Source organism: Amphiprion ocellaris, chromosome 11, assembly GCF_022539595.1.
Source record: "Amphiprion ocellaris isolate individual 3 ecotype Okinawa chromosome 11, ASM2253959v1, whole genome shotgun sequence".
In the NCBI taxonomy this organism is placed as follows: Eukaryota; Metazoa; Chordata; class Actinopteri; family Pomacentridae; genus Amphiprion; species Amphiprion ocellaris.
In genome coordinates this window covers 14,668,817-14,797,704 of record NC_072776.1, presented here as the reverse complement: position 1 = coordinate 14,797,704, position 128,888 = coordinate 14,668,817, and the positions used below count along the sequence as shown (strand labels likewise).

The 128,888-nt window shown below is 39.1% G+C and overlaps 4 protein-coding genes and 1 long non-coding RNA gene across 10 annotated transcripts; 1 reads left to right on the top strand and 4 right to left on the bottom strand.

Moving 5' to 3' along the window:
- Positions 1–7,942: 7,942 nt before the first annotated feature.
- ranbp2 (RAN binding protein 2) lies at positions 7,943–33,017 on the bottom strand. 2 transcript variants are annotated; one of them, XM_023280466.3, is made up of 30 exons: positions 32,801–33,017; positions 31,604–31,671; positions 31,392–31,503; positions 28,704–28,856; positions 28,228–28,458; positions 27,927–28,069; positions 27,130–27,325; positions 26,755–26,895; positions 26,285–26,444; positions 25,995–26,176; positions 25,378–25,577; positions 23,943–24,066; positions 23,168–23,329; positions 22,569–22,706; positions 21,915–22,046; positions 21,497–21,724; positions 21,261–21,344; positions 20,933–21,071; positions 20,725–20,819; positions 16,164–20,646; positions 15,623–15,700; positions 14,376–14,552; positions 13,445–13,531; positions 13,037–13,212; positions 12,484–12,751; positions 11,978–12,064; positions 11,723–11,877; positions 11,366–11,639; positions 9,719–10,074; positions 7,943–9,072 (listed from the first exon to the last, which is right to left on the bottom strand). In XM_023280466.3, the coding sequence occupies exons 1-30, from the start codon at positions 32,870–32,872 to the stop codon at positions 8,767–8,769; spliced, it is 9,207 nt and encodes a 3,068-aa protein (XP_023136234.2). In that variant the 5' UTR covers positions 32,873–33,017; the 3' UTR covers positions 7,943–8,766. The 2 variants fall into 2 exon arrangements, with proteins under 2 accessions (XP_023136234.2, XP_023136233.2); XM_023280465.3 differs by lacking the exon at positions 15,623–15,700.
- An 858-nt stretch (positions 33,018–33,875) lies between these two features.
- LOC111575387 (LIM and senescent cell antigen-like-containing domain protein 1) lies at positions 33,876–64,064 on the bottom strand. Of its 5 annotated transcripts, none has more exons than XM_023280462.3 (11): positions 63,905–64,064; positions 44,017–44,176; positions 42,075–42,141; positions 41,798–41,918; positions 40,655–40,804; positions 39,794–39,944; positions 38,416–38,508; positions 37,614–37,662; positions 37,289–37,364; positions 36,652–36,841; positions 33,876–35,650 (listed from the first exon to the last, which is right to left on the bottom strand). In XM_023280462.3, the coding sequence occupies exons 1-10, from the start codon at positions 63,931–63,933 to the stop codon at positions 36,697–36,699; spliced, it is 1,041 nt and encodes a 346-aa protein (XP_023136230.1). In that variant the 5' UTR covers positions 63,934–64,064; the 3' UTR covers positions 33,876–35,650; positions 36,652–36,696. The 5 variants fall into 5 exon arrangements, with proteins under 5 accessions (XP_023136230.1, XP_023136229.1, XP_023136227.2 ...); XM_023280461.3 differs by lacking the exon at positions 63,905–64,064 and adding an exon at positions 55,923–56,157; XM_023280459.3 differs by lacking the exons at positions 38,416–38,508; positions 63,905–64,064 and adding exons at positions 39,350–39,442; positions 48,762–49,218.
- Positions 64,065–66,963: 2,899 nt separating this feature from the next.
- LOC111575384 (GRIP and coiled-coil domain-containing protein 2) lies at positions 66,964–90,117 on the bottom strand. Its single transcript, XM_023280455.3, has 24 exons — positions 89,915–90,117; positions 89,182–89,244; positions 88,464–88,548; positions 88,299–88,378; positions 88,104–88,208; positions 87,425–87,929; positions 85,353–87,217; positions 85,060–85,123; positions 84,810–84,910; positions 84,529–84,627; positions 82,873–82,992; positions 81,345–81,509; positions 80,988–81,092; positions 79,611–79,773; positions 78,579–78,679; positions 77,937–78,014; positions 77,680–77,817; positions 75,972–76,093; positions 75,071–75,247; positions 74,566–74,774; positions 72,684–72,911; positions 72,158–72,297; positions 69,397–69,598; positions 66,964–68,983 (listed from the first exon to the last, which is right to left on the bottom strand). Exons 1-24 carry the CDS (start codon positions 89,918–89,920, stop codon positions 68,910–68,912), a joined length of 4,995 nt encoding a protein of 1,664 aa, XP_023136223.2. The 5' UTR covers positions 89,921–90,117; the 3' UTR covers positions 66,964–68,909.
- On the top strand, positions 70,155–71,370 carry tmem223 (transmembrane protein 223). The gene has a single exon (XM_023280457.3). It carries the CDS (start codon positions 70,321–70,323, stop codon positions 71,098–71,100), a length of 780 nt encoding a protein of 259 aa, XP_023136225.1. The 5' UTR covers positions 70,155–70,320; the 3' UTR covers positions 71,101–71,370.
- A 737-nt stretch (positions 90,118–90,854) lies between the features above and the next one.
- On the bottom strand, positions 90,855–103,929 carry LOC129349986 (uncharacterized). The gene is made up of 3 exons (XR_008603169.1): positions 103,819–103,929; positions 94,225–94,383; positions 90,855–92,844 (listed from the first exon to the last, which is right to left on the bottom strand). It is a non-coding gene; the product is annotated as an uncharacterized LOC129349986 (long non-coding RNA).
- Positions 103,930–128,888: the final 24,959 nt, after the last annotated feature.

Genomic DNA, 128,888 nt, shown 5'->3' with positions numbered 1-128,888 from the left:
AAAAAAACGCCTTACTATACTATGTCGAAAAAAAAATGCGATTTTTCAAACATGTTGTAAAAACGTGCCATATGATGAAATAATGTAAAGGAGGCCGTGAAAAACACTCCAGAAAGGTTTTCTTGGAAAAAAAAATCATCATGAATTTGGCGCAAAAAAAAAGCCTTACTATACTATGTCGAAAAAAAATGCGATTTTTCAAACATGTTGTAAAAACGTGCCATATGATGAAATCATGTAAAGGAGGCCGTGAAAAACACTCCAGAAAGGTTTTCTTTGAAAAAAAAATTATCATGAATTTTGGCCCAAAAAAAAAGCCTTACTATACTATGTCGAAAAAAAAAATGCGATTTTTCAACGTTGTAAAAACGTGCCATATGATGAAATAATGTAAAGGAGGCCGTGAAAAACACTCCAGAAAGGTTTTCCTTGAAAAAAAAATCATCATGAATTTTGGCGCAAAAAAAACGCCTTACTATACTATGTCGAAAAAAAATGCGATTTTTCAAACATGTTGTAAAAACGTGCCATATGATGAAATAATGTAAAGGAGGCCGTGAAAAACACTCCAGAAAGGTTTTCTTTGAAAAAAAGAAATCATCATGAATTTTGGCGCAAAAAAAAACGCCTTACTATACTATGTCGAAAAAAAAATGCGATTTTTCAAACATGTTGTAAAAACGTGCCATATGATGAAATAATGTAAAGGAGGCCGTGAAAAACACTCCAGAAAGGTTTTCTTTGAAAAAAAGAAATCATCATGAATTTTGGCGCAAAAAAAACGCCTTACTATACTATGTCGAAAAAAAAATGTGATTTTTCAAACATGTTGTAAAAACGTGCCATATGATGAAATAATGTAAAGGAGGCCGTGAAAAACACTCCAGAAAGGTTTTCTTTGAAAAAAAAAGTCATCATGAATTTTGGCGCAAAAAAAAGCCTTACTATACTATGTCGAAAAAAAATGCGATTTTTCAAACATGTTGTAAAAACGTGCCATATGATGAAATCATGTAAAGGAGGCCGTGAAAAACACTCCAGAAAGGTTTTCTTTGAAAAAAAAATCATCATGAATTTTGGCGCAAAAAAAACGCCTTACTATACTATGTCGAAAAAAAAATGCAATTTTTCAAACATGTTGTAAAAACGTGCCATATGATAAAATAATGTAAAGGAGGCCGTGAAAAACACTCCAGAAAGGTTTTCTTGGAAAAAAAAATCATCATGAATTTGGCGCAAAAAAAAAGCCTTACTATACTATGTCGAAAAAAAATGCGATTTTTCAAACATGTTGTAAAAACGTGCCATATGATGAAATAATGTAAAGGAGGCCGTGAAAAACACTCCAGAAAGGTTTTCCTTGAAAAAAAAATCATCATGAATTTTGGCGCAAAAAAAACGCCTTACTATACTATGTCGAAAAAAAATGCGATTTTTCAAACATGTTGTAAAATCGTGCCATATGATGAAATCATGTAAAGGAGGCCGTGAAAAACACTCCAGAAAGGTTTTCTTTGAAAAAAAGAAATCATCATGAATTTTGGCGCAAAAAAAACGCCTTACTATACTATGTCGAAAAAAAAATGCGATTTTTCAACGTTGTAAAAACGTGCCATATGATGAAATAATGTAAAGGAGGCCGTGAAAAACACTCCAGAAAGGTTTTCCTTGAAAAAAAAATCATCATGAATTTTGGCGCAAAAAAAACGCCTCACTATACTATGTCGAAAAAAAATGCGATTTTTCAAACATGTTGTAAAAACGTGCCATATGATGAAATAATGTAAAGGAGGCCGTGAAAAACACTCCAGAAAGGTTTTCTTTGAAAAAAAGAAATCATCATGAATTTTGGCGCAAAAAAAACGCCTTACTATACTATGTCGAAAAAAAATGTGATTTTTCAAACATGTTGTAAAAACGTGCCATATGATGAAATAATGTAAAGGAGGCCGTGAAAAACACTCCAGAAAGGTTTTCTTTGAAAAAAAAGTCATCATGAATTTTGGCGCAAAAAAAAGCCTTACTATACTGTCGAAAAAAAATGAGATTTTTCAAAATGTTGTAAAAACGTGCCATATGATGAACCCATGTAAAGGAGGCCGTGAAAAACACTCCAGAAAGGTTTTCTTTGAAAAAAAAATCATCATGAATTTTGGCGCAAAAAAAACGCCTTACTATACTATGTCGAAAAAAAAATGCAATTTTTCAAACATGTTGTAAAAACGTGACATATGATAAAATAATGTAAAGGAGGCCGTGAAAAACACTCCAGAAAGGTTTTCTTGGAAAAAAAATCATCATGAATTTGGCGCAAAAAAAAAGCCTTACTATACTATGTCGAAAAAAAATGCGATTTTTCAAACATGTTGTAAAAACGTGCCATATGATGAAATCATGTAAAGGAGGCCGTGAAAAACACTCCAGAAAGGTTTTCTTTGAAAAAAAAATTATCATGAATTTGGCCCAAAAAAAAAGCCTTACTATACTATGTCGAAAAAAAAAATGCGATTTTTCAACGTTGTAAAAACGTGCCATATGATGAAATAATGTAAAGGAGGCCGTGAAAAACACTCCAGAAAGGTTTTCCTTGAAAAAAAAATCATCATGAATTTTGGCGCAAAAAAAACGCCTTACTATACTATGTCGAAAAAAAATGCGATTTTTCAAACATGTTGTAAAATCGTGCCATATGATGAAATCATGTAAAGGAGGCCGTGAAAAACACTCCAGAAAGGTTTTCTTTGAAAAAAAGAAATCATCATGAATTTTGGCGCAAAAAAAACGCCTTACTATACTATGTCGAAAAAAAAATGCGATTTTTCAACGTTGTAAAAACGTGCCATATGATGAAATAATGTAAAGGAGGCCGTGAAAAACACTCCAGAAAGGTTTTCCTTGAAAAAAAAATCATCATGAATTTTGGCGCAAAAAAAACGCCTTACTATACTATGTCGAAAAAAATGCGATTTTTCAAACATGTTGTAAAAACGTGCCATTTGATGAAATAATGTAAAGGAGGCCTTGAAAAACACTCCAGAAAGGTTTTCTTTGAAAAAAAGAAATCATCATGAATTTTGGCGCAAAAAAACCGCCTTACTATACTATGTCGAAAAAAAATGTGATTTTTCAAACATGTTGTAAAAACGTGCCATATGATGAAATAATGTAAAGGAGGCCGTGAAAAAAAACTCTCCAGAAAGGTTTTCTTGGAAAAAAAATCATCATGAATTTGGCGCAAAAAAAGCCTTACTATACTATGTCGAAAAAAAAATGCGATTTTTCAAACATGTTGTTAAAACGTGCCATATGATGAAATAATGTAAAGGAGGCCGCAAAAAACACTCCAGAAAGGTTTTCTTTGAAAAAAAAATCATGAATTTTGGCGCAAAAAAAGCTATAGTATAACTGGAGTGACCTTGACTCAGAGACTGGGAACTGGAGCGACATGGACTCAGAGACTGGAAACTGGAGCGACATGGACTCAGAGACTCAGAGACATGGACTCAGAGACGTAGTGATGGAGCGACCTGAAAAAAGAGACTGGGAACAGGAGCGACCTGGACACAGAGACTGGGAACAGGAACCACCTGGACTCACACACTGGGAACTGGAGCGACCTGGACTCAGACACTGGGCACTGCAGCAACCGGGACTCATAGACCTGGACTCAGTGACTGGAAACTGGAGCGACCTGGACTCAGAGACTGGGAGATGGAGCGACCTGGAATAAGAGACTGGGAAGTGGAGCGACCTGGACTCAGAGACTTGTAACTGGAGTGAACTGGAGTGACGTTTTTAGAGCTTATACTATGACGTCTTTAGAGCGACATGCTAAACTATGACGTTTGTTGAACCAAAGGTTATACTGACATTTTTAGAGTGACATGCTATACTATGACCTTTTTTTGAGCGACATGCTATACTATGATGTTTTTTGGGTGACATGCTATAGTATGACGTTTTTAGGTTGGCATGCTATACTATGACGTTTTTAGAGCGACATGCTATACTATGACATTTTTAGAGCCACATGCTAAACTATGACGTTTTTTGGGCGACATGCTATACTAGGACGTTTTAAGAGCGACATGCTATACTATAACTTTTTAGAATGACATGCTATACAATGACCTTTTTTGAGTGACATGCTATACTCTGACATTTTTAGAGCGACATGCTATACAATGACATTTTTAGAGCGACGTGCTATACTGTGACGTTTTAAGAGCGACATGCTATACGATGACGTTTTTTGGACAACATGCTATACTATGACGTTTGTTGGGCGACACTATACTATAGGCTTTTTAAAATTGACATATTACTATGACTTTTTTGTTTTAGTCTTTTTTGTTGTTTTTTTTAGCAACATATTATAAGAATTTGAACAGTTTTAAAAATTACTATACTTTTACTTGTGCAATGAAATATTATTTTATGGCATTTTTTAGACGACATATTATACTCTGATGTTTTCTTGAATAACATACTGTTTTGACAATATACTGCACTATGACATTTTTTGAACCACATATCATACATGACAATTTTAGGCAACATCCTATCATTTTGCACTTTTTGAACCACATAATAATCTGGGGTTTTTTTTGCCAAGCTATACTATGAACTACAGGCCATACTATGTTATTCTTGAAAAATATACTATACTTTGACATTTTCTGAACTCCATCCTATACTATGGCATTATACACAGAGTGCTTTGGTTACATGTTAATTTATAATCTAGATTTTTTTTCTGTTTTGTTTTTTGACAGGATTACCACAGATCTGACCGTGAACACCGTTGACACCCACCCGAGGGAGACTCTGCCTAAGATCTCAAGGCTGCTTGGTCGTGGTCTTTCTGGTCCTGCTCCAGAACGTCTTCATCAACTACGTCTTCTTTTGAAGAGGCCCTCAGATGCTGCAATCTCTGACCTTAAGGAGGAACTGCTACTTTCACTCTGTAACGAGACGGCGGTTATTTTAAAGACCCAGCTCCTGGCAGCTTTGAGTGAAAGTTTAACACCCATCAAAACGGAACTACAGACAGTTAAATCTGAGCTGTCGGTCAGTATTTCAAACATCAAGTCTGACCCGGCTGCCCTAAAGCATGCTGTGGCTGAAACGGAAACTTCACTCTCCACATCACCGACGACATCGTCACACTCCAAAGCAGAGCACCTGTCTGCTGAACTTTTAAAAGTGGACTATAAATGTGAAGAATGTGAGCAGCAGCAGACTGTGAGCAGCAGAACAGATGTGATCAGAAAGAAGTCATTTTCTTTTTTCTTTTCTTTCTGGTTGACTTGATGCTGTCAGATGCAGATGTTGGAGCTGATTCTGATCTTTCAGGATAAAAAAGCTGCTTTTCCTTCACAGACTTTTCAGGAAATTATTATCTCAGGTTTTCTCTGCTATTTATATTTTTATTATCTGTGATTATTTCATTATTTCTTTATTGTAAAAATAAAGTTTGAGGCATAAAGACTCATTTAGTTATTTTAATCCTGAAATCTTTGATGTAGCAGAACTAAACTTCCATTTTCCTTCTTGTGCTTCTGATACTAGAACTAAACGTATCTTCAACATGGATCATCTGCTTTTAATGAATCAGCAGCAACATCACAACTACAAATGAGACAATTTTCAACAAATTAATGAAACTGATGTCATTTATAACTATCAGAGTCTGTTTTAGTGTCAAATTAAAGCTGATTCCTGACAACTAGAACATTAACGTTACTGTTTTAATCACATTTAAGTTTCCTGAACGTTACATTAATGTCAACCAGCCACAGTTTTATGAACTTAATGAACCACATTACAGGAACGCAACACACTTCAGCTGTTTACATGAAACTCAACACAAACATCGTTAGCTTAATGCCACGTTAGCTTTAATCAGGCTACGACTGAGCAGCTAGCTCGGTTAGCATCGCTAACATTAAAGCTAATATTTACTATGCTAACTTTCTTCTCTGGTCAACACACACTGAAACAAACTCCACCAACATCTGGAGTGCATGGTACACATTACATCTGACACTAAAGCTGCATATAAAGTGCATTAAAAGCGGCACCGATACGAAAATAAACATTTACTTACCGAACTATCAGAGTCCTTTCAGTGTCTGCTGGTAGAATCAGCCGAAGGTAGAAAACTGGTTAAAACAAGCCAACGGGCAGGAAAACTGTCTGTGGAAAATGTTCTGCTGCTCCACCGATAAATAAACCAACAGTTATTATATCAGAATTAATCCAAACGAGGAGAGCAGAGTCTCTGCTGCCTCCTCCATAGGACCTGTCAATCATTCCAGACCGGACTGTCAATCAAGTAGTCCCGCCCCCTGGCTTCGCAAAACTTTAACGCTCTATAAAAAATTCAATATTGATTTATTTAAAGATCGGCCACCTGATCTCTCATTTTGACCATGAAAACTAACGAAAAAAAAATTTATGTACAGTCTATGCACCGTACTCTGTTCGGCTACACACTTGCTGATGACCACTTCCGGTCTCAGAAAATGAAAAAACGGACCTTTTTTCGTTTCTGTCTCTTACTGATTTTACTTTCTTGTTATTCTAAATATAAAACGAAAATCAAAGCATTTTTTTAAAAAATCGTATACCGCTTTTTGATCATGAAAAGGAAAAACGCCTTGTATTTCAATTTTAATTTTTGTATTTTAAAAAGAAAATGAAATAACCACTCGTTTTTTGTTTTTCAATACCCGTTTCAGAACGGAAAATCCAATTACCAGATCCGTACACGGACCTAACTGCTTGGCTCCAAGGTTATGTTGCTTTATCATCTTAATATAAAACGTTCTTCACATGAAGACACTGTTCATTTCGCTGTTATTTATAAAGCAAATTTGAAACCATAGCTCTTAAGCCAAAGTGCTTTCTAACAGAAAATAAACACACCTAATAATAGTTCAAATATTACAGCCTTCAGAATTTTATGTTCTATAAATTAAATAACTAATTCCAGTATTACAGAGACTTTACAATGTTTTATTTACACAAATTTAACTGGTTTATTTAAATATTAGGGTTAAGACCTTACAATATCATGATGTAATTGATCTAATTAAAACAAATATGATCAGGACCCTACCATATATATATATATATATATATATATATTTATATACAAATATGATCAGGACCCTACCATATATATATATATATATATATATATATTCATTTTACAACTTAACCCAGCTAATTAAAATATTAAGCTTAAGACCTTACTTTTTTATCACAACACTGCACGTAATTTAAATATTCCAGTTAACAGTCTATATTATTTATTGTATAATACGTAAATTTACCAGGCAATCTGAAGTATCGGGGTTAGGACTGTAATATTACTTAATGTACAACTTTCCCTGACTTATTACTAATTTAAAAATAAAGTTACAACACTACAATATTAAAAATCTAATATGGATTTACATGGACAATTTAAATATTAAGACTCTACAATGTAATTCATTATCATAAATTCACTGGACTAATTCAAATATTAGGATTAAGACCCAAAAATATTTTATACATATTTACCTGACTATATATCAGTTAAATCTTGACTCATTTAAATATTATGGTTTAGACCCTACAATGATATTCATGTAAATGTACCTGGTTAATTGAAATAGTAAGGTTAGTAGCCTTCACTATTATGTGCTTTCCCATATCAACAAATTTATAGATTGAAGTGACCTATTATTTGGATGTGGTCCATCTATATAATCATAAAAAGTAAGGGTATAATTGCAAAACACACGTGATGATGAAATAAAGAAAGGAAAAAGGAAATTAAAATTTGTAAATTAAGTATTGAATGTATCAACAGTAGAAACAAATTAAAAAAACATTGTCTATAAGCGCCTCTACGTCTGATGAAGGATAAACATGAACTGACAAAGATCTATTACTTGGAAAGCAACTTTATTTCTCATAGATCAGCATATTATTTTGGTACCATAAGCACCATTTCAACTCTTACTGTGAATCTTAAACTATACATGTGGATCTCCTTTGTAATATCCAAACCAGATGTAATGTCATCACATAGCCACCCGCGAGGCAACACAGTCGAATGACATCAGTTTATGTGGGAAAATATGAAGTCCAATTATCTGCATTGTGAAATCCATTTTCCTAAGGAAAAAACACTGGGGGTGCCCTACCGTAAAAGTTACACAGAGGCATTTAGAGAAGGCAGGGGCATGGTTACAAACCAATAGGTGCATTCAAATAGCAACTTCACCTTTCAGTTATAATTAAGACTTTTTCAAAAAGGGACAAATTAACCAGAGTGGAGCTTGTGAGGAGGATCGGCACATTTAAACTGAGCACATGCAAAACAAAAGAACAAAAACAAACATTAAAAAAGTAGTTCATGTACAATTATACACACATAAACATATTATGAGAATTTATTGACAGGTGATAAAGATGGAAGTGCAAAAGTATACATTTGCTCCAAAAGCCTCCTCCTATATTGTACTACCCCACATTCCCCATTGGTGACAAAATTATAGGACCGCAAAATCATTTTAAAATCCAGGATATGGGGGACAAGTTTCCGTGATAAAGGATCTTGACCAGCAGTCCTATGATCAGTAGCTAATGACTAAGGATTCAGTTGTAGCAGGAGGAAATGCACTGCACAGGGAACACACAGTTGTCAATGTCTTTGTTACCTTAATAACCTAAACCAAGCTGTGAATCTTGATCTGAATATTTAAAAAGCTACAGCTGTCCACAGTCTGTGATGACAAACTTTTTGGACGGAAGGCCTCCCTTTGTGCCCAGCTCTCCCATCTGCTGCACCACTTCCATGCCGTCCCGGACCCAGCCGAAAGCCACGTGTTTGAAGTCGAGGTGTTCGGCTTTCTTCAGCGTTATGAAAAACTGCGAGTTGTTGGTATCTCGTCCGCGGTTAGCCATCGACAGAATGCCTGGGCCTGTGTGCCGAACATCAAAGTTCTCATCCTCGAACTGGCTGCCGTAGATGGATTTACCTCCTGTGCCATCGCTGTTAGTGATGTCACCACCCTGAAACACCAACAGGGAACTTGTAAGTAATGTTACGAGAATATCTGCTATTTAGTAAGTGCATTCTTTCTCCCCTGAGCTACAATTGATCTAACTGCTTTCTAAAACTAACCCTGTATTTTATGAGTGAAATAATGACATCTCAACAATAGTAAAGCAGCAGCTCGAGGTAATTTTTCAAAATAATCCAGGAAAAGCAGTAATGCTGCTTGCTGGCCATAAAAAAAATTAGGTGTTCATTAACAGTCAATGTTCAAGCAAATCAATAAAACAACTCTGTATTTTTGGACATGCTGCAGATGTTTCTCTTAAATTAACTTCAAAAAAAGCTCCATGCTTGCAGAGTTGAATAAACTGCCCATAATCCAGATTGTCGCACTTTTTGCTGTGTTTGTCAAGAGGTAATCCGCACACATTTATTTATCTATTTTTACTGTGAGATGCCAGCCCAGCTTTAAACGTATCGTCTAAAACAAGTGAATCATATTTGTTTAAGAAAACTAGAGTAGTGTAGGTTACGTCTTTACAAAGATACGTGTGCTACAAACTCAGTGAAAGGAGGATGCATTTTTACTGAAATGCAGCTCTGTGTAATTTTCATGTTGTAAATAAGCTGTAGTCATCTATTCTTGATAATTCCCCTCACCTGACACATGAAATCTGGTATGACCCGGTGGAAGATTGAGTCCTTCAACCCGAAGCCTTTCTCGCCGGTACAGAGAGCCCTGAAGTTCTCTGTGGTCTTGGGGACAATATGGGAGAAGAGCTCTATAGTGACTGTGCCCAGCGGTTGGCCGTCAGCTGCCACTGTGAGGAACACCTGTGGGTTAGTGTCTCTGGAGTGCTCTTGAACTCTGGACATCTGTGGCGAGGAGATGCATGAGGCGTCGTCACCACTTTGACCTACGCGGCTCTGACACTCGCAGAAGGTCTTCTTGAAGGTTTCAGCTATCTCAGGGGTCTTGAACTTGGCCGCGAGCTGCTCCACAACACCATCACCGTCTGGAAAAGCAGAAAAAAGACAAGATACAGTCAGAAAGAAGGCAGCTGAAAAATGTCAATACACCCATTGGCATAGTATAATCACATTATTCTACATGTTTCATTTAAAAACTCACCAAAAATATACTGGAAACAAACTAGCAATTGAGGAAAAAATACATGATTCATTGATAAAATAAATGCAGCACAGTTTAAAACCTGTCTACAGCGGAGAAGCTGTTGGTAGATACAGTATTGTTAACACCTATGGGAAAGTTTTTTGCAATTTATGTAAAATAACAAACCACAGAATGTCAACTGTTGTTTTTCTTTTTAAATATATCACACTGTAACTATTTTAAACTTCACTGGACGCATTTTTGTTTTTAAAATGCAGGTTAATGTGTAGTTGAAACCGCAGAGAGGAAAGCTGTGTCATCACTACACGATGCTTCTACAACAGCAGCTCACTGACTTCAAACTGAAGCTAAGAGCAGCAAACACAGCAGGATTCGACCGATGTGGTTTATTCAGGGCTGATATGGATATCAATTATTGGCAATGAACAAGGGCAGATGATCAATATACATTAAACATTATATATTAGCAGCACGTGCTAGCACCTGCTATTCATAACTAGACTACTTCATTATTAAGGACTACTACAGCTGACTATGTACAATGTTATCTTAATCTTAAAGCATGATTTCTTATGGTTCACTGTTTTGGGGTAATCTGTTGCTGCCTCATACCTTAGATGCTAGCTGTTAGCATAGCCTTAGCTACTGTGAAAGCAGCTAATCTCCCTTATTAGCTGTGCTTCTTGTGCAGTTTTTGCAGGTTGTGTCTCTGCTAGAGAGACATGTCTGTCAGTTACAGGGTTAAAGTTACTGTAACTGTAAAGCATCAGCAAAACAAGTTCCAGCTGCACCATTTCTAAACACCTACAAGTGAAATACTGGGGCCTTTGCTGTGTAACAGGCGGGTCGGATGGTTGTGGAAGACTGCTGTGTTCATTACAACTTCAGCAGTGTTCGTTACCTCACCTACCAAAAAGGCAATTCACTGGAGCTTCTCTGATCTACATATGACCTCGTCAGTCACAATCTGTAAACAACAGCTTTTACTGATTGGCTGGCTAACAGCCAATCAGAGAGATGTGAACGGAACATTGTGGACTGTTGAGAGAGGCGGTCAAAGCAGCACGTTTTATCATGTGATAATCGGTCACCAAAATTAACAATAATAACGGCCCTCATAGTCGGTCAGTCCCTAAAACACAGTACCAAGACTGACTTCCTATGTACGCTACCTGAGTAGTCAGTGGCGGTCCAGAGCAGTGCGTTAGCTGAGGCATTCATGGGTTTAAGCTCCATTGCCGGGGAGATTGTGTGGTTGGCACAAACCCTCAGCACCTGCTCTCTTCTCATTAGGATTCGGTAGAAATGTTTGGTCGGGTGGAAGAGGATCTTGAGGTCACCGATGCCGCGTTCCTTCCACTGGCCGAGGTCTCGGTCCCATCGGTACAGCTTAGCGCGCTCTTTAAATAAGATTTCCTCATCCTCTTCCCCAGACTTTGTCTCCACCTGAGAGAAACATAATATCCAGTGAACTTCAAGTTAAGTCTTAAAAAAAGGCCAAATTGTTAAAGCTCAGCATTTAAATGTACCTCTGGTAGGGAGACTATAGGCTCAAAGTGAATGTCCACATTATTAGAAGCCTCTTCTTCATCACTTCCCTCCTCATCAGCAGTGTTTTTCGGTGCAGAGGGCCCTACAGACCCAAATACTGTTGCTCCAGCATTTGCCCATGAGAAATTGGAGTCTACATAAGAAAAAAAATGCGGGGAAATTATTTAGTTTTAGTGAATTACAATGAGATGACAGTCATAAAGAACAACTTGAAAATGTTGAAACCAACCAACCATTTGTTCCAAATGCAAATCCTTCGGTGTTTTTGGCCAAGTCGGCAAAAGAGAAACCTCCCAATGAGTTGAAGCCAAAGGTGGAGTCTGCAGGCAGAGGAACGACGGTACAATCAAATGCCGAACTGAGTACAATTTCTTAATGGTGGCTGATACATTCTGATCTCATTAAAGATATAATATATTTAAATATTATTCATCAGTTTCATCAAACAGTAGCTACAAAAAAACAATGCAGTCCACATATTTCATCACTTCCCTTATTCCAGGCCACAAGGTATGAAAATAAATCAGAGAAAAATAATATGCATTTTTAGCCAATTAAAAAAGCAAAGTGAAAATAGGATATTTCATCCAGAGATAAAGGAAGAGTTTGACCAGTGAATGATAAAAATATTTCTGTTATTCCAGGCCACAGAATTCATTTGGTTGCTGAAATATGTGTACTGTCTGTTGGAGGTTTAACTTCTGTAGTAAAGAACAGGAATACAGGAGTTGTCCTATACCTTGGCTAGTAGTTGTAGCAGTAGAAGCTGCAGCGTCAGTCTCAGTGTTGCTCTCCGGCTCTGAGCTCTTCTTGGTCGATAAATCAATAGGAGAGCTGCTGCTATGGGCTTCACTCTGAGTCTCTGCTGGCTGGTCTGAGGTCTGTTCATCCCGTGCTGATGTGCTGCCTGCAGCCTCCACACTGCTGGATGACAGGCCAGGTGTTGGCTCCGCTGCGGCCTCAGCAGGACTGCTGGAGGCCTGTTCAGCTTGGTTTAACTGGGCTACCTGATAGATAATTGGGAATTAAACTCACATAATTCATTGACTACATGAAATACATTCTCAGCGAGAGAAAAAAAAAGGCCTGGCTGGTTGCATAATGTATGATACGGTACTCTAAGTTGCCCCAACAAAAGGAATAAATAGTTAAAATGACTGTTTAGCGCTGTCAGTTCTAATATGTTGTTATTCTGGAAAAAGATACTGCCTGTTATTAGATAGTGTCTAATTGCATGAATGAATTATCATCCGTACAAACTCTGTGTCCTTTTCAAGTGTTATTTCTTTTACCAGGACTTCCTGTGCTTTGCGGACTTCTGTCTCAAAGTCTTCAGGCTTGTCGTGATCCGGGTCACTGTCTGTGGTGCTCAGACCGCAGAAGAAAGTGGGAGGAAGCTGGAGACGTTTGGCCTTCTCCTCCTCCTCTGGCGTTGGCTTCTTCTCCCATACCACCTGGCAGTCTGGCTCTGGATAACAGCACACATTCAGGTTCAGGGTTAGAGAAGGACTGGCAGCTAAGGTAAGCCTCACGCACACAGATAAACTCCACATACATCTGGCCGTGTACCCATGATGAAAATATGATATGGAGTTGATCATTATTTATAACAGGCCTCAAAATGCTAGCAAATTGTATCCAAACAGTGGTATTTGGATAGATGACTTGGACATAATGTCCAAGAGAGATGGCATACATACCATCAGCACAAGCTGCAGCCTTTTTCTCAGGAGGATCAGGGTAGAGCTTTCCATTCAACGCTGCCACTGCTGACTCGAAGTCCTCATCTAAAAGTTTAAAACAAAATTCACAGATATTCCTGCTCCTTCTAAGAAAAAACAAATATTGATTCTGCATCTTTTTCACCTTTGACAATGCTAGTAAATATGGATGTATGGCATTTTATATTGGTGTCTGCTTCAAACATTTACATTCCTATAATGTCCAGCTTTGCAACAGTAACACATTTTGTTGTTATGGTGAGATAACAGCAACATACTCCAAATGCAAATAGCCCAAAAATCACTTGTTGGCCTTCTGAATGAGAGGGCTCCAGGTTTGAAATGTTCTCATAACGATTTTTAACAGTACCAATTGTATCTGGCAGTGCTTTTGAATGGTGTTGTATTCATGTACATACATATGTTAGTACTACCTATTTCAAATTCAATGTAATTTCAAATAAAACCCTCTTTCTTTCAATGAGAGTTCAAGCTATGCAGGGATTTTTAGTCTTTACAGATACTCTGGATAGCTTTTGACTACTAGTGGCACTATGGATTATTCTTTTTACAAGTCCTTGTTTAGTTGGTGTGCGCAACATAATGCTTGTTCCGTCACACTATTCTGCTGATGAGTTAGAAGTCACAACATTCAAAGAAGTGATATAGGAGATGTATTTAAAGCATTTGTTAGACATAAATACAATGTGTTTTAGTATCAATGAGTGAATGCAAATGCAAGTTTGGTTTACAAATCAGTCTACCAGGCTCATTTAAGATCAAAGAAATGGACTGAAATTAACTGTGGAAAATGCAAATATAAACATTTGCAAGATAAAATAAAGCTGTTATTATCTATTCCCATTACTATATGCACTTCAACAAAGAGCACTTCTGTCTCTGGTCTCACCATCAGTTTGATCGTCGCTGGTGTAGCCTGGTTCATTCTGGTAGCAGAAGAAGGTGAGAGGCAGCAGGAGTTTCCTGGCTAAAGCTGCCTGCTCAGCAGTGGGCTCCCTGACATACACAATCTCCACCTCAGAGTCCTCATCCGACCCTGCACTGTTTCCTTCTGCCTGAGGGGGCCCTATGACAGACAGATACAATAGGAGGAAACACAAAGTCAGGCTGAGAAGGCACTACTTTGAAGAGCAAACATGAAGCTGATCTATTGCCTGTTAGGTACACACACACACACACACACACACGCACACAGGAAGTCATGCACAGCAAGAATGAATAGCATGCATTTGTTTTAGAACAGTGAGAGACAAATTGTATTAGAGATTTCTGTACTTTCTCTGTGTTTTTCATTTTATTTCACACACTATACCACTTACTGTTGTAATATTAAACAGCACAAATACCCAAACTTTATCCCTAATTAGCCTTTGCTGAGGTAGATGTCTCTGGCAGAAATCAGACCAGGCAGGGAATTACATTTCATGCTGTTGCTACACATCCAGCACTAAAAATGGGATGTGTGACGTTTGCACAGTGCATTCCACTCTTCAGGAACGTCCTCTGCTCTCAGCTCACCTTTCAGAAGACATTCAGCTTTTACCGACCTCTCTTCAGCTGCTATATAAAGCTCTAGTTTGATTTTATGTGCCAAGTAATGAAAGTCTACCAAGTCATTAAATTTAGCAAATATACAGAAATCAAGGGATCACATCCCATACTGTCACATTTTTATCATCTTTATAGTTTTAAATTTGCCTTTTTTACCTTTACAAAATTGCTACAATCATGAACAGAAGGACATTATAAGCACTTCTGATTGTTGTTTAACTACATTAGGAACTGAACTGAAATAGTGTTTAATGCAGTTAAACAATTTCAGAAAAGGCTTTAACTTTTAATAATGTGACTAAGTTAAAATGTATATCCTCTTCAGAATCATAACCTTCATGAATCTGCAGCTAGTACAACAAAATATATTGAATTCAGTTTTGTATAACTTGCCTGTATGCAAGACCCTTAAACACTGTGACATAGGTGCTAAACAATCAGAACTGCACCTCCACACAATGGACATGCACCACATTAGCGTCACTGTTTCTCCACTCCGTGCATCCAGGTTATTTCTTTCTAGTAATACGCTCCAGCCAGGTGACAGCTGAGAAGTGTTAACACACACTGCAGTGATTGGAGTACCTTGGGGTTCAAATTGGGTGGTTGATGTGCTGGTCCAAAAAGCCATTGGGTTATCTTTGAAAAGCCTAAAATCCAGCCCTAAAGGATGATGGGTTGTTGGGCGAAGAGAAACTAATTGTGAGGCTGGTATAATCAGAATACATTGCCAAAATTGTTGAATATGAAATACTGTCTGTGTGTGATGAGCAAATAGTATAAAATGTTTTGTATTTAATGTTATGGGTGTGTAAAATGTGTGCAGTAAATTCACTAAAACCTACTGTGTCTAACTTTTTGTAAATATTTTCTGTATATATTTGACTAAATATACAGGTACAGCTATACATACAGTGACAATGTGGGGAGGGAAATCAAACTCATTTCAATACAATTTCTGCCCTGGCGAAAAATGAGGTGGGTCTGGGCCAACTGCGATGATGGAGCAATGAGATGCAGATGAAACAAGACAGTGGAGTAAAAATAAAATGAACAGAAACAGTTGTGATACGCATTCAAAAATACAACAGACAAATATTTAACAAAGTTGTTTTTTTTTTTTTACCTTTATCTGGGATTTTGAATGCAGGAGCTGCAGGCGAAGCTGTGGCATGACGTCCAGAATCTTTGGCTTTCAAAACAGATGCGGATCCATCACTTTCAGAGGGAGATTTAGGAGTGCCAAAAATCTTCTGAAGGCTATCAGTCCCAAAGACAAACTTAGGGGGAGATACCACGGCCTTTGTAGGATTGACTGGACTCTGAGACCCAGCTGCACATGGCCTAGAGTCAGGAGAAAGCTCTGTACGTTCTTTTGTGGTCTCTTCCAGAACAGCTATGGCTGCCTTCCCACATACAGTCGCAGCAATTGTTGCAGAGCCTGCAGTTCCACCGTCTTGTGGTGCAGGAACTCTGGATGTCACTGGATTCATGAGTTCCTTCTTGTCCTGTGCAATCTTGGCCTCTTCAAAGACCTCCTTGAATGTATTTGCAGTGTCTTGCAGTTTGAATCTCACAGCCAGTTGCTCAATATTGCCCTTCCCTTCTTCAGCAAAGTCCATAGCACTCCAGACCCAGGCCTTTTCTGCCCCCTTCATAGGTTCCAGCTTCATGGCTGCTGTGATCCAGTGGTTTGCACAGATCTTAAGAACCTGGTCTCTCCTCATTATCAACCTCACTCGTTTGGTTTCATAATTCTGCAAGATCTTGAGGTCTCCAATACCTCTCTCCTTCCACTGTGTCAGTTCTTTATCATAACGATACAGTTTTGCTCTGTGACTGAAGACCACCTGTTCATTTTCCTCTCCTGTAGAAATATCCACCAAGTCAGGCAAGGGGACTACAGGTTCAAAGTATTGGCCATCCCGCTCTTCATCCTGGCTTACATCCTGCTCGTCATCAGTGCCCACTGAAGCTCTGCTCTGGTTAAGTTTTGAGGGAGACTTGGCGGGGCTGATTCCAGGCTGGAAGCTGAAGCTGAACCCACCAGTGGATTCCCCAAAGCGGAAAAGGTTCTTCCTAAGGGGGCTACTGGCAAGGGGCGAGGCATAGACTGATGAGTTAGCAGTGTCGTCTAAAGCTTCTTCTCTTAAGTCGTAGTTATCCCACTCCAAAGTGGGGCCAGTAGTTTCACCATGAGGCTTGATTACAAGACTTGAAACATCACTGGACGTTGTAATGTCTCCCTGGGTGTCATCATCTTTGATCTTTGTTTTCTCATCTGTTAAAAAGGACTTCAGGTCTTTCAGACCAGACTTCATTTCCTCTGCTTTCTGAATGAGATGTGCTGTTCTGCCTGTGTCAACCAGCTTGTGAGGGGTTTGCAGGGGGATATCCAAGAGAAGCCTTTGACACTCTTCAAACTTTTCTTTGAACTCCTCTGCAAGCTCAGGGCTTTTAAACTTTGCAGCCAACTGTTCAAGTTTAGCATCTCCATCAGAGAAATCATTGGCCATCCAAATCCATGCTTTGTCTGAGCCTGCCAGGGGCTTAAGGTTCATAGTAGTGGTGATCCAGTGGTTGGCACACACTTTCAGAACTTGTTCTCTTCTCATCAGCACCCTTAGCCTACCATTAGAATTGTTTTTTAGGAATTTGAGGGTTCCCACACCACGCTCTTTCCACTGACTGGTGTTGGAGTCAAATCTGAACAGTTTGACACGCTGAGAATAAAGAACCTGTTCATCCTCCTCCCCCGTCACCAAGTCCACCTTCTCAGGCATCTGAACCACCGGTTCAAACTGGATGTCATCACTTTCCTCTGTTTTATACATGTCGTCGTCCTCCAGCTCATTTGAAGCTTCTGCCTTGGTGGGGGTTGCCTGGAACGATGAGAACACCTGCTCACCAGCTCTAGAGAAACCTTTGAAATCTGGGTCTTTCTCACCAAACTGGAAATCCCCACCAGAAGATTTTGCCAAATCTGCAAAACTGAAAGTATTGGTTTTTCCAGCAACTAGTGGATTTTGATCTTGATCTGTTTGGCCCACTGAAGGAGCAGAGAAACTTTTTTCCTCCTTGTGTTTGTCAGCTATGCTTTTAAGAAAACTAGAGGCTGGCCCTGGTGGTGTTTGATTATCATTTGAGGGGGATTCTTGAGCAGGTTCCTGAATGCCAAACTTAAAGCCACCTGCTGGATTGGGCATGGAGAAAGAGAAGCCTGAAGAAGCAGCGGTACTTGATCCCGACTGAGAAGCTTCAAACTTGAAAGAAGCAGCTGAATTTTTATCTTTATTTTCACCAAACTGAAAGGTACTGCCACTTACAAAAGGCATGGTAAATCCAGTTCCAGCAGACTGACTTGATGAACTCTTGGTTCCAAAGACAAAGCTGAAGCTTGAGGGAGAGGGTGCAGTGTTGCTTGTGCTTTTAGCATTAGGATTTGGGGTCTGACAGGCTGCACATTTGTTAGCAGAAGCATCATTTCTCACCAGACAAATGTCACAATCCCATTCTCCATCCTTCTTGGCAAACATGGCTTCTAAAGAAGGGTTCTCATTTGGTGCATGACAGGAAACACATTCAGCAGCTGATGCATCATTTCTAACAAGGCAGGTGTTGCAGTCCCACTGCCCATCTTTCTTAGCAAAAGCCCCCAGTCCTGACTCTGCTGACAGGTTTGACGCTACTGGAGCCCCCTCTGTAGATTTAGCAGCAGGGTTCGGGCTTTTACAGGCAACACATTTATTAACAGATGCTTCATTTCTGATTTCACATACATCGCAGTCCCACTGCCCAGGCTTCTTGCTAAAGTGGGCACCAAACCCAGTGTCTACAGTAGATATCGAGGGCTGTACAACAGGTGCATCTGCAGCTGGTGTCGTTTGTGCTGTGGCAGTTGTTTCAGTTGATGTTTTAAGAGCTTTGCAAGAAACACAACTGCCTGCAGAGGCCTCATTTCTTGCAGAACATGTTTTACAGTTCCACTGCCCTGGCTTCTTGGCAAACTGAGCCCCAAAGTCACAACCAAATGCACTGGTTCCTGTGTCAGCAGGTTTTGAGGAGCTGATACCAAATGTAAATGACGAGGGTACAGACGCACCAAAAGCTCCAAATCCAGTAAACGTAGAGCCAGAACTACTTGGCTTTGATGAATCTGTACCAAATTTGAAAGTAAATGGACTGGCTTTGGTTTCACCTGCAGGCTGAATGTCTGGTTTTGATGAAGATTTTGGATTGGGACTTTGACACGCCAAACACCGCATATCTGTGGATGCATTTCTTACACAGCACACAGCACACTCCCATTCCCCTTCCTTAAGTGCAAACTGGGCTGCCAGAGATTCAGACTCTTTCAAGCTTTCCTCTTTCCTCTCCTGTTGATTGTGCTCTTCTGGTGATTTGAGGACAATTTTCTGGGCTTCCTCAAACTTAGCTTTAAATAGTGATGCCTCATCTACGGTTTTAAAACGGATGGCCAGTTGTTCAGGCTTCGGCTCCTCATCTGCATAATCAATGGCATTCCATACCCAGGATTTGTCAGAGCCAGCATTTGGTTTCAGCAGCATATCAGCAGTGATGTAGTGGTTTGCACAGATCTTAAGGACTTGTTCCCTTCTCATTAAGAGTCGGACCTTCCCTTTAGTGCTATGTTTTAGGATTTTAACATTGCCAATGCCCCGTTCCTTCCACTCTTTTGTTTCGGTGTCAAATCTATACAACTTTGCCCTGTTACAAAACATTTCCTCCTCCTCTTCCTCACCTGTTTTCACATCTACTTTATCAGGAAGAGGTACAATGGGTTCAAAGTGAGGCCCATCTTCATCCTCCTCGATGTGAGTGCTGTCATTGTCGCTCTCTGCTGCTCTTTCCTGTTCTGCCACTGGCTTGGCTACCTCAAATGCTGGCTTGGTAATATCTCCAAATTTAAATGGTTGCTCCACTTTTCCAAACAGACTGCCAGAAGCTGTGGTCTGTGCTGAATCAACAAATGAAAAGCTAGTAATATTTTTATTGCCAAAGGTGAAGATGCCTGTTTGGCTGGGGGGTTGCTCCTGAGCAGCTTGCTTCTCTGAAACAGCATCTGTTTTAGCGGGAATGTCTGATGTGAGAAGACCAAGCAAACTTTCACTGTGCTTGGCTTGGGAAGCTGAGAAAGTGAAATCTCCATCATTGGATTTAAAGTTGGAGTTGAATTTAAAAGCAGTTGAAGGTGTTGACTGGGCAACTGCTCCTGCACCAAAACTAGGCACTCTGGGGACCTCAGCTGGGGCCTGTTGGCTGAAGGAGAGCTTTCCAAAGTCCATAGGCTTCCCCTCAACACTCTTTGGTGGCTGAACAGGGACAACCGATGGCTTGGTGAAGTAGCCAGGCTCAGGCAGAGGAGGATTAGTGGTTTGCTGGGTAACACTCTGGCCATAATATTCTTCACTATATGGAGAAAGAAGGTTTGTGGCTGGAGATTCAAACCGAAGAGGGGCACCAAAGACTTGCTCTTGTGGAGGGTAGATGCAGGCTGGGGCTGTTTGCAACGGAGGTGTGTGAGTGGGCGGCTGGTAGGCATACATATGCTGCTGAGGTGGCATACGGTTCACACTATACATCGGACCCTGCATAAAAAGAAATCAAATGTCACTGACACACTATAACCAAGTTCATTAGAACCAGTGCTGAATGATAATAATTACCTTGGTAGGGGTCACATTTGCTGCTGTGCGCAAGAGATACTGAGAGTTATAAGCTGTAGACTGGTTGTAGAACACAGAGGGGCCTGTGGTAGCAACTTAAAAACACAAACAAACATATTAAGACTTTTGTTGTGTCAGTGTCTGTTCTATAGACTAAATAATGGAACTACATTTTGAAGCATCGTTAAGTTCTAGATAACAGACTGACCTGTTAGGGGGGCCCCATGGTAAGACTGGACTGGGGTAAATGGCTCTTGCAGGCCCTCGGCCCCGTAGCTCTCTCCATACATCTTATGAGGAGAGCCTGCATTTCCTGATGAGTTATGTCTCAGATCGTGAACCTCATTCTGCAAAATCAGGGGTTGATAGAAGAGTGACTCAATTTGACACATTCATACATTTAACCCATGGAAAGGGTAATATACGATCATGTTTCAGAGTCAAACCATGTAGAATAATGTCTGAAGTGCAGGTGAAATGGGGACTAATTTGAAAAAAATCTTTTTAAAAAACAGTGTTTAATCTCTAATTCTGACCTTGAGGGCTTCAACTTGCTGGCACAACATCTGAAGGAGACTTTTCTGGTCCTCCACCCAGTGAGGTGGTGTCTTGGGAGAAATCTAAACAACGGGGGGAACAGATTTTTAAAAATGTTAGTGATTTTTAAGTAAATTGAAATCTGTCAATTAAAAAAAACAAAAAAAACAACACATATAAAACACATAAAAGGGAGTTTGAGACGACTGTGTAAATGATAAGAATCTGGACTTACTAGTCTTTTGGAAGGAGAGATGATACTTTTGTTGGGAGATGGAGTGGAAAACTTAATGTGCGATATGGTTGCACTTGTTTCTGTGGGATGAGCAGGGCTGGAGTGAGCTGGTCCTCTTCGTCCCTCCTCTTCCTTCTCATTCTCTTCATCCATGGCCTCCCCACTCTCTCCCAGCTGCTGGTTTACGTCATTAAGGCGATCCACGACTTCCTCCATGGACACAGGCAGCTGGGACACAAACAGTAGGCAATGAATGCACAACTACAGAGTTCACATTCAAAAGTAAAGCCATGAGGAAATACTGGCCACAGTGCTAACTTCCAAAACAAACAACGCATCACCATTTATATATAAACTGTGAATTTTTAAGTTGCTAGGTTTACTTTTGATATTTTGAAGGTTCAAACCCGTTACTAACCTTTTCAATGTCATCTGCATTGGCACTGTAGATCTTAGACAGGTAGGTCCTGAACTTTCTCAGAAAGGTGATGCACCTATCTTGAGTCTCTTCAACTCCATTGCTGGCCTCCTCTGACAACCGCTGATAGATCTGCCAAGGAATCATCAAACATTATAGAAAACAAAAATGCAACATATGTACAGGTGTCGGAAACACTAGCTTAGATATAAAATATGCACCAATCCCATATTGCATATCAGCTGGGTGCTTGCATTTAAGGAATTGACACAGATAGTCACTTAAAAGATACCTGTTCTAAGTCAAATATTGAAATATGCAGTGAAACAAACATAGTATCCAACAGAAGAGACGCGATTGGGTACTTTTATTCTAGACAATGAATACCTGTAATTTGCATACTAACTGATACAATTCCCAAGAGCTATGACAAAGGCAAATGCAAAGATGGTTGTTATCTGTGCTGAGTCAGCTACACTGATTAGGCACAAAATTATGATGACCCCTGCATAATACCCTGGTGGTCTGAGCTGAAACTGGGTCCCTGAATCTGTACAAAACGCTTTTTTGTGCACATCTACCACAACTGATTATCAAAAATAGGCAGTCAGTTTCAGATTAACAGATCCCTGGTACATTTTACTTTTGACTTACCTGCGCTAAATGCCAGATGGATGACATGTTATTGATGGTTTCCAAGGTAGCGATGGCCTCCTCGGTTCTGCCTTCAATGTCGAGGAGAACCGCATACGCTATTCTGGCTTCCTCTTCATAACCTTTCACAGAAGAAATCTGAAAAGAAACATGGACACACACAGTACCACTTAGATTTGTCATACTACAAATTTTTCACTCCAAATGCCTATTTGCATCATAGGCACATAAATATTTGTTGTGTAGCCCTTTTTGGAGACTTAGTCCCCAAAGCCTACGATTTACATAGATTTTCTTTGACTAACAAAATCTCTTACTTATTGAAAAATGTCATATTAAACATCATATTCATTCATTAAATGTAAGTGAATACAGCAATATACAACAAGACATAAACACTGTGAGATGAGGCACATCATTCATTTGTATAAAACATAAAGGGCTGACAAAAATAGGCAAATACACAGATAATTGTGACTTACAAATAAAGCCAAAAGCCTCAAGATACTTAGACTAAAGACTAGAGGCCAAAAGTGACCAATATTCCCTAACACACCTGGAATTTCATTAAAACAGTAAACGATGACAACAGTATTAACCTGAATGTCTTTGGAAGGGAAGTGGATAAAGAGCGGCTCGAGCGGTTCTGGTATACTTCGTCTGTTTTTGATCTTCTCCAACAGTGGGAGGACAATTTTCCAGTAGTGGACACTGCGGCCGATGTACTCCTTCTGGTCGTAGTATGAGTTTACTCCGTCACCCTGTGTTTTTAAACACACAAACAGCTAGATGTCAGAGAGAAGGTGAGCCTGTCATAGGAGCTCAATGTAAGAATTACAGTAGTCTTAGGACACAAGCCAACTCTTCAGTTGTTGGAAACTCTATAAAGACACATAGTCACAGAAGTAACACACTGGGGTGTTCGGACATCTTAAAATTAATCCTGTTTAGCAACTGGAGATTGAGTGACAGAAAGGAGCAGGTGTGAGAGCATAAATGTCTGCACAGTAACTGTCAAGCTCCCGAGTTACCTAGATGCTTTTTAGCTGGCAGGGCAGCTTGTCTCCGAGTGTAAATGACTACACCCTCATAAACAATCTTGACTTTATAGTTGACTTTGTTAACAATATTTTAAATGAAGGAACTTTATTGTCATCATGATGTTCATGCGGCACATGAATCTCTTCACTGCGGTGTGTTGTTTTGCCTTTATGTAGGGGCAGTGCCACAATGTTCTAAAAGACTCTAAAAGAAATTTACATACAAGTGTTTTGTTTAAAAAAAAAAAAAAAACTTTCAGTATTATAAATCACATTTGGCAACACACTGTGCTTCAGTGTATGCATCTGTGTGTGTGTGTGTGTGTGTGTATACCGTCTGGCTGAGACACTGAGCCCAGTGGATGGCCAGCGCTGGTTGAAGCCCATGTTTCTCCCTGGCCCTCAGAGTGTTCAGCCCATGCTGCACAATCATCCGCAGCTTGGCTGACATGCCAGGACTGCAAAAGGAAAAACAACAAAAGCACTTAATGCCATATTTCCTCAAATACAAACTGATAATCAAATAAAAGCTAGGACTCTGATAACAGCCAAGACTGTGACTGACACCAGCAAATAAGAGCCACATCCCAAATACAGACTGGAGAAAAAAACACAACAAAAAAAAACAGAGCCAATAAATTCCTAGTATCTGTTATGTAATGTGCATGACGGGTGAACACAATGTACCAATCCAATTAAATAAACTCAAAATATGATAATATCATATGTAGTCTTACACATCCTGGTTCCATTTAACAATAATAGAACCGTTAAGAGTTGAAAGGTTTCTGTCCACTGAAATTGTTACAAATTTGTATGCATTAACTATGACTGGGGAAAACAAGGCTTTCTACTAAAATATGACCAGTTACACATATCAAACAGAGCAGTAGAAATAAAGGCCTGTCTCTAATACAAGGCAAAAACATGCTTCCTTCTGCATTAAGGTAAATAAAGACCCCATGCCCTATTTGGAGAAATACAGTACATTAAAAACAATGAATAATAGGACTTTACGTTATTGACAGCATTCTGCTTTGGCTGTCCATGTCACTTATTAAATTAGGCAAGGTTCAACAAACTAACTGAAAGACAGCAACTGCTCATTTAGACAAACAATGTTTGTGCCCATGCCTCCTGTCTTTCTTTTTATTATTATTTAATATTATATTATTTATTTAAATGTCAAAGTGATTCAACATGAGCTTAGATTTGTTGTTAAAAAGGTCTGGAAGCTGGAAAAGAGTTTAGCGGCTTTCTATGATTTCCCTAAAATTTAAAACAGCTGGCATAATAGCTACTGACAGTAGAACATAAGGAAAATGTGGAAGCAAAAGGGGGTATATCCATCAATAAGCTTGGTCAAGGTCTATATTGTAAATAATGCATAATGATATAATCTTACTGGCACCCTCACTATTTTATAATTTGCAGGATGACAACGTTCAAACTCTGAGACAGGAAAATTGCTCTGACAGCTAGAGAAAAAAAAGAACTAGTCTGTATTTACAAGATGGGCTCTCTTGCTATCTAGAGTCTGTGTCAATAGCTGAACATCATGCCCATGCTTAAAACAACTTTTAGGAGACAAAGGGTAACCAATCATATCCATTGTGTCAGACGTGGACAAAACATACTGGTCAGTGTAATCATTTTAACAGCTTATATGTTGGTCAATTATGCTGCAAGTTATGTGTAGTTTTAAACCTAGCTTGTGATGTTTTGTCTTCCAGCGTCATATTCTATCTCTCTGCAGTTCTGACACTCACGCTGCTCGTTTGTGAATGAGGCTATAGATGGCATCCCACCACTCCCTCTGCCTGTCAGTGGTCAGGAGGCGGAGGAGAGGAAGCGGGAGGCAACGAGGCTCATAGAGCTGCTGTTGTTGCTGCTGGTTCACTCCACTGCTGATCTTTGCTGTCTCCTGGAGTTGGCAGTGGCTGCAGAACACCACACCATATAAAAACACCTGGATAGAGTATACAGGAAGAGAGACAGACTTGATTGAATGTTTTTGGAGAAATTACAAATTTTAGAACAAACTGAAGGACTGAGCGGCAAAATGCCATTTATGAAGTGAAAGCACTTGTGTTGGCCAATAAAATACAGTTTCAGAGGAATGCTCAACCACATATTGATACATTTAGAGAATTATGCATAAATAACTGCAAGTAAACACTGGAAAATAGAAAGAGGCCACAAAATAACCAAGTTATCATGACTATGCACAAATACAAATATAGAAGTCTAAATATTTCTACAAGTAGGAAGTCCAGCAACCAAGCACAATATTTTCCTTTAAAGTCACAAAATATTTCATTTACAAATCTCTTCTGCTGGTTTTCATTTTGTGTTATGTTGATACACTACAGCAGCTCCATCTTACCTCCAGGTCCAGCAGGCAGATCGACTCTGGTGCGTTGGTGTCTAGTTTGGAGGTTTCCAGCGTAAGCCTTGGGAATAGCTGCTGAAGCCATTCTCGCAGTGCTGGTCTTTGTGTCAGAAGCGTCCACTGCAGCCCCAACCAGCTCAGATGTTGCAAATCACCACTGTGCAGCAGGATGGAGCCTATAGATGAGGCAGCAAAGTATTATTACAGCCTAAGAGTAACATCACTGTGACAGTGAATATCTCTTCTGAGTACTTTGGTATTCAGGCAGATTAATGGGTTTGTACCAGTGTCCCACTTGGCCAGCTGAGACAGCTCTGGAGCCATGGAGGTGATGGAATGAATGTCATCATTGGCGATAAAGGAAGACCCAGCGGAGGCCTGCGGTCCCCACAGGAGTTCAAACAGAGAGTCCTGACCACTGCGGTTCCCAAATGCCTCCACCACCTACACAGAGAAAATATAGAAATATTATGTATATCGCTAAATATAAATAAAAACACTGGTTAACATTCTTATCTATGACATTATGGATAAGATGCAGAAACAATTGTTAACATAATAGAAAATAAAAACAATGCTGTAGCTCTTTTGTCATGGTTGTGACTGGGTAATAAGATGTTTGCACCTGTAGCACATTATCTCCGAAATGTGTGCCACACTGATGCTTTAGTCAATTTAATACATGGCCTTCAGTGACATAAAGCACTTTTCATTCCAGGTGTAACCTTTAACCAAACTGAACAGAAACACAGACCTCTCTGATTAAGGCGGAAGAATCAGTGCTCAGATTAAACAACATGTGCCCAGACTGACTCTGTCGGTCATTGGCCAGCAGCTCCAGAAGATATGGGGCTGACTGGTCTCTTTTGGTCACTTTTGGCTTTGGTCTGGGGACCTGGTGAAAAAACACAAAACAATCTGTATTCAGAAGTTGCATAGTGAAGTTAATAAATGAAAAATAATCAACAAAAAGAGTCTCATTCGCAACAATTTTATGATTAACAGTCTTAAAGAGAATCAGCAGTAACCAGTAATTTCACATGTTCGGGTATTTAGAAATGAGTCTGGTGGGCTGGTCCTATCCCAGTCAATCAGCTGGGTGAACTGGTGTTAGCTGGTGTGTCATTACCTGGTATGCTAGTAGGTAGCACAGTGCAGCCAGGTCAATGACTGCCCTCCAGGTGTGTTGGCGATCTTGAGCCAGTTTCAACAGCAGTGTAGCAGAATGCAGGTAGAGGTGACCCCTCATCTCCACAAACACCTCACCTAGATCATCTGTGTGGTGGCCCGCAACGCTGCTCAGCGTCTGCATAGCTTGGTCAAAACTACACACACACACAGACACACAGTTGCACTCTTAGAAACTAATAGTTGTCCTTGGAAAAAAAAAAATCACAATAATGTAATGCAAAAATGTAATGTTTTCCTGATTTGTACTAAATGCTCAAGGCACAAAAGACTCGTGATTCATCTACAACTTCTGTGATCAAATTGTGAACCAAAGTTTCACCCTGTCACAAAGTCACAGCACAGTAAAACCAGCATTTGCACTCTGATTGGTCATTTAATATAAGGAGGAGATAGAACAGCTAAATGTGGCTTATTATTGCTTTATGATGCTATTTAAGGGTTGTTAAATCAGTGATGTCTGGAAACTCCCCTACCTGTATGTTCATTGTGCAGTTTTTTTTTTGTTTGTTTTTTTTAGAAAAGGTTCAATACAAAGACGTGAATGCTGTACATCTTTTCTAAGCATGATTTTTGACTGTAACAGAGCTGTGATCAACATAGAAAGACAAAAAGTTTCAATGTAAATTACTTTAAAATCCAAAAAAGAGATTAAAGTTGACCTCAGGATTAAATTAGATTTTGTGGATTGAGTTTTTCTATGGATTATGTAAACAGACAACAAATGACCTGACCTACCCTCTGAGTGCATCTAGGCTGGGCTGCACACTGCTCTCAGACAGTGTGATTCTCAGCAGGCTGCAGTGTGCCAATAGCAGCTCTCTCTGGAGACGGCGACACATCTTTTCATTGCTGGAGATGCTGGGTTGAGCCAGGTATTCCTGAAACAAATTTCATCTCTTCTTCAGTATTTATTTTCCCAAGTTAAACGGAATAGATTTAAAGATGAGAAACATAACAGAATAAAATAGAAGTATGCTTAAAAGTGTACTGGTCCTTGTAAAGTATACTGCCCTGCTAAATTAAAGTCTGCGCTGACCTGCAGTGTGTGCACCACCACAGTGTACCAGTCCAGGCTGTGGCGCAGCAGGCCCCTTTTCTCAGCAGTCAGACAATGTTTAACAGCCTCATCCAGCCGACCGTCCTGACAGAACAGCTGAACCAACTTTACATTCACGTGGGCGTCACCCGGCCGTGCAGCCAGCTCGGCCTGCAGGAGGTCGAACAACCTGTTCCAACCCTGCTGACCCTGACGACTCAACAGACGCTCCTGGATGGAGCAGAACAGATAAACGGAAACAAGTCACTGAGGGAAGCTCACAGCTTTTAAAAAATAGTCACCTCCTTATAGCATTGTACACATAACTGATGAGGAAAACTGAGTATGGAAAGACTACAAAGTCAAAGTGATTGACATAGGCTGTGAACTAGGCAGTTGTTGGCAACATAAAAGAAGAAAGAGAAGCAGTGCATGAAGACAGTCTTACTGGAGCATCAGAAGAAAAGGAGCCTCACCTTTAGGTTGAAGACTGCTGGGTTCCCTGGTAACAGCTTTGCAGCTTTCTCCACCCAAAACTCTGCTCTGCTGTCACATTCCTCCTTACCGACAAGCAGCTCAGCCACCTTCAGCACCAGGTCCCTCTGGGCTGGGTTCAAGTCCACTGACCGCTGATAATTACAGAGGTGAACAAATTAGGATGAAGAATAATCAGTTTATAGAAAACCTGCAGATGGGCGATTTATTCAAAGGGCAAGACTCTTCTAAAAACAGCATTGCCAACATGAAAGAGGTGTGAACACTAGTACAATTACTTATTAATTAATTTCTACCTCGATAATCTCTCATGAGGTTATTGAATAAACACGATGAATCCAGACTCTAAGGTCAGTGCCATTTTAGCAGCATCTCATTTTTTTCTTTGATTGTACTGAAGAAAAACAAACACGTGCATCATATGCTCTACCAATTACTTGTTTCCCTACTTTGTGCCAACAGAAAGAATAAAAACTTGACACCTCCTCTTCGTTCTCACGCTGAGATAATTATTTTTTTTAAATGAAAGCAGAGGCTGGAGCTGTTTTTATCCAAGAGCAAACAATATCAAACTGCACTTTAGTGAGTGTACTGTTCATTGGGAAGACAAGTAATTAAGGGGGCATTTATGATGGGGAGAGTGTCCTTTTGAAGTGTAAAGAGTTGCAGTAAAAACATTGGAAATGTATGGGGGACATATAGTAGACAGTATTTAATAATGTCTAGTTGGACTGTACATGGACTCGAACAATCAGTAATGGAAATGCAAACTCTCAACAACAGCTAAGATCATTAATGATACTTTGTTTTATCCCATTAACTAGGAAGCACCTGAAAATGTTTTGAAACATGCATACATGAGTCTCATTCACACCTGCATTACCATGTTATAATCACATAAATGAAACGATAGCGGCTGTCAAAAACTCCCTGTCATCCTGAGACATCCGAGTTGCTGCTACTACATTCAAGAGGCAACCAAAAAACACACAAAACCTTATTTTCTGGACTGGAAATTGTGCCACTGAAGGTTAACAGTGCTGCGAGGACTATCATTTTAAAAAACAAAACAAAGAAAGGGCATTAAGAGCTCACTTTAATGGATTACCAATTACATAACAAACTAAAACTTCCAGTGTCTGCAACTTTTATTTCTGAATTGAAAGCAGGCAGGAAAAACATCTAAAACCTTAATATGTTCTATGGAAAACACTCATTCAGTACAAAAATGAGACAAAATGTGTGCATAGTTTCTTAATTAGATTTGCTACTTAGAACATTCTACTACATTCAGATTACCAGTGTAACTTCCTCTCCTGCACAGGTATTAATGCCAGTACTAGATACCTGTTTGGTAACTTTACAAACCAGTTGGTACACTGAACCAGTCAAATGGCACTTTTAACTTAAACATTTTTCATTCACCAGTGTACACACAATCACTAATTCTTCTAGTGCAAACCGTTTGGAACCTTCTTTATATCCAACCATCCAAAATAGGCTTTAACTTTGATTTGCATTCGCACCTGGCTTTTCACTCGTCAGATATTTATGGTCCTGGTTTAATTTGTCAAACAAATCGGTTGAGTGGGGTTCATGTAGTGTGCAGCAATTGTAAAAAGACACTGCAGACAGAGGAGAGCTAAATATCTCTATACACCGACTAAAGCTGCACCATACTAGCCAAAATGATATTAATGATTATTTTGATGAATGCTGACATCAAAAATATTTATCACAAATATGCACTGATTTTAAGGACAAAATATTTTTACTCCACTTTAACATTTAAACAAACAAGGCAATACCTTCATTTCCATGTTTTGCTATGAGAATAAAATTAAGACTTAACATAAGATTTTTCTTTACCAGGATTCGCTGCATCTCCTACAGGTAAAACATAAATAATACTGTATCAAAAACACCTAACTTGTTGAACATCTGTTTACTGTCAGATACTAGAATTTACCGATGATCCCTGAACGCCTCACTTGTGGCTACACTTGAGTTTAGCTGGGTCATCGCTGTCGTGAAATCAGAAGCTTCTCATTTCTCCACTCAGTCACTACAGCAACTCAAGACAGATGATGTGATCAAAATATACTAAATAAAAGACTGAAATATAGCTCTCAATGTCAGATTTACCCAAGTTCAAACTAAGTGATTTGATCTACATCCGCTGTTCATTATGTGCAGAATTGTCTGTGAGCAGAGCATACATCTTAAATGTCAATATTGCTGTAGGTCATGCTCATTTGATTGTGGTGAGGCCAAAATTGTGATTAATATTTGATTGTTTGAGCAGCCCTAACACTTGCGCTTGTTTTTTGCAAGCATATCTTCCGTTTCGGTGTCCCTCTCCTACTTCAGATTCAGAAAACTTTATTTGACCCCAGGGGACAACCATGCGCATGTGGAGCCTCCATTTCAATAAGCAAAAAACCTAAATGAGTTGTTGCACAATGTGTTTGCCCTACTCCACACCATCACATCGTAATGAAGGTAGTGAAACAACATCGTAGAAATTATAAGCCCAGTCCTGGCTCAGGGTTTGTGGCAGATTGATTATCCATTTTTTTTAAAAAACAAATGTTCCTTTAATTAAACACTGGATGAACTACTGGATTTCTAAAAACACACTCCCTTTTAGGATGACATGTTGTTTCTACCTTGTAACATCCTACTGCCTTGTTGATGTCTCCCTCTCTCTCGTAGAGTTGTCCAAGGAACTTGTGTGCTTTGGGATCCCTCTCTTGGACTTTGAGATACTCTGAAACATGCCTAAGAAGAGCAGGAAAGATTACATGCAGAATTATGTAAGATTGCAATACAATCAATAAAAGATTGGAGAAAAGCAATAAAGGGAATCTCATGTGCTTACTTTTTTGCAAGTTCATATTCCTTTGCTTCAAAGTACAATTTAGCAAATAAAAATCCTTTGACTGGCTTCTGTGGAAAGAAAATACATCAGTGGGTCAACAATTGCTCAAGAATTTACAATTCTATTTATCTTTCTTGTGAAGTTAGTCGGAAGATACAATGGTAAATGTTATGCATTTGCTGACTTACTGGGTGGTGTCCCAGTTACCAGTGACTACCAGGCCTCATAAGGTGAAAATTAACATCTCAGCCAACATATTCACAGGATTATCTCCTCCTCAGATTTACTGGTGGCCTTTCTTACTCACCAGACTAGAACTAGTGATACAGACTTCTGTGGTGCCAGGAACTGGAATACATTATATTAGCTTAACATTTAATTTTCAATTGTTGGACTTGGAGTGATCGGATTGCTGAAAATGCAGGTGATCACTGCTAATAGTATGATGGCAGCCAGTCACATTATTTGCATATTTCCATTAAACATGACGGTCACATGACTACCACAGACAAACACACACACACACAACAAATACCAGTAGGTAATTTGTAGTCGTGAAAGTAGTGATGTGATTTAATATCCTCATTCTAATGATCTCAAAGAACATTCTAATTAGATCATTGTTGTCTATCTCGTCAATACAGCAAAAAGAAAACTAACGTCAAATTGACGCTGTACCATTTCAGTAAGATGTTTGTAGACAATCTAGTCAGGAATTAAAAATAAACTAAAAAGCCAGCAACTTTCTCAGTAACGTTTAGTGCCCAGCTGCTAATACAAGGTTTCGGTGCGTACTTCGGTTGAAGGAGGGACTAAAGTCTTGTTTTTGTCAGAGAAGCGAAACTAGAAGTAGCAGTACAAGTTGTCTAACGAGGCTAGCCAGCTAACAAGCACGGCTAACTAGCTGGCGCTGCTCTAACAAACCCATGCCGCGCATTTTCCCAGCATAAAGGGGAGGACACGACGAGGCGTCATCATGCCGGTTAGCTAACGTCCGCGCTGCTAGCCGGGGACGGTTGACAGAGGTTACACAGAAGACGAAATTTAACCCAACTGACTCAACGCGCTCTTAATTAAAACTACAACTGGTGTTCGTTGAGCATGTGTCCGGGCTGCGTCCTCACACCGGCCGGCGGACACATGTTGGTGTGACATGATAGCAGCAGCACGCTAACATTAGCCGCGGGCTCAACTTACCTCTTTGAGTGAGGGAGATGAACTCTGTACCGAGGAGACGTATCGGTCCACTTCAGCCTTACTCCGCCGCATGGCTTCCAACTACACGGACCTCTGACACGGCTCACTGTGGTGCGTACAATAGCACGAATTCACAAAATATAAAACAGCACTGACATTAGTATCGGCTCGTCTGTCACTCCTTAACGTTAACTCCCCATGATGATGTGCGCAGTCTCATTACCGTCAAATGGCAGGGGGTCACGTGGCCTGTGCGTTCACTTGAATCCGGACTCAGTAGCCAATGAGAAGCGAGGATTTAGTTTGACGCACTTTATTTTGAAGTAGGGTGGGACCACAGACTGTGCTAGGTGAAATAATGTAACCACTCCAATAATGCAAACTATTCTATGGAACACTAATTAAACACAATAATTATAAAGGAACAAGGTACTAAATGTCGAAAATTAGGATATTAAATAAATAAACCATGTACATTGCCATTTTTATGTAATTTCCTGTGTATCAAGGACTCTGCTTTATCTGTGTACCTCAACATGTTCAAGCCATGTTATTTTTCCGAAAACTGTTTTTTTTTTGTGTTATTCATTCAGTGTGAATTTTAACTCAAAATACATTGAGGAATGAAGGCCTCATTTAAAATGTAGCCAAAGCAATACATTAAAAGAGGCAGGTGCTCAACTTAGACAACAATAATGATAAAAATAATAATAGGCAAACTTGATTTAATTATAAATAATGTTAATTAATTTAGGTTCAACGCAAATAAGAGCAACTGGAGGTAAAATAAGTTGAAAATTAAAAGCCTGAATTGATCTAAGGATAAAAATTAGTCAAAATTTAGACTATTGTAGTGTCTGAATGGGTCAAAGGGAAACTATATATTGCTCTTCATGTTAGTATATGTTACTTGCATATAGAACAATTAAACAAGAATTGCAGAAATTATATATATACATATATGTGTGTGTGTGTGTGTGTGAGCGTGGTGTGCGTGTGTCCCAATAAGACCCCTATAAACCCTAAAACTGCTACAGATTCGATGTTATATTAAAGTGAACACAGCACTACATACTGGTATTGACACAGGTGTTTATTCAGATGGGTTGACAGATTTATCTTAGATATAATGACAAATACATTTCAGTTCAAGTCCAGAATATGCAGTGTGTTAACATGATTGAATCTCTTCACAAACACTGCAAAGATAAAACTCAGTATCAGTGCAGTCACATCAGTCACCCAGGTAGTACGACATCAAATGAAACCGTGTACTGAACTATTTGTAATTCTGTGGCTAATTTTACTTCTACATGACATGAGCAGCGATGTGGCATTGATAGTAAAATGAAATGCACAACAACAACATTGGCTTTGCAATTGAAACATTTGTGGAATGTGTTTTTCTGTCGAGCTTCTACATAATAAAAGATATGTTTTCTATGATAAAATACTGCTCAAGTGAAGCATTTTGAGAATGGGAGCAGTTGGCTTTCTTTCCTAAGTGGGTCTGAGCCCTGAGGAAGTCGGTACACCTCCCTAAGAGGATCACTTTCTCTGGATTACAAACAACAGAGGCAAATGTTCTAACATCTAGCATTACTCCCACATCCGGTCTCCGCACATGCCACAAGCCACCGTGTTGTAAGACACACACACAGCTACCAGTTGCCGTGCAATAAATCATGTCACTCAGAAGCTTATTATGTTCAGTACTTGTTGACAGCATGTCAGGGGCGATGTTTTGGCACAGCAGAATTTAAACTGCAGTTATAATGTTGAATTGTACTGCAGTACACATCTTGAAAGGTTTCTGTTATTCTCGCACTCACATGTATTTACTCCAAATAGGAGGAGAAAAATAAAAACTCTACAGTATAAATTTTGGATTTATTTCAGGGCTGGATTGGAGTATTTTATACTGTGCGTGTGAATCTAAAAAATGTTTTGCACAGCACATACTGTAACAAGGTAATTTAAAACACTACAGGTGATAGTTGTGTCCTTTATTGTAGCATGTAATATGATAGCATTAAACTGTAGATTCAAGAAGAAATGTGACCTCAGCTAACTTATTTTGCATGATATTAAAGAAAATACACAAGAAGAATACATATAGTTATACTTGTGGGAAGAAAAGGACAAACATTAAAGATTATATACACATTCAGTACAACAGTATTTTTTTCAGCTGTCTTTGGTTTACTTATTTATTATAGAAATGCAGCGGTAACATCAGTCAAACAAAGAACCAGATTTTTTTGGCATCACAAGACAAGCTGGCAGACAGCTGAACAACCTGTCAGTGCAAGTCTTTATGCCCTTCCCACATTTCTATGTTTTCTCTCAATGCTCATATAATAAATACAGGACCATCGTCATGTGTTTTGTTTTATATATAAAGTAGTGAAGTAGGCAAGCGAGTGAAAAAATATACAGTGCAGTGTTTGAGCCAAAAGGCACTGAAGAGGTTAAAGCTAAACCTACTGACTGACTGACTGATCAACAATCTCGAGCCATCTGCCAGTGTTGGGCTCTTGAAATCAAAGCTCAAAGCTTGACTGCTGTAACTAAAAGCACAAATGTGTTCTGCTGAAATATTCGACCTAAATGTAACATACTAGTAATATAAAACACACAAATTCTATCTAAAATGACTCTCAGTTCTGGGCATGTGCAGGGCCACCTCACGGTCTCGTCCGTCTTTCAATGCCACCAGCTGCTCAACTGTCTGTTTACTTCCGAGCAACAGTCTCCGACAGCTTCTTCAGTCTCTTCTTCAGCTCCAGAGGGAACTTCTCATAACACTTCTTACAAACTGGCTTCATGTCAAACTCCACAAACTTGTTCCTGTGGAAGAAAGATGCACAGTTACAGGTTGGAGATTACATGTTGTCACTCCTTGTGCGGACATATCTGTTATGATACGACACGTAGTGACATGTTAATATCAATGCGGTATAGAAAAAGGAAGACATGCCTTCTGTTTGCAACACAAGTGTCCTATACTTCAGTTTTTAGTTCTTTCTTTCTGTTTTATTAGTTGTCGTTTGTTAAAAATTAAGCTGTATAACTAAACATGCATGAAGGTGCACATCCTTTACAATATTTCTGCAGATTTCTGACCACTTTTGATGTACTTTTGATGAACTACTACATTTCCTTCAATGACAACAATCTTGGCCATACAGCCCAAGACGTATATCACTGTGAGTACTGACATTTATCTACAAAAAGATTTAGCGTTGCTTCTTTAAAATAATTGAAAATAAACACTGATATCTATAATGTCTTGGCAGAGGTAGTGTGTGCTCCTAGAGTGGCTTCTGGTTGTTCTCTGTATTAAATGTATTTAATTCTAACAACACTGGCCAGCTCTCTAAACCGTTTCTCCTCAGCTGTTCTTGAACAACATTCCCTCCCAAAGCAGATAATCACTGCCAGGACCAGGGCACGTGTTTAACTCAGTGGAACCTCAGCATTTGCTGCCGGAAGTGATTATGGCTTTACTTCTTACACCAGACAGACTGGGAGAGCCAGGAAACAAAGAATTCCCTTCATCATGTGACTGATGTGATTTTCCTGTTTGCATAGCAGAGGTTACCAGGGTACCGGCATAAATCCTGACCAGTGTTTCCTGCTGAGAAGGGATCATGCACTGAAACATTTCTACCGTTAGGTTACTAAAATGTGTTCAGTCAGTCAGTGTCCATTTACATAGTAAATTTCTGCTTTTATCCTTTGGCTTGACAGCCAAATGAACTCAGTATAACAGTGAAGTGAGGATAAAAAGAGGCCTGACATAAAATAGCAAAAAACAGAATCAGACAGTGAGGAAGAAGGAAACTGACCAAAGAGAAGTACGGTTGAAGTGAGAAGAAAGGAGAAAGAGGGGATCACAGACACATGGGTATCAGTAATTTCTTCTTCTTCTCTTTCGAGTCTCGTTCGCGCTTGGCCAGCCGGCGTTTCATGTCATCTGGGAGGCGTTCATAGCAGTGTTTACACACCGGTTTCAGATCCACCTCCACAAACTTTTCCCTGATACAGCAGGGACGAAGGACAGATGACGAGAGGTGTGAAAGAGGGGGAAGAGAAAGAGATGTGAGAGTTGACGGGACGGCAGGGAAAGGAAAAGGCAAACAGGACAAGCACACCAGATGACAAAGGGGAGGGATAATATAAAAGGTAATAAAAGGGAGGAGAGGTGGAGATACACACCCACAGAGACACAAGATAATAGGAGAAAAAGTGAGAAAATCTGGAAAGAAGAGGACTGAAGAACAGAATGTTAACAGCAACAGATAGCAGCAGAGTGGTTGTGAAAGAGAAACATGGCAGAACAAGCAGAGAAACTTGAGACAAATCACATGTCAATTGTACTGTCTTTAGAAATTGTAATTAATGCCAACTGAGTGCATAATCCAGGTTAAAATGAATTGTCAGTATTAAGGGTACAGTGTGTCTAAAATTCACGCTACAACTTACTTGAGAGTGAGCTTGGTGTTGCAGGTTGAGCAGGCAAAACAGTTAACACACCACGCCTTGTTGAGGGCAGACACCACTGAAAAAAACAGACAGTCACATGAGACGCTGTCCCAGATTTTCATCACATGAGTTAAATTAAATGAATGCTGTTTAGTCTGAAATTCACAATACAATCTTCAAGAGGTGCCATATCAGGAAATCTGCACAGTGTAGTCAATATAATATAGAAGAGAGGTTGCTCTAATGAATGCTGATGTCAACAAAAGTGCACGATAACCTCTTCATCCTAAGTTTATTATATTTTTATCCAAAATGAGTTTCTTACCATCTCCTTCAATAACACGATTGCAGTGGTAGCAAACATCCCCAAAGAGCTGAGTGTAAAGAGGGCAGACAAATAGAAAGTTAGCACATCTTAGCACCCTTTATTGTTGCTCATAAAACATGCTGTGTTCAAAGCCAGGACACAAACACAGCCTACAAGGCTGGAAGGCATTTTTAAATTGTCCTCAAAGCATAAAACCATATTGTTTTGAAAGAAAGAAAAAAAATCCCATATAATATCAAACAGCTTTCTAACACTAGGTGGAGTCACTGCATTGACAAAATCATGGTTTATCTGAGTCACCTATTGTTGGCATTACATGATATTTTGTTGATACAAATATGAACTATCTTGTATTAATAAATCCATATCTAGTGTTTACTTATATCATTTTGTATATATACAAATTGGGACAAGTGGAATATTTCATTATCATGCATATACCAGTACAAATGGTGTATGTGACTCATTTGTTGTTTCACTGTCAAAAATGTTGCGTTCGTGTGCAATCCTAAAGGCTGAAAAATTTAGACTGCAACTCTCTAATTTCCACAGGCTTCCTCACATGTCTACCTTCCCCCTTCCCTATCAATACCTTCATCATCACTTCCTGTTTCAGGATAAATACAGAGTTCCAGTTCATTTCTAATCTATACCGTGATGCAGATAATCTGTTTGGTAGACATATACATGATTAAATAAGCCACAGGGGAAAAAACGTCATTACAGAGCAAAACACAGCTGCACGTTTCAGTTTCTATGTGTGTTCAGCATAAACACCCCCAATACTAGCGAATGTTACCTGGTTGTAGTGTGTTTCACAGTAAGCCAGGCCCTTGCGTTCGTAGTGACGGTGTCCAAGGAACGGTTTCTCACACTTAGCACACACAAAATGCTGCAAGCAAACCCAAAGCCAAGCACACATGGTTAGCACAGCCATCAGTCAGTACATTATCACACTCTGGTCATGCTAATGACAGCAGTGCAATCTGGCTTAGACATTATCAACTCAGACCACAACCGTATCAGTTCATTACAGATGTCCTGTTACTGCGTCCATACAGAGTTGAGAAGGTGGACAGAATAGTGACCACTAGAGGGTGCATCAGTCCTCCAAAAAGACAAGAAAGGGAGAACTGGTAGTGTATGGGAAAAATACAGTACTTCTTACAATGATAATGAGTAAAAAGTGTAGTTCAACTATCAGACGTATCATCTTTGTTGAGCAACAATGTATGAGGACATCATACAGAGACATATGTAGATTTTTAAAAGCAGATTTTGATGGAGTGTATCGCAAGCCATTGTTTTCCTTCTAATATTCAACATATATGACCATTTTTAAACCAAAATAAAGAACAGATTCCTCTAGAATCTTAGTTTTGTAGCATATAACACCCTCTGACAGAATTCTATGTATCGCTGAAGAATAAAACTGAGTTTTAAAACCAATATTAAACTAGGACTTATTTTCATCTCAAAAGATAATATGTTTAAACATTGTGAATTCTGAACAATAAGTTAGGAAAAGCACCTAAATTGAGGACCTGAAAATACTATTTCCTTTTCTCAAGACATGAGTTTCAGTCAATCTTGCCTGCAGTTGTTGCTTTTTAATGACAAGAGCATCTGGTAACTCATACTGTAGAGTAACCCTTGTATGGAGGCCGGGAAATTGTAGCCAGGCAGGGATACAGGGCAGCAATCAACATCAAGCCGATCCTTAATCCCCTCACCATATCAAAGTGTCTCTCACAGTAGGCATGACCACCTCGCTCATAAAATGGGTGGCCCTGAAATGGGCGCTCACATACAGTACAAACATGATGCTACACGTGGAGGAAAGCAAATGGGAAAATAGACATAAAATGTGAAAAGGTAGAAGGAAAGCTGACATCAGAGAAAAAAAGAGGAGAAGGACAGATAGTAGAGGAATGATGTACACAGGTGAGAGATAAACTGTGGAGATAAAGACGGTAAAGATATGAGTCATACATGACACATTTTAAAGATCATTTGATGGGTGAAATGTATTGAAAATAAAGCATATAAAACTATGGCCATAGCCAAAAGTATTTCAGCATCTCAGTTATGTAAATAGCAAGTAATTTGCATCTCTGCAGGAAATCCATCAAATGTGAGTGTAACTGAAGCTGTTTTTCTACAGTTCAACATCGCACCTCCACATGCCACTGCTTGCCCATGGCATTGACCACACGGCCCTCGATGGGTCTCCTACAGGCCCCGCATATTGGGACTCCCATCTTGTCATGGCAGGGTAGACAGTAGAGCTCCCCCTTCAGCTCCCTGGCATCAGCTGTCAGCTCCTTACTGCAGACATAGAGGTAAATAATTCCACATCAGTTCTACTTCATTTCAGGCAATACTAATACAAATACAGAAGATGTAATTAAAGTAAATGAAAGCTGAATTATAGCTGGGCACTGATGCAAAGAACACAATATTTTAAAAACCGGCAGAGAAATAATCATTGGTTTTGAAACTGAATTTACACATACAGATATTTTGTATGAGGACCTTTAACACAAATTACATAGTTTGTCCACCAGAGAGCACTATGACGTCTTTGGTCCATCATCTTGCAGCAGATTGAAAATGTTTCTGTTTTGAGTGGTGGTTCTAAACATCTATTCCTGCATAGACTGTGAATCTCTAAACACATATTTGTTAGAGATGACAGTTATTAGTACGTACATTTATTCAGTGAGTGAGAGATAAAGAGAGATAAACCCTTTAATCATGGGTGATCTTTGTCTCAGCAGAGTAAAGCTGCTGCATCCGTGTTTACGAGTCTGGATAAACTTGGCAGAAGCGTGACTACAAAACAAATGAAGTGTGTGTCTAGCAAGGAATTTTAAGACACCCATCTGGAAGTCTGAAAATGTGGTGTTTTCATGACTATTCACAACCTAACGCAAGCTTGCATCCACTATCAGCTGCAGCACTTGGTCATCTCACTTGCTTCAAGCTGTCAACCATTTGTGACGCAGCTGGCCAGGTTTGTGAGTGCCAGTGTTTACCCGCAGTTGTTGCAGTTGAAGTGATCAGGGTGGTAGGGATCATTCTTGAACAGCAGAGGTTGCTCCTCAATGATGGCGTGACACTTCTGACAGATGTACTTGCCGAGGCCTCGAGCTTTCTCTCTGTTGTGACACGGACGGCACAGGTGCCTGATGAAAGACAGAAATGCTTGATTAACAACGATCAGACGCAACATTTAAACCACAGGCAGGTGAAGTGATTAGCATTGATAATTTCTTAAACTACTGCCTAGTCTGCTGCAAAACCACTGGGAGGATTCCATTCCATACATGCACAGTCGGTCGATATTTATGTATTCTGTAGACACGGACCCAAATTTTGGACTGCACATACATATCTGCAGAGGGGTCTGTACGGACCCTCACAGACTTGGGGACGTGATGAAATTTACATCACGCAGATGATAGTGGCCCCACCAGACTGATCAGGAATGGTTCGAGGGACATGACAAAAAGCCAGCCTCTAAACTCCACAGATCCCAGTCTGATCAGGCATCTGTAATATGCATTGGCATGTGTACAATACAAGGAGGCACCGCCCCTCAAACCACTGGATCCTCATACCAGAAACTCCCAAGGGTCCCATGTCCATGCCCCAACAGTTCAAAGTTGTTTTAGCAGCATGAAGAGACCTAAACAATGCAGCTGATTGGTGATTAAATCTCCTCTGGCATGATCTTCCAATAATATGTTACTTGATGCTATTTGTCGTCTGTGACACAAGTGATGCAGAAGTAGTCGTTGAGTCCTTGAAACAGAACCTTTATTATCATCGTCCAAAACCACATTCACAGCAAGTCCTGGTTGAAGATTTGATTCAATTAGATTTCTTCTTTAATGGTCACATCAAGAAATGTTGTCAGTACTCTACGCTGATACACTGTAGTACAGAACAGCAGGCTGACCTTTGTAGTTTTTGAGGCTGGATCATTTAAAACAGGGATGAGGAGGAGAATGTTGTGAGAATGTTTGACAGGGGTTTTTAGAAATTGGAGAAACGTCAGTAAAACAGCTTAAGCAGCATAACAGAAAACATTTTCCTACTTTTTAGTAGCTATTAGATGATATTTTTACCTGAGTATCACCAATAAAATCACAGTGATGTGCTGTGGAGTAACTGACCTTCCAGCATTTTTAACAAATCCAACATCTGCGAGCACAGCCTGGCAGATATCACAGCAGAAGCAGTCCGGATGCCAACTGTTGTTCATTGCCTTGATCACACGGCCAATAATGAACTCCCCTGAGAGAAAAGCAGAAATCTTTTAATGAGAAAACGGTTCGATAAGAAATATTTTTAGAAGGGCACACACTCCAGGCTTTGTGCCCATCTGACCCTTAAGTGGTGAGAGCAGGTAAAGAAAATCGTGTGTAATTTATTCTCTTTTACTGTACTTACCACACTGATGGCAGCAAGGAGCAAACAACATCTGGAAGTCATGTTCACAGTACTTCCTGCCTTCAAACTGTCGGAAGAAATCAAGGAATTATCATAAAATTAATTGAAGCACACAGCTGCACATTAACAGACTGTGACAGTTATAACATTGATGAAGAGCATGTCTCTCCCAACACCAAAATTGACAAACTCTCTTCCTAATTATCAATAAAGGAAGAACACTGCAAGCTGTGTTGATCAGAAATGATACCACCAATGTTTTTGCTACCTAGTTAAAATGTAACTCACTCTATGGAGCTCTGTGATGAAACAAAATAATTTCATTGTAGCACTACCATCTGACACAAAGATTGCTGCCTATTTTGTTACTCTGTGAACGCCAGGAGGGACACTTGGGGATAAACCGGTTTGATCTGTCACATCAACTTAGGACTGAAAAACAAGGAACAGATGTGACAGAGAATCAGACAGTCTGGTGACAACAAGGATGTTCTTAAAGTAAAGGAGATAGGGAGGAAATAAAGGGGAAAAGCAAAGGACTGTTTAATGATCCCTCCAGGTTGTATTAGAACCTAAATGTATATTTTGACACTGAAGTAGTGACTTTATTGGCTTGTTCTTTGAGAACTGACATACCACTGACATACATACAGGTAAGACACTAAATATCTAAATCACGTCCTAACTCACAAGTCCCCGTATGATGCTCGCCTGTTGTACAGTATACACACTGCTATACCCCTGCTAACAGTGCATTCTGGCTTCATGATTGCTATACCAGAGCATTTCTTAACATAATACACCATTCAGCCACAACAATTAACCACCTTAGGATGATGATGCATGTCCTTCATATCACCTGCTAGTGGTTTTTATGTTGTGGCTGTTCTTTGCATACGTGTTGAGTACATCAAAAACTGATACTGTAGAATTTCTCTTTCCTATTTCGGCACATATGACTATCAACAGGTCTCGGTTTTCATTTTTAATTTGATATAAAGTCTTTACATAACCATATAAGTTATTCCCTTTAGAACAACCACTGTTCATTTTTAAGCCATTTCAAGTTGCATTACTTTTGAAAGTCTTACCATCTAATAAATAATAAATAAATTAGGCTTACAAACAGACAAGATGGCAATTAAGGCATTTAGCTATTAAAACTAAATACCTTCAAAAACACTGACTTTTTTCATTAAGGATAAAAAAATTCTCTCCTCACTTTAATGTTGTCAGAGTATTTAGAGGTTGGATCTTAAAATCATTGCAAATGCAGCTGTAGAGCTTTCTATCCACTTTAAATCTATAGACTCCCACTGTACTGGAAGCTTTCCCTCATGTATTAACAGGCTACTTCTGCTCCAGCACTGTCGTGGGTACTGTTTAGTTTACTATTTAAAGCAACAAACACAGTAGAGAATAAAGGTTGATGCAGTGTCCTTGCCTTTGATGTTTATATTGATTAAAGCTATGGAGACACAGTTTATGAGATAAACTGACAAACACAAAGACCATCACTTTCTGTGGGGCCACAGTTTACTGGAAGAGGGCTTCTAATAATTCAATACTGCATTAAGGCTGAGCTCACCATTCTTCATTTATCGTAACTGCCCCATGTATTTGAAATCTTTGTTTAGGGGATGAGCAGGAACATACATAATTTCAAACACATAAAAATATTTACAGCTTAATATTCTGATGCAATTATGAGAATTTTAAATAGCTTCAAACAAGTATTTATTGATTGATTTTAAATAGATGATAAAAATAATAAATAAAAAACAGTGAATGAGAAGGTGTGGCCAGACTTTTGACTGGTATAGTATATAAAGTCCAAATCATTTGCAATACAGGTGTTCATTATAATCCATCGCCCTCTAGGCGTACTTACACCTGCCAGTTACTCCATCTTTTATTGGATTACTAAAGGACAGCGTGTTACCTCATAGAAGAGTCCCTCCGGGAACTGCTGGAAACACTGGGCACACACAAAGCACTGCTCATGGTAAAGTTCTCCGTTACTGTTCACTATCTTCTCTGCTGGGGCAAAGCCACTCTTGCAGCGCTCACACATGGCATTGGCCAGTGCATTGGCCATGTTGCTGAAAAGAAAAAAACACAATCAGGGTCAAATTTTGCTGGAGTAATCAAAAAACATTCAGATATGAAAATAAATAAATCACAAAAAATGTACACAAGTAAAAAAAAATCTATTAATGAATCATAATCAGCACAATAATAAAGCAAATATAACTAATGTATAAAGCTGTGGGTTTCGATCAGAATCTGAATACATAATAATAATAATAATAATAATAATAATAATAATAATAATAATAATAATAATAATACATTTTACTTGTAATGCACCTTTCATTTAGGCAAAATCACAAAGTGCTACATTTAAGATATACATGTAGCACTTTGAGATAGCATTATAGTATTTATTATAGTGCACAGTATGTTGAGTCTGATCATACTATATTACATTGTATGTGTGTAATTTATTTACTGTTTTGGTGGCTGAAACTCAATTAAACCTGCCATATACCTAGCAAAGAAACAGCCAGATGATATCCTGATGTAATTTTCACAGAACTGAGGCATTAGAGAGATGTTTAATGACATTTTTGACATATATTGTTTCGAAGTCTTTTGATATGTGAAGGTACTTGTGGTATTCTCATGTATTACTAAGTAACTGAAATGATAGCTTGTCAACTAAATCAGAAATGCAATATATCTAATTTGACTGTTTCTAAGCACTGGTTGTACATGTGTAAGGAATTTGTTTTTTAAATGTCAATAAATCACAAAGAACAGACAATATAATACAGTGGCCATGGCACTAACCAGGGTCATGTCAGGACACACCCAAGTAAAATCTTTCATCACATATTCCCCATCATAACAACTGGAAGACGTACTCAGTAAAACGAGAAAGTAAGTGGGAAAAACGTGATGTAAGAGGTTATCAGGCCCCACACACATGCGCGCACACACACACACACACACACACACACTTGATTGCACGTTTATTTTGACTCTGTTTAATAGGTTGTGGGGATCGGTGAACTGGGAGACCTACATGTTGTCTTTTGGGAGACAAACTGAAGTTATTTTCATCAATCCACTCACACAGACATAAGTCAATCATATAACAAAAAAAAAAAAAAAAAAAAAAAGGTAGTTTGATAACTGTTTAAGGAGAAAAACCTGAGACATGAAACTGGTATGGCATGTGAAGGTAATACTGCACTTTTATTAGATAATCAGAAATGCTTTACTGCCTCAGTGCAAAACATAACTGTAATATATCAGTGGGGCTGGGCCCTTGGCTAACATTTTATTAACTGAAAATACCCATGCCAGAACCAGCAGCACTAAATGTGGCACACCCAAAAATGTTCCACAGTGCTTCACAAAAAGCCCTTTTTTACTGCCTTCGAGCACATAATGCTACAAATGACATTGAAAAAAATATTTTTTTACTTGTGGTTATACTCTAAAAAGTCCCACGTTATGATTAAGAAAACAGAAAAACATGACTAACATACAAACTGCATAGTCTCCCAAACTGAACAATTCTATTGTGAAAAATGTGCAACGCATCTGCTGAGCTGTACACCGGACAGTTTTTGTTTACAACACCTAGGTTTTATAGTTGTTGACAAGGTTTGGGATTCCAAGACAGAGTAAGTCATGCTATCACCTAAACAATGCTCAAAGCTGGCTGATTAGTCCAGTATGTATTAACCACCAGCAGAATTTTATTCTCAAATGGATGTGTTTAAGACTTAAACTCACAAGCAAAAGTGGGAACAAGAGTGAGACTTCTCCTATTTAGGGATGAACATCAGGGATATATCTGTACCAGTAAATACTTCTCTATTGTCTGATAAAAAACAGTATATCGCCATACTGCATCTTCTCAGCCCCATATATCAGATTCATTGTCAGGCTGAACCTTGGACTTCATTCATGTTCCAAACTAGGCATAAGTGGCCAACACTAAAACGGAAACATCATAATTAATAAATAGCTTATGTCTTAAGACCTGACACTAACTGGAAGTAAATCATATAGCAGAAACATCTGTTAATAGGGGAAAAGAGCACGTAGGAGAGAATGGTGGGACAGTCCTGGTGTCTCTGCTTTGTTGTAAAGGTCAGAATACCACGGTGTATCTAGGCAACACACATACACACTTTCAAGGCCATGCCAGATTTTTACAGAGTGATGCCATCTGCTCATTTAAACTTCACTAAATCAACATAACAGTCATCAAGAACTTCAACAACTTCCAGACGCACTTCTTTTCCTCTTCTTATCAACAATGCACTTCTCAGTTCTAAGGGAATTGTTTAAGCAACAGCGCTACATAAAAATTCAAAGGCGAACTTGGATATCCCTTAAAAATGATCACATTGAAACAAGATGTTTCTTCTCCTCACAAGCTTGTCAAATACCTACTGTTTTATATACCCTGTCTGGGCTGCTATCAAACACACTGAGAGCCCTGCCCTGTCCAAAGGATTTGTGGGAGGAAGTGATACATCCCTTAGGCATTTCCACCCTCCTATCTGCCTCTAGCACCCAGCATGAGTGAAAGACAAGCCTCTGCACAGTTGGAGAAGTAAAACAAAATAGGTTTTCTAGATTATACTCAATACATTTCTCCCAGTCATTATCACTGTTAACTCCCTCTCTAGAAGAGGCTGAACAAAATAGTGTAGTGCAAGAAGGGCTTAATCCATCAAATGTGTTTCTTATAATTAAGAGGAGGTGACCAAATGCTTTTCTCCCTTGCACCATGCAGACTCCTCAAATAACATGCCACTCTCCCTTACTTAAGTAAATATATCCTCAGTTTAAAGCTGGTTTTGATATTTTTGTACAAACATAAATTTCATCAAATCATATAACTAGTTTCTGCTATAATAATGAAGCAAAATGGATATATCTGTTCAGGGACCTCTACTTGTGAGTGTATAGTGGTTTATGAGGTTACTGACACACTTTTTGAAAAAAAAATTCTGCTTGTTGAAAAAAAAGAAAATGTCATTACCAAAAAGACCAGAGACTATCCTGTTAACCCCACCGTGCTGGTCTGTGACTATAAAAGGAGTCTGGCTGTCAGCGAATGAAAGCAGACTATCACTTGTGTTATGAATACCTTCTGTTCCTCCACTCTGCCTTCTCTGGTCTCCGTTTGTCTTTAGTTCTTCTCTTTTGCACCACAGTTACATTGTTCTTCGTGTTTAGACACTGAGAAAGGTCAGTAAGTATATAGGCATTAAAAGAAACCTTCCATGACAAAAATTTTCCTAACACATCTTCATGTTTTTATGCTGCCTTTCACAATTCATAAATTCAAATCATTTGGATTGTTCTGACAATGCAGTGGAGAATTGAGACTTAAATTTGCTGATTGCTGTCACAAGACTCAAAGCTCTACTAGAGTCTAAAACTTTCACAATGACCAAATTCAATCACATCGATGAACATTACCAGGTTATACATCTGTGTATAAAACCGGCTGAAAACCAAGTCTTTATCCCCGCACAAAGGGGCTTTAATATTTTCCATTACTGACAGGACTCACACATTATAATCTCATCCTGTAGTCACCCAGTTATTGCTGTTGCTTGTTTGCTCTACTTGACCTCAAACACTTTCACCTAAGACTAAATAGTCTCCCTCTGTCTGCTGACTGCTCACCAATGTCAGGCTTCAAAACGTCCCCTCAGAAACCTGTAGGTGACCCCACGAACATGCTTTAGTACAGCCTATGATGAACCCAGATTAGTCAGAAATAAAATATGTATATTTAGCCTTCCAGTCCCTCAAGCACACATACTTGGAATGCCAGTTGGCATACTCTACTTTGCATAACAAGTCCCCCCTTGGCACAAAAATAGCCCTTCCTGTGTGCTCCCTCCTGTAGTGCTCATAGCTATCCCTGCACAAACATGGCACCTAAGGCAGCTTAAGTAGATCAAACTGGATGGAACACCCAGCTTCACGTATATCAGAATTCTTCACATTCTGTAACATCGCAGTAAGCTCAGAGTTTAAACATTAATGCCATGCCAGTGAACGGGCAGACCAAATTCCTTAACAGACAGTTCCTCTGTAATACTATTTTTCCAGCACTGTCTTCAGTCAAAGTGGCTTGTCAGATACCAAAATCTATATTCTTAATATAAGATAGCAATGTAATTATATGGAAAATCTAAAGACAGCCATGACAGCAATACAAGGAATTCACTCATAACTCCTGTGCTGATCTGTGCTCTGTGATACTCCCCCAGAGATACTAAAGTTGGGTTTTGTGCTTTTTAAGAGTTTTTGTATGAGGATAAAAAGTGAAACAGGGCTTCTGTCCCAAGGAGTGATGTAGGCTTTGAAACAACACTTAAACCATCATATTATAATTTAATATAAACATCTAAAGACATACTAGTTCTATCCTTTTTCTTTCAAAAAGATGAGTTGGGTTATACTACACGTTTTACAGGCTGCTGAGCAAAATCTTTTCACACCACACTGACAGAATTTCCCTGGTGAGACATCTCGTATGTGAAAGTTATAATAATAACATATTGTCATTTTTGAAGGCAAACCTTCATCTTGGTCCACAACACAGTGACTTTGTTTCTGTCCTTTAAACATTCCTTTACTTACAAGCGAGCATAGAAATCGCAAAACTCCTTATAGACTTTGACGTCACTCTTCCGTCTCTGGGACTTGGACACGGGGACCTCAGCCTCTCCCCCATCACCACTCCGAAGCCTCTGGTGGTAGCCATTTATTTCTCCATGAAGAACATGGTCAGGGGCTTCGCCATCCTCTGGTATTGATGGCGGCAGGGCACGACCGTTCATCTCCATACTCAGCAGTTTAAATTTACCACGAAAGTTAATACAAAGCACCCGATGTAACCGCCACAAAAAGTCTTTATACTCCAATAAAAGTCCTCTGCGATAGTTCACTTTCCAGGAAAGCAGTGAGGGCTGTATTCCACATTGGAAGAAGCAGAATGAAGCACTGATCAGACTGCCCTGGGAGTACTCTCCCACTCTCTCTCTCTCACACACACCCTCTCTCATGGACACACTCCCCCTTTCTCTCATTCCCTCATCAACTCTTTCTCTTTTTCCTCCCTCTCTCTCTCTCTCTCTCTCTCTCTCTCACACACACACACACACACACACACACACATACACACACACACACACACACACACACACACACACACACACACACACACACACTCAGCCTCTCCTCCTGTCACATTCGCTGTCTATTCTTGGGCAGGTTACTCAAATTAAATAGCCCACCCTGACGCCTGTCCAGACAGAGGTCACTGTGTCATGGCACACACCCATCCACACACAAAAACACACACACAGACCTTTGCTGTAGTTTTGAAATGTTCTTGTATCCCTAATATATACGGCCTTTGGCTAATATCTCCCCATGCTATTAATCTTTCTTTGTGTCTGTGTTAAACAGCTGGAACTCTCAGCTTTCTGGCCGATACAACAACGTGGCTCCAGCTTAGTACTGCGCAACGAGGGAATGTTGTACAGCAAAGCGGAGACTCTTAAGGAGTTAGATAACTCCAATATAACAGGAACAGAACACATAACAAATTACTGTTTATTTCATTTCATGTTTGACATCATTGAATAAACACACTAGAGTAAGAAACCAAGCAGCAGCATGTTTGGACAAACATACAGGGGCCAGAGATGAAGCTAGATATTGTCTACTCTGTGTCATCCCTTTGACATGAGGCATGCGACTGACACTGACTGCAAAAACCTGAATCTTGAAACTGAACTAATTAAATGCAGAATTGTAGCAAAGCTGGTTTAGATTGTAGCCATGTTCTCTCTGCTTCACCGTCATCCACAAGGATCAGTCTTTGTTTGCAGATCCAATGTTGTGCAACGATCTACAAAGCGGGACATTCAAAACAATATTGATGAAATGTGACAACTGTCATGTTTGGCTTTGATCACCACAGTGTGCACACATTGGCTAACGGATGTGATTATTTATGGACTGCTTATAAATGACTTTGATAGGATTCAAACTGCAGAGATATTGGGAAACATGGTATGACTTGTTTTCAGTTGAGTCTATAAACAGTTTGAATATCATTTTAAAACATAACCTGAAGCTATCTAGAGCTACAATTATAAATATGTTAATAATCCTTCAAAAATCCCACATTGGTCTAAGCCTAGGCATTCCTTTAAACCCACTCTTTATGTGGTTGAACTCAACTGGCATCTTAAATTAATGACCACTTCCCAAACCATCAAAACAACACCAGGCCAGATCCGGAAATACACTTCAGTGAAACAAACATGTTTGACACTTCATTGGAAAATAGCCACTGGGCTAATCCTGAAAAACTAAAGGATGAGTGATGAACGTTTAAAGAATGAATACCAAAATGTTCTAAACCTGTGTGTGTGTGTGTGTGTGTGTGTGTGTGTGTGTGTGTGTGTGTGTGTGTGTGTGTGTGTGTGTGTGTGTGTTCAGCTGAAACATGTCTCAGTACTTCAGTAAAGCAGTCTTCTACATGACTCCATTCTACAAATAGACACCCAGTGGAGCCTCATCTCCAAACTAGGTGCTGGCAGCTGCTGTTTTGTATCTGAGTGCGTATGTGTGTGTGTGTGTGTGTGAAAGAGTTTGTATACATAGTAGAGGCTAACTCTACCTAAACTGAATGAGGATACCAAATCAAACTGCATAAAACATGCAAAGTCTTTTACTAACACTTGCTATTAAAATTCCTTTTTTTTTGCTGCCAATTTGGCAACATTTGGATTTGTTTGTTAATTCTAATTCTTTTTAAAAGCATCATATTCCCAGGCTCTTCAAAGACTCTTCAAAGTAGTCATGAACAACACTGCAAGACGGGAAAGGCTTCTGACACTCACTCTTACTGTACTCACTTTGAAGACACTATCTAAACAGCCTGGATACCTAAATGAATGACATAATGAGCCAAACATATTTGCAGGCACCATTTAAAGCCTCCAGAGCCTTTTCAAAACAGAACATTGTCTGCAATAAAGTCACAGGCTCCGCTGGGGGACTCTCAGCCACTGGCCACCAGTGCTGAGTGACTGGGGTACAATGGACAGAGGGTGGATACTCGACAGGAAACTCTCCTCCTGATTACAGCCACTGCAGAGTGTTACACCCTTAAAATGCACCAAGTCAGTTCACCGGTGTCCTGACTGGCATGACAATGCGCATTGTTAATGTGCACCTTGGGAATTTTCTTACCATGGTGAAACCACGCTAAAGAGAAGGAGAAATATAACTTTAAATAATACAGTTTAACAATATTGAAAGGGCCCTTGCTAAAGCTTGAGGTCTCATTTGTCATATTTAGGCTTCAGTTTGTATTTTGAGACCACTTAAGTAAGTGACTTCACATTAGTACAGACTGGGTCATTACTCAAAACTAGACACCATCTTGGGATGGGATCACACCAACCACAACACCCATCAACATGTTGATGTTCCACACCATACTGACTGTGTAGCCATTACTGTATTATTATGAGAGTACTCCACAGTCATGGGTTGGACCACACCCATCTTCAAACTAGGACTTCATTTTAATCTCGACTAAAAGTTTCATGACAGTATTGTGCAAAGTAGTGAAACAACCGTGACGCCACATACGGACAGACATACAGTATTAACACCTGTATAAGTACAAAAAATAGATTTGTGGTAGTCCCCACTGTAACAGGCCTGACATCTGGCCATAATGGCACACACAGACACACACACACAGACAGATTCACAAGGTGAAAGATCGCTGGTCATGGCTGGTAATGACCACGTTCAGTCATATGAGAGGATCAAACTGCTAAAAAATTGTGCCTTTCAACATGGACCATCTGAACATTACGCTGCCACCCAAGACCAGAAAATATGAGAAAATCAGCCACACTAGGCATCTAGGACACTGACTAGACTGTGCAGTGTTGTGTGATACCCCACAGGATAAAGCAACAAACTGCCCGATGCTCATTTTTTCCTCGTATATGTCAGACTGGACAGTTACTGGGTAAAATGTAGTCTGATGCCAGCATTACATTTTGTCTGGAACATTCTTAAGGTAGTCCTCACTGCACTCCTACCAACACGATGGCTGCAAATAGGCTTGTGACACAATTTTCTCCCCAGTTGGTTGAGCAATAAAATTCTAACATTCAGATAAAGGAATAAGCAGATATTAGAAACCAGTAAAGGTTTTTAATGTCCGAGAGAGACAGACAGATAGAGAGAGAATGTGAGTGTTGATATGAACGTCAACCGGAGCTTAAAAATGGCTACAGCAACTGTCAGCACTGGACTAAATGTCTCTGGCATGTTCCCTCAGCAGGATAGGATACTGGGACTTCCTTATGGGGTCATTAAAAGTCACTGGAGGGGTCATAGGTCAGGTCGCCCATACCAAAGACAAAGAGGTAGGAAATACAGTATACTGTTGCAATAAACTGGGCTGGTTTTAGCTCCAGCTGCCAGGAAGTTTTAGAGGAATAACACACAGTGACACATTTGTTCTTGACATTTCTAAGTCTGAAAAAGCTCTTTAGTGAAAAGATGTTGAGATTAAACTAAAAGGTCATGGAACTTTTGCAACCTTAATATTTAAAAACTTCAATAATGAAAACAAATGATAGCTGATTAGAAAAGAGATTTTTCCAATGAAAACTATATAGTGCTGACTTCCTGAACCAGGCAAGTTTTTTTTTCCAACTAAAGCCATGTAGACTTTATCAAGTCTTATCTTCTTGACACAAAAACTTTCCATAAGCCTGTACTGCTGTTAAACATCCATTCACTTTAGGACTTTGAAATAACTGGTTGGTTTCCGGTGTTAAATTTGGATTTGATTAGATTTTCCAGAAATCCCTTAAACCTCAACTAGTGATATATGTTTTTTATAATGATTTTTGTTTTCTGTCTATTAAGGATGCATTAGGCTGTTAAATATTCAGGATCCCTATGATTTAAAGACTAAGCCTGGGAAACCAGAAAGTTATCTGCAGAGGTTAGAGGCACCCAACTGTAGACCCAAGCAACAATCCTGACTTCTCTCAGCTGGTGCAAGATAAGCAGACTCAGGCCAGAGAAAAAATCAAACACACCTCGGTCACACACCCACACTCACTGTGTCAACAGCAACCATAGCAACACGGACATGAGGGCTGCTTGGGCAATTTTTCTCCCCTTAGCAAAGCATTAAATGTGTGCACACTAACCTACACACAGAAACACACACAGAAATACAAAAAACTGTGTGACACACTGATTCAGAGACTGTGCAAACATAATTTGTGACGAACATTTGCTTTGTTTTGAAATTTAGGTCTGAAGGGACATTTTGATCTGCACTATCAAGTCCCGGCTAACAGCCCAGGACAGGAAAAACATACAACGCCAAGAAAAATACTAACACGTCACATAATTTCCTCTTTGCTGTAATGTTACAGGCAACATCTTGTTCTTACATGGATTATTTAAAAATCCTAACATATCCCTATAATGCTTAAACTGATTGATTAAACCATTTATTTATTTATTTTTACTGAAGAAAAAGCAGGTTGTGCATCTTTTGTTGTGTGTTTTATCAGTGCTTTTATACTGCAGCTGTTTTCATGGTAAAACGCGACTGAACTTGAACATGTCTTTCTTTGGAATTTCCAGGAAAAGCTGATGTTAGATAAAAAATATTGCTTATCTAATCTCCTTATGCATATGAAAGGTTGCCAGGTGTAGCTTTAATACTGTGTTTTGTACCGACTTTTCATGTAGGTAAATTATGCAATGCTATCAGGAGATGCTGTATGGATGGTAAAACATTGCAAACAAAAAGTACTCGTGATTGGCATCATTGTGTTTAAAACTGACAAAGTCCCACACAGCAGAAGTGAATTCTTATTTTTCTACAGGCAAGCTTTTGTCTTAAGTGGACTAAATCACTATATATTGTCTTTGTCAATACGACTGCCATGATTTCCTTAATTTAGATCCCTTTAATACTCTATCTACTCTAATCTAAAATATTTTCCCTCTATGACAGTTTCTCTCCCATATGCATAGTTAATTTTATTCCTAAATATGTCTAATAATTCTTTTAAATAATAGCAGAGACTGTATAATAAATATTTTTTTCTAATCAAAGTACAGTAAAAATAGAGTAACTTTACAGTGAAATATTGTTAACGAATGACCGTTCATAAAAATACTGATTTTGCAGTTCAGTTTTGTTATTGTTAACATGTAAATGTTTACCAGTTGTTCTAATTTAACAAAAAAGAAAAAAATCTGTAAAATAATAGTAAATTGATCAATAAAGTTAGTTAAAAAATGTTGAAAATGTTATTTTTTCACAGCGTGGGATCGGTTTCAGGCCCATCCTGACCCTGTACAGGGTAAAACATGTATAGCTAATGGATGGATGGGGTATCTCTGTGCTCATTCAAATACTACTCAATCAGAATTTTCATAATGACAATAATGACAATTACAATTTAAAGTCATTAACCCCTGTATTCATACTAACATTTACACTTAGTTCAGGGAGGCTATTTTTCCCAAAAAGCAAGTTTGTGACAGTAAATATAAATGTGAAATATTTGCTTGCTCAACATTAGTGACCTAGCAAATATTTTCTTGTATTTCTCTTGTATTTTCATTTAGTACTGCAAATATGGGGCTTAGGATATCAACCAATGCAGCAATTGCACATCATTGTGTTAGACTTCCTGATGTATGAACTATGTTGCATTGCCTTGGAAGGGGGGGAGGCTACAGAGCAAGAAATGAAGTGTTTGTACTTTGACTGTGGGACACCTCTAAAGAGAGAGCTCCCTCTTTCTATCCACATTCCTCACATTACTACATTCCTCTAACCACTTCAGCATCACACACACACACACACACACACACAAACACACACACACAGGAAGAGAGAGAGAGGTGCGGCAAGAGTGAGGTCCTTCACAAAAAATGAATATCCTACTGATTCATGTTATCATATTGTGAAACCAATACTGCAAAAGTCCGCACAAGTTGTACTCTCATGCTGCTATTCACACGACTCATAGGAATTCAACCATCAGCTGCAGTATTTACTTATCAAATACTCAGCTACATCTCACCTTATCTATCCTTGTCAACACACTACATAAGGGTAGGGACCTTTGTTCAAAGCTTCTTTGAAAAGGTCAAGTTTCTGTAGCAACACCAAGCTAAACTTATTTATTACATAATACATAAATTAGCTTTAGTTAATGATAATGAAACTAATGACAACCAAGCTAAAGTAAAAGGCCAAAAGACACGACATTAAAAAGTCAATATTTGCAGCCTGAGAATAAACTCTAAAAGAATTTAGAACTGGAGCAACAAATCAGAGCTGACCAAACACCTCTACAAGCAATAAAAAGAAAATTAAGTTTTATGAGCCTATAATGGTTATTGTTAATATCTTAATTCTTCTGCGGTACCTTATCGCACCATGAAGTTTAATTGTGGCGCTATATTTCCGTGGGCTATTTCCATAGAAGGCCAAAACAGGTACGATGTTTTCTTGTGCTGCACAGACCAAATACTGTTATAAAGTGTACACTGTCTGGTATAAATGGGAATCACATTTCAAAATAACATCGAAATTACATACAATGCAATGGAAGTAAAATACCAGCATGAGCAGTTAGCTGAATCAACATTTCTCAAATTCAGCCTCATCATTACGCTGACAGAAAACTGAAAGCTTCACAAAGGTAGACTCACCTGAAGCTGTCCCTCGCCAGGCTGCCATAGCTGTCTGGTCTCTCCTGTCTTCGTCTGTACAAGTCAGAGTTTGACAACTCTTTCAGCCTCAAAGAGTTCATCTCCCCCTTTGCCTCTCTCTCTCTTTCTCTCTCTCCCTTCTTTCCTTCCTACTTCTTGTCTGCTAAACACTTTGTCCACAATAATGGGAATACTCCAAAGAAAGTGTGTGTGTTGATGTCTGCTCCAAATAAAAACGTTAAGTCTCGTGCCGCTCTCGTTCTCTCTCTTAAACACACCTCCGGGGCTCACACCCTTGAGGAAGGACATGTACAGAGGTGTGGTCTCACAGCCTGCACACCTATCAACTATTTCTTGCTCCTCCTCCCCCTCCGGCAGCAGGTAGAGGGGTAATGAATCAGAAGAAAGGAGACAGAAGAGGAGAGACTCATTGCCCTTTCTGGCCTTTGCCCCTGCCGTCTCTATTTGCCTCCTACTTCTCTATGGCTCAATCCTCTGTTTAAGACAAAAACATGAGATAGCCAGGACAGAAAACTAACAACTGAAGAGAAGAAGAAGGGCTATTGTCCTTTTTCACGCTCATATAATATGCAAACATACAATGGCAGGCTGTTAGTTCTATCGTGTAGTAGAATTCCAAGGAGGTCATTTGAGATCAGAGCCTAATTATCACTAGGTTTAGAAACACACAGACAATAATCTTTTGTCCAAATGTTTGGATTGAAACAACTATGATCAGCTAGCAAGCCTGCAGGCCAGGTGAGGACCAACAGTGGAAGAAAGAGCCTTCCTGAGCAGTACCATTTTCAGCTTTCAATCATACGCAATTTGACTTCAGCTCCTTTACTGAAAATATCTCCCAGCAGAAACAACACATTATTGAGAAGAAGTAAAATGTCAATTCATGAATAATTCATCACGGTGGGAACGTGGGAACAAGCGCTCCTCTCTGACAGACACAAAACACAACTGACGCACAATTTGGGATGTAGGTGAAAGCTGCTTCTCTGACGTGCTTAATTAAAAACACCGAGCTGTGGCATCATCACAGCAGGGATGGGATTGGTCAGACAATGTAAAAACCAACAAGTAAAATCAATAAGCAGCCAAAGAAGAAACAGATGTAAATAGAGGTTGGCATTTAGTGTGAAACTGAACTGTAAACTGTAGCCTAAGCTGTGTGTAAAGCTTTTCTCAGAGTACAGCCCTCTGTTAACGTGATCTTTCTTGCCTGAGCATTTGTAAAATTTACAAAGAATAGTTTTAAACTATCACTGCCGCTTAGACAATGCCAACTCTAAAAACAATACCATCACTACTTTCATAAGTGCTATTTGCTTTCTTTACGGTGTATATCCTTCAGTTAGTGCCTAAACCCACCATTACTGATATTGCAGTGCTGCTAAGATTTGATGAAGTTAAATGGGTGAAATCAGAAACTGTGTATCTCCTTAATATGTACAGATGTGCCCAATGAACACTTTGCACCATGCAGATTCACTCTCAGCAGCTTGCCTTGACCTGTTCAGCATTCCACATAGCTTTGACACTCACTGTCTCACACACACACGCACACACACACACGCACGCACGCACGCACGCACGCACGCACGCACGCACGCACACACACACACACACACACGCACACATGCACGCACACACGCGCAAACAAAAGTGCAGAATGTGAATGTTGAACTTCAACTTCACATCATGCAACAGCTGCAGAAGGATGACATGTCTCAGTGTGCCATAATATGCACAATAAATCACAGCGTTTCAGTCTTCTCTTTCTGCCCCCCACCTCCCACTTTGTACTATTCCGTCAATTTGTAAAATTTTCCTTTAAAACTTAAATACATAAAAAAATATGACATTGAAAAGTTAATAAAAGCAGCTGCTGCCTTTTAAAGTTAAGCAAAGTCATACTGGACAACGACAACTGTAGAATTTAAAAGCGTGTTTTGGGTTGAAGCTGCTCGCTGCCAAGGTCTTAATCTGGTAGAAATATGCTGAGAAAGCTGTCTTGTTAAAAATACACACACTGACTCCTCATCATCACACACTCACTCTGGCCCAGCTGAGAAACTGAGAGGACATTTTCCACAAGCCCTCCACGCTCTCTGCCATGACTGCACTGCCACTGTGTGGACAACACTGGTCTTACAGCTATCCGATCAACAGTAACGTCTAACCTCCAGACTGAAAACCAACCATGAAGCCAACCTACAACACGGTAAAGATTAAAATGTTCACTAATATTATGGTGACTGTGATAATACTATTTGTTGAGCACATAAACCATCGACATATTTAGCAAATTTAAAACTGACAGAAGACAACTGAACATTAATTCATCACTTCCAAGTTGTGTTAAGTTTCATTCACCATCTATTGTTTTCATTTAGTTACCTTGCTGCTGTTTAATTAATCCTATTTACATAGAAACTATTTATTACTAAATTCAATTGTAATCTTGCCACCACCCACATGAATAAGAGGAAGCAGTCACAAACATTGTATGCTGATGCAGGACACCAAAAGCGTGCACAGCTCTAAAAACCACACAACAATATGATTTGTGCATCCTACATGAAGCAGGTAATGAAGCTTAGCTGCTCGCAATGAAAATTGGGATAGCAATAAAATAAACTCATCTTACCAATGTTGTATCAAACTGTAGTGAGGATATTTCAGTTGTTGCTAAAGTTCCCTTTGCTGTCCTTGCAAACACTCCTACTGCTTTTATCACAGTCTGCATGGCCACATCACTTCCTGTTTGCTGTGGTGTGTGTGTGAATGTCTGTGTCCACAGATGTGCCAGTACTGTATCTGTTTGTAACAGATGGTGGAGACGTAAAAACCAGCAAACACACTTTGAGTCGTGTGTGTGTGTGTGTGTGTGTGGGTTAGGCTGTTGGCTATCAGACTCTTCATCAGGATGGAGGCAGGGGGTGTGGAGGCAGGGGGGGGGTTACTTCAGGGAGTTGAAGCGGGTGTGGAAAAGGGGAAGAAGGATGTGTGAGGAGCTGTCAATGACCAGACTGAAACAATAATGAAGTAATTCTCATAGACCTGTCATGGTAAAGAAGCTATATGTCAGTATTTTAGTTTAAAGTCCCTTTCCAATCATTGGATAAACCCTAAAAACTTTTTCATGTGGATCAAAGCTACAAATGTAATGTTTTTTCCCCATCAATGTAATCTCTTTCTGGCTTTAAATGGCTTAGGTGTCACTCTGGACCACTGCTTGCTTAAGAATGACTGGATTAATGAAGTCTCTGTCTCTATCCTCTTGCCCCTGCGTTCTGTGATTGTTACACTGCAGTTTAAAGGTAGAAATGCTCAGCCATGGCGCTTACTGACAATTTTGCTCATGATGTCTTCTGGCACACATAAATATGGATATGTTGCAAAAGAAAAAAAAGGATTTTCACCATCGGAGGCCTGGAAAACATTCAAAAATGAAATAAATTATCAACAGAATGTAAAAAAAAATAACATCCTGACATTATCTCAATGACATCTATGTATTGTGTTGAAGAGAGATACTGGAGCTAGCACAGGAATCTGTCTTGTCTCATAATATCTCTTTTATCTCAACAGGCTACAGTGAGTAACAATTAAAGACAAATAAGAATTGCTGCAAGCAAACAAACCAGGCGTATTGACCTTGTTGGGACAAGTAAAGATGGATCTTTAATGTGGCTAATGACAACACAAATCATGACAAAAATATTACATTACAAATGGCATTGGTACATGGTTTTCACTGTGGCTGTTTTGCTGCAGATAAAATGCAGTCTGTTGCACTTAGCTTGTGTATTGATCAAACAGTGTTCAGGTTTCATGAAATCTGTATGTAGGTATTTTTTTTCTAGATAATAATGGTGGACTGATGGCCAACTGGTGCTGCAGTGACTCACAATTCCCTCTTGAGGTGTGAAATGGTATTACATTTTGAAGGATAATACATATACAGGAGCTCCTTCAAGCGTTTCTCTCCAGCTTCCATCAAAAAGGTCACCAGCCACACTGACTGCCACTGAGTACATGTTATATTGTATGTCATGGTTGTGCCTTCATATACAAAACACAACTTTGTCTCAAGAAAGAGTGCAAAAAAATCTGCATCGTAGAAAGAGCCAATTGCAATTTTTATATTAATGAAACAACGTAACAACCTGAAAACAGACTGAAGCTGCTGCTAACCAGGATTACGCACAGATGATTTCTTGAAAGCTTAAAATTTGCACATTTTGTTTGTTGTTTACACACTGCAGGCATACTAACAAGTATTCATGTATAGCTCTCCTCTCCACTGTTAACTGGAAGGGTAAGGCAACTTTGGTGGACACATATTTCTGGTCATATATCTGGGAGAAAAATAATAGAGATGTCCTAAAATAAAAGTGTATGACATAACTACTTCAAGGCCCCTGTATACACACATATAAAAACACACTCTACCACTAAGGGAACTTCTGTAGGCATTGGGAACTTTGCACATACTATTGTCACATACTTCCTTCTGTATTGGTCAGCCAATTATCTATCAGTTTTTTTTGTTTGTTTGTTTGTTTTTTAAGAAATACACACTACATACTACAATACAGGCTCTAATTTTTGGACAGTTGTAAATTTTGTTGTGTACAAAGTTTCAGCTTTAATTTCAGTAGGATTTTGTAATTTTCAAAAACAACTATGCAAGAGATATGTGTATTTTATGAAATAGTTAACAGAGATCTAAAGTTGGTTACTGAATGTTTTGAAGGCAGCTGCATCTTGTTTCAGCATTAGTTCAGGCACAAAGGAGCTCACATGTGTCTCGGGTGGCTGGGAGTTGAAAGTTGCCATTTAGGTTGAGATGGAGCCGTTTGTCAACACGGGGAGTAAAGAGGTGACTGTGCAAGTGAAGAAGGCGGCTCAAAAGAAGAAAAATCTATCAAACATGTCAAAGAGAGTTGGTTTGCAGAAAATCAATAGTTGAGTACAGAGAAACTGAAGTCTTGAGGATAAGTGGAGAAAGAAACCCTCTATGACTGCAAAACAAGTCAAGAATGCTCTCTAGGATTTAGATGGACATGTTGCACTGTTAACGATCAAGAGGAGACTTAAAAACCTTAGAGGCATTCGACAGAAATGCCAGGCTAAAGTTCCCACAACAAACAAAAATTAACCAGCAGAGTTGGAAAAAGTTTTATATGCTGGTAAAACAAAAGTCAGGCTCAGTCAAGGATCTCACCAGGTGCTCTGGCTTCCTCCCACAGTCCAAAAACATGCTTAGTTTAACTGTATTTTAGCCTACTTTTGTATCATTAGTGAGGTCTCCACCTAGGGAAAGAGATGTGAGGGAAAGATTTTACATCACGTGAAGGGACAGGTGCATGTCAGTGTTCTAAAAATAATGGGAAGTCATATATAAATGCACAGGTGTAACATATTTTTTTTAGATTTTTAGATGCAGTATTATTTAGATTTCTTATGCCTAGACAAAAGTCGAGGACGAGTTATGTGTTTTAGTGCCATTTATCTGCCTGTTTGTCTGTTTATATGTCTGTCAGCGAGATTACACAAAACTATTGGCCAAAAGAAAGAACCCATAAAAAATATGACAAGAAAAAGGTTCTGGGCCTGACAGAGGACTGGGCTCTCTGAGTGCCCTTCTAGAATAATTAGGCTTAATTTCCATTGGGAGCTCTTCAATACATCAAAATATCAGGTGATTACATTGAAAAAATAAAATATTAACCTGAAGCACGCTAAAATAAATTAATGCAGTGCCCCTCAGTAGCTTAAGCACATAGCCCAAAGAACAGAAAATGTGTAACAGTCCACTGTTTTGAAACAAAGACAGTCTGGACAGTATTTACTATGAGGATAAAACTCAGTGTCAAGAGAGGGTCAGTGTTTCTTACAGACATTGTAGAGGTAATCCTTCCGAACCTCTGTTTTTAAGAAAAAAATCTAACTTACTTCAAATTTTACAGCAGTGTAGGCCAGCGTAAGCAAGAAAACACACTAAGTGGATTATCAGTCTTTTAATGCAAGTTTACTGCCATTGATGCAAGGTGCTGAAGACTTTAAAGCGGTACAACAGTTACAACGCCATCTTTGGAAGCAACATATTGCTAAAAAATACATATAAAATGTATGTCTTCGTTTAGACATGCTAATAGTGACACATGGTATAACTGATATAATCATCTGGTATTGAACAAGATTGACAAGAGAGACAAATTTCTGCTTAGTTTTACCTTTTGAAGATGCACATTAATACATATGTCAGTGCTCCTTATCCATAATATGACCTTATTCATCCATAATTTTCTACTGTACTGCTGTAATTTTTTTAAGTCTGCGATGTAATGTAATGTTTGGTGGAATTTTTTCGGATCTTGACTATGAATTATTATTAAAACAGCTATGTTGAAGGAACTGCACTTCCATTGTAATCATTTTATCCCTTGTCTAAAGGCTATCATGCAACACAGTATAAATACGCTGCAATACACGTGAGTTGCAGTCACATTTCTTCACACCGCATGCATCCAGTTAGTACACCCACAGTTAAATCCTACATCACACAAGTTCACTGCTTCCAAACAAGGACAAGTCCACACTGGAGACTGAGACATTCTTCTAAGCTCTGGTTGTATCAACACGGTGTGAGATCAGATAAAAATGTAATGCACTGGGAATGCAACAATCGTCAGCCTCTTAAAAGACTCGCCCTCTTACAGCTTTTAGTGTCCAGCGTGCTTTATAAAAGCCAGATTCATCCCAGGTCATAATTAAGTCTGCAGTGCACCCAGTAGCATTCACACTGGTGGAAAAAAATGCAGCTCTGAACAGTGGTCCTCTGGGAATAGATGGTCAGGAAGTGGTTTGGAAAGCAGTAACTACTGTCCAGTGACTTTATGTGGACATTCCTGGGCAGGGAGGCGGTTGAGCTGCAGAAAAGAGGAACATCCTGGCTCCTTCTATAAAACGTCTTTCTCGCTGCTAAACTGTCAGTCTGGCATTACTGTCTAAGGTGTGACCACAGGCTGACACAGTTACATCACCTCCGTCTCTGGAGATTTAGAATCTTATCAATCCGTGCTTCTGTAAACAGCCTGATTTGTGCAGTGTCATGTAAACAAGACATCCTCCCTCCTCAGGTAATAAATGTAGTTTACACTAATGTCTGGAAGCGGGCAGTGCATAAGAAGGTGTTCTACAAAAAAGATTCAAGTATCACATGAATATACATTCTCTATTTTCAGCTGAAATGCTTAATGATATTATCTGCCTAAACTGCAGTGCTTAAAGTATTTAAATTTGCTGTCACTACCTGACACATATTTGACTTTAATGCTACATCAGTACGCTAAATTAGGGGTGTTGCAGCAAGATTACGTTATTTCGAGACGTGCTGGTTATACTGTTAGTCATATGGGCTGTTTCAGAAGCCAGAATAACAAGTGCAATATAAAAAAACAAATAACTAAAATAATTCACTGTAAAGAAGCTTTTGAACCCAGTCTCCATCCAGAATATCTGCCATTTTACCTCCAAAGTGTTTTTACCTCAACATGCATCTCTTAAATAGCCCAACACTGCTAAAAGATGATTATTGTGCACTAAAGTACATTAGCTGCAGTTAATAGCGTCCCTCATTAACTCGCGGGGGGAGCTAGCTTAAAATGACCAAGTTGAGATTGTAGCTGAACAGACAAATGAATTGTTAGTGCAGCTGATAAACTTCAACTTACCGTGATTAAAAACATTTTTCGGATTCATATGAGCTTTTGTGTATAAATAAAAGGTAAGATAGAGATTTAAATGTTTTTTTCCAGGCTAGTTTAAAGTTTTCCAGTCCAGACAGAACAGATCAGAGCGGGGCTGCGATTTTTTTTTCCTCTCCAGCGACTAACTGTCAACTTCCCAACTTTTCAGGCAAATGTGTGTTTTCGGGAAACACGTTAAAACTTATCACTTACCCGTTTGTCATTTCCGTGAGTCCGAGCATCTCTCCGCTGTCTGCTGGAGCAGGCGGCTATTTTCTGACCTCTGCCGTAGACGTCCAGATGTTGAAGGGTCCGGGACGTTGAGCCAGCGGAGGTTTCCACTCAGCGGAATGGCGCAGACGGCCTCGCCTCTGTTAACCCGCAGCACTGCACAGAGTGCGCCACTTCTCTGAGGGACTTTCAAAGGAAAACGATTTTACTCAAGATTTATGGAAGAGATAATTCTTAAAAATGATTTGTTTATGAAGACCAATGCAGGAAAAACAATGTACCACTAGAGACGAAATTTAAATCATTTCTATTTTAACTGCGCAAAATGAGTAATTGTGTTAAAATAATGTGTGGTCTTTTACTTGCCAATTTATATTTTTACAAATTTAAATTATTACTGGGTTAATATATAATTGAAGGACTTTTGAGGTCCATGGGGTACATCTTGCATATAGTTTTATTAAAAGTAAAAAAAGAAAAGTTTTTTGTGTTCATTATGATCACATCTTTACGAATTCTATAGTTATTTATTGTGGAAACAATCATTTATTAATAAACAATTACTGTATATCACTAAAATGTCAATTAAACTAACAATAATAAAATTAATTTATTCAAAAATTGTTTTGATTGTTTTTTTAATTATTAACTTGATATAATCATGACAGATATTTCTCTATTTCTGGCAATATATCAAATTTTATATGGAAAATAACAAATTGTATCTGTGTCTGAGAAATCATTTTCCACTAAGTTACCCATTACAAAAACGCCTCTCAAGGAAGTGTGTTAATTCCAGATCACATGACCTGCTCCACATGATGTCATTTCCTCCTGAAGAAAAGACAGGCAAGACTCCAAGGCTTTCTTATTTAATATAAAGTAGTGTGTGAGTCAAGTGTGGATTTATTGCATGTCAACAGGTTTACTACAATATCTTTATAAATAACTTTCAATTTCAATTTTACTCAATTGTATATATGATATTTTAGAAGAATCTTTCTGTAAAAATGCCATGTGGTGTTTGGTTATAGGCGGCCATGTCGATTTTAGGCCTGACAACAGCAAAAAATGTCAACTGCGATACCTGTCAACTATGTTACAAAAAGTCCCACTATTATATATTGACCCTACTATTGGTGGAATACATTTATATAAACAGATATTTATACCTCACACAAACATCTCCAAACATCACAGGTTCTGAAAAAAAAACCTTTTACTGATTATTTTACCAAAAAATAAATAAATCTCAAAATCTGCAAATGTCAAAATGTAACATAGCCTATATAATTGTAAATGTTTTATTGGCAAATATGTTTACATATCAATGTTTTATTTTCAAACATGTTTACATATCGGTGTACAGACTATTTGTTTTACTGTCATGTTTGATTATCTGGTCAGCAGTATGTGATTCTATCTACAGGCCTTCTCACAAAGACATGTTGACGTGTGTAAAATTTGCAATTAATCATGGCTGAGCTCTATGTGCTATGAAGAATTGAATTTCAGTGATTTTAGTTTGAGTTTGAATAGCTCAACTTAATATTTGCAATAAAAATTAGACTTTTAATCACATAATTTGAAATGATGGAAACTGAATTCCAATAAATGTGACATTAAATGTAATATTTTGATGTTGAATTCAGTGGCTCTGAAACTGTATCTGATCCTCATTGAAGGTTAATCTCTACATGTTTTCACAATTCAAAGTCAGTTCTTGATATTAGGATTGAGATTCTTTCACTCTGTGAATTCCATTTTTTTAGTAAACAGCAGAAGCTGGACTGAAACAAAGCCACTGGTAGTGTTGCAAAACCTGTGTTTTACTAATTAAGACTGCTATGAAAAGGACCTGTTGCTAACTCTGAGAGCTTTTATATGCTTTTCTAATGTCTGACAGGCCTCCAGCACAAAAAACAATTTTTTTTTCTAATAAGCAACAGGCAGTCCTCTTAATAATTTTATAAGACAATTTATTTTCAGTATGTCTTCAGTCCTTTCTTAGTTACACACATTTAAATGATTTTTTAACTCTTAGCTGTAAAAACAAAATAGAAAAGCAATTTAATGCTTAATATTTAATTTCAAAATGCCTTGGGTGTTTTGAAAGAGAAGATGAATGGGTGAAATTATGTTAAGGGTCCCAAAACTACATATTAAGATTCCATAGGTAGCTGCAGAGACAAACCCAAATGCTGCATACTCCCATAAAACCAATCTTTTATTTTGAAATCCGGGCGATCCGTGAAGTGGTTTTCTGAGTGTCAGTAGCAGCTTTTCTCTCGGTCTGCAAGCTTCCAGCGACTTATTTTTTCACGTTTTACTGGCAGGAAACAGCAGGACCCGCCCTGCGAAGTCTCTGCAAGATCTGCTTTTTAAATCAGCTCATTAGACGTTTGTGTTGTTAGACTGATGCTGCTGCACGATCCTCTGTAGACTTGATGTCATTTACAGATGAAGCATCAGCTCGGGATGTGTGGAAAATCTAACTTTACCTTTCGTGACCACTGGAAAACTGCACAGAAGTTCAACATGGCGGGTGGGTGTCAGACCAAGACGTTCACTTTTCATAGTGAGATTTTATTTCCAGTGGGTTGTTATAGACACAAATTATGGACAGTTTATATGCTACCACTTAGACTCTGCAAAAAGAAATGAGGAAAAGAGATGATTAGGTTTTAGCAAAGAAAAACAGAAAGGAGAATACATCACTTAACAGAAGGGGTTAATGATGGTGCTGCTTCCCAGGGAGGTGAAAGGATAATAGCATGTTTACCTTTACTTCCAGTGACAGATACAGTAGCTGATATTTGTTGTTTCCTCCTCTGACTCTGCGTCACACTAGAACCACATTTATTTCCTTAAAAGGAAAGCCCCCAAACCCTCTCCCCTCCTTCAGTAGGGATGGGGTCTTCCATAGCAACGAGGCATCCATAGCAAGGAAGATCAGTGATCCATCTGTTCAAATATCCAGCACTAAAATGAAAAAATAAGAGTTTAAAAACAGGAGGGGGAGATAGTAACACTGCAGTGCATTAAGATTTTGTCTTGCAATCCTTCTTTATTGTTCTTGTGTTCACTCTGATTCACGTTGCCATGATTCATATGCATTGTATATTCAAAGGTCTGCAGAGCATTAGTACATTTCTTGTAGATGCAATGTTTCAAATTAAAAAAGCAACATAAATAGGAAATAAACAGGACTGAATTCAACAAAAGTGGAACCAATCTTACAGATGTAATTTTTGTTTAAAGTTGGAAATAAATCAATAAAAGACAATTGTTTCTGAAACATTTTTTCGTTTACATCAGACAGACATGACATGGTAAGAACTTAAATCTAGTCATTTGTATACAGATGTGACTTTATAGTTATGGTAATCTCTTGTAGCTTCAGCTGATATTAGCCATCATAAATATAAAAGTGGGGATAAAAATACATTCACTTGTGTTGAATAAATCACAAAAAGCTGCCACCGGAATGAGAAGATTAACTGGTCAACTATCATCAATCTTAAGAGAAAAATGTACTAATGCAATGGAAGTATGTTTAAATATGTGTTTTACATGGAAGGGGAGGAGCTTTCTTTTTCCACCTCAACAAGAAAGTCAGAGGTCATGTTCAGACCTTGTTAAAAAAAAAAAATCACTAACCATGGATCTGGTAAGAAGTCTTGCTCAAGAACACTTTAGCAGCTGTGGATGAAGTTGCAACAAATCTCTCATGTTCTGTGATTAAACTGCAGCACGACAACAAACAAAAACATAAAGAACTCCCAAAATAGACAGAAACCATTAAAAAAGAAACAGGATATTACAGTAATAACAAATTACAGACACCAGAGCAGAGTCACAAACCACCCATAACTACAGAGTACGGAGATCAAAACTCAGTGAATGAAAACAGTTTTAGCATCTGGTTTGAGAATGTGAGGCATTAGCAAAACCTGTCCAAAAAATATAAATACATTATTGTGGTCAGTGTTGGTCTGTGGAACCTCGAAATGTTAGACATGCACTTCTTTCTAACTATAGGAGTACGACATAAAAGGAAATACTTACATGAATAGCACTGATGGTTTAGTACGTTTTAGTCCATTAACCAATCACACACACTTAACATTACTGTTGATTGTTTCCCAAAGCATGTTACATTTAAGTCTCTTAATCTCTCATGTTCTTTTTTACTTGCAGGAAACAAATTGTAATAAGTAAATGCAGAAATGACTTGCAGCAAGGTTCGTGTTGGTTTTTATACTGCAAAGAATTCAACAGCCTGCCGCCTTTAAGGGAGTAAAATCACATTCAGCAGTCAGTATGCCTTTGAAAATGGTTGAAAAGAAATATAAAGCATATGTGATTTGTACCAAAAGAGCTAAAACACTAAAGTCATGGAAATGTACTATGCTGCAATGTACACAAGTCCATTAGAAGTCCAAGCAAAATCTTCCCGCAAAGTAATGAAACATCCAAAGATGATATTCAAGTAATATTATGCCAGTATGCATTAACCCTTTGATTAAATCCTCCACTCTACAATTTGTGCACATCCAGTGGATTAATGACGCTTTATAATGCCTTATGATCTCCACTTTAACGAGGTGCAACGATCATGTCCACTAAATGTTATTATAAATACACGTACATGTCAATAGTAAGCTTATGGAAGACAGAAATTTATCACAGTTAACATTCATTGGTAAGGGACTAATGCATCTATTGCACTGCAAATTCAAATCGATACACATGTTGAATGTTTTGGTTTTCATTATCTCTACCACACACTCATTCTTCTCTGATACATTCCTTGGTCCCTTCTACTGTGTTCCCAAAATGCCGTAAGTGCCCAAGTTACCCTGCCAGTTGCCACTGTCTTAAATGTACATTATCACTGTTCAGGACAGGATTTCACAGAAAAAGGCCCAGTAATGTCGTTGAGCTGTGCTCCCAGTGTTTATGTTGATTAGGTTGTTTATCAAGTCTATCTGATCCCAGACCAGCTGTGGAGGTAGGAGGACCAGCCTGCGCCCCGAGACCCGGACGCTTCTTCCTCACCTGTATAAAGGGAAGCCATGAACACCTGGTTTAGGAATTACGGTCATTGTGTGTGCTAAATGCTACAACATTTCAAGATTTTAGAGATTCATAGAAAGTGTTTTGTCATCTGAATAGAATTGATGCTGCAGTATTGTGATCTTAGATGCTGTGCATGTGTGTTTCTGTATTGTGAGAGTACATACTATAGCAGAGACAGATTCCACCAGCTCGGCTGCATGGTCATTTACGTGAATTGAATTTATCCATCCATAGATTCAAACGATTTGATGTACAATATAGAAGAGTAGAATCAATATCACTAAAACAATAAACCTTACAACCCTTTTAAGGCACATTTGGGTGAATTGAACTGGCTCTGCAGTGAGGCACAAACCAGTGAATTTCATGTTGAAAAATAAGCTATTGCATACCTTGTGCAATGGCCGCCAGTTTGCTTTTCTCCTCTGGACTGAGCTGCAGCATGGTGTGAATGACGGGCAGAAGCGCCTGCCTCTCGCTGCCCGATCGCAGGAAGATGAACTGCAGCAGGACGTTCTTCAGATACTCCAGATTGGCCACACTTTTCTCTCTCTCCTGGTTTCGCTCAAGACGACGCACTTCACTCTTCAACAGCTGGCAGGTAGAAGATATCAGAAACATGAAATCTCAAAACATGAAGTCTTGATGATGTCCTTTCATCTAATTCTGTTCTTACCAAAAAGCAAAAAAGTGGACCATGCTTGATTGCTATTTGTTTTTTTTTTATTCTGTCACCTGAAATGGTACTTATATTTATATGTTTGTTCTTGGATTACAAATGAGTATGTGATTATCTGATAATAACCAGATAAATTTTCCAAGTGTACAGTGTGGACTGTTTATAATTTGCTGTTCTTCTAGAAACGTGATCGTTACTATTCGTAAAAACAAAACTGAAACACGGTTTGGTTTTGCTGGTGTTACAGCCTTTGGTCTAAAATCCTATTCTGTTTCAATTCAGCTAAATTCAGCTTTATTTATATAGCACCAAATCACAACGCAAGTCATCAAGAGAAATCAAATAGCAAGGCTGAAACTTTGTAATATAGTAATAAAGAAACAAACTCAACAAATTCTAAAGGGTCCCTTTGAGCAGGCACTTTGGCGGCCTGAATTTTGGTCCGCGCTACTTTCCGTACTACACCACCTTACGTCACACACAACAAGTATGGCAGCGCCCTCTGAGCTGCAGAAGTCTAGTGTGTTACAAAAGACGTGTTAAAACGCGAATTAGAAGAACAATTAATGAACTTGGACTGTTGTAATTGTACATAAAGTAGGTGTGGAGAGGTTGGAGTTGTTGACTGCAGTGAAAGATGGGGTTTGAGCGGCTGCTGTGCGGGGCGCTGGAGCGTTACTCCAGACAGTTTCTACTCGGTAATATTCGGCAGACAGTCCGAGCATTTCGAAATGCGTCGACTTTAGCGAGCAGCAGCGTGTCCACCAGGCTCGCTGTTCCTGGATTGTTCAGCCGGATATTTATCCACACAGGCAGCCAGTCGGCAGCCCGTCGCAGCCTCTGCACCTCCGTTCAACCCTCCAGAGATGTCACCTTGTTCGAGCACGACAGGACCCGCTTCTTCCGGCTTCTGTCGGTGTTTAGCGGCGGGCAGTTCATCTTCTGGACATACTTGGCTCACTTCGCCTTCACCGGGCTCAGAGACACGGGGGGCACCGCAGAGAAGGGGAAAGCCAAGGCGGCCACCACCACGGGGCTGGCCGGGATGTGGAGTTTTGAGATGAACCTCGGCTCGAACACCTGGAGGTACGGCTTCACGCTGGGATGCCTGACAATCGGAGCTGGGATAGTCGGGCTCGGGGCTCTGTTCTGCCGGCGATCTGTCAGCAAGGTGGTTTTACATCAAGGTGGGAAGATTGTGACCGTCTGCACACAGTCCCCTTTGGGAGCGGAGCAGGGCCGGAGAATAACTGTGCCACTGTCCCAGGTAGCCTGCCACGCCCACAGACAGGAGTCCCCCTCATTCATTCCCCTCCGAGTCAAAGGACACAAGTTCTACTTTCTTCTGGACAAAGAGGGGACTGTGAACAACGCCAGGCTGTTTGACATCACTGTTGGTGCTTACCGGCCAGTTTAAACTGTGGTTGTTACACAGATGCCAAAACGGTTGTGGACACTCAACAGGCACACTGGTACATGTGTCCGCCAAACAAATAAATGAGTGTATTTTTGATCATGTCAGTTTAAATCAAATAAAATATATATGATATCAAATATGTATTGACTGAGGTTAGTTACAGTTGGTATTAAACATGGCATACCAATGCTGTTGACACTAAGATTGTAATGCATATATAATACATTTCAAAGTCTCTCTGCAATTGTTGATTAAACCCCTCAGAACTCATCTCTGTTGTTACATATTTAATTTTTTACCATGAAAACAATCTCTCACCTGCATTAAAAGGGCTTAGATGTAACTCTACACCTTTGCTTTCTCTAGAATGCGCAGATCTACGTAGTGCCTGCCTCTTTCCACTCAAACAATCCCACTCACTGTAGCTGCAGCAACTATGATTCTGCCCAAACACTGTCAAAGTATCCTAAACTAGTTGTAACAATGGAGTAATTGAGCTATATGTGTTTGAACTTGAAACCAATTCAGAAGGAGAATGCCGATATTGAAAGCCCTACTCTGTAAGCTGACAGGATTGGTTCCTTAGGCTACGTATGAAACAATGGACCTGTGTTTTTGAGACTGTCATCAGTACTCTGCAGTTTCAAGGTGGAAGTGCTCAGGCATTAAGTTGCTTATTTGACTCATGATATGAAGTACATAAAAAAACATTAGGGATAGACCAAATATTCAATGTTCAATCTCACAGTAAACAGAGGAAAACATCTTAACATCCTGTGATACATATGTGTACATATTCAGCTAATGAAGCCCATGAATGACAGGTTCCCTGCTATCACATGCTATTAAAATACAACATCTAATGTACTTTGGTTCCAAATATCAGTTATCAGTCTTTAGCTGAAAGGCAATAAAGCAAACACCATCCTGAATGAATTTGTTAGAGTCAAGATAATAACAGTGTTTAATCAGTGTGTGTGTGTGTGTGTGTGTGTGTGTGTGTGTGTGTGTGTGTGTGTGTGTGTGTGTGTGTGTGTGTATTGGCGTATATACATACAGTGATTTGCTCCATGAGAACAGCATTGGTGGCCTCAGTTTCATGCAGTAGGCTGTTCATGTGCTCCATGCTGCGGTTCACTGTGGTCAGCTTTTCACTTAACTCTTCTTTGGTTGGCTCCACTGTCCAAACAAATGGCTCTGGAGACCAAAGCCACAGACAAGTTAAAGGTTTGAGTCTCATATGACAAATGTGTTTTGCTATTAGCGTATTGATAATACTTTAATCATAGATGTATATCCCTATCAAACAATATTAAAACTATACAATACATCGGAATGTTTAATAGTTTTGACTGTAGTGAAGACTGTTCTATCCTGATTAAACAAAAATAGACAAACTGCATTGTTAACTTCAGTTTTTACCTCTCACTAAGTGGGCTTCCATTCCTTTGCCCCAAATAAAGTTTCAAAGAGGGCAAGTTGTGGATATAAGGATTGAATATACTGTACACTTTGCTGAAAATGCATAGTGCTTTAATAAACTGACTGTATATTTATGAGTGTACCTCTGCTTTCAAACACACCTTGTTTGGGGTCTGGGGATGTGAGAAGCTGCTCCAGAGAGGGTAGCGGTGTAAGAGCAGGGGAGGAACTCTCAGTCTCAGTGGTCTCCATGCCCTCTCCCTCCTCCCTGGCCATTGACTGAAGGTCGCTGAGGGCCACCAGTCCCAAACCAACCGGGTTCTGATCTGTGTTTCTGCGCTGGGGGTCTAACGCAAGGGGCTTACGGCTGGACTGGACCACCACTGGGCCTGGATGGGTGTAAGAAGTTGTTAGAAACAAAGTGATACATGCATCTTGAAAAGCAGTCACTTTCCAGAAAAAAAAAATCTTTTTAAAGAATGTGTTACACAAACTAAGATGCTTTCAAACTTGGCAACAATTACAGATTATATTACAATTGAAAACTAGACATTTATTTTATCAGTCAGATTGCAGCATCTATCATGGCTCCAAAATGCTTTAGTCAAATGCTTTCATGATCGCCCAATCATTGCTGCTACCAAGCCTCCACGTGCCTGTAATTCCACCAACAAAGAAGCAAAAGCTAAATAAATAAGACTAAAATATTTTTAGCCAAGAGAAGAATTGGAATCTTTTTATTCCATATTTTTTCAAATACTAAAAAAAAAAAAAAAAAAACCACATTGGGATTCTTCATGCTTACACAACACAGTCCTTTACCACAAACTCCTGCTAGTTGTGAGAAGATGTCCTACTTCATTGTGACATGAGGGGGCACCAGACAACCTCAGGTCTAAACCAGTTCAGCTGGCATAAACAGTGACAACAAAATGTAAGCAGAAGAGCGAGAGGGAAGGATGAGGCACTTGAGGAGGTGGGTGGACAAAAGAAAGGATTGCGATTAATGAACCTGAAACTGAACCAAGAGACCAGACTCCTTAACCAACTCCCCTCATCTAACCCCTAACCCCAACCCTTATCATGAAGCTGCAAGTCTTGTTATATAAAGGCCACTTTTGTGTGTGAATCCATTACAGTTAGATAAACTTTTGTATTCTGATCAGGATTCAGGAGTAACAGTTTAATAATGGCTGTTACTCAAATATTTAGATTAAAGGGAAAATGACACCTAACAAAACAATCAACATAGATCAATTTTACTGTTAGGTTACAGCTGATTTACAAAAAATACGAGGCCAGTGAAATTTGTCCAGAGGCCAGTAGTTTTATGACCCACCTGTCCAACAGAGCCAGTAAAACACATTGCTGCTGGACCCTTCTGCATTTTAGCTGCCATTAAATCCAAACGCAGTGGTAAAAATGCCTCAAATATGACTTTCAATGAAGGCTAATATTGGCCACATATTTCGAGTTAATCCTGGCACTCATGTGCAAGCCGCTAATGATGAGTCTCTCCAGATGCCACAGTGAGCTGTTTGCCACACTGAGAGGCGGGAACAGAGCTGAGGAACCTTGCCAACACCTGGCCACGCTGAAGTGACAGAAGAAACACACACACACACACACACACACTTTCTGTTCCTAGTCATTATATGTGTGTTTGCCGTTTGACTCCAGAGGGCAGCTGTGTGGGAGGTGATGAATGAGCTCTCAGTGCTGCTCTTCTGATAAACACACTGATGCCCCCCTCCACTGTTCTCTCTCTATCTCCCATCATTCCTCTCATGGAAGGTAAGAGTAAACAAGATAGAAAACTTTAACACTGTTAACCACTTGATGCTTTGATGGATTTCTTTATAACCCACCATTCATTCACATCCTGAGATTACTGCCATCTTTTTGGATCATTTAGCGGCTTAGTAATATAATAGATACATTTGCTACCTCACTTCTTTATAGCACTGTTTAACGAAGAGAATCAGGTAGTTACAGTCTGTTAAGTTTAAATGGTTTAAGTTTACTATTCTCCTTGATGCTTACTGTTCTGGCTCTGCAGGTTGAAGAGCTGCTCCTCAACGCGGGTCAGCTGGCCCTGCAGGGTGTCCACCGTGGCCCGGTGATCGTCCTGCACCTTCCTTAGCTGCTCCCTGTAGGTCTGGCGCTGGGTTTCCACTTTGGAAGACAAGTCAGCCTGAGCTTGGGACAGGTCTGACCGAAGAGCCACATTATCTGATTGCAAAGACAAAAGCCTGAAGGGGGAGATGGAGAGAGAAGAAGAGATCAGAGACTGCTCATTTAAGAGAGAATCAGTACAGCATTTGAAAGGAAAGGGGAAAAAGGAGTGACAAGTGTTTGCCAGCTCCAATCAGGAGTTCTCAGCATGTGTCCCTTTGTTTCATGATTGAGAATCACAGAGAGGGAAAAGCTGAAAAGGGATACAGCGAGTGTGATAAATATATAGCATGTCAACAACATAGTAGTATGATTCCAGACCAGACACAATTTTAATTTTGTTTTAACAAAACCCAAAGCCAAGTGAAGTCACCTCTCACGGAGCTCAGCCTCTTTACTAATGGTTTCCTGGAGGATTTTGTTGTGTCTCTCCAGGAGCGTGTCATGTTCATTCTGGAGCTGCTGCAGCTCTGCAGTGCTGCTCTGAAGACTCTGATGGCTCTCTGCCAGCCTGGTCCTCAGCTGTTCTACCTGAGAGGACAACTGCTCCCTGCAAGACACACCACATACATAATACATTAATATTACACTTTAAGGGTTGTTTTTAGTGTTTCACATACTACCAATTAGTGCTCACACTATCATGTATCCGTCAGTCGATTTCCTTAATGTAAATGACTTCTAATGCAACATTTCTGATACTTTGTCTACTGTCTATCTAGGCATTTTCTCAGTAGGGAAACGGCTAACTTGTATATTTGCAAATGACTAGCATTTGTGTTACTTTGATAGTTCTTAATTGTGTGTTTATTTTAGTTAAACAATGCAGATTTTTGGTACAGCTTTTTAATATTCAATGCCACATCTGTACAAAAGAAAGCCAAACTTCAATTATATAATTGCCTCCCTGCTTATGTAAGCTTATTTTGAATTTTTTATGCCTCATTTGGACTACAGATTTCTTCATGCAGCCATAGGGGTGTTTGAGTGTATCATACAGAGTGATGAGAGGTGGAGCATCAGCCCTAATTATACACAGTTCTCCCAACATTGAAGCAGGACACAGACAGGATTATAATTCTACTGCTGTACAGTATGAATGTGAGCATTGTGAAATTAAGGTGAAGAGTTTTAACTTTACTCTCTGACACAACACAGCAAATATTTCACTGGCCACTGTAGTTTACACACATTTAACTTTTCACAGCCAGTTTTCTTGAATGCCTCCCGGTGGCTTCCTTTGCAGATTATTGTCATTCATTCGTTGTCCTTACCTCTCTACTTTACCAGAGTCTCCGTCACTTTGGGTGGTAGTTTTGCTCTTCTGCTGTTTGAGCACATTGTGGACTCGCACCTTATAACTCTCAAACTCGCCTGTTGTTGCCACAAGCTCAGCCTGGAATAAAACACACATTAGGGTGAGATATACAATAAATAGCACAGCACACGTTTACTGTAGATATTATGATTAATTTGTGACAAGTAGTGTTAAGCTGCTTTTATCAGGTAGACAAGGAGGACAGGAAGGAGTTGACGAAAAGATGGAAAACCATAAAGGTGGGTTAATGTTAGTGATACTAAAAAGATTGTGGAACAAGCAATGAGAACAGAGAGAAAAAAAACACTATAAAGACTCTCACTAGTAACATTCGGCTGAAATAATTCTTAGAAAAACATTAGTGAAACCTCTCAGCGTGATAAAAGTTAACAGCACTGCAGACTGCTGCTTCAAAAATGCCAATCATAAGGTTCAAATAAAACATCTCGACGACGATGAGTTAATTTTGGCTTTATGTTAAGTAGCAGAAACTGACTATTGCCTTGGATGACAGCAAACAGTGAACATAAATCAAGTTCTGTTGGTAATTACAGGTATGCGTCAGAAATGCAGTTGGTGGTGACATGTAATGCATTGCTTACATTATTGTTGCATACATTTGAGATTATAAAGATTTACAGTGTCTATATACAAAACGGGAAGTTTGATTATTGGTGTTTAGCTGAACTTTGTGAAATGCCTTCCAATAATTTCATAGTTGTGGTTTCACAAGAGTGCTGCAGCTCTTTAAATATTTGTTTATTTTAACCCTAATCGTTGGAAGAAATAATACCAGTCAAACCATCTACTGATTAGCTGTCACACAGAAAATTAATACAACCTATTTTGATAATCGAATGTTTAAGTCGTTCCTCAATCACAAACATTGGCTAGTTTTTGTTCTATATTACTTTACAAATAATACTTTTGGATTTTGGGCTGTTGATCATACAAAACAGGCAATTACAAGTTGTCACCTTTGGGCAAGTGACAGAAGCACTTATCAAAAAAAAAAAAAAAAACTGCAAGATTTAATGATTAATCAAAAATAATTGAAAGATTAATAATGAAAATAGTAATTAGCTGCAGTCTATGTAACAATGAGATGGTACAGTCTTTAATAAATTTCAGTTACAAGTTACTATTTCTGCTCATGTGCTTGAGTAATTCACTTTGTGATAAAAAAAAAAACAAAAAAACGACCAATAACAAAGCTCATTAACCCGTAACCTGCGTAACACTTTAGGATTTCAGGACTCATAGTCACTTCACCTCTGTGCCACTCTGTACGAGGGCAGAAGATAGATTAAAAGGGGTCTAGGCAGAGGATTCTGGGGGTTGTATCATCATCAAAGATTCTGCTTTGGTTATCTGCTAAGGATATTGATCTTTTCTCTGTTGATTAAGAAAAGATTTTGCCTCTTCTTCAATTCTTTGTTCATTTCACTCAGCTCATTAATTTGACTGTGTTTGTGACTCCATCTGCAGAGGCTGAATTAAACCTGTAGAAAGACACGTTTTGGATTTTATGCTTTATTCAACAGAAATCGCCACCATAACGTCACCCTCTCTCCTTTCTGTTGGAGCCAGCAGTGTATGTTTTCAATAAACCTGAACGAAGGACTAAAAAAAAAAAAAAAAAAAGGAATATTCAACATTTGTACCTTAGCAGTGTCTCTTTCCTGCTGCAGACTGTGGATGCGTTGCTGCAGGGAGCTGCTGGTTCTTTGTTGCTGTTCTAACGTAGACTTCAGCTGCTCCTGCAGACGATGGCGCTCTGCTGTTAGCTCAGACACCTCAATCTAAATGCACAAACACACACATTTTAATAAGTGCTTTGTTTTTGACCCAAATCATAATTTGTCAAATTCTGTATTGAATCAAAAAGTGTAGCAGAGAGATGCTGTGTTAGGTGTGCTACCTTAGAGTTTTCTAGCTGCTGCTGATGAGCCTCCAGCTCTCCTTTAAGAGAAGCCTGCAGCATCATGAGGGAGGTTTCCTGCACATATGTACACACACACACACACACACACACACACACACACACACACACACACACACACACACACACACACACACACACACACACACACACACACACATTGCCCATTTACGCAAGCACACACATAAAAATGATTAACTGTTCCCACATCTTCAAGGCCTCCCTCACAGCAATGTCTATGCATGGTTGCATAACACTATTTACATTCATCAGGCAGCAGTGTGACACACAGTAAGAGGAAATCCTTTGAGACACACCCACAAACACGTGTACACACACACACGCACATACCTGTAAGGCTATCTTTGTGAGGACAACCACTGACATAATGCATTGCCCTAGTGAATTACCCCAAAGACAACCATCAGTACTGAGTGGCTGACACCTAACTTTACTCTAACACTAACTTAAACTTCATTCTAAGACTAACCCTAAAACCAATTTTTAGCCTCCAAACAGTCCTTTAAAGGGGTATGGAAATGTCTTCACTTGGATGACCTAAAACTCAAACTGGTCCTCACAAAGATAGCTGCGTAAGTACACATGCAAGCACAACCAGACCTGTTTCTTGGAGTCAGCCAGGTCCTTCTTGGTCTTCACCAGCAGCTGTTTCATCTTAGAGGTCTTCTCCTCCCCCTGGTCCAGCTGGCACTTCAAAGACTCTGAAAACACACATGAACAGGCATATGTGGACATGTGCACACATGAAAGAAAAATGAAAATAAAAGAAAAATGGATGTTTGCGACTAGTGAATGCAGATTTGTGCTCCTAAAATCTGCAATATATAAAAAAGATTCTTTTTTGTACATGGGATCTGCAACATTGCTGGCTTCATCAGCCCATTAAAGTGATGGTAGTCTGTCATTTAGACACACTGTAGGTCACTTTTATGTTAATGATCCTCGTGACTTCATTTAGACGTATCCCCCACAGTGCTGCAGAGATCTGCAATAATATTTGTCATTCACACGAGAGTAGACAATGCATCATATAATGTACAATGCCCTGGTCCCAGAGCTGGATGCTGGATGCTTCAGATGTGTGGCTGTGTTTTATGGTCCTTGTGTCCCACCCCCCACCTCTCTATCTCTACCCCTCTATCTGTATCCCTCTATCTCTACCTCTACCCCTCTATCTCTACCTCTCTACCTCTTCTGTCCCTCTCAACCCGCCCGGCCAGCAGGCAGATGGGTCCCCCCACATTAGAGCCGGGTTCTGCTCGAGGTTTTTTTCCCTGTTAAAAGGGTGTTTTCCTGCCACTGTCGCCTTTTGGCTTGCTCTGGGGGTCAGGCATATGGGTTCTGTAAAGCGTCTCGAGACAATTTGACTGTAATTGGCGCTATATAAATAAAATTGAATTGAATTGAATTGAATTGAATTGAATAATAATACATAATGAATAAAGTGATTAAAATGAAATGATGTTCTATACAGGTATGCTGTGTCCTAACAACAGTGTGTTTAAAGCAGGTATGTTTTTATCATCATGCAGTTCCTAAAAAATAATATACATCATTACAACATAAAAATGTACATGTAAAAATGTACAGGTTGTATTCTGTGTGTCAGTGAGTGTAACATGTCATCCATACCAATCTCTTCGTTGAGGGTTTCCTCCTTCTGAGTGAGCGTGTTTATCTGTGTCTTTAACTCCTCAGCACACTCATCTTTCTCTGAGAGTTTGGCGTTGAGTTCTTTTACAAGACGTTCATAGTCAGCCATCTCCATGTCCAGCAGAGAGCTCTGCTGTGCTTCCTAGAGGCAGAGTCAACATACTACATTATCTCGCTGTCAGTCATTAATTGACTATTTCATGCTGCACTTAATATGCTGATAGAATTTACAGAATCAAATCAGGCATAAAATTAGTTAATGTTCTACTTAACACAGATATTCTTATATAGTAAACATTGATAGAAATACAATACTTTGGCTTATGTTTCAAGAGATTTCTACATTTGTATTTGTGTGTGATTTTGCATTTACAGTATGTCTACACAAGAGCTGTAGTGTGTGCAGTGAAGCAACACTGGCAGCTTTGGTGCTCTGTCTGTGACTACAACACATATTCATGCATAATATTGATTTGTTAACCATCCAGGCTTTCAGGAAAATTAAGAGTCCAACACATAACCACAATTGTTTTGCATGCAAAAGGAAAGAAAATAAACTTGGAGCCTAAGAATGTTTCAGGACACAGTTACAAATGTATTGTGTTAGTAAAACGTGAGCAATTACACGGCCTGTGTAGACAGCTGGATTGGTTCAAATAAGAGTGAATCTGTTCCGTCACACATCATGACATTGACGCATAAAACAAGTGGATGAAATACTTTCTGTGCAGACACACTTTTTCTAACAAACAAATTCTGAGTCATGAAAGCCCTAAATTCTGGAAAATTATATAATTACAATTGCAGATACACCATGAAATCTTTTACCACTTTGTAAAATTCAAACAGGTGATTTTTATTCAGCCATATTTGACCTTATCTTTGTACTTTTAATTCCAGCAGTGTTTACAGCTAAAATAATTATTATCATGTATTTATCGTTATAATGAATTTTAGGAATTATCTAATAATAATGCTTAATATATACAGTGTATCTTTTTTTACTACTCTACAATAACAACTTTCAGATAGCTCTACCAAAACATGACTAGCACAAAATGTGCTCACTATCAGTCTCAGCCTTAAAAATTCTGTTTGTTGGGTTGTACGGCTAATGTGGACGTATGACAAAGTCAGACCTTCTGGCAGCTTTCATGTACACTGCTGTACTATGTAGGTCTCCACTAATGGAAAAGTAACAGCAGCTTCTGTACTGTGGGCTAGAATTGCTCTCTGTTTCTCTGTGAGGTGCTACTGTAGCTGCAGGCCGGCCATCACCAGTTCAGTCGCTTGACTGGATATGCCCTTTGAGACCACTAGTGTCTGAGAAGCATTTGTGTGTTTGTGTGCGGCTACCTTGCGTAGCTGCTCCAGCTCCTGGGCAGTCTGCTGAGACTGTTGCTGCAGCTTGCGGAGCTGAGCTGTCAGCTCTTCTACCTCCTTCATGGCAGATGACAAGTCCTGGACAGGCAAGCACACATACACTCGTACACAAAGGTTGTTTTTTTTTTTTTTAAGTTAGCCATACGACTATTGTATACAATGCAGATTCTATATCATGAAATAAATTAATCATAAGAATACTAAAAGAGTTCACTCACTACATGTGCTTTTATTGTAAGATTAGCTTTATATGAAACAGTTAACAGCGACTGCCATGATCACCTCACCAGCCAGTAGAGAACTGTAAAACAAATCTGTTTTCATTTCTACCTTGAGCTTTTGTTCTTTCATAGCTCTCTCAGCCAGCAGGTCTCTGTCCAGACTTGCTGACTGTCTTTGCAGCTCCTGGTTCTTGGTCTCCAGCTGCCTCACTGTGCTCCTCATGGTCTCCATACCTGCCAGTAAGTCCTCCTTCTCACTGCTCAGTGTCTCCGTCTGCAAAAGAATAAATACTCCAGATTACTGTTGCTGTCAAATGAACCTACACCTCCAGTCCCCAAATTCTCACAATTAATGCATTTACCAGCAGAGATGAGGGTTGTCTGAGGATTATTTTAATTGTGTATTATCATCTTGATTAATCAAATAGTTGTCTACAAAATGTCAGAAAATGGTGAAAAATGTAGATGTGTTTCTCAAACACCAACAAGCTACAAGTGAAATATAATCAGTTTAATTTCACAGATGAAACTAAAAAATACTCTAATCTAAGAAGATGGAATATGAAGATTTTCACTTTCATTTCTTTTAAAGATACTCAAATCATTTAATTTATGACAAAAATTTGTTCGTGAATAATTTAATTGCTGATAATTAAAGAACAACTGAAGCTCTAATAGGCAATGTGATCTAACGATAATTTGTAAAGTGAACCAGAAAGTTAGAGATCATAAAGACGCTCAGCTTTGATTCTCATATTTTCATATCATTTATAGATCTTGAGGCAATGCAGGACAGCTGGTTTCAAAATTTCTATACACAGTCAATCCGTTTTAGTGACATTACTGCATTGAGTTCATCTTGATTTCACTTTTTATTTTATAGTATGCATTGAGAATAATCTACAGCCACATAATAATACAGAATAAAACTAAAAAGAGGGATGCCATCCTGAAAGACAGGCTGTTTTACTTATTTCATATTCCAGGTTTTCTTTAAAATGCACTTGTGGGCAAATGCACCAATCCTGCATGAACACATGTGACACCTTTGAAAATCATTCATGCAAATCTGACAGTAGCGGGCTCTGTGGGCTTTCTCTTCAAGGAACACTGAACCAGCAGAAGCAGCAGCTATCTTCCATCATCTGTCAGCCCAACACTGAAGCTATGATTGGTAAACAGAGATGTCCAGACGTACTCTGAGATCCCTGACTAGCTTCAGTCTGCGCGCTCCCCCTGAGAACCATGAGCGTACACAAGAATAAACCTGTGCCTGAGAAAATGCTGTTGCACTACTGCGCAGCAGATGGAAGCTATACCCCGCTCCATTTACCTGCCTCTTGTTCTCTCATTGGAAAGAGACAGTTATGAGCTTGGGGAAAGGAGTACATATAAAAACAATTTCTCCCTAGCTCACCCAGTCACAGCGGATGGGCTATTTGTGGGCGCCGGGCTGTCAAATATAGCTGGGCGAAGTGTTGGTGGCTAAAATGGCTCCCTCTAAATCATATGAAAACTGAGTTATGCGATAAGTATGGGGGAGATGTATTACTGGACAAAGTGACACTCCTTAGATTTACTGGAGGGTGAGTTTGTTAGGGGTAATGTGTGTGTTTGTGAGTGTGTATCTGTGCTACCTGTGTGACAGCACTGCTGAGTCGTTTGGTCAGCTCAGCAATCTGTCTCTCTGCCGCCTCCATCTTCTCTCTCTCCTTATCCAGTTGCTCTGTTTGCTTGTCGTAATCTATCTGCAGGTTCTAAACACACACACACACACACACACACACACACACACACACACACACACACACACACACACACACACACACACACACACACACACACACACACACACACACACACACACACACAAATCTTCAATATTCATTACTGGAAGCCGGTTGAACAGCTCAGTGAAGGTAAACACTATGCATCTTGGATATCAGCTGCATTTACATTTGAGTGTGGGACAAAAGTCTCATTAGACACAACAGAGCGGTTTCTTCTTTAATGGAGACACAGTTGTAAAGCACAGTGCAGTCTGTGGGCTGCTTACAGAGACCACTGGGAGTAATATTAGGCACAGAATCTGTATTAAATAGTGCATGCTTCCACTTGCCAATTAGCAAAATAGAAAACCAATCAAATGTTAAATTAAATCTGCTGTTTTCATTTTGGGTTATGTGTTATAAATTTGAAGAACAATTTATAACAAACTATCCATTTGATGGATCTGATAAACCTGCATACACATGTAATGTTTGTGACATTAGGCACAAAGTAGAACAAGGCACAGTGTAGCATTAACGAAGCAATATTGGTTATATTAAAAAATAAAGTAAAATGCTACTATATATTAGGTTTAAACCCTTCTCAGGTTGTTGATTTAACCCCTAAAAAGTCATCTAACTGTATCAAATTTCCATATTTAGAAGTTTTTCCAGGAAAATATTTCCTTCATGCCTTAAAATTGCTTAGATGTAACTCTACACAGTTTTTTCCACTAGAGTTCAGGGATTTATGAAGACCCTTTCTTTCTCTTTACTCACTCCTCCCTGTTCGCTGCAGCTTCAGCTCACCAGCTCACTTTCGACTCTGCTCAAACACTGCAAAAGTACTCCATGCTACACAATAACTAGTTTCGATATTGGAGAAATTCAGCTATACATTTGAGTTGAAAACCAATTCAGAAAAATAATAATGATACATAAAGCCCCACCCTGCAATATTACAGGGTTGATCTGTTATGTATGAAACCCTGGGAGCCTAAATCCTTGCTTTTCAGATGGCCATCAGTACATTGCAGATTCAAAGTGGAAATAATCCACCATGGCGTTTCCATATTATTTCAGTTATGGTATGTGTATGCAGTATACAAAAACATCACATGTACATGGCAACCATGCATGAAAACTTGATTTCACTGAAGGATGTCTTTACACTTTGAAGGTTTTTGGTGACCTGATAAATTGGGCTTAGTCTCAAAATACCTCTAAAGCACACATCTAATGGAACTGAGGTGGACCATTTGACAGCAGCAATGAAGGAGGAATGACGAAAAGCTATTTCTGTGCATCTTTGAATCCCTAAAGCTATGAAACTCTTTTCTCAGAGATAACAAGGACCTGAGTGCAAATCCTCTAGCACAGCATCATATATGAGACCACACATTAAAAACAAAAACTACAGTGTGATTATTTATTTAGTAAGTGCACTACCTCATGCAAACTATTTCCTTGTGTGTGTTAGGTCTGAAACAGACATGAGTCTTGTTCAGTCACAGTCAGTCCTACCTTGTAGCCTTCAGCACCGTGGATGATATCTTTCATAGAGCTGTTCACTTTCTCCCTCTCTGTTTTCAGTGATTCAATTTCCTCCTTGAGGGTTGTAACCTGGAAAAAAAATCGAATAAATTGTGCATTCCACCTTGTGCAATAAATAATCTGAGCACTGATGCAAAAATTGTTAATGATCTTAGTCTGTCCTTGAAACAGTGCTGTCTTGTGCTATGACTCTACAAATGAGTAGGGCCTGAAAAGTTATAATTTTCATCTGTATCTAATCTTCACATTACCTCTTTCTTACTGTTGTCCAGCTCCTTCTTTGCCTTGACGGCAACCGCCTTGATTTTGTTCATTTTTTCATCCTTCTCTTTGTTTTCTTTCTCCAAGAGAGCTGAGAGGAGTTAAAGTTACACAGTCTAATTAACAGTCTGAAGCCTACAATTTATCATAGAAATTGTAGCTCATAAAGAAGGAAAATTAAAACGGTTTTGAAGGGACATATATTTTGTAAAACAACATGGACTAGAGTTATTTCCACACCTATTTTCTTTGTGATCTCATCGGATGTACTTTCCTCAGAGGAAGCAGACTGAGCAGTAGACTCCTGAGAGAGCGGCAGAGGAAACAGAGAAAAAACAACTCAAACTAATGTGTGTGTTTATTGGGTAAAACTGCCATAATCTGTTTTTGTTGTTAGCATTTCCATAAGAGAGAGAAAAAAATGAGCAAAAAAGACATGCATTTTTCATTTCCTCATAATTGCACTACTGTTAGGGTGGATACGCCCTCTTCTACTTGACATAAAATAAACACACACCAGCCGCTCCACTCACCTGCATAGCAGCCATTTCACTCCTCAGCTGCGATATGACTGAGTCTTTCTCTGTCAGCTGTTCTCTGAACCCTCTGCTTTCTTCCTCCATCTTTTTCTCCATCTCCTGTTTCTCTTCTTCAGCCTTAGTCATCAGACAAATCTGAGCCTGTAGTTTTCGGTTCTCATCACTAATCTTCTCATTAACTGACTGCATATCTTGCAGGTCTTTCTGCAGCCCCTCAGTATCCTTCACAATTTCCTCTAGGTTGGTTCTTAACATGTCTCTCTCCTGTTCCAGGTCTTTGATGCGAACCTGGAACTCCTTTTGCAACTCCTCTGATCCTTCCTCCCCTTGACCCTTTTCAATGCTTCGCTTCAGCAGGTTCCTCTCCTTCTCCAGCTCCTCAATACGTGTTCGGAGATCTTCAGCCTCTTCAGTGGACTTTTTGAAGACTTCAGACTGATTTTCCTCCAGTGCTCGGATAGAGGCACGGGCTTGTTCTGCTTCCTCGGTCAGTGAATTCAACTTGACTTCAAGGTGTTGCTTTTCAGACGTCTCTTGCTCCAGCTGAGCCTCTAAAGATGCCAGCTTGGAGCCCATAAGTTCCTTCTCCTCCTGAGCCTTAGAAAGCCCTGTGAAACCCTCTTCCAATTTCTGACAGAGATCAGCCTTCTCTGTGGAGAGCTCTTTGATAGTCACCTCTAAAGCGGAAACTGTTTCCTCGTGTCTTTTTAGCTCCTCTTTCAGTCTTTCTTCTATCTGTTCTCTCTGCTCCTTCAGATGTTGCACTTCATCTTGTCTATCTGTTTTCATGCTCTTCAACTCCTTCTCTTTTTCCTCTCTCAGCAAAAGTGCCTCTTTCTGTTTCTCATCCAGCAGCTCCTCAATTTCTTTTGTTTTCTCTTCATTGAGCTTTTGCAACTCCTCTTCTCTGAGCTTTAGCAGGTTGTGTATTTTGTCTCGCTCTTCAGTCAGTGTGTTGACCATTTCCTTAAGATCTTGACTCATGTTCTCCTTCAGTGCCAGCTGGGAGATGATTTCTTCATTCTGCCTGCTTAGGTCTGCAACAGACTGTCTCATTTCACTGGCGAACGTTGTTTGCTCCTCTACAGAAGATAAAAGTTTCTGGTCCTCACTTCGGGTACTTTCAAGTTTCAGCTTCAGGTCTTGCACACTCTCAAGCAGTGTGTTTTTCTCCCCTGTAACTTCTTTTACCCTCGCCAGCAGTTCATCCCTCTCCTGGCTGAGCTGTTCCATCTTCTCATTCAGGTCTCTTACAGTATTTGCTCCCTGTTCTTTCATGGCTTTGTATTGTTGAACAAAATCTTTTGTCTTCTCACCCAGTTCTGTTTCCACACTTTGAAGTATGTCCCGCATGTGGTGGCATTCAGCCAGGGCAGAATCTCTTTCTCTGATTAGAGACTCACACTGGGTCTTCAACTCCTGGTTCATGTTCTGCTGCTCCTCTGGATTCAGGGAGTTTTGGTCCTGGGCTGCTCTGAGTACTGACTCTTTGGATTCTCCTAGGACCACTTGTTGATCAGGATCCGGGATCACTGCAAGAGCACTGTCCTTGGTCATCTGCATCTCATTAATTTTGAATTCCAGCTCTTCTCTCTCCATCTGGAACTCCTCTTTGACTCTCTCCAGCTCTGCCTCAAGCTCACCCTTCACATTACTAAGCAAGGTGAGCTCATCATGAAACATGGTGTTTTGGGCTTGAAGATCATCGAGTGTCACTTTTAGTCGTTTGGTCTCAGTCTCCTCTCCATCATCTTGGCTGGACTCACCCTGACTGCAGGCAGACAGTTCCAGCATTTTGGCGATGCCTGAATTACGAGCAGGTTCCTCATCTTCCTCTTGCACATCCTGCAGGTAGCTCTCTGTAATAAAATAAGTGCAATGTTACCTAAAGCAGTCCTTGAAAATTTGAATTTAACATGGATAGCATCGTGTTTACGAGAGAGAAAGGGTATGTATGCACAGTATTATAGCTTGGATAGGTGGAATCACCTATAGCAAACAGTGAACATCCTTCACTGTAAAGCATCTTGCTCTAACCTCTGACTTCAAAGAAAGGTCTGTTGTACCTTTGAGAGCAAGCTGCTCAGTTAGCTCCGCATTGAGCAATAGGAAACGCTCCCTCTCAATCTCACAGTCCTCCTCCAGAGCTCTCATTTCCTCCTCGTGCTGCAGACTTTTCTCAGCCAGATCCTCCTTCAGGTTCTCCACCTCCTGCTGGGCTTTAGTCAGCTCCCTTTGGTGGCTCTCCTGTAGCTCAACAATCTCTTGGGAATTTAGCTCTTGGATTGCTTGCAGTTCACCTCGAAGGGTTTCCAGCTGAGCTTCTAAGCAACGCCTGACTTCTTCTGCACTCTCTTTTGCACTGGCATGATCTGCTTGGCGCTCTCTCTCTCTTTCACTGTCCCTCTCTCTGTCACTCGCTTCTCGCTCTTTCAGTAATTTCTGGAAATGAGCCACTTCTTCTTGGTGTTTGCTTTTGGATTCCTCAATGCTGTCCTCTAAGGTTTTGATCTTCCTTTGGTGGTCTTCTCTCACACGGTCAAGCTCACCTTGAAGCACTGCTAGATCATCCTGCACAAAAAAACCCAGAAATGTAGGTGGATTATCACAACCTGATTTAATGAAAAAAACTTACAGAAATACACCATAATTTTACAGATTGTTCTAAGAGACCCTCTAGAAGTCAGTAAAACTGTCTAATTCACCAGTGTTACACATCATAACAGTATTAGTGCTGTATTTCACCTTTGCTTGCTGCTTAGTCCTGTCTAAATCTTTACGAGACAGAGCAAGGCTTTGTTGAGTTTCTGCTTTCTCCAGTAGTAAGGCATCCATCCTCTCAGTCAGCTCCTAATACACACACATTCACATGATTCACATGGTGCAACATTTTCACAGAGGGAAATTTATAGCAGATGGGATAGTGCCTTATAAACAAACCTGTATCAAAGAGGAGTCATTCGAGCTGCTGCTGCTGTTTTTGCATTGCTGTTTGAGGGATTCAACTTCATTTTCTAGATCTGAAATCACAAACAATGTCATGTCACAAACTTGTACGCTATTGGCACATACACAAACACAAATTTTTATGGCATTTATAGCTACCTGCACATTTGCCTTTCATCTTCTGCATGGCAGCCATCTGCTTTTTGGCAAATTTGATGAGGTCATCTTTGGACAGGGTGTCCAGCTACAACATAAAGTAAAAAAGAGGGACACAAATCTATAGCCTGTCAACACATATATCAAATAATAATATTTTTAAATACTTAGACACACATTTTAGCTTGCTGATAGACATTTTGAGCCTTAATGTTTAAAACAATGATGCAGACAGATGGCAAATTAAAGGAAAAACCAACAGAAAGTGTTGAGCTACCAGCAAAAGTCACATGCACCTTGGGATTGATTCTCTGAGTCTCTACTGGGAGGATAAACAAAACTTCCAAATGATATTGTTTTCATGATGCTAGTGGAGAGAGCTGTCTAACATGCTGGTCCAAAATCTCTCATAGGTGTACAATTGGATAGGTGACTGTGAAGGTCACAGAACATCATTCAGATCATTTTAATACTTATCAAATCATTCAGTGACTCTCCTGTAATATAAACTGGGTCACTGTCACTCCGTCAGAAACCACTCCTATCAGAACAGAAACGTTTCTTCATAGAATAAAGGTGATCACTCAGAAGAACTTTTCCTACATTTGCAGTGACAGTGAAATGCCCCACACAGCAAAACAGAGCCACCACACTTCCTTGGTATACAGGTTATTTGGGTCTGGAATTAACATGTCATCCGTCTGCTGTTGAGGTGCAGTACCTTTGACTTGGGTGCACCTGCTGGTGATGGACTCACAGACTCAGATCTAGTACCTCCAGGGTCCTTTTACAGTGAAGGGAAAAAAAATACAAGCTTAACTAGGTGCAGAGTTAAAGGATTACATGAAAGCTCTAGAAAAACGTGAACTGTGTCAGGTATGGCATACTGTTCAGCTGTACCCGCTGTATGTCCAGTGTCACAGTCAAAAAGGTGACATTTTATGTTGCACAGCTTGTCGGCAAAAGAATACTGTTACCAAAGCGCATTTTATAGGACTTTCTGATTTATTATGAATTATTTTTTGAATTCGGCTTAAGTGTACAAAGCAGAAGTTGTCCGCTTTTAGCGAAAATTCACGTTTTAAACATGTTCCTAGTAACGAGTACCCAGATCCACAGGTTGGCAGAGGGGAGCATGCTAACTACTTTGGAAACTAGACTTTCTACGACGACAAGCTAACATAACGCTCAAAGTGGTGTTATGCCTTCCTTCACAATGTAACGTACTGTATCATACTTCCTATATGTAGCGTATTTAAATACCAAGCGTTGGTAAGGTAGAAGTAATACCTGGTTGCTAGAGGTGCCAGCATAATTCAGTGGTATAATTAAAGAGTCATTACAAAGTAGCTATTGAGGAAAAACTGTGTGTCAGCTAACTTAAAGATGCTACACACACACTCCTAAGTTATGTCTGACTAGCTAAAGCTAACCCCTCGACGCTGAACATTTACCTCCATCTCTGTCGACCGCCTGTTTAGCTGCTTCTCAGTTGTCTGTCAAGCCCAAAACAACAACAGGGGAGTTTACCGGACAGAGCCGACTCGATATCTACGATTATTATTGATTCCTCAGAGATTCAATACGTAAAAATCCCCACTGTTTTGGTTTTCAGTGAACAGGATGAAGCAGCGACTCGCTTCCGCTATCGTCAACCCAGTGACGTAGGCGTAGTACACGTCACAAATGCAAACACGGACGATCCGAAATCAATCATCAAGAAGTCAATTATCATTAAATGTAAAGTTATATAGTTATTTGAGATTGAAGTATGACTGTTGTATGTTTATTGCTCCTATTTAAAAAGTATTCATAATCATATTTTTAATTATCTTACTAGTAGATGTTCGAAAACCATAAGGTGCCTAAAATGCTGTTATTTACAGAAGTGCGCAACACTGGTTAATATTTACAATTAGGTGGAAATTGGTGGTATTTACAATAAAAATATAGTATTATAAGACCACAGAATGTAATAAATAGAGTATTATGAAGTAAAAAAAAAGGCACATTGGGGAAACAGAAACCAATAATAATAATCAGTTTCTTTGAATTAAAAATAATAATAATAAAATGATCATAATAACAATGCCACTTTTCATTGTGAGACCTTTTCATAACTGGAATAGTGTCACTGAAAAAGATTTGAGGTTTTGTTTACCCCACCTTCTTACCTTTTGTTAATGATGCACTCTGTCAGGGAATAAATAATTTCTTTATCAACTTTATATGGAAAAAGAGACATCACCATCAATGTTCCCTCTAATTTTTCATGAGTCTGAGCAAACACACAAACTCCATGAGCGTCCCTTGGACCACTGTGAGCAACATCAGACGTGTGCACTGTGGTCACACCAGCATCACATCCATTCAAGTTACATGGTTGATTAAAAGAATCAAATTACAGCATTTACATTTCTGTTAAAACACTTTGTCAACAGGAGCCAGTTGAAGGCTGCAGTGATTTTAGTGACACTACAATGTATAAGAGTGAAGTTATTGAATATTTGTCTCTCTTTACTGTTGCAGCGGTTTTGCAAATTGCAGACGGACCCTGTTCACTCCATAGACACCAGTGTTATTCCTGTAGCTTGAAAGACAGCTACTTTTGATAAAACTGGGCTTGTAGCACATTGTCTGCCTTGCAACAATGGGAAAGAGGCACCGTTTATGTTTTGACAACCTATATCTAATGAGTTATTGATGCTGCAAGTCCGAATCTGTGAATATCTTTCCAACTTTACTGAACTTGGGGCCACTACCACCTAAGGAGTGATATATTTAATTTTGAAAAAAGCATTGAGCCATACTTAAAGCTTTAAGTGCTTTATTAACACGGAACTAAACATTTTGTATTGTTTTATTATCACAGGTTCTGTCTGAAAAGAGGTGGCATCATTTTAAACAGTGAAATCAAACTAATAAAATGTAATGACCAACCAGTGAGCAATACTGGATTCTGCAAAAACATAAACAACTTTTTTAAAATCTAAATCTTATCTTAACACAGTTAATGTATTAACTTATTTTTGTGTGTATGCATGAATTTATTGACTTATTTAGTACTGTTAACATATCAGAGTTCTGAGTGAATTTTTCTTAAGATAGGCAAAGGCCATTTATTGATTACATATAGGCTATTAAATGTTTATCAAAAACTAAAAAGCATTTTAAAAAAAAACAACTTAGGCATTTATTGAGTCACTAAAATACTGTAGAGTACAGACCACATCAGCATGATTATAAGCATCCTCTGGTAAATTAACAACCAGATACTGATGTCTCTCACCATATGGACTTCAGGAGATGACTGGGGGATGATAAACTGTGACCTACTGGTTGGGTTCTCTCTGTTCTCATGTTTCTTACATGTTTGTCCCCTGACAGCCGGGTCCTAATGTTTTTTGAGCAACACACCATACTATGACGTTTTTACAATGATGGTTCTACTATGAAGCCAGTTTGACATGTTCAGGTGTTCTTTGTGTGAAAACTCAGAGATTTCAGGTATCAGAAGGTGGTTTTCAACTTTCTTTGTTAACTTTCTGCTTCAACTTTAAATTTCCTTCACTAACCCAGCCCTCTGGACTTCCAGTAAGCTGTGTTCCTATTGGCTGTCCAGGTGGCTGCTTGGTGTTATCAGGAACACCTGAGCAGCTCAGTGTCTTCCTGCTTTATTTAGCTGCAGACAAACATTTCCTCTGCTTCTCTTCACCACAGAACCGGGTTTAGCTCCGTTGCTTTAGTTTGTTCTTTAGGTGTTGGCTTGCAGCTTCCAGCAGTAAAATCGTCTTTAATGTGTTTCTTGGTGTGTTTTAGGGCTTTGTACTGGATAGTTGTCTTGGTAAATGTGGTTCTTTAACCACAGTTAGCACATGGTGCTAATGTGTGCAGTGATTAGTGGGTTTGGTCCAGCTGAGTTGTGTCTTTATCTCGGCTGTAGTGAGTCTTCAGAGGTTTTTGGTCAGACACATTCTGTATTCTTGTTTGTGAACCAACGTTGGTTGTCCAGAAGGTAAGAGTTCCTGTCCTGATTCTCTGTTCTCAGAGGTTCTCTGGTAGGCTGCAGGAGACTTTAGCGTTTGGGTTGTACTAGTTTGGTTTTTGTACGGTTTCATTTGGACGACTATCTTGAGGCCCCTCCATGTGGTTTAGTGAGGTTTTCTGGAACAGTTCTACAAAGCAACCTGCAGCAGAAGAGACTTTGAGAGTTTTTAGGAAGTTCTGGAGACCAGACTTTAGAGCAGCAGAAACATTTGTCAGCAGTTTGAGCAGGAGAAGGTGAGCTTCAGAGTAGAAATGAGACGGAAACCTTCTTGACCCGTGTGGTGAGGTCCTGTACCAAGAGTTTGAGCAGGTTGTGAAGAGTCTGTAGTTCTTTGGTCTGAAAGCACAAGAGTCGACTCATTAAAGGAGAAAACAGGAGATATAGTTGGTTCTTCTGTCGCTCTGCAGTTTCCTTAGTCTGAATATCAAGTTTATATTTTAAATGATTTACCATGTGAGCCCAAGAAGACTTCAATAAACTCCCTCCATCCCCTGGACACAACATATTTTATTACCATGTTAAATCTTTTTTTAAAAAATGTTTTTGAGTTTTAATCATAATTTTAGCATAGTTTTTTTTCTCTTTGCTTGTTTAGTTTTGCAATCTGTGTGAAAGGTGCTAAACAAATAAAGTTGAATTGATAAACTGAATAATTGACTAACTCATGATTGTGACAACTGAAGTATTTTCATTGTGATTTAAGAGTTTATTTCATTTTTAAGGTTGGGGTTAAAATCTTGACAGAAAAAGAAGATTAAAGAAATAAATTACATAACAAAAAGCAAATAAATCAAAGGAAAGAAATTAATACAATAAAACTTTTAAAAAGTTTTATTATTAAAAAGATTTAAGAAATTTAAGATGTAATTTTCTAATTAAACGTTTAATTTTTTAATTAAATGTTTTGTCTTTTTAAAGGTTTAATAATCTAATTAATTGTTTTGCATTTTTTTAAATGTTTAATATTCTTCTTGTTTAATTGTATTTTTTAAATGTTTAATTATGGAAAATATTTTATCTGTAATTTTTAATATTTGTATTTTAAAAATTTTGTTTAATTTCATAATGACATGTATTGTATGTTGTTGAATTATCTCATTCAATATTTTGTCTGTTTAATATAATTTATTAATTTATTATTTTAATGTTTAACTCTATTATATGATGTTTGTTGGGCGACATGCTATACTATAGGCTTTTTTAATTGACATATTACTGTGACTTTTTTGTTTTAGTTTTTTTTGTTTTTTTAGCAACATATAAGAATTCGAACAGTTTTAAAAGTTACTATACTTTTACTTGTGCAATGAAATTATTATTCTATGGCATTTTTTAGACAACATATTATACTCTGATGTTTTCTTGAATTCCATACTATTTTCACAATATACTGCACTATGACATTTTTTGAACCACATATCATACATGACAATTTTAGGCAACATCCTATCATTTTGCGCTTTTTTAACCACATAATAATCTATGTTTTGTTTTTTTTTCTTGCCAACATGCTGTACTATGAACCACAGGCCATACTATGTTATTCTTGAGTAAAGTATACTACTATACTTTGACATTTTCTGAACTACATCCTATACTATAGCGTTATACACAGAGTGCTTTGGTTACATGTTGATTTATAATCTAGATTTTTTTTCTGTTTTGTTTTTTGACGGGATTACCACAGACCTGACTGTGAACACTGTCGACACCCACCTCAGGGAGACGCTGTCTAAGATCTCAAGGCTGCTTGGTCGTGGTCTTTCTGGCACGTACTCTTCCAAGATGAGCCTGGAAGTTTAACACTGATGGAATGACACCAGGTCTAAGCCGACAAACTTCCAATTCCTCCTCAACCCATAGTCTCTGGGAAACCTACATGGAGTAAGAAAAGTAGACAGAGAAGTAATTAAGTCTGTACACAACATATTAAAAAGAAATCATGCTAATAAATTAAGTACAAAGAACCAAATTCGCCAATATACTGTAGACCAGAGCTATTTAATTTTATAAGTATAACCTTGTTTAGAAACATTTCAATTATTTGAGAGCAGTCCTAAAGAACTGCCTGTAATCCCAATCATAAAATGGGTTTGGAGGAAGAACATAGATGGTAATCTGGATATACATGAGTTAGGCTTTATAACTGCTATTGGTAGTATTGGTGGTAGTAATAGCAATGTGACTACTACTAGTAGTAGTGGTACTACACTAACTACTGCTGCTGATACTGGCACTGCTACTACAATTTGTAATTAGGGCTGCAACAACGAATCGATAAAATCACTAATAATCGATTATTAAAAGCGTTGGCAACAAATTTCATTATCGATTCGTTGTGTCGCGCGATTCATGCGTCACTCGCCATGTCGCGGAGCCGTCTACTTCACCTGCAGAGCTTTGTCAGTGCTGGCTGACTGAAATAAAGTTTTTTTTTTTTTTTAAATAACTCCACCTGTAGAGCGAGTTGAACAGAGCGAGGTGCGGCAAAGCGAAAGTAAATTCAGAGTAATTTCAACCAAACATGACCGACACGGAGAAAACAGTCAGACCAAAATCCTCAAAAGTGTGGCAGCATTTCACGCTTCAAAAAACATGCGTAACATGCAAGCTTTACAAAAGTGATATGATGTACGGGAGCACCACGATGATGATGCAACACCTGAAACGGAAACACGTTGGAGTCGCCGATGACAGCTCAACGACTGGTAAGTCACTACATTATCCTACGTTTGTTTTGTTTTTAAGTGAGGAAACGTAACGTTAGTCTCTCTGGTAGCTCTCCTGATGCTAGTGTTTGTTTGTTAGCTGATTAATGACAGTGATAGGACACGTGTGTGTGTGTGTGTGTGTGTGTGTGTGTGTGTGTTTGTGTGTGTGTGTGTGTGTGTGTGTGTGTGTGTGTGTGCGCGCGTGCGTGTGACACTTTTTATTTCCCTTTAATCAGCTTAAGCAGGGTTTGAATATGCTTTATAAATAAACATAACTTGCCCACAATGGGGATAATAATTTAAAGATTAAGCCTCAAGTTGGAATTTTCTCACAAAGTCTGAGTGAAGACACTGGTCTGTATTTGAGTGAGGCAGGATGAACTGCATTTAGACCGGGGTTAAAGTAACTTATTTAGTATTTTTTATGGTGCTTGTCCTATCTATCTATCTATCTATCTATCTATCTATCTATCTATCTATCTATCTATCTATCTATCTGTCTATCTGTCTATCTATATGTGTGTGCGTGTGTGTGCGTGTGTGTGCGTGTGTGTGCGTGTGTGTGCGTGTGTGTGCGTGTGTGTGCGTGCGTGTGCGTGCGTGTGCGTGCATACTTTGTGTTTTGCTCTTTGGACCACTTACTTGCCTTAACCTAATACTGCAAATAAAACAAGATAATTAATGAGTTGTTGTAAATTGTGCTATAATACATAGTCAAACTATACTATCTTTCTCATTTCATGAACAGCAAACAATGACAGGCTTCATGATGAGCAAGACATCATGTCTACCACAGCAAGCAGCTGTCCTGAGAGCATCCTCAACATGATGGTCACTGACACGAGGCCTGTGTCGATGGTTGAAGATGAATACTTCGCTACAATGATCTTATTTGCTCTGTCAGTCCAAATCTTCTCTTTCTGAATAAAGCGGCGGAAATTAAAAATGTGTTGTTTTATCCGATTCATCGATTAATCGAAAAAAATAATGGGCCGATTAATCGATTATTAAAATAATCGTTAGTTGCAGCCCTACTTGTAATACTATTACAAATGCTGATACTACTTCTACGACTCTAACAGCTGTTTATACTACTACTGCTGCTTGTACATTTGGTATTACTACTACTGCTTGTACAACTATACTACAGCTACTATTAATCGTCTGGTATTTGCTTGTCAAGCTGCTAGCTCGCCTTAGCGTTTTGCGTGTCCTATCTACTCATTCATATCTATGACAACAACGGTGGCTGCACATAAGGACGCCTGACGTTGATTAGCTGCGTAAATACCATTATATACAGTCTATGTGAATCACATCATTGGCTGCAGCAGCCAGTCACCGGTCACTCACTGACTCACATTGAAAAATAGCACAGAATGAATTGTTACGTGTTCATTTTATTTACTAGTTAGGTTGGATTTTTTTTTTGTGCGCAGCGCAGATTTTCTGTGCGCGGAGACCGTGTCAGCAGTGCGCAATTGCGCACGCGCAGCTTAGAGGGAACAGTGATCACCATGTTATTAAAAGAAATGCTGAGTTTAAAGAGAGATGAAAAACGTTAGGAAGTTTAAGATTTTGTTAATTTAAACTGCACCGTTAAGATCAAATGTTCAGAACTCCCAGAATCATTGCAAAATTTTGTATCAAATATATTTAAAAAGCTTAGTGACTCAAAGTGTCTAATGAGGTGTGACAACACTGTCTCTAACCCTTAAAATTGTACTTTCTTCAAAACTTTTACCCACTACTTAAGCATATTACTTGGAAGAATGGCATCATTACTGTCAATAATAAGATTATATATAAAGAGAGACTTAGATTTAAATGGGTATAATCTTTGGCATTGCTTTGTTTAATAATAAATCTCTGTCATTAAGAAACATTTCTAGAATTTACTGGAGTCTTGAATTACACAAGAATTTTCTTCTTTGTCCACAAGCTGATTGCAAGTATATTGATAATGCTCAATAAAGATAGCGAGAGAGAGAGAGAGAGAGAGAGAGAGAGAGAGAGAGAGAGAGAGAGAGAGACTCAGCATTAATTTTTAGCCCTCTTTCTTTTACTGTTTTAGAGACTGCACCTTTGGGAATCATGTACAATCAAACTTAATTTGCTATCACTATTTAGCTGTAAGATGCAAATATATCAAATGTTTGAAATGTGGAAAAGATTAATACTGCTAATAAAATGTAACTGTCCCAAAAACTAACAGGCAAAATTCGCAAACCTGTATCGCACAGTTGCAATGTATATTGGCCCACCTACAGTGTTATCTGGAGGCCAAAATGTCATTAACTACACAGTTTGATGTCTGATGGTTTCTGGCACGTGTCATTAGTGAGCAAGGAAAAGGTCAAATCATGACCTTTGATCTGTTTCAAGACAGATGGTTTGAAAGAGATGTCTGGATGTCAACACACGGTTTCAGTAACAGTAGAGGAGAGAGGGATAAATACAGCATACAGCGGCCTGCAGCCTCAGAGCATCTCTGTGATGTACATTAAATATGTTGTTAGGACCCAAGTAACATTTCATTCCATTGTGAAAATACATTTCATGCTTGCGCTTTTTGCCTTGCACTGCACACTCTTCTTCTAGGGATCTATTCTCACCACTTAATTAATTACATAGTTGCAAGACGAAAAAATAATAATAAAAATTGCTGATTTACATACACCTTTCAAGTTGTAAACATTATTTTTATGAGTGGGACTGACATAATAATGATTGTAATTGAATCAGTTTGATAATATGTGTAGCTTACACTGGAATCTCTGCCTTAGTTGATTTAAAACTAAAGTCAGGTTGTTATGACTTAATGAAATTGGCTTGGTAACTTATTTTTTTCTTCATCGTGAGTTCAGGAGCTCAAATCCCCTCCTTTAATCTGAGCACACTGGACTGTTTCAGGATACAAATTGCATTTTAAGCTGCGTATTCTGTCTTTTTCAAAGGCATTCCACAAGAGAAATACATTAGGGGAATATTTTCAGTTGTGATATGACCAAAAGTGGATTTATATACGGAGAGGAGGCTACATTTGTTCATACAGTTGGTGGAATATATTGTACTACCAATATATAGCTGTGAAATGTGGCAATTTTACCTTTAATTTAGCAAAGACACATTTAACAAATCTGCTCAGGTAAAGAGGGCTTTTCATGTGTATTTATGAGTTGTGGGGCAATTTATGTGTGTTGTTTTTGCTTTCAAATTTTAAATATCATGTGTTGAAATACACAATTGCAGTTCAAAATTTCAGTTATTTACCAAGAATTTTGTTGTTAAATTAATCTATATCTTTAAAATCATTATATAAACAAAAACGGCGAAAGGTCACAAAGTACTGAAGAAAATGTAAATGGAGTATGTAAATGGTAAAAATGTTTGTTAACTTAAAAACTTGTGTTCACAGTTAGGTTAATTAAGTATATGCAACCATAAATAATTTTACATAATGTGGAAAAAAATCATTGGAACAACTTAATTTTAATGAGTTTCATATTTTTTCCACTAATGTCCATTGTTAATATCTTTAATTATAGAGGAAAAACTTCCACTAACTCAACGTAGTCTGTTGGGTGGACATAATTTTATCATAATTTATTTTACCTCAAAAAGATTGGTTAATATTTTATTTGCTTGTTTTTTTTTTTTTTTTTTGTGGAGCCCGAACATTATTTAGTGCACATTTAGTTGCACATGCATGGAGTAAGCAGACATAGAACATGTGTTTATGACCAATATTGAGAAAAAAGTATAGGCTACACTGAACAGAAAACACGGAGCTTTGTCAGGAGGACAATACAGAATGTGGACAGTTTGAAAAGACAGAAAGCAGGCGGCTGCAGACAGCACACGCTGTAGCCGAGAACCTAAAAAAATCTTCTCATTGTTATTTTACTGTGTATGCGGAGCCATATGTGGCATAAAATCACCCCAAAGCTGTCTGATGCTATATGATGTTGTTTTTGGGGGCTGCTGTACAGAGGTGAGGAGTATCTACTCTCATGCTGACATCAGGGCTGTCATAAACTCTGTGGAAGGCCTCGCTGAGCCTCTGTATTCCCGTCACGTGAGGTCCAGTTTTATCTGTTGAATATGGAGAGCGTCTGTTTTGACACAAGTGATAGAAGCACTGACGGAGGCAACTTAGCGAGATGCCTCTCATCCTGACAAGGCTGGGATGCTCCGGGCAGAGGGGCAGAGACTCTGCCGACTCCCTGTCTCTTCTGGAAGAGACCCATCTCTGCCTTCCACCCCGCCTGGGTCAAACACACCCATCCATCACAGCCCCTCCCTTGTTTTCTCTCAGGGCATCGAGCAGTGTTTTGCTGCCATTTTTCTCCCCCCACTCGTGGCCGTCAGTCAGGGACGGCTTTGCAGTAATATAACTGACACTGGCTGGCGTTCAGGGAGTAATGAATAGCCTGGCTGGGTCTATAAGGAGGAGCAACAGACGCTCTTTCATGCTTCTGTCTTTCTATATTTCTATCTCTCTCCCTCGCTTTCTTCTGCTAGTTTTGTTTCAATAGCAACCACATTTCAACATGGAGAGGGACGTACATTCATCTCTTTCTTGCTTCTCCCTCTCACCTCATCTCTTTGAATTAAAATAGGAAATGCTGGGAGTGAAAAAGTCTTGTAGGCTCCTTTTATGCCAATATGTTAGTTACAGGTTTACTTTGCAAATGTAAATGATGTAGCAAATAAAAATGGCACTTAGTAATTGCCATAAGCTGCTGATATAAAAGCAGATATTTGTTTAAAAAAGCATTTTGTTTTCTCCCTCCTTTAAAAGATGATATTGTCACAAAAATTATATGTGTTATATCTATCAATGGCCCTTGCAAAGCTTTATATCATGTATACAAAGATGCTGGAGAGTCACCCTCTGCTGCACCACTGAGTGTTACAGATGACTTTTTTTCATGGATAAGAAGTAATATCAAACTGATCTGTATAGCCATGAACACAGCTTCAGCATGTGCTACATTTACCCTGCATGGTGTGAGCTGCAGCTAGCAATCACATCTACTTCACTGAAATCATCAGTCTATGTTGATATGAGTAACTTGTTTGCATGTAATAGTCTGTTTTTTAGAGGTGTCAGTTATGAATAATTTTGCTGGTTCTAATTGCTTGCTTCACTTGGAAGTGTTTTAGTCATTGACCTTGTAGTTAATTCACCTTTTTCTAAGTGAAATCAGCACATATATGTCCATAAAATGCACTTTGTACGTAGAACAGTAAGAGAATGCATCATTGCCTACTGTGCCACAGTATTCAGTGATTGCATTCATTTTAGTAATTTGTTCAGTCCGCTGCAAGTTGAGGATGTTATGCTGAGTTCAGTTCAAATTCAGCTTATACAAACATTGTATGCAAGGCTGATAACTGCTTATCTACAACAACTATTGCATTGTAATTGTTTCTGTTAATGAGCAATGTGAAGGTAACCTGTGAATCAGTGGTGCTCTTGGTAACAAATTTGCTTTAGCTGCTTCAGAATGTTTACCAGCTGGGCGCCCGGGTGGCTCAACTGGTTGACCTGCGGTGACCCATATACTGGGGCTATAGTCCCCGATGGAGTGGCCTGGGTTCAATTCCACCTCATGGCCCTTTGCTGCAGGTCCACTCCCCATTCTTCTCCCTGTCTGCCTCTTGACTAACCTATCTAGTAAAGCCAACAAAAGGCCAAAAAAATAACTTAAAAAAAAAAGTTTACCAGCTAATCATAACTTTGCTGTAAGATGCTGGACAGGAAGTATATAGTGGGATTCTTAGACATTTTCATAGAAAACTGTTGCCTGCTGCAGCTGTAGACAATATTATTTGGATGAGCTAAAGGAGGTAAACTGCTGGAAAACCAAAACAATGAGCAGAAAAATGCTAAAGTTCAGTCAACCTGAGGGGAGCTGCCGAGTCAAATGATTGTGCTCTGTCATTTTGTCACCATAAGCAACCCCTTCATATTATCCAGAGCAATCTAATCTGTTATTGCCACCTGCTACCATTAAAGGATGTATGAAAAACAAAAAACACAAACGCAAAAAGTCATTTCGCTTGCCATCACTGAGCATTTTTCTTACTTTTTGAGGGTAATTTCATGCCATGTAGTCTCTACTGACTCATGGATGAATGCCACTCTTACTCTAAACTTTACCTAGTTACTATCATTATAACTAGCTGACCATCTTACCTTAACCCCCAGAACCCCAAAGTTAGTGAGTGGGTTTAAAAGGAATGTAAACTTTTGGAAAATCACCAAATTGACACCAGTCATAGGACCTTCAGTTTTTAAAAAAAAGCATAAAATCATAAAAATTCAACCAAATGCTTTAACTCTACATGTCTTAGCATTTTATTCAACCAAACACACAAAATTAAGCACTCCTTGCTGCAACCGTGAAGCCATTAGTTACTCAGCTGCAACCAATAGTCTCATTACAAATATTCAGAAACCTTTTAGCTGAACTGGGCTGAACGGCAGGTTGTGTGCACAGAGCAGATACAGGGCAATTATGGAAACAAACTGAAAATGTAAGTATGAATATATCTATGGTATGTATAGCCCCATTTTTGCCAAGTATTGGGAAGACATAAAAAGAAAATGTGCCTCTTTTTTTCGTTTTTTGTAAAATAAATAATTGAACTTCCTTTTTGTCATGATTTACGGCAGAAAAGTGTACTTACATGCAATCTCATGATCACAAATGTGATATTGTGGGATCTCACTACAACCATGATGATGTTAAAAATGGACTATAGACATTTTAATGCCACAACACACCAGCAACATCTGCTACTTGTAATGTTTTCTTTAGGTTAAGTCAGTGATTTGAACATACTGTCTGTTCAGTCTCGGCAGACCAATGAGATCAATCGGTGATGTTGCTAAAAACACAGGAGTGAGTGGGAGAGCAAATTCATCATCACCTCCATTCTCTTGTCCCTTGTCTATCTGCTCCTCCACTCCAATGCACTCAACCTCCGACCCAATCAGTGAAAGGTGACTTTGGGGGTGGTGAGGTGAGGCGGTTACGCCACTGACCCCCTACAGTGTGATTGAAGCCTCTCAGTGGGGCCCCTTCAGAAGCCAAGGAAGACAGTCTGTTGATTATTCCTGAATAAACAACAGTTACTGTGACGATATTGTAATTTTGATTTTGTTTCAATTAACAGAGAAAATTGATTGATAATGAAGAACTGATAAGGGTAAATGTAAATACTGTATGTGGCATAATCAGGTCTGTGTGACTTCCATTTAAAACAAAAAAAAAACAACTTAAACAACACTTACACCCAGCATCTAAAATCTGTTTAATCATAGCATTAGAAGCACTTATTCATTTTCAAGTGCCTCATTCATAAGATTATTTGCATTTGTTTGAGTGAGTCATCCAAATAAGATTGTCACCTTTACTCCACGTTCATACTGATCTACTCATTCTTTTTTTCATTGTGTTCTGCATTTGTTTCCTTCCTGACATTTTACCTCTGCAGACTGGCAGCACCATTAATAGGGCTGACATTTTAACATATAGCTTTGACATTTTAATGTATGAATGTGGGAACTGAACCTCTCAGATTGTTCTTTTCACTACAGACCAGGAGAGCGCAGGTTCTCTAATAAATGACCAAAGCTTATGCTCTTGAAAGATGACAGAATGTGTCATTATGTTCTGAGCAGCTGTTAATAACGTCGACTCTTTATATAACAGGTTAATAGTCAAGTCTGTGTGTCATACACTCTAGCAAAGATAATCTGTCAGTGGTCGTATATCATTAATCAGACATGGATGCTGTAAATGAGAGTTGAGTCTATTTCGGCTTTTAATGAGCATTTATAAAGGAATCAGATGACACTGTAAAATTCATCTGATTCATATGAATAAATGAATCAGGTTGGTTGATTTAATTTATGAAATTGTAAAACTGAGTACAATATTAAAACATCAGTCTTAAAATTTTCAGCAGGTATAATGTTCACCATGTTAGCATGCAAATATTTGGTAATTATTACAAAACATCAAGTACAGCTGAGGCGGATGCGAATGTCATTTGTTTTGTGCACATATACACTGATTAGCCAACATTTAAACCACTGATGGGTGAAGTGTATAACATTGAATATCCAATTACAATAGCACATGTCAGTGGGGTGGAATGTATTAGGCAGCAAGTGAACAGTCAGTTCTGGAAGTGATAAGTTGGAAGCAGGAGAAATAGGCAAGTATGAAGATCTGATTGACTTTAATTAGGGCTAAATTGTGATGGCGTGATGATTGGGTCAGAGCATCTCCAAAATAGCAAGGGTTGTAGGATGTTCCTGATATGTAGTGGACAGTACCCACCAAAGTGGCCCAACAAAGGTTAACCATTGAACTGTTGATAGAGTTATGGACACCTGAAGCTCACTGATGCAGAAGGGGAATGAAGGCCGGCTCATGTGGCTCATTCCTACAGAACAGCTTCTGTAGCACAAATAGTTGAAAACGTAACTGCTATTATAGAAAAATGTCAGAGCATGTAGTGCATTACGGTGTCTATGCTGTCTAGAGTGTCTACGCTGTCCTATGCTGACAACGCCTACCTTGGAAGATTAGAAGAAGGTCTCGTGGATCATGTTTTCTTTTACATCATGTACAGGGCTGGATACAGGAGTGACGTGTACAACGGGAGGGGATGCTAGCAGGATACACTGTGCAAAGAACAAAATTGGACAGAGGCAGTGTTTAGTACTTTCCTGGTACTTTGTCCAGATCACCATTTATTTTAAAGTTAGGTGACTTTAGTATATATATATATATATATATATATATATATATATATATATATATATATATATATATATATATATATAAATTTATATACTGCCTAATCACTACATCTCTTACTTGGTCAAGACCCTACAATATTATTGAGTTCCTTCGACAATCATGAAAGAAAATGTTATCATGAGACACTTAAGATCTCCTTAAACATTTGCCATGTTTATATGAGACCTTTAATTCCTCTTTAATTCGGAATTAAAGTTAATTCCGCTTTAAAATCTCCTTGTAAACACTTATTTCCAAATTAAAAAGTTAAATCCGAATAAACTTAATTCCGAATAAACTACCTGGTTTATTCCGATGTTAATTCCGAACAAACTAATTCCTGTGGACGTTCTATTAATGTATACAGTTAATTCTGCCTTAGTGAATTCCGGTCATTCTGCGCATGCTTGGCTCCTCACGTAGCGATGACGTAGCGACGTACACAGCTTGGCTGTCTGCCTCTCTTCTCCGGTATTCTATCTCTCTTCTCCTTCTCAAGTGACGCAACAGAAGTAGTACGTCATTGTCGAGTTGCTGTTTCAAAACGACAATAAAAAGCAAAGCGAAAAGCGTGCTTATTAGTTGTTCCTCCATGTTGTTGGAGAAAAGAAATGCCGCGGCAAAGGGAGTTGTTTTCTTCCGGTAAACAGGGATACGTCACGTCCACTCCCTGTCCAATCAGAATCCTTTCCAACGCCCAAGCGTTAAACCGGAATAAGGAAGGCGATAAACGTGCGCTCCATGTAAACCTTAAATCGGAATTAATATTTCCATGTAAACGCGAAGCACAAAACTTTAATTCCGAATGAGTTAATTCCGAATTAATAATTCCGAATTAAATAACTTTATGTAAACGTGGCAATTGTAGCAGACCAATATGCACTCCATCATGGAAATTTTATTCTCTAATGGCTGTGGTATCTATAAACACTTTTATGCACCCTGCCACACTACAAAACATGTTCAAGGTGTTGACTTCCAAAATCTCCAAATCTGTATGGGATGTGCTGGAAAAGTCTTGTCCATGAAAGCCCCTCCTCACAACTTCCAGGACTTGACGGATCTGCTGCTAACGTCTTAGTGCCAGATACCACAGCACACCTTCAGAGGTCTGTGGAGTTGATGTCCTGATTGTTTACAGTACTGTTTTGGCGGCACAATTGTGACCTTCATAATACCAGGGAGGTGGTTGTTACGTTGGTGCAAATCAGTGTAGTAATAAACCACAGTATTGGACAAATGTAAATGATGACCTGAAGACAGCACTAGATGATGGATCACTGGGTCAAAATTATTACAGTTTATCCTCTGCTGGCTATAAATGACTGTGCAAAGCTTCATTTGTCATTAAGTTTCTTTTTATAACATAGTAAAGTCTTGACCTTAATGTGCAAAGTGCCCTGAGATGACTCATGTTGTGAATGGGCACAATGTAAATCAAACTGAAATGAATTCTTTGTGTCCACCAACTAAACCCACATAATTTTACAGTGCAAGTTGATCTAAGCTAAGCAGGAAAAAAATACCAAACAATGTCAAGTGAACCATCATCTGAAGAGAACTGTATCTAACTCCAGATTGACTAAACGTGATAATGGGAACAAACAGTGCTTTACCTTGATTTTGTTTTTGTGTGTACATGTAGAGGTGACAGTAGCAGTCAAGACCTCCTGGTGCTGCTAGTATATTATTGATGATGTCAGAGTTGCATACTGTCCGCTGGGCCTCTGATCTGTTGAATCCAACTCCATAGTTGACCTTTGATCTCACCAATGATCTGACTCTGAGGCCATCCTGACTGCCACTGGATCCACAGAATGTCAGTGGCTACAGACCAGAGTCAAATGCTTTTGTAAACACATGAAATCTTCTTTAATATACACTTGCTCATCAATCTGTACCCATCGTTTGTATTTATCTGTCAAAATTTGGGTAGCAAACTGTCCTGGGCTTAGTTTTGTAAACAGGAAATGTATGTCCTTGTTTCGGTCTGGCGCTGTGTGAGTGGAGGGATACAGGAGAGGGATGGAGTGATTAGGAAGAAAGAGCAGTAAATGTAGCAGTTTTTGCTTCCATGCCCATAGGCTGTCAGAGCGTTGTGTATAAATAGTTTGGTGGCTCAGCAGGAGAACAGCACTTCATCAAGGAGCATGGGCACAACCTGCATCCGTCTGCACTTACACTTGCGCCCAACCTTGATTACAACCGTCTTCCTCTCTTCTTCCTCCTCCTCTTCCTCGCCCCCACTCACTGCCCTGCTCCTCCACATGCTGACACCACATTTTGAACATCCTGAACAGATGCTGTACATTCACTGATTAGTTTCCTCCAAGAACAGAGTTGAAATTTGTGCTGTCACCTTTTTTCTTCAGCTCAGTTTGAATCTTAAAAGTTAACATGCACTTTAGGTGGAGTACGAGGGTTGGCCATTTGTATCAATACTCATTCATGAAGGTTAGTGTTGCCCGTGAGATGTGGTTAAATTCCCACAGAATGAGAAAGTCGACCATGGCTATTCAAAATTTTCTTACATGCCACAAATTATTTTAACTGTAGTTTGAATTTTGAGTAAAAAATGAACAGCCTTTAGTAGGCAGTGATAAATCTGTCTTACTGTGTAAAAGAAGCTACAGTAGGAGTTACATGGAGCAGTTCTTATTGGAAGTTTTGTCCTTTTTTTTTGGTTGCAGATATTGAACCATGGTCAATTTAATTTGCCTTTATTAACAACAATTTACCCCCCAAAAAGACTCCTTCATGTCAAAGTGAAAACAGATTTCTACAAAGTAATGCCAATTAATTAAAAGTATAAAATGTAAAATAAGCGATTACCTAAGTATTCACCCACTTTAAATTGACTCTCCTAATTCAAGCAGCCAAATGGTGCTAGAAGTCACACAATTAGTGAAATGGAGATAATCTGAGTGCAGTGAATGCACCTCAAGTGACTGTAGTATAAAGACACCCATATCTGGAAAGTGTAGTCACTGGTGAGTCAGTACTTCTGGCTACAACTACTACATTAAAACAAAAGAACACTCCAACAAACTCTGTGAAAAGATTATTTAAAAGCATATATCATGAAATGGAGATTTCCAAGTCACTGGATAACTCCTTGGAGTACAGCTAAATGGAAGGAATATGGTACATGCATAGCTACTAGTGAGGAGAGGCCACCAAGACACCCATGACTCCTCTGCAGGAGGATAACCTAATACAGTCTGCAAGAACTGCGTCCTGGGAGAAGATGTGTCCAGATGTGCAAAGCTGACTATCTGCACAGGCTCAACACTGTAGTCAAAGGTGTGTCTACAAAATACTAACATGGAAGGGGTAATAATTCATTTATTTTACTTTTTATATTTTGAAATAATTGACATTACTTCATAGAAAACTGTCTTTTTTGTAAATTCTTCTCCAAAATCAATGTTTAATTTTCATAAAATAGGTAAACTTTAAAGGTAAGTATGTAGTTTTAATTGGAACTGTAAAATTGTGTCAGTTTTGTACATTTTTCAGCTGCTGAATAGCTAGATGGCCTTCTATGTATAAAGATGACATCGTCATTATTAATTCCATCTCCAAAGGTTTGATTTGTCAAGTCTATCTGCAGGTGGGATAGAGAGGGCAATTATGCAGAAATCTGCAAGCAGCTTTTCGTGCTGGATCATTTCTAAACACTAATGTACCTTTGCACTCAAACAGGCCAGCTGCTGCAGATTTGCGAACACATTTTATAAGACCATCAATGAGAATGCGATTTTTCATTGTCAATGTGTCGTACATTACTCTGTTGCGCAGTCACCATGGAAGCTAATGTACACATTCACTCAGCCTAGTGAGGCAGCTCTGAAACGGCAGCCTTGTTTAACGCATGATCCTCTTAAAAACTCAAGCAAACACATAATGCATACAGACATAAAACACACGCACACAGCAGGCCAGTGTTGATTTCATTAGCAGCACTGGAGATATAGCACAGTGGCTGATGGCTCAGGGAGTGATGAGGCATTCGGATTCACCAGTGACAGCCCTTTGCTCAGTGTGAGTGAAATACTGCCTCCTCCTTCGCTCCATCTCCCTCTTATCCTTCTTTTCTCTCCATCTTTTTCTCCCTCTTCTGCTTCTCGTCATTCATCATCAGTCTGGTGGAGCTGTTGGTCTGTAACCATTGGCCTGTAGCTACGTGCACGAGCGCATCAACATGTGCATGTGTGTGTGTTGAAGAGGACTCTTAACCTTCACTGAATGTATTTCATCTCCACTGTTCAATTTCAATCAGAGCTAATGGAAGTGCTGGCCAAGCCTCAGCTCAGCCCTGCTACTCAGCACACACACAACCACAGCACTGCTGGTACATAGTGTGTGTCAAGACAAGCTCAGCATTCACAGTTAACTGTAAATTAGCTCTTACATCAACAAATGCTATTCAGCAATGTGGCACTGCATGGCATCATTTGGTATTTCTTTATTAACAGTGATTTTTAGGTTAAGTAAGGTGAATACATATAAGTGTTACAGGGACAGGATGGCTGTTCTAAACCATTTAGTCTGATTAAAATTTATTGTAACTGTTCATTATGAATGAAAGAAAAAGCTTGCAATCCTGAATCGATATAAAATGCATATGAAAAAACAATGGCCTGTATATAAACATAGACAAACCTGTCATCTCACCTGTAGGTTTCCTGGAGAGCGGTTTTGAAGCTCAGTGTGCTGACTCCTTTTGTCGTGATTTTGCTAATGTCTCCCTCCTCTTAACTCCCGGCTAAGCCAAGAGATAAAGTGTGAGTGGATCTGAGATGGGCCATGCAAACAGCTTGGGGACCACAAACCATCTTGTCACGGCATCCACGTGTTTCAAAGCAGCCACGTATTTAATTATGCAAAAATTTAAGCCTTAATATAATTGAAACAGGTGAGTAATATGAAAATTCAGCACATGTACAGTTGTTATGAATGGGTAAATTAGTTAAGAGACCAAAGCAGTTTTCTGTACCAGGCTGTAAATATGTAAAATTGGACATTTTAACATGAAGAGTCTATGAGTCAATTCAGTTTTGAAGTCAGCCTCCAGTGGTCATAAAAGGTACTGCAATTTTTTACACTTGTGTCCTGGGTTAATTTTTCAGCTGTGAATTTTGCCACTTTGAAATTACCTATACTCCAGATGTATAGAGACACAGATGCCTTACTCAGAATTAAGTCTTTACTTCCCAAGCAATGGCAGGGAGCAAAAAATTGCTGTTGATGTGAAAAAATGGCAAATTTGTTCGATCTTGTCTCAGGAAAAACTAATTTGTGTTATTGATAAGCACCACCATACACTGCAATTCACTATGTAAACAGGCCTGGAAGAGCTGCTGGGTCTTTGCACAACATCATGCATGTGGAGAAATGTATGTACAGTCAGTAGAGGAGGAATGCATGTTGTGGTAACTCCAAATGTATCACTTGGTGTGTTTTCTTAGCTTATCACCTAACATTAAGCCTACAGTCTTGCATAATGTGTCAACCTACAGCTTTACTGTGAGACTTAGTATTCTGCAGCTACTGGAGCTAAGTTAGCCATTATTGGTCAGTAATTTAATTTATGCTTCAGTGACTAAAAAGTAAATGAAAACTTTCTGCAAGGTTGTGTCTGCTACTTGCATCATATTTGTGCTGATGGAGCAACATTGTCCCTAATTTGGAGCTGTGCTCACTTGAAGTCTAATATTCTCTGTCCTGTTGCTCTGTTCTACGACCCGCAGACAACGTAATTCTTTAGCTGCTAATGGCTCCACCATGTTTATATGGTCATTAATGCAGAATTTGCACTAAATGTTCAATTATTTTACTGAATATATTCACATGGAATAGTTGTCCTTTGTCATTTTTCCTTTTTTTTTCTGTACTGTTAGAATCTCCAACTTTAAAGTGTATGGCTCTGCAAAATAGTAATGGCTTTTCATTTTGTTCATGAGAAATGAAAAGGCCTGGTTCAGCATCCGTGTGCAGACTTATCATGTATTATTGCTCCCTGGTGAGACACCAAGTGCCTGAGTCTAACATGTCTCAGCTATCATGGTGACAGTCCTGCACCCCTCTGGAGCTGCAGTTACGCTGTATTTAGCAACAGCAGCGGAACAACTCTGTTTCTTCAGCAATTAGGCAGCATCAGTCACTGTCAGATCACTGGCTCTGAATGGTAAGCACTCCATTAGTGGGATTACAGCTGCTTCACAGGGCTGCAGATAGAGGCGAATAAATGAGGAAGTTAATTAATTCCAATTGGTAATCCATCAGTTATGATATGCCTTTTGCTGGAAAACTCCCCTGTGGAGACTGATAAAATACAATATAAATATCTGCAACTGCCTTTCCTTACAGTAAAGTGTAAATAATGTATTGTAACATATTCAGGCAGACAGACACATACAAAATGAACTACTCTGTGATCTTACTGAGGATGTGCAGAGTAGAAGACTGTGTCTGATGCTTTTATGAATGAATATATCATAAAAAACACTAACAAGAGAGGAGAGCTTCTGCTTAAATTATGATTAGGAGTTTTAATTTAGAGTAAATATAAAGGCTGGATTTAGAAATGCATTAACTTGAGGGAAAAGTTTTTTGTGTGGCTAATACTTTATATAAGGTAAAGGCTTTTTATAGTGGCTTGAGTCAGCTCTGTGTTTTCACCGTCGTGGCTTGATTTTTTTTCTGACTATACTTCATAATATTTTTTGGATGTGAACCAGCATGTTTTAATGCTCTTACAGAAAATTAAAATCCTGATGACTTGAGCGAATCACACAAGTCTTTAAGTATGTAATGCAAAGTCCTCATCCTCACGAGAGCCTATTGGTGTCCTCCTGTATGGACATGAATATCTGCTATATTTGTAATGAAAATCTGGTTAAATTTCAGAAATTAAGACTAACTGGTAAAGGTTAGAGAAATACAGTTAATTAAACAACATTAATGGCAAACCGAAGTCTCTGGTGTCAGACTCTAACCCAGTGCATATTGAAGATTGAACAGCGTCAGTCATCCCATACTGATTGTCCCTTTTCTTTTATTTTGACTTTCAAAACATCCCTGATTAGCCCATCAAGACTTAAGGTTTCTTTTAACCACATGCACAGGTACTTGAATGTATTATATCAGGTCTTAAAGCTGCAGTAGGCAAAAATCCGGAAAAGACAAAAACAAAACAAAACAACACAAACAAAAATGACAGAATTTCAACATTTACAGCCTTCTCCTGGAGTTCTTCCCTCTAACTTCTCCCATTAGTTAAAGACAAATAACATTCATCTCTGCTTCATCCAGGATTCAAACCACACTCTCCCAAGTACAAGTCCTCCATCCAACCCATTGCACTGCAACATTCTGTGGACTTGGAACCTGATCTGGGTGAAACAACCTGTGATTGATTAAAATCTCCTATTGTAGTCTAGATTTTCAGAGCCATGAGGAAGCCCAGGAGTTTGCTTTTTCACAAACTCCTTGAATTACAATATGCTGAAAGATTCTAAAATAAATTTTTGCCGAATGGCACAAGCAACAAACAAAACGAAACACAAAAATAAGAACAAAAAATGCCTACCCCAGCTTTAATAGGCAAAATGAACATAGAGATTCCCTCATGTGCAATACTATGGCATCTCATGCTTTGTGTGTCAGCTTAGTAACTGGGCTAGTGCGGTCAAAGGTCAAGTAACCAGTAAGTGATAAGTAGCTCAACCTAAGACCCTGGATAAGCATTTCTGGTGATCTCTGCAGGATATACATTAGGAGAAATGAAACCAAAGGTCGTGATGGCCTTTTCCAGTCACACTCTTCTTCATTACTCACCCTGGCAGACCCTTTAACACATAATACCTTTCTGTTTTTTGGTGCTGAATGAGGCCCATATACACCTTTCAGGGGAATTCTTGTATTCCTCTGTCAGAGCATCTCCTCTGTGTGCTCTGATCAAGATGAACTGTTGTGTGCAGTCCAAATTTAATCCAGCAAGACCCAGACATCGATAATATATTAGTGGAGCAGTTAGCAGCCTAAAGATATCAGTATTGATCTCCTGTTTAGAATCAGCTTGTTTGGATCAGGAGACAAATAGCTTATTGGTTCCTCTCGAAGAACCCATTTAACTTTACAGAAAGAGTTACTTCACAGTGGTTCTGTCTCTCTACTGCTGACGTCACTCATAGCATCTGCTGTATGTAGCAGTGACAATGGCAATGTTTGAAAATTGATCTAGTAAAAGTTTTTTTCCCCCTCTCACTGTATTTGTGCCAATGTGCTGCATTCATTTATTATGATTATTATGAGTTGACAGGCTTAAATGAAGACCTGGGAATGTTCGTGTTCAGACTTTATAGGTGTCAAAATGTCACGATTGGAATTTTGTATCAGATTGATGGAAAGTATTTTCTCCAGATCTGTGAATGTTGCTTCCTTCCTAGTCTAAGAATGGGCCAATCAATACCATTTCTCTCCTCACTTGTTTTCTTTTGTACAAGCACTTGTCAAGCAAATCAATGCAGAGGAATCATTTTAACAGGCTCGAGAACCTTGAGAACCTGCAAACCCTGGCTCATCGAGGTTACATGCTAATTGTGGCATTTATTACACATTCCTTTTGTGCATCATGCCTTTCTCTTTGAGGATGCATTTAACATTTTCGTCTATTTTCTTATTGTCAAAAATATCAACCAATAAGAGAGTAAATGTTCCGATACTGTGGTTATTCTGGGCAATGGACATTTATTTTTTTGTCTAACAGTCTGCTTATGGATAGTCTTGCTTAACAAGCCCATTCTGTGGCTCCACCACACAGTCATTCTGCCATAAGGGGAAAAAACACTCCGGCTTGTTTGTATTTCTTAAAGCTAATCACAACTAGGTAGGTATCCTGGGTGGAGCTAAGCAGAGGATGCAAATTAAAATGGTAATGGGTGGAATTGTTTTGATGGAACATTGGCATGCAGAGAGACGAGCACTGTGATTAAAATTAATAATCCACCAGGAAAAAAGACTAGCAGGGCTGCCTTACTGCATGATCTGAATCCCTGTCAAAAATTCCAATTAAATTTTCTGTGCAGTAGGTTGCTGCTGGGGGTTGCAACCTACTGTTGTTTCCATTGGAAAAAATGGGAAAAAAGTGCTATTGTCGATATAGAGTAGTTAGCCACAGCATTAAAACCACTGACATGTGAAGTGATTACCATATCTCACCAGAATCCAACAACTCAATCGTGTGGATGTTTGACATGTTCCAATGACCTAAACATTGTTGCAGACGATGGACTGTGTGTCCTGCCACATGGAAAAAATGCCCAGGAAGGACCTCCTAATCCTCAGATCCCAAACCAACAGAGCAAATAATAACAAAAAATTTCTCAACTCCTAAAAGAACACAATCCTTCAGTTTATCACAAACATTCGAAATCACCAAACTTGGAGATGCCTGTTTTTCTTTGGAAATAAATGGTATGAAAAACTGCAGTCTGAAAAGTAACCAGTGATTAAAGCTAATAATTGTAGTCCAGAAAGCATTAAATAATTGCTCCTGAGATACAGAGTAGAGTAGAATGATAAAGTTAAAATAGATGCAAATGCTCAGGTAAAAAAGTACCTTAAATCTGTACTTAAGTACATGCTTTTTAGCCTTAAGTTTAATTTTAACTTAATGTTTGCTTTTAATTTTTATTTGTCATTGTGATTTGTGTGATTTCAGGGTGACAAATCCTACACAGGAATTCAAAAAAGCAATGCAATAAATGGCAAAGAAATGTTGATTACAAATGTATTCGTGATACTTCAGAAACAAATGTAATCCCGGAAGAAAGACATGTCAGCTTTGCATATCATTTTCAAAGCACCAACTGTAGTTGAAATCATACAGCAAGTCTTTGGCAAGTTGTGAATTTGGTGATTTAATCCCGCCAACCATCCTATTCTACTTAAGTGAGGTAGCTAATTCCCAAATTGCTCTTAGTGTTTAGAAAAAATAAAGTCACATTTGCCAAAAGAATCTCCAAATAAAAGACATATATAATGCTTTCTAGGGAGTAAATCATTGCACATTGTTCTTCTACTGCCACTCTCAGGACAAACTTTAGATATTAGGCCACAGTGGTAGGAAGGTGAAAAGGCTAGTACATTTTTAATAATGTCTGTTTCTTTTTATACTTTTATGTTGTATGTGTAATATTCACTGTATAATCCAGAGGCCTCTTGAATTTTAATCTTCATTTTCAAACATACCTTCGTTTTGTTTCCAGCTTGAGCTTTTACATAAATGAAAATGAACATTAGGAGTTCTACATTCATTTATTTTTGAACCTCAAAATAGTAAAACCTTTAACATTTGGAAGGGTGTATACACTTTATATGTAATTATATACTGTGTAAATGTGTCCTCAGTTAGTGATGGACATACAAACTGTGTACCGCTGCATCAGCATTCATTCTGGGTCAGCCTTTGTATCTAGAACAGACAGTCCTTTTGAAACTCTGTTTTGCTTCTGTCACTCAGACACTGTTGTTTTCTCAACTTCATCTTCATCTTCAGGGCTTTATCCATTTAGCTCTCCACTGTCACTGCCCCAAACCAAAAGCCACCTCTATAGTGACGCAGACGATGCACTTAACTTACTTTAGAGTTCCAACACAGAGGAACATGCAGACAGAGAAGTCATGTAGTGTTTTGTAGCAGAAGACACAGACGTGCACTATGATGACACGAACCCCATAAACATTAATGCAAATCTGAAAGTTGCTAAAATAAGTAACTAAACTTAAGTTCACAAAGAGTTCACCTACTATGACATCCCTGCATAAAACTAATATAATATGAGCAATCATGTAAACACAGTCTCTGCACTTATAATGAAGGAAAAGGAAGAATTTGATTCTTTGTGATTTCCATTGTATTGATCTTAATTTAGGGGCCATTCCTCTGCATTCTGAAAGGGTGTCCCAGTCCCTAACAGTGGCAATAAATTGGTAAATGAATTAGGTCATGTTAGATTTAATTATCTTTCCCCATTCAGAACATGTAATCTAATTACCCTCTGCTGCTTCCTGTACACAGCACAGAGAGACATAAATCAGAAGTGTACAGTAGTGTACAGAAAGTACAAACCAGTCGTTTGTGAAATGTATATCTGAGCATTCTGTTTTTCTCATTCACTTTACTTTTTGCCATTTAAACTAACTACAGAACAATATCAAGTGGATAAACCCACATTAACCATCTACATTAATTGCTGCTCGCCATTTAATTTTCTTAACAACAATAATCCACAATTAGTGCAGCTGAAGTTGCAAAGTGATTACATTAAGCAAGAAACTCTGGTTCTGGTAGAGCCATCTATCCATCCATTTTCTTCCACTTATCCGAGGTTGGGTCATGGAGGCAGCAGTCAAGCAGATCATTCCAGACTTAACTCCCCCCAGCAACACTTTCCAGCTCTTCCTAGGGATTCATGAGGCGTTCCCAGGCCAGACGAGATACATAATCTCTCCAGCTGGTTCTGGGTCTACCCTGGGGTCTCCTCCTAGACGAATGTGTTCGGAAAACCTCCAAAGGAAGTCTTCCCGGAGGCATCTGAATTAGATGTCCAAACCCCTAAACTGGCTCTTTTCGACACAAAGGAGCAGCGACTCTACTCTGAGCTCCCTCTGGATGTCCAAGCTTCTCACCCTATCTCTAAGGCTGAGCCCAGCCACCCTATGGAAGAAGCTCATTTCGGCCACTTGTATCCACAATCTCATTCTTTCGGTCACTACCCAGAGCTCATGACCACAGGTGAGGGTTTGAACGTAGATGGACTGGTAAATCAAGGGCCTTTGCCTCATACTGAACCTTACAGTTCAGCACAATGCCCACATTACTGCTGCCACTGCATCAATCCGCCTGTCCATCTCATGCTCCATTTTCCCATCGCTCATGAACAAGATCCCAAGATACTTGAATGCCTTCATTTGGGGAAGCAACTCCCCCCCAACCTGGAGGGAGCAATCCAGTGGTTTCGGGCAGAGAACTATGGCCTTGGACTTGGAGGTGCTGATCCGCATCCCCGCCACTGTACACTCAGCTGCAAACCGCTCCAAGTGTGTGCTGAAAGTCATGGTCTCTTGAAGCAAACAGAACCACATCATCTGCAAAAAGCAGCGATGCAATCCTGAGGTCCCCAAACCGAACACCCTCCTCATCCTGGCTACGCTTTAAGATCCTGTCCATGAACACCACAAACAAGATCGGAGACAAAGGGCAGCCCTGGCAGAGTCCAACACCTACAGGGAACGTATCTGACTTTGTGCCGAGTATGCGGACACAGCTCTCACTTTGGTTGTACAGGGACCGGTAGATATTTGGAGCTAGTAGATATTTGGAGAAATTACTTTATGGGTGACATCACTTAAAGAACACATAAATATTTCCAGATTGATTGCACTTTCTATGCTTGAGACAGCACTGAATCAATAGGCCATTTAATATGCACATTCAGATGTGAAGTGACGTTTATATCCCCCACCAGAGGAAAACAGCCTCATCGGTTAAGTCATGGCCTTTCATTTCGGCAGTTTCACCTTTGCTCTTTTTCATTCAGTTGTCAACAAAATGTGATTCTAAAGGAACTAAACTGTTTCAGACTCCTCCAATGTCCAAAAATATACTGAACTACAAAATGTATTCAATAGATGTTAGTGTCTAAAGGGGAACTCAGCGTCTATGCACTGAATGTTATGTTGTTGTTGCTTAAGAGAAACTTTGTGAGAAAGAAAATAATCCTTGCTAGTCCTTTTTATCAGAGAGCCTCTGTTACAAGCAAAAAATAAAAGAACATTTAGGATGCAGCATTTACATAACTAGGACTAAATGTTAGGGCATTGCATCCTGTCCTGCATTAATTTGAAACAAATATTTTGTAACCTGTCCCCACTGTGTCCCAGACAGAAGATGTGGGTTGAACCATTGGAGTGACCCTTTATTATCTAATGTCTCCTTCAGTATTTTAAGCTCAGGAAGTGAAAGTCTCCTCTGTCTTATTATTTCTTGTTCAATGTTTTTAATGGCAATGCAGTCTCAACATCAAAATATTTATTAACTACGTTGGTCCACAGTGCAAATGTAATATATAATTTCACATGAAAGGCTGTAAAAATGTGAGATATGTTTTCTTCTCTGATTCTTTTCTACTGGGATTACATCTACATCACATGACTTACACTTTTATATTGCATATATACTGCATATATTATAATTTACTCTTTGCTGTGCTTTCTGATGATGCTTACTTTATATTTCAGTCACTATTTGCCTTAGTTTACTCAACAAAACTGCTTGGTTAAACTCAGCCACCAAAACTGCTTGTGTAGGCTTAGGAAAAGATCGCGGTTTGGGCTAAAATACGCTTATGCAAATGTAAACTGCAAAGCTCCAGTTGTTTTCAAGGTTGCCAGAATGTCTTACTTCATGAATAGCCCCTAAAAATGCAATTATCACACAACTGTACTACCTTTGTGGAAACAGTATGTTTTGTGTCTGGACCAACATAGCTAGTACACATTTTGGTGTGAAACTGGACCCCTTGTTAATCTTATATAAATAAAAAAATCAAACTTGCTGCCAACATACACAAGCCTCAAATGCACGACTCACGCCTCAGCAGCTGAAAATCACAAAGTCGTACTCAAAAACAGACTCATTACAAGGAAAAGCAGTTCGTAGGTTTAGGCAGCGATATAACAAATCACAAGCAGGAGTCAAAACCACAAAGGCTAGGTCAGTTACCCCTGGAGACACCTGAGGAGAAATGGCTGGGCCACTAGACACAAGGAATTATTCCTAAATGCATCAGGGAGAAGACTGCATTAGGATAGGGTTCCCACAGAACACAGTGCAAACCTCAGAGGAGTGATCAGTTTATAACATGCTGCAGGCAGCAACTGACCACAGATAATCTGTTCAGTTGGACATGTATGTAGGTATGTAACCTTCCAACCATCTTAGCAGTACGGCGTTCCCTACTGGCTCTATCACAGTGTACAGTATGATGACATTAATGTAGCAGTACGAAAACATCAGTGCTCTATGTCTATACAGCCTCAAGCTACACTTAAAACAAAAAAGGAGAAAAAAAATCTCTGAAAGACAAGACTATTTTTATCTCTAAAAAGATGCTTTTAAGTTGAAGCTTTTCAAGTACATCTATCTATCTATCTATCTATCTATCTATCTATGGAAATAATGTCCTCTGTATGTGCTGTGTACCATAATTAGGTTCTGTTGTGCCACTGGACTCACTCTTACTTGTTAATTAATCAATTATTAATTAATTACTTAATAAGTAATGTGTCTCTTCAATTAGTGATTACTTATGGGACCACGATAATCACCCAGGACCAATACACTGCATTCTGTTGTGCTCTGGTTATAGCCGCCATGGCTCTGGTTTGATGCTCTCTCTCACACACACACACACACACACACACACACACACACACACACACACACACACACACACACACACACACACACACACACACACACACACACACACACACACACACACACACACACACACACACATATTCACACATAGCAGAAAGGACAGCCAATATCCACACAGTCACACGCACCCATTCCTCCTGATTCATGAGAGATGTAAAACTAAAAAAAAAAAAGTATCAAATAAACAACCAGGTCTGCACGAGCCAAAAGACACACATACACACACTCATGGAGCAGCTGCTTATCCATCCCTGCCTCTCTTTCGGCGTCCTGGTTGACTCGTCAGCAGCTGTGTGTGTGTGTTTGTGTGTGTGTGTGTGTGTGTGTGTGTGTTTGTGTGACTACAGGGGCAGTTGGCAAGCTAAACCCCCATTCCTATCATGTCATTTTTAAATGACAGTGTCGTAAAGCATTACGGAGAGCCGAGCGGAGGAGAGAGGCCCTGTCAGGGCTCTGTTAACCAGATAAATGTTTCTGCCTGGTTAGCCTGTTTGCCAGCAGCTGGTATCACTTCCAATCAGAAACACATCCTGCCTGCTGCAACAGGTGCTCATAAACCAGAGGATCAAAAAAAACCCCAAAAAACAATACAGATACAGTTTGACCGATACCACGAATGAGTCTGCTAAAAATCTATTCTTAAGAATTATGATGGATATGGAGATGAAATACAGTCTGTGATACTATGTGATACACATGTGGGTTTGACATATCATCATGTTTAATGATTCATGGATGATGAGAGCTTGTGGGTTCCGTAATGAGGGCACTCTTCTCTACGGATTAATAGTATCTCAGGGAAACATAAGATTAATCAGCATTATAATCAGTGTTTGGTTTGTTAGGAAGCTGGCCTTATTATCTCTGTAGGGTGTCGGTCAGAACACAGAAAGAAGATCTTTTTTCAGGTCAGATGCTGTTGTGTACCAGATCAAATCAGACTCAGACTCACCTCTCAGCATCATGGTAATTTTACCAAAACCCCAGCAGATGAGATAAGAGAAGAAAAGTTTCTCCAGGAATTAGTCTCTCCTAGAAGATAGTATCATAGTCCTCAATCACTATATTTTAGAATCCTTTATTGATAACTTGACAGTGGGGTCAGGGGGGTGGGATTGGTTGCACTCTTGGAACCAAATTAAAGTATTTTTAAAATGTTTAACTATTTCTTTAAAATGTTGTTCACAAGGCATAAAAGGATGAATAAAACACACATTAAACTTGCAAAAACTAATTTTTGACCTCCTGGGAGGAATGGAAATGGGTTGTAAACTTAATGCCACCTCTGTATTTAATATGTACACATGTAGCACTTAGAAACATCAGCCTGATTTGGAGCAAAATGGCATTAACTTGGAATCATGTCTCAAATTTTTTCATTTTTCTTTTAGCACTATTTTGATCTCCCCTCAGAATACTAAATTTACAGGATAACTGCTAATTTCAAGTTTCTAACTTTGTTTGTTTGACCTTGGGTGTTGAGTAAGAAGTATACATTTGGTTTTTGAAGCTAAGTGAGGTAAAACAGCAGCCGTAAACCACTTGAAATGACATATTGAGAATGATGAGAATGAACTAAGGCAGTAAAGTGTGGGCTGGTGGTGACTCTCTCCGGGTTCATCCCGACCATTGACCTCGTTCACTGCAGCTAATCATGTGATCTATGGTTAACACAAGAATATTGATTATAGCCACATTTATCCGATTGTAGCTGAATGACCAGAGCAGGACATACTGAGGTTCATACTTTATGTAGAAGGTATAATACATTTCTTCTCTTATCATTTCATTATTGTTGTATCGTAAAGGTTTTTTCTGCCTCTTTCAGCACAGAATAAAAAATACAATTGATGGAGGAGGGTTTAGAAAAATAGAGACTCAATTACTTTCTCTTCAAAAAATGGAACAACCTTCCAAATTATAATTTCAAATGGGATAAATTATTTATTTGGCTACTCACAAGTCCCAAAAGACTGAAGATTAAATAAATGATCATTTCATCTGTGCCAAGTGAATGTGTTGTTGAATGAAAATTGACAGCTTCAGTTTGGAATCAGAAGTGGTTTCTTCCGTTCTTGATGTATGAGCATCAGCCAACTTTCATCTTTTTATCTGAGTCTTCACTTGTTTTATTCATTTATTTTGCCTTGTTTCAAACAGAACACGGCATCTCTACTCATTTGGTACCAGCAGATGTGCAACAGCAGCAAAGCAGACAGAGGACAGATTCACAGGTGGGCGCACACGCGCACACGCGCACACGCGCACACGCGCACGCACACGCACACGCACACGCACACGCACACGCACACGCACACACACACACACACTACTGTATATGTCTAATGTGGCTTCAAGGCTGCAGCTCCTTCCCCCACTCACCATTCAAGCATTAACTAAATCACTGCCACCCCCAACCCAAACTGTACTGTAATACAATTTGTGCATCGAAGGTTGTGTGGGTTAGGCTGATTACGTTAACACTGTTGTGACAAGAGTCAGCCCCTGTCAGCTCTTCGGCAGAGAGGAAAAGTGAGCTTTTTGCAGCAGCCGATGGTGCTATAAATTAACAAGAAGGTGTGGAAACAGGAACTGATTGTGATTATCCGTTGTGACGAACGCTATAAACAATAAGATAACCAGTCTAATTTGTCTAAAGAGGATTTTTTATTTACTTACATTAGATGTCAGGAATAAAAGTGAATGAAGTGTCTCAGTTCATTTCTAGCCTAAAACACCATCCTTATTTATCCTGAAGTGACGGTGTTACTGGAAAAATGTGCCATTTTTTGAGCTTTATTGACGGAAATGTTGTTAAATATTCTTTTTTATGGATAACCCTTTCACACATTTCATACATTTCTCTCCTCTCGTCTCCTTTCCTCTCGGGCCTATTAAGGCATAATTGGAGCCAAGCTACTTCCCACTGATGGGATCAATGGGAGAACCAGCAGTGGATACGCACATTTTTCATTACTTACCGCAGTTCAATACATAGGCAGCCACCGCAGTAATCAGTTAGTGCAGCAGTAATAAGAAAGGTTACAGAATCTGTCAGAAAGCAGAGGCACCTCGGTGCAGTAAGTGCTGCTGAATTACATTCCATAATGTTAATGGGAGAGATTGTAATTTTCCATAAGTGAAGCCAAGATAGTTGGATCAGTTAAAATTTTGCTTAATGTATATTAAAAGCAATGATAAAACAGATTAAGCAAAGATGTATAAGGCTTTTAGCGGAGCAGAAAAATAAAGAGGGAGAAGACTTGTGGTAAAATGGGTTTTTATGAGTGAAATGTGCAACACGTAGGACACACACACCTACACACAGGCACACACAAAATGCAGCTCCCATGAGATGCCTTGTTGTGTGATGTGTTGTTTCTATGCAGTGTTACAGTGACAGAAAATCAATAGGTGTAGTGTATCAGTTGGATGTGCAAGAGAAATCTGCCAATCACATCAAACGATAAAATACATTATGCTGCTATAGTCCTCTGTCAAAACTCTGTCTAATGGCAGTTAAGACAAAAAAAGCAATATAAGAACCTTTTTTTTTTTTTTTTAAAAAACTACAATCGGGGAAAATCCCATTTGTACACAGATTAGAGAGAACAATTGATTTGGCTTCACAAGTAAAAAACACCTGCAGTTTCACAAAAATCTGCTTGATTGCTTTACTGGAATGATGTCAAATGGAGGCTATATTAAAGGAGCACTATGTTGGTTTTTAAGAATGATGCCAACAAGAAAGTAGGTCTCTGAGGCCAGTCACGCATTTGCTTTCACTTCTAAACATTTCCCTGAGTTTAGAAGATTTTTTGTCAAGTTGTCTTTATCATTGACACCAGCGATGGTTTAATTGTGTGAAGTAAACTGTGAGCCAGTATTTCAGCATCTTCCCTGCTGTGGCACATGTCAAAGTGTCTGCTGCTAAAACAGGTTCTTTCTAATGATGGCACCGAGCACTTATCCCATGGGATTATGGGACAAAACCATGAAAGTTAGACCTTGTTTGAAACTAACATACCAAAAACTGGATTTAACACACCATTATCATTGATTTTGGCAGGTAAAGGTCCACTGTCAGAATACTGGAACATGCATCTTTCAAACAACCAAGATAAACAAAACAAAATGGATGTCAGTGAGTTCAAGGTGTGATTCTTGGTGGGTTTGACAGCTGAAGGCTGGATATTTAGCACAACGAGGAAAGACCAGAAACCCCCACCAGACAGCTTGGTCAATATATCTCACACACAGTTTACCTGAGAGCGCACAACCCCCCAAATATTCTATGATAGTAATGAGGATTTTGTGATGTCTGATGTGCGTCTTAATGCTGCCTTAATCAAGTTTTTTTTTTAAATAACCAAATTGTTGTTTGTTGCCACCGTTTGCCATTAGAACAGTTTTCCCCCCCTCTACCTCTCACAGAAACAGGGTGACTGTAATAAATTACACTGTACCTTAACTCTATTATACTGTAGACATGATATTTCCCATGGCTCCTTATCTGCCTTCATACTGCACCTGTCAAGAGGTATTGTCTAGAGTACATCCAGATCACAGATCACAAGCATAATTTCATTGCATTCTGCTGTTGGAAGACATATATTAGACATTGCCAACCATGATAACGAAGCAGAGTCCAGTAAAGATGCTTACAATGTGACTCGAACACAGTCCTTTCTGATTTGATAAATATGACAGTTTGTGAAAAATGTCAAGAAAATACGAGGACTGAGTATAGTTACAAAATAAATTATATTTGCTACCATTTTAATATTGGCAGGTTGGACCACAAGGGAGAGTGTTTAGCTGTCAGGAAAAGCTCAGTCTCCTTCTTTGTTTCTCCGTGTATTTGTTGAAACTAATGACAGATCTGAGTCCTTTTTGAAACTTCTGGGAAACTTTTCTTTCCCAGGCAGCAAAGAGGCAATCAGCAAACGGGCAGGATGTGATTCCAGGAGAATGTGGCATAAATGTTATTATTTTCACTGAAAGGCCGTCCGTTGCACGGTCTTTCACAGTCAGTGCACTATGAAAATCAAATGCGCATATTGTGCTAACAAGACATCTTCTTCAGGCAGGAAAGGTAAATAAAAAAACAAATGGACAGCTCATAAGTGGAAATCAGTGCCTATCCGGCTATCTCAAAAAGCAGAATAACCCAATTATCTGGACGATTCAGTGAACATGGAGCCCCTTAAATATGCTTATCTATGACAATGATTGTCATTTAGCCTGTCAATTAAAAATAGCACAGAGTTAGACAATGTAGACTTATGGCACTTTTATATCAGCTCGTTAAATATAAGACTAAAGCAAGAGCAAAGTAGATAAAAATCTACCACAAAAGTCAGTATCAATATTAAAGCAGTTAGTTCAACCAGTCTTAAAGGAGTTTTACACAATTGTTTGTATATGGTTTCACATTTCAAGAAACACCAAAAATATAACAGTAAGAAAAAAAAACAACCTAATTTATGCTATTTAAATGAGTACAATTGTAACAGTGGGACTAATGTGTAAACACTTGCTAGTTGGAATCACAGGAGGCTTTCTCACTGTATTATCAAACTAAAGGTTGATTACCGCAAGGGTCAGAGTGATGCAAATTTCCACAGGGATTCATGGAGATCACTCAGTGGACCTTTGAGTGCTGCTCAACATTTGTGACTGTGAGGAACTCATGCACGGCAAGTACATTGATTGCACATGCGCCAGGAACAAACGGTGCTCAAAATGAATGATTGTTATTGACTTGAAGACAGACTGCACTAGAAGATTCTGTAACACCTACAGGATTCATAATCAAAAGAGTTGTAATTGAAGTAGTTGCTGCTAGATTTTGGAGGTGTTTTGACTTGTAGGTACATGCTTTCCATCAACGGTACCCAAACACATTAGGAAATTCTAAATTCTCCAGAACTCTTGTGCTATATCCACCCACTGCTCTCTGAACACCTCACGCCTAGTTGCACTCTGTGCCATAGCCTAATCTGAATCCAGCTGCATATGTCCAGGAAAAAGTGTAGCGTCACTGCCGGGTTGTCAGACATCCATGGGAGCCCCCAGTGTATCTTTGTATTCGACATTAGTAGCAATGTGACTGTCTGCATCAGACTAATGTGTTCATTTGTAGCATGAATAGAACTCCAAGTCTAAAGTCGGCTTTCAAAGTCCGCATTAGTCTGTGCTCAGGGACGCGGAAACCATTAATGGTTTTAAGGCCAGTGTACATGTTTCACAGCTGTAGGGGAGTAAGCAAGGGTCTGCTACTGTCAGAGTGACATAAGTTTCTTATCTGTCTAAATTGTCCTTGTCATCTGCTCAGTTCTTGCAAGTCCCTCACAGACATTATTGTGCATCTCAAAACGTTTTGTTCTCCTAGCAAAGTCTAAGCAGACAAGAAAGTAGTGTAATAACATGGCCGTGGTGTCCCTATCTATCTGTGTCTTCGTCCGCTGGAGAGTATAAGGTACCAAGGATCAAAAGTGCAGCGTATGCCAGAATATTTGTTGGTCAGGTGCATAACTTCCTTGAGTTTTAGCTGACTGCTGGAAACTACCAGGAAGTTACTGCTGCATCTGTGAAACTTCAACTTTTATCTTTTACAATTACATTTTTCAATAAATTAAACAAATGAAAGAAAACATATTAATTAATGAGCTTTAGAGGTGCTTTAGAGGCTTGCTGGCCTTTTCTCATCAAACTCTTAGCAAAACTCCCCAAGTCTCAAAGTATTTCTTTCGGTAATGAATATCAGTATATATAATAATTTAAGTAATTTTCATCTCACAAGTCAACCCATTTTGTTAATTTCTTCCTCTTCCATTCCTTGAACTCTTTTTTTACATTGAGGAGGAACATTTCAGTGATAAACTGTTCATAGACTGTGATATAAAGAATGAATGGTATGGACAGTTCAGCTATGGTATTTGAAGTTTGGTTGCAGAACAACAGTATGATGCTTTTATAAGTGATGCATGTGTACTTTTCCAGTCCCTGTTTGTTACGGTGCTATAATATTCTTGCCATAGCTACAACTATAATAAATTCTCCAATAATTTATCTTCCTGTCTACAGATTGCAAGTAATAAAATGTGCCCTGGGGACTGGGAGGCTGTGTGTGTGTGTGTGTGTTTAGTCCTTGAATATGTGTATGACTGCAATTTGTTTGGCTACAATAGCTACTAAAGCAATCACTTTTGGTTTTAGTGTGTCACGTGTTGATGGTATACAAGCAAATTTAATATTTTCTTCCAGTCTGCTGTGTCTGTATACTATGCAATTGTGAAAGCTAGAGGTGTACATTTATGAGTGACTCTATAAAATGTATTCACTATACTGAATCACCACTACTGTCACTGACTGAGGCTTTCAGCAATGGGGCTGCCCTCTCTGCTGACTGAGAGCCCCATTTTCAGCTGAGCCTGCAGTACTTTAAGTCCTTGTTAAAAGCATATTAAAAGACAAACCAAACAATTACAATCTGATAACTTTGCAATGCATGTATGTTTTGTTCAGAACTGAACATGACAGCTTGGACCACAGGAGAACTGAATGTACTACTGATCCGAAAGCATCTAAAATCTGCACTAAGCTTTGCTGCTGAAAATCACTGACTGGATATAAAGATGGACGAACCCTCTGTGATGTCACCCATAGGTTTCCCGAAGCCATCGCTATCGTGGCAGTGCCTGAACCCTGTCTAATTATGTAGAGTGTTTTCCGACTACCACATTCACTGAACTGCACTAATACGCTTGAGAAAAGTCAGTAAACTTGGTCTGCTTGGAGGTTTATTGCAAACTACAGAGTACAACAAACTGAGTTTGGTCTCAAGAGCAACTGAAATATGAGAGGTGTGTACATTCTTAGTTCCCAGTGTGCACCATGTGCGTCACAGAACCCCTCTGTCAGTCTGTCTGAAGTAAGCTTTCATATGAGTCATCATCTGACTTTATTCTTGACAGCTCCTGTACAGTTGCCTTTCCTTAAACTATCCTCCAATTCTAAGCTTTTAAAGTCCAGGTTTGCAAGTCATCATCACACAAAACCTTACAAGATCTCCATACTGCTTATCTTGTGATTATACTGAGTACTTTCCACAATGATTGTGAGGCCCCGTACCCCCCAGTATTTAACATGAAACTTAGTTAATCATTTTCCATGTTATGATTTCTTCCAATCTCATTACATTTTAGCATATGTGATTGTATATTTTGACATACATTTATACTAAACATACGTGAACATACAGTTTAGATCAAAGATGCCCCTATCAAGTTCTTTACCCCCGTGTCTGATATAAATGATTTAATATTTAGTGTCTGCTGATACTGAGTCCCAATCCAATATGCTTAAGCCTACATATTACACACTTGTAGTACATTAAAGTTATTAAAGTTAATCCACTGTATATGCCTATGTTACAGCAGGTACAAAAAAGGCTCAGGAGCAGGAAATGAAACAGCTGGCAAATAAATGTTTTAACAATGCTTGATTTACAACAAGATATATACAGGAACTGGAAATAGAACTCTTAACCCAGAAACTAAACTATGAAACCAGAAACCATCTAGTGGTACGGAGAACTACTACACAAGAATGACAAACTAAAACTACAGTTAACCCATGGATGGTATTACCAAGGCAGGAGAACTGAACACAAAACTAAACTGAAAACTAAACCCAGCCTAAACTAACTAATCCTGTACAGAAATCCCCAGACTAAAACTATTTTATGCAGAGCATAAAAACTAAATATTAAGTACAGAACATAGGTTGTAATAATTCTATGTACAAAATAATATACTAATAGTTTGGTGATACCAGGGCTTGGAAACTTAGCTGACAGGTAGGGACACGGTCCTTGGCCTGGCTTTATCCGGCTCTCTCCCTCTTTGGAACTCAACACGAGGAAGATAAGTTGGCGTCCATGAGTTCAATAGAGGTATGCATTTCTCTCAGGGTGTTTCATCCGAGATATAGCCTGTGGTTCCCAGGATGAAGCTGGCGAAAGGTGGAATCCTCCGTTAGAAACAAAATCCAAGGCAGAGCGGAGGACCAGCAGACTTGAGGATCCCAGAACACAACAGGCTGGAGTCAGCTTTCACTAAACACAGAAAACAGGATTATTAAAATTCCAAAGGCTGGTGGCAAAGACAGTTCTACTCCCCATACTGACTGGAGATTAGACAACGGTCCAGCATTGAATGATGGGTGCAGTCTGCTTTTATAGAGACGCCCAGAGACCAATCACTCAGCTCCCACCTGCAGCTCATCTGCTGATTAACATGCAACACACCTGCTGCCAGCTTCACCAAGAACACACCTAGGAGAGAGAGAGAGAGAGAGAGCACTACCACAGCCCACAGCCTTAAGCTGTCGCTGTGACAGCCTATATGCTTGACAACTGATGGCTCTGCAGTGCATTAAGAAAAAATGAGCATTTCTGTCTCTAAGCTGGCCCTTATTGTTATGTAGATGGGCACACATCTTGTTGTAAAACTCTGCTAGGGCACTGCCTGAAGTGTAGTGTTGAGAGATTAGGGTGTACCATGGCTCCACAAGCTCCAAAAGTTAGCAGAAACCCGTATTTTCTATGTTTGTCACAACATGTATTTTGGATTAGCTGTAGTACCTGTTGAGCTGGGCCTGGGATATTGCTGTGTGCAATTTGCATGTTCTTCCTGTGCATGTGTGGGTTTTCATCGGGTTCTCCGGCTTTCTCCCACAGTCCAAAAACATGCTGAGGTTTACTGGTGACTAAATTGTCCATAAGTGTGGATGCAAGTGTGTTTGTTTGCTGGTCTCTCTGTGTAGCTCTGTGATAAACTGGCGACCTGTCCAGGGTGTCCCCTGCCTTCACTCTAAGCTAGCTGGGATAGGCTCCAGCTCCCCTGTGACCCTACAGAGGATAAAGCAGTGTATAGACAATGGATGGATGTGGTACCTGGTTGCGTCTCTCATTGTTTAATACTGTAACAACCCAATTAGATGGTCACTTGAACTACGGCCAATTCCATGTTTGTATGCAGAGAGAATTGTGTGGATTTAGCTAGCAACAGGCCACCATGACCAAGACTTCTGTGATATGTAATGGTCATAATTCAACTAGGACTGAGTACCTATATCCTAGTGCCACATGAAACAGAGTAGTGTTTGGGGCCCAAAGTATGTGTCTGATGACTAACATCACAGTGGCAAATATCTGCTGGGCTTGATTTGTATCTTCAATTAATTGATTAATTCTTGATAATGCTGCATTGATTAAGAATTTTTTTTCTTTCAAAATTGACTTTCCTAACATCCTGACACTAATTG

What these genes read in the sequence shown, in the direction of transcription:
- ranbp2 (XM_023280466.3), bottom strand. Translation starts at nt 32,872, where the DNA reads ATGCGGCGGAGTAAGGCTGAAGTGGACCGATACGTCTCCTCGGTACAG. An exon ending in TCTGCCTGCTGGACCTGGAG is followed by an intron (nt 25,578 to 25,994) that starts GTAAGATGGAGC and finishes TACTCTATCCAG; the next exon opens with GTGTTTTTATATGGTGTGGT. An exon ending in AGCAAGTTGAAGCCCTCAAG is followed by an intron (nt 21,072 to 21,260) that starts GTCAGAATTAGA and finishes CTGATTTTGCAG; the next exon opens with AATGAGGTTCACGATCTGAG.
- LOC111575387 (XM_023280459.3), bottom strand. Translation starts at nt 49,210, where the DNA reads ATGAGAGAAAGGGGGAGTGTGTCCATGAGAGAGGGTGTGTGTGAGAGA. An exon ending in GTGAGAGACACTTTGATATG is followed by an intron (nt 37,663 to 39,349) that starts GTGAGGGGATTA and finishes CTTTACACTCAG; the next exon opens with CTCTTTGGGGATGTTTGCTA. An exon ending in TCGTGTTATTGAAGGAGATG is followed by an intron (nt 37,365 to 37,613) that starts GTAAGAAACTCA and finishes TGTTTTTTTCAG; the next exon opens with TGGTGTCTGCCCTCAACAAG.
- tmem223 (XM_023280457.3), top strand. Translation starts at nt 70,321, where the DNA reads ATGGGGTTTGAGCGGCTGCTGTGCGGGGCGCTGGAGCGTTACTCCAGA.
- LOC111575384 (XM_023280455.3), bottom strand. An exon ending in GGACTAAGCAGCAAGCAAAG is followed by an intron (nt 87,930 to 88,103) that starts GTGAAATACAGC and finishes TTTTTTGTGCAG; the next exon opens with GATGATCTAGCAGTGCTTCA. An exon ending in GTGAAATGGCTGCTATGCAG is followed by an intron (nt 85,124 to 85,352) that starts GTGAGTGGAGCG and finishes CCGCTCTCTCAG; the next exon opens with GAGTCTACTGCTCAGTCTGC.